Raw genomic sequence first — 144179 nt, 5'->3', positions numbered from 1 at the left:
TTTGAAAAAGAAATAGAAACAATACATATTAAGAATTCAATTCACAGGAATGAACACAGTTCTAAACTTGTATGTGTCAAATAATAAAATTTCAATATATACTACTATTGAAAGAATATAAAATTTATAAAACCGGTATCATTATGATGGGTTTTATTAAAATTTACCCTGTACTTATAAATTGGACAGATGTTACTTAGTTGAAGATGTAGGAAGATTTCAGTAAAACATATACCAAGTTAGATATTGTAATTTTATTGATTTAGTTTACATCTAGAATAACATTCTTATATTTTTGAGTTTTGACAAAAATATACAACTCTGTTTCTACCACCCAAAAAAGGAATAGAATTTTGATCATCCCAGGAAGCTTTCTTATGCCCCTTTCCAGTCCATTCCTCTACTCTGAAGCAAATATTGTTTTGATTTCATTCACTATAACTGTTTAATGTTGTTGAGTCTATCAGACCTTTGTTTCTTTTATTGCTATTATTTCATTATGTGAATATATGACAAATGTTTATCCATTTACTTATCGATAGATGTTTTTGTTATTTCTAGTGTTTGGCCTTTATGAATAATTCTGCTTTAACATTGTTGTACAACTCTTTTGTGGATATTTGTTTACATTTTGCTTAAGTAAATATCATGACTGAAATTATCAACTCATACTAGAGAAATAAGTTTAAATTTATAAGACACTGACAAATTGAATTCTAACTGGTTGTACCATTTTATATTCCCACCATCGGTGTTTGAATATATTATAGTGCAATGTAAAAACCAGGGAATTATCAGGGATACAACTCACACCTCTTATTCAGGTATCACCAGTTTCACATGCACTTGTATTTGTGTGTGTGTAGTTCCATGCAATTTTATCACATGCATGAATTCATATAGCCACCAGCTCAATCACAACACAGAGCTGTTGCATCACTACAAAAGATTTCCCTCATGTTATCCGTTTGTGGCCATACTATATAGCCATACTCATTCTTTCCCCAGTTCCTAACTCCTGGCAATAGCTAAACTCTTCTCCATCTCTTTAATTTTATCATTTTGAGAGGAAGTTTTTCCTGGATGCATATGGAGAAATATGAAGAATTTGGACCATTAATGAAATTAGCATACCACTCAGGAATATAGCACATTAAAAAGTGGTAACTGTTAAAGGAAAAGAAAACATTAGCAGTAGATGGGGACTACTGGCAGCTGCAGGAAGGAGTGGGGTTCTATTTGAGCGGGTCAGCCTGGACAGGCCTTTGTGAGAAGATAATACTTGAATGGAACTGGAGGAGGTAAGGGAGTTATCTAAGTGGATTTCTGGATGAAGAAGTTTCCAGTCAGAGGAAACAACTACAACAACAGTCCATAAGACAGGAACATGCCTGGTGTTTTTAAGGAATGGAAAGAGGCTGATGTGACTAGTGTGAAGGAGCCAGGAGTACAGTAATTGGAGAAGAGGTCAGAAAATGAACAGATCATATGACATCCATTAACATAACTTTGACTTTAAGTTGAGTGAAATAGGGAGATGCTATTGATCATTGAGTAGAAAAATGCCATGTTCCAACTTATGTCTCTAGTAAAACATGCAACAGTTATTACTGTTGTTGTATTAAGATTAGTCAGTAGGAGGAGGAAAAGAACAAGGAAACTATTGTTAAAGTGATCCAGGCAATAATTGATGGTATGTCTAGTTTGTGAGCTGCTAAAGTGGTGAAATGTGTTTGAATCTGGAGCAGTTTTTTTCCCCTGGCAGTAAGGGATGATTGCAGAGAAATATCAATGCCTAGGCATTAAGGAGAACATAAATGTGGGGATGAGATATCATGCAGACCAGAGTTAAAAGGACTAAGAATGCATCTGAGACAATGTCTGGAAACCAGAGAGAGGAAGAAAGGTGAACAGAAAGAGAATGGAAGGGGTTGTCAGAAAAGAAACCTCTATCTAACTGCATAGTTGTTTATTGATTAACTAGAGGGCTCCTAAGTGGCAATTATTTATATAAGAGTTTATTAAATGAGAGTGTAAGTTGGCCTAGTGTGGTAGATCATAATCTTAAACACTTTGCTTTGCTATTTGCTTTCCTTGTTGATTGTTTTTAATCCATACTCTGTACGTGCACACACTTTTTCCTTCCTTTCAACTTCCAGAATCTTGGTCTCAAGCCCACGTGGCTTAGCCATGATCTAAAAGAGAAGTCAGTCACATGACTGAGATATCTGGGTCTAACCAATTGGTAAGCCTTAGTTCTGATTCCATCTCCCAACTTTTGGAAAACGGGAATGTAGCATATCTTAGTATTTCAATCATAAATTCTGATCAAAGGATATATTTTAGAGTTGGGAAGTTTCAGTGAATATTGGAATAAAGGGAATAAAGCTCATGTGAAAGTGAAATAATTGTATATTTAGCCACTGCAAAAATATTCCACAGTTAAATTGTTGGAATTCATGAATTTACCAAGGTTATTAGATATAAGAATAATATTTAAGAGCTAAGGCATTTCTTTAGAACCAAAACATACAGAACATACAATTTAAAAAAGATATACAAGTCACATTATCATCAAAATAATAAAATACTTAGAAATAGTATTCTTATATCTAATAATCTTGGTAAACTCATTAATGCCAATAATTTAACTGTGAATTTTTTGTAGTTCTTAAATATACAATTATTTCACTTGTACTTGAATAAATACTAAGAAAAAGGCTCAAAACGTCAATATTCTAAGTTGATGTTTAAAATATCTATTATTAAAGAGATGTAAATCATTACAAAATTGATCTATGGATTCAGTGAAATCTCAAACAAAACCTAAGCATAAGACTTCTGCTTTGGACCAAGATAGAGTAATAGGGGCTTGAAACAACAACAACAAATTGTATAAAATACATGAAACAATAATTTTTGAGACATTGGGCATCAGACATTGAAGGACAATGAGCTGAGAGATAGAAAATAAATAAGGTAAACCCTATAATTGCCCCAGCTGACTGCCTAGAGAAAGTTTCTAGAACCCCAGAAGAACCTACCTTTCTTTCTGATTTGTGAATCAATCTGGGGAACCAAAAGAGACTAGGGTTTGCAAAGTGCCAGAGAAGAAATAACTGCATACACAGAGGGAAAGAACATCCCGGAGATGTGCAGACGGTTCCCCTTAAGTCTTCAGCTGATCATTGAACAGTATATATATATAAAACTGCCCAAGGTTGGAGAAGGAACCATCCGAGAAGATTAGAGGGAACAATCAATGCTAGCCACACAGGGTCCAGAATAGTTCTAGTTTCCAACAGTCAAAAAGGAAAACCTCACAACTCATGAGACATCAGGTAGAGTACTGAGAACAGTTTTACTTTAGTGGTGTGGAGAATTTAGCTCTACACTAAACATAGTTTTAGATTCTGCCTAACAATCCTAAAAACAATGCCCAAAAGGATCAAATCATACCAAGGAACTGTGTCTTAGAACAAATCTCAAAACTATTTATGGAATGCAAAAATATCTACCACCTAATAAGGGAAATTCACAATATTTGGCATCCAATTGAAAGTTACCAGCAATACAAAGAAACAAGAAAATATGAACTACAAGTAGGAGAAAATTCAATCAATAGACAAGTAACCAGAAATGACATAGATGATAGAATTAGTAGATAAAGACATTAAAAATTAGTATAATTATATTTCATATGTTCAAGAAGCTAGATGAAAGACTGACTATGTTAAGTAGATACATAGAAGATATATGTTAAAAGGCTCAAATCAAAATTCTGGATAGGAAAACTAAAATGTTTGACATGAAAACTACACTAGATGGGATTAGCTGCAGGAGAGATGTTGCAGAAGAAAAGATTAGTGAATTTGAAGACAGAGGCAATCCAAAATGAGATACTGAGAATATAAGTTGGGAAAAAAATAAAGAGTGCATCAATGAGCTGTGAGATAATTCAAATGGGCCAAAATATCTGATTTGAAGAAATAATGACCCAGATTTTTACAAATTTGATGCAAAACAAATCCAAATATTTGTATCTCTACTAATACTAAAAATAAAGAAAACTAAACCAAAGCACATCATAATCAAATTTCTCAAAACCAGTGACAAAAAATCTTAAAAGCAGCCAGAGGAAAAAAGCAACATTATATAAAGTGAACAAATATAAAAATGACAGCAGATTTCTCACTTAAAATAGTATAAGCCAGATGTGAGAGGAATAGTATTTTTAAAGTATGAAAAGAAAAAAATGGGGCACCTGGGTGGCTCAGTTGGTTAAGTGTCTGCCTTTTGCTCAGGTCATGATCCCAGAGTCCTGGGATCTGAGTCCCACATCTTGGAATATTCAAGCTTCCTGCTCAGCAGGGTGTCTGCTTCTCCCTCTTCCTCTGCCCCTCCCCCTCACTCTCTCTCTCTCTCTCTCTCTGGCTCTCTCTCAAATAAGGAAATAAAATCTTAAAAAAAGAAAAAGAAAAAAATCATTGCCATCCTAAGGTTTATGTGATTTTAGGAAATACCAAATAGCTAAAACAATCTGAAAAAGAACAAAGAGGCTGTGTCTGACTCTAGCTCTCACAACCATGGCAGTACAATGAACTCCATAGAGACAGTTCCAGGGCAAGTGAGAGCTAGACAGCACTGGACAGTTCTGTGCCTCACTGAGAAGATAATTAAGCATGTGCAGAGGAGGTCCTAAGAAGCAAAGAGGAAAATGTCATCATATGCATTCTTTGTGCAAATTTGCCAAGAGGGGCACAAGAAGGAGCACCTAGATGCTTCATTCAACTTCTCAGAGTTTTCTAAGAAGTGCTCAGAAAGGTGGAAGATCCTGTCTGCTAAAGAGGAAGGAAAATTTGAAGACATGGCAAAGGCAAACAAGAGAAATGAAAACTTATATCTTCCCTAAAGGAGAAACCAAAAAAGTTCTAGGATCCCAATGCACCCAAGAGGCCTTCTTCAGCCTTTTTTTGTTTTGTTCTAAGTATCAACCAAAAATCAAAGGAGAACATCCTGACCTATCCATTGGTGATGTTGCAAAGAAACTGGGAGAAATGTGGAATAACACTACTGCAGATAACAAGCAGCCTTACGAAAAGAAGGCTGCTAAGCTGAAAGAAAAATACAAAAAGGATATTGCTGCGTAGTGAGCTAAAAGAAAGCCTGATGCAGCAAAAAAAAAAGGAGTCATCAAGGCTGTATAAAGCAAGAAAAAGAAGGAAGAGGAAGACAAGGAAGATGAAGAGCAGGCAGAGGAAGATGAAGAAGATGCAGATGAAGCAGAAGATGATGATGAATAAGTTAGTTCTAGCACAGTTTTTTTAATATATAAAGTATTAATACCCCTGTAAATACTCATTCCTTTTAAAGAAAAAAATTGAAATGTAAGACTTTGTAAGATATGTTTTTAAATTGTACAGTGTCTTTTTTTGTATAGTTAACATACTACCAAATGTGTCTTTAGATACCTTTGTCTTGGTGATATTTTTAGTAGCCACTAATCTTGCCTGGTACAGTATGGGGGTTGGAAATTGGCATGGACATTTAAAGCAGGTTCTTGCTGGTGCACAGCACAAATTCATTATATATTCATTGTATATATTTCAGTTGTCTCTGATGCAACTTATATGAAATAATTGTTGTTCTGTTAACTGAATACCAGTCTGTAATTTGAAAAAAAAGTTACAGCTGCTTTGTTGACATTCTGAATGCTTCTAAATAAATACAATTTTTTAATATAAAAAAACCCCACAAAAATGGTGGACTCACACTTCATAATCTAAAATCTTGCCACAAAGCCACAGTAATCAAAACAGAGTGGTACTGGCATAAGGATAGACATGTAGAGTAATGACACAGAACAGAGACTCCAGAAGTAACCTCTCACATATATGGTAAAATAATTTTCAGTAAGGTTGCCAAGATCATTCAATGTGAAAAGAATTGTTACACGGTGTGAAAATTTGACATCCATATGCTAAAGAATGAATTCAGACCCCTACCTTACACCATATACAAAAATTAATTCAAAATGTACCAAAATCCTAAATTTGAGAGCTAAAACTATAAAACTATTGGAAAAAAAAAGAAGATAAAATCTTCATGACTTTGGATTTGTCAATGGTTTATTCAATATGACATCAACAGCCAGGCAACAAAAGAACAATTACATAAATTAGACTATTTTAATTTTTGTACATGAAAGGACACTATCAAGAGAAAGAAAACACAACCCACAGAATGGATTGCACAGATGAAAAAAATCTAATTACAATAGTAGTAAGTCAAAGCTAATAATAAATCAAAGCCATAATACATAATGAACAAATACAGTTTAATTCACTACATTAGCAGAATAAAACAAAAACAAAATTAAAACAAACAATGCACAAGTAACCACAAAACTATGTGACCATAGATGGTGCAAAATTTTTTGACAATAAAAGACAAGGAATGAAAATAAAATTATAAAAGAAATGAAATGTGTCCACAATAGACTTTAAAGTGCATGTCTTTAGCAACTTTATTCATAATAGCCAAAACATAGAAACATCCGAAATGCCCATCAGCAGGAAAATGGGTGGAAAAATTGTGGCTGTTCATATAATGGAATTCAATTCAAAAATATAAAAGGAATAAACTATTGACATATAAAATAGTTTATACCATAACATGGTCTCAACAACACTGTATTGAGAGAAATTAAATACAATAGTGTGTTATTACAATTATAAGAAGTTCATGAAAAGGCCAAACTAAAAACCTTAATGATAGAAATTAGACCATGGTTGCCTGGGGAAAATTGATATTCTAAATCTTGATTGAGGTATGGGTTATTTGGATATGTACATTTGTCAACATTTACCAAAGTTTATACTTAAGATCTGGGCTTATAAAGACGTATGTCTGTAAATTACAGTCAATCATAAAAAAAAAAGGAGGTACTTCAACAATTTTTAGGATGAGGGCAGAAACCCCAGACAATCCTATTAGACTTTTAAGACTACTGAATTATAAGGAAGACACATCCTAGTTCACTTTATAACATTAATATATGGGTTGGAAGAGAGAAAAAAATTATTTTTCACCCTTTCATTGTAAGCATGCTTTCTCATATCCACGATTTCTTCAGTCTCATATTTTTGAAAATTCTGCTTCACAAATATGGGACAAAAGCCCTAAAATTCTCCCCTAGGAATATCATGTTTTCAAAATAAGGAAATCATATTTTATTACTATATTCCTGTAGCAGTAAGATATAATTTTCTCTGGAAAATATGATGATCCCTCTATTTCATGTGAGAAACAGAATTAGAAACAGGGAGAATAAGGTTGATTAAAAAAATGCAAAACCACTGTCAGTACTGGGGTAGCAAATAATGAAAATGTTTTGCTTTCTAGGAAGATGTGATAATCAGCCTCCACAATGGCTCCTAATGTCCCTCAACCCACTCTTGTACAGTCTTCTCCCACACTTTATCAGAATTGGTCTGGACCTCGCTATGATCAACTGAAACAGTGGAAGTGATGGTATACCACTTCCAAGAACAGGCTATGGAAGACATTGCAGCTCTGATCCCTTTCTTTCATTGGTTGCTTAGCTGCATGTCTTGAATACTAGGTAGTTCAGTGGAAAGGTGCACATGATGAGGAACTGAGGTCTGTAGTCAACAGCCATGTGAATGAACTTTCTTGCAAGTAGATCCACCAGCCCCAGTCAAGCCTTCAGATGACTGCAGCTTTAGCCAAAACCTTAACTGCAAGCTTATGACAGACTATAAGCCAAACTACCCAGCTAAACTGCTCCCCACTTTCTGACCTGAGAAATAATATGCATTTGTTGTTTTAAGCTACTAAGTTTTGGGGTAATTTGTTATACAGTAGTAGAGAGCTAATTCACTGGGACCCTGTCATAATCTCTGTGGATTACAGTTACTCACCACCATGGTCCCAGAAATACATGCCTATGTCCAGAATTCACCCAGTAGTTTTTCTTTAAATGTAGCAGCTTTTCACTTAATATATCACTTTCTTTCTGGTTGAATACATTACATATTTGAAGATGCAGAATAGCCTGCCTTGACCCTCAAGATTAGTCTCCATCTCCTCTGATACAAGAATCTGGCTGCTGTTTCCAAAATACTGCTCATCATGGCATTATCCTGGCTCAAAGTTTAATTGATAAATCATAGACATTTATTCTATTATAGAGAACTGGTAATTTCCATGTGAGATTCTGCCTCCCACAAATGCCAATTTCCCTTGTTCTACCTGTCTGCCCAAAAGCATAAGGCAATAATGGGAAGGAATTGAGAAGGAGAAACTGGGGGCACCAAATTCTTATAGGACTATTGGGTATTTCTGCCTTGTACCTCATTTTATCCTGGTTATAGATGCCTTGGGCCTAAGCACAGGGTAATTTTGGACAGCACAATCATGTGCTTTACCCCATGTAAATTGGCAATCAGAAGTATGGAAAATGTTTTAAGTCTTTTGAAAATACCTGAAAGAGAAAGAGAATTTTCCCTCTTTTCCCTCAAGGAACCTATTGATGGGGAGAGAAAACTTGCCTGGAAGGAATGTCCTCACCAGTGTTATTTTCCAAGAACGTTCACCCAAAGCCTAAAGCAGAACTTATCTATGCTATTTGCCTCAATCTTCTTTAGGCAGTGACAACTGGAGTCTTACTTTCTTCAAACTTTCTCACCTGTCCAGCTTTATGGAAAGATGCTTTATTTTATTTTCTCCTCTCTTCCCCAACCTTATAGAAAGACCATGAATAATCCTAATACAGGAAATCCCAATTATCTCCTATTGTTCTTGAATTAATATAATTCATAGCATCTCTTAACAGCCTTGGGTGGAGTGAAAAAGCAGGCAAAGGCAATGGGGTTGGGGAAAGAACTACAGACTTCTTTTATATCACGACCATCAAAAGTATAAAATTAATCCCAAATTCTGCTTAGTAAAATTACAAAAATTTAAAAATTTTTGGTCAGCCAACAAGCCATGTACCAATTCTCATTGTCCTTGCTTAGAAATATATATTGTAAGTGGCACAGCACAATAAAGACTGGCATCGAAGTTCATTTGACTACTCAACTGGATTGAAATATTAACCCTACTTCTTGATCAGCAGTGCTCAAGTCCAACTTCCTGCTAGCTTTACCTGAAGAGCTTTATAAAAAAGTACCATTACCAAGGTCACACCTCAGACTAATCAAATGGAAATTTCTTGGGAGTGGGGGAGAAGAATAGAAGGGAGGGTTATGAATCGGTAATTTAAAAAATATTCTCAAGTGATTATACTCTGCACCCAGGATTAAGAACCACAGGCCTCAGGCAGACATCACCAAATCTCCTATTCCTTATCTAGTAGCTCAGGCTAAACCTTCAAGACAGGATGAGGTGGAAGGGAGTGCATTGTTCAAGGACCCTCTTATCACACTGACCACAATGGGAAAAAACAGGAAATATTTGAACTCTGTTCTTCTCATTATGAGTTTCACCCACAATTAACTGAATGTTCTTTATCAATATCGCTATCTTCAGGAGTATAAAGATACTGAGGTGCCTCATAAAACTTTTGGATGTTACTAAAAATCAAAAGGGTAATTAAAGTATAATTGGCCTTGGAGTAAAGATATGGTAGAGTCCTTTGGTTCTATCTTGAATGTGTTATTTCATTTTTTTATCTCCTAAATACTCTGACTTCAAATAATATATTAGGCAAGAGTGATCTTTGAAATGGAATTGCAAGAATAAGTGCTAGCTTATGAAGAAATTGAAGGTCATTACTCTGTAATTACACCAAATAAAATTTATAGCCATCTTATAAATATAGAGAAGCCAGCCCAGATTGCCTTATGATGTAGAAAACAAAGGCAAAAGAAATATAGAAAAAATTAAACTTTTTTTATAACTTACAGCCAGCCCATTGACAAGTACTTGGGACAGGCAAGGTGACCTTCCTCTGGGACCCCAACTGCTTCGATGTTAATACTTTGCTAAAGGGAAAAAATCTTTAACTTGACATTAGCCTGACCTCCAGGATCCTGTAAAAAGTCCCTTAAGAAACTTCCTTTATCTCTACTCCCCCAAGATATATGCTAGCAATCATTCTTTAAACATGTGGCCCACTGATATACATCCAAAGAGTCTCATGACTAAGGTTTTATTAGACAGTAGTAAATGACCCTCAAGATGCTGGAAACTTTGCTTCCTAATTCCTTAGAGGCTTATGCTATCCCTAATCCCCTCCCAACTTGAAAGTGTATAATCAGCCACTCTTCACAACCCCAGTGCAGCTCTTTCTGCCCATGGGTCCTCTCTCCGTGCTATAATAAAACCACCCTTTTTGCACCAGACATTGCAAAAATTCTTTCTTGACTGTTTGCTCCCAAACCCCAACTTTTACATCACTTATATCTGCTATATTAACTAGTCTATTTAATATTTTTTTCTGACTTGTTCATAGATAAATTAGAGAATTGTGAGTTCTACCTGTCATTCTAGCATGTAAATTTATAAATTCATTGTAGATAATCTGGTCAGAACCCTCATTTTTTCTGACTTGAAAAATCCTGTAAAGCTCAGTATACTGGAGTATCCAGTTTTTCATTTCAACTTGTAATCTTTAGAAAAATCTTATGATTTCAGGTCTATTGATAACCACTTAAATTTCATCTCTATATCCAAATTGTGGGATTTTAAAGGTCATGGTCTGAAATATAGGCTGCTGAACATTTTAGACATCTCTTTTGTGTCTGTGAGCTCACAAAGGCATTTCTTGTAAAGAAGAAGAAAAGAAGAAGAAGTATAAGGAGAAAAAGAAGAAATTCCAATTCCAGCCAGGCTACTAGTGTCTTAGATACCATTTTTAAATCTCCAAAACAAATGGCTTGATTTTATCCTTTGTGGGCTTTCCAAAATTATAAATGTAGCTTCATCATTACTTAATAAGAGGTAACTTCTGGTGTTTTTTGTTTTGTTTTTAATAGTTCCCAATGAATGCTTGAGTATGGGAGGGAGGAGTGCATAGATGGTTATAAGAGAAGTACCCTCAATAAAGAGGACTGCAATATAAGGGGATTTGCATGGTAATGGCCAAAAAAATATTTGTCTGCACTGCATCCTAACATTTAGAATTACTAGTGTCAGGATAGCTTCATACTCTGTGTTTTAAACACTTTCTCTGTAGCAGATAGTGAACGCTAGAACTGAACTAGTTAAGAGTTTGAAGTCTAGATTTATCATATTACAGTTTATACATTTTAAGTCTTGCTTTTCTCATCTATAAAATGGGAATGATATAAAATTTACAAGGTATTGTAAAGATCTAATAAAATGTTATACAGGAAATTTAGTATAATGTAAATTGGGCACTATGAAAACACTCACTATTAGTTTGGGTTTTAATTATTAATTTCAAAGGATACTGGTGTTAACCAGAAGGCCAGGCCCAACATGGAGTCACTTGCCCCCAGGAGAGCAAACCAAGACTTAATTGCAGTTTCAACTTGCCAGGAGTGGAATTTTAACCCAATCCATCTGGAATTTTCCAGTCAGTACCAATGAGGTGATTTGTCACAAGGACCCTCAATCTCCCAAAGGAAGATGAGGTAATCTACCTAGTAAGCCCCCCTGCCCTTATCCCTCTGGAACATGACCATGCCTGAAACAATTCCTTCTTTTCTTTTGCTAATAGCATCTTCAGCATATTTCTTCCATTGATGTTTAACTATGACAAACTACTAACACATTTTTGTAAGCAGTTGTCTGAGAATACATATAAATGCCATTTTTATAACTTTATAATCTGACACCATGGTCCACCAAAAAAGCCCTAGGATTAATTTATGGGCAAATTATATTTCTCTTATCTTTGGTTCCTCCCTAACTTTATTATTAATACAAAAGATTTCAATTTTATAACTATGCATCCTTGGTTCACCTGTTTAGCTCTCTTAGAGTAAATGAATTAATGATTAACTTCATAAATCAGCCAAGACATTCACACCCCCCTCAAAAAAATTATTGCACAGTTAACTGATGAGGGAGCAGAAGGCTAGCTGAAGACAAAGCACAAGATGACACACTGCAACATCCCACCACACTCCTGGGTGGGACATGAGTAACATTCTTCCAGGAATCTCCCAACTATCTTAATGTTAATGCCTTGCTAAAGGGAAAAACAACCTTAATTGGACAATGGCAAGGCCTTGGTATCCTGTGAGTCTTTAACATATGAAAATCCTTTTGAAAACCTCCCTTTTCCTTAACTCCCCCAACCCCCAAGTATATAGTCAGCCACCCCTTACAACCCCAGGGCAGCAGCCCTTTCTGCCCACCTGTCCTGTCCCTGTATTTTAATAAAACCACCATTTTGCACCAAAGATGTCTCAAGAGTTCTTTCTTGGTCATTGGCTCCAGACCTCACCCCACCAAACCTCACCTGTATTCCAAAACCCATCATTAACCATTTCTTTCTCTTAAACTGGCAGAAATTCTGTTCATAACAGTATATATTACATGATTCTAGATATCCAACAACACAATATTTCAGGAATGAATGTGATTTTCACAAATAAATCTAGATGCAGAGATTGTAGTTTTGATGTACAAAATCAAGAAGACAGTGGAATATTGTACACCCGAAACTAACATAACACTGTATATTGACTATACTGGAATTAAAATTTTAAAAAAATAAATAAAAAAGACAGTGGAATGCCCTTGTGTATGGGATATGGAACAGAGAATTGACTTCAGAGAATAGATTTATATGATATCACTGGCAGCATTTGCCATAAGCAATGGCATAGGTTGCCTGAAAAAAGAAGGAAAAGAAAATCCTTGTAGTTACCAAAGATAATTTCACACATATTAATCATTCAACAATAATAAATAATATCAATATATGTTAGAAATTTGTATTTTAAAAAATGATGAAAAATCTCAAAGCTTCTGCTTTGTCCTCAGCCAAACTTCTGCTCCCTCATCAGTTTCTCAAAAGAATTTTGGGGTTCTCAGGGGAAAATTAGGAAAGAATGCTTGGTGTGCCAATATAACTCATATTTATTTTAAGATATAGGAGTAGAAAATACCAATTATGGTACGTTGGAAAAATCTCACCCTACTTTGTTTCACATTGGCCATGGTGTATATATAACTTTTATTTTTTTAGTAAAAAATTACTCTTTGAATCCTGCTGTTTCCTCCTCTTTTTTATGTGTTCTCACTGGGGACTGCGTTTATTCTTCTGGGATAGGGAAACAGAAGGGACCCCATAGGAAAAGAAAAAACAAAACCCTTCTTACCTGCACTCTCACCTTACACATGCCTTATGGTTCAGATAATGTGTCCTTATTACAAAGGTCAAGGAGTTAATGATATCTTTGGAGTCTTCCAGTGCAATAGATAATATCTAAGAAATGACTGCGTGGAATGTCATTTACATTTTCCAGAACACTGACTCACCATGACCCCTGGTTCCCAGATATAGGCGACATACTGTCGCCTATTGTCTTTGTTCCTGTCTTTGTTCCTGATGCAGTTCCTGGATGCCGGAGAAGACATGTACACCAGACCGTAATTCTTTTTTTTTTAATTTTTTATTGTTATGTTAATCACCATACATTACATCATTAGTTTTTAATGTAGTGTTCCACGATTCATTGTGCATTATACCAGGTGCTCCACGCAGAACGTGCCCTCTTTAATACCAATCACCAGGCTAACCCATCCCCCCAACCCCCTCCCCTCTAGAACCCTCAGTTTGTTATTCAGAGTCCATCATCTCTCATGGTTCCTCTCCCCTCCGATTTCCCCCCCTTCATTCTTCCCCTCCTACTATCTTCTTCTTTTTCTTTTTTCTTAACATATATTGCATTATTTGTTTCAGAGGTACAGATCTGTGATTCAACAGTCTTACACAATTCACAGTGCTCACCATAGCACATACCCTCCCCAATGTCTATCACCCAGCCACCCAATCCCTCCCACCCCCCACCACTCCAGCAACCCTCAGTTTATTTCCTGAGATTAAGAATTCCTCATATTAGTGAGGTCATATGATACATGTATTTCTCAGATTGATTTATATCACTCAGCATAACACCCTCCAGTTCCATCCATGTCGTTACAAATGGCAAAATCTCATTCCTTCCAATGGCTGCATAATATTCCACTCTGTATATATACCATATCTTCTTTATCCATTCATCTGTCGATGGACATCTTGGCTCTTTCCACAGTTTGGCTATTGTGGACATTGCTGCGATAAACATTGGGGTGCTTGTACCCCTTCGGGTCCCTATATTTGTATCTTTGGGGTAAATACCCAGTAGTGCAATTGCTGGATCGTATGGTAGCTCTATTTTCAACTGTTTGAGGAACCTCCATACTGTTTCCCAGAGTGGTTGCACCAGCGGGCATTCCCACCAACAGTGTAAAAGGGTTCCCCTTTCTCCACATCCCCGCCAACATCTGTCATTTCCTGACTTGTTAATTTTAGCCATTCTGACTGGTGTGAGGTGGTATCTCATTGAGGTTTTGATTTGGATTTCCCTGATGCCAAGCACTTTTTCATATGTCTGTTGGCCGTTTGGATGTCTTCTTTGGAAAAATGTCTGCTCATGTCTTCTGCCCATTTCTTGATTGGATTATTTGTTCTTTAGGTGTTGAGTTTGATAAGTTCTTTATAAATTTTGGATACTAGCCCTTTATCTGATATGTCATTTGCAAATATTTTCTCCCATTCTGTCGGTTGCCTTTTGGTTTTGTTGACTGTTTCTTTTGCTGTGCAAAAGCTTTTTATCTTGATGAAATCCCGATAGTTCATTTTTGCCCTTGCTTCCCTTCCCTCTGGCGATGTTTCCAGGAAGAAGTTGCTGCGGTTGAGGTCGAAGAGTTTGTTGCCTGTGTTCTCCTTAGGATTTTGATGGACTCCTGTCTCACATCTAGGTCTTTCAACCATTTGGAGTCTATTTTTGTGTGTGGTGTAAGGAAATGGTCCAGTTTCATTCTTCTGCATGTGGCTGTCCAATTTTCCCAACACCATTTGTTGAAGAGACTTTTTTCCATTGGACATTCTTTCCTCCTTTGTCAGAGATTAGTTGACCATAGTGTTGAGGGTCCATTTCTGGGCTCTCTATTCTGTTCCCTTGATCTATGTGTCTGTTTTTGAGCCAGTACCATACTGTCTTGATGATGACAGCTTTGTGAAAGAGCTGGAAGTCCGGAATTGTGATGCCGCCAGCTTTGCTTTTCTTTTTCAACATTCCTCTGGCTATTCGGGGTCTTTTCTGGCTCCATACAAATTTTAGGATTACTTGTTCCATTTCTTTGAAAAAAGTGGATGGTATTTGATGGGGATTGCATTGAATGTGTAGATTGCGCTACGTAGCATTGACATTTTCACAATGTTGGTTCTCCCAATCCATGAGCATGGAACTTTTTTCCATTTCTTTGTGTCTTCCTCAATTTCTTTCATGAGTATTTTATAGTTTTCTGAGTACAGATCCTTTGCCTCTTTGGTTAGATTTATTCCTAGGTATCATGGTTTTGGGTGCAATTGTAAATGGGTTCGGCTCCTTAATTTCTCTCTCTTCTGTCTTGTTGGTGTATAGGAATGCCACTGATTTCTGTGCATTGATTTTATATCCTGCCACTTTCCTGAATTCCTGTATGAGTTCTAGCAGTTTTGGGGTGGAGTCTTTTGGGTTTTCCACATAAAGTATCGTATCACCTGCAAAGAGTGAGAGTTTGACTTCCTCTTTGCCGATTTGGATGCCTTTGATTTCTTTTGTTGTCTGATTGCTGTGGCTAGGACTTCTAATACTATGTTGAATAGCAATGGTGATAGTGGACATCCCTGCTGAGTTCCTGACCTTAGGGGGAAAGCTCTCAGTTTCTCCCCATTGAGAATGATATTTGCTGTAGGTTTTTCGTAGTTGGCTTTTATGATATTGAGGTAGCTACCCTCTATCCTGATACTCTGAAGAGTTTTGATCAAGAAAGGATGCTGTACTTTGTCAAATGCTTTTTCTGCATCTATTGAGAGGATCATATGATTCTTGCTCTTTCTTTGTTAATGTATTGTATCACGTTGATTGATTTGCAGAAGTTGAACCAACTTTGCAGCCCAGGGATAAATCCCACTTGGTCATGGTGAATAATCCTTTTAATGTACTATTGGATCTATTGGCTAGTATTTTGGTGAGAATTTTTCCATCCATGTTCATCAAGGATATTGGTCTGTCATTCTCCTTTTTGATGGGGTCTTGTCTGGTTTGGGGATCAAGGTAATGCTGGCCTCATAAAATGAGTTTGGAAGTTTTCCTTCCATTTCTATTTTTTGGAACAGTTTCAGGAGAATAGGTATTAATTCTTCTTGAAATGTTTGGTAGAATTCTCCTGGGAAGCCATCTGGCCCTTGGCTTTTGTGTGTTGGGAGATTTTTGATGACTGCTTCAATTTCCTTAGTGGTTGTAGGTCTGTTCAGGTTTTCTATTTCTTCCTGGTTCAATTTTGGTAGTTGATACATCTCTAGGAATGCACCCATTTCTTCCAGGTTATCTAATTTGCTGGCATAGAGTTGCTCATAATATGGTCTTAGAATTGTTTGTATTTCTTTGGTGTTGACTGTGATCTCTCCTCTTTCATTCATGATTTTGTTGATTTGGGTCATTTCTCTTTTCTTTTTGATAAGTCTCCCCAGGGGTTTATCATCTTTCAAGGAACCAGCTCCTAGTTTCGTTGATCTGTTCTACTGTTCTTTTGGTTTCTATTTCATTGATATGTGCTCTGATCTTTATGATTTCTCTTCTCCTGCTGGGTTTAGACTTTATTTGCTGTATTTTTCTCTAGCTCCTTTAGGTGTAGGGTTAGGTTGTGTATTTGAGACCTTTCTTGTTTCTTGAGAAAGGCTTGTATTGCTACATACTTTCCTCTCAGGACTGCCTTTGCTACATCCCAAAGATTTTGAACAGTTGTGTTTTCACTTTCGTTGGTTTCCATGAATTTTTCTTAATTCTTCTTTAATTTCCTGGTTGACCCATTCATTCTTTAGTAGGATGCTCTTTAGCCTCCATGTATCTGAGTTCTTTCTGACTTTCCTCTTGTCTTTGAGTTCTAGTTTCAAAGCATTGTGGTCTGAAAATATGCATGGAATAATCCCAGTCTTTTGGTACAGGTTGAGGCCTGATTTGTGACCTAGGATGTGATCTATTCTGGAGAATGTTCCATGGGCACTAGAGAAGAATGTGTATTCCATTGTTTTAGGATGGAATGTTCTGAATATGTCTGTGAAGTCCATTTGGTCCAGTGTGTTATTTAAAGTCTTTATTTCCTTGTTGATCTTTTGCTTAGATAATCTGTCCATTTCAGTGAGGAGGGTATTAAAGTCCCCCGGTATTATTGTATTGTTGTCGATGTGTTTCTTTGCTTTTGTCATTAATTGGTTTATATAACTGGCTGCTCCCATGTTAGGGGCATAGATATTTACAATTGTTAGATCTTCTTGTTGGATAGACCCTGTAAGTAGGATATAGTGTCCTTCATCTCTTATTTCAGTCTTTGTTTTAAAATCTAATTTGTCTGATATAAGGATTGCCACCCCAGCTTTCTTTTGGTGTCTATTAGCATGGTAAATGGTTTTCCACCCCTTCACTTTCAATGTGGGGTGTCTTTGGGTCTAAAATGGGTCTCTTGCAGACAGCATATTGATGGGTCTTGTTTTTTAATCCAATCTGATAGCCTGTGTCTTTTGATTGGGGCATTTAGCCCATTTACAATCAGGGTAACTATTAAAGATATGAATTTAGTGCCATTGTATTGCCTGTAAAGTGACTGTTACTGTATATTGTCTGTGATCCTTTCTGGTCTATGCTGCCTTTAGGCTCTCTCTTTGCTTAGAGGACCCCTTTCAATATTTCTTGGAGGGCTGGTTTTGTGTTTGCAAATTCCTTTAGTTTTTGCTTGTCCTGGAAGATTTTTATCTCTCCTTCTATTTTCAATGACAGCCTAGCCGGATATAGTATTCTTGGCTGCATATTTTTCTGGTTTATTGCTCTGAAGATATCATGCCACACCTTTCTGGCCTTCCAGGTCTCTGTGGATAGGTCTGTTGCCAATCTAATGTTTCTACAATTATAGGTTACATATCTCTTCTCCCGAGCTGCTTTCAGGATTTTCTCTTTGTCTCTGAGACTCGTAAGTTTTACTATTAGATGTTGGGGTGTTGACCTATTATTATTGATTTTGAGAGGGCTTCTCTGTGCCTCCTGGATTTTGATGCCTGTTTCTTTCCCCACATTAGGGAAGTTCTCTGCTATAATTTGCTCCTAATATACCTTCTGTCCCTCTCTCTCTTTCTTCTTCTTCTGGGATCCCAATTATTCTAATGTTGTTTCATCTTATGGTATCGCTTATCTCTCGAATTCTGCCCTCGTGATCCAGTAGTTGTTTATCTCTCTTTTTCTCAGCTTCTTTATTTTCCATCATTTGGTCTTCTATATCACTGATTCTCTCTTCTGCCTCATTTATCCTAGCAGTTAATACCCCCATTTTTTTTGCACCTCATTAATAGCCTTTTTGTTTTCAACTTGGTTAGATTTTAGTTCTTTTATTTCTCCAGAAGGTTTCTCTAATAAGTTTCATGCTTTTTTCAAGCCCAGCTAGTATCTTTAAAGTCATGATTCTGAACTCTAGGTCCAACGTAGCACTAATGTCCGTTTTGAGTAGGTCCCTGGCAGACGGTACTACCTCTTGTTCTTTTTGTTGAGGTGATTTTTTTCGTCTTGTCATTTTGTCCAGAGGAGAATAAATGAATGAGAGAACAAAATGCTAACAGGTTAACAACGTCCCCAGCAAATATACTCTAATCAAATCAGAAAAGACCTGAAAACAGGGGAAAAGAAAGGGAAAGAAAGAAAAAAGAAAGAGAGAGAAAAAAGAGATAAAAACAAACAAAAACAGAACAAAACAAAAAAAAGAATATGATCAAATATGATCAGGCTGGTGCATAGATCAGTGCCATACACTAGATTTTGGGTGTATTTTATTCTGTTAGAAGAAAGTGCCTCCTAAAATTTTAAAGAAAGAAAGACTTATATATGTACAAAATAAGGGTTGATACTCTGTAAGGATGGAAGATGACTGTAAAGATGAACCTTATAAAAATTTTAAAAAAAGAATTGATAAGAAGATGTTTGAAAAAAGAAAGAAGAGGATTAAAAAAAAGGAAAGAAAGAAAAAAAAAGGGAGGGGAGAGAATGTGATCAGGCAGTAGACTAGAACAAAGCCATACACTAGAGATTTCGGGTAGTTTGATATGTTAGAAGAAACCGTATCTCAAAATTTTAAAGAGAGAACTTATATATATATCTGCCAAAAATAAGGGTAACTACTATGAAGGGATAGAATATGACTCTAAAAATGAAAAATAAAAATGTTTTTTTTTAAAAAAAAGGATTGATAAGATGTTGGTTGAAAAGGGGGAAAAGAAAAATTAAAAAAAAAACTGTTAAAAAATTAACTTTGAAAGACAAATGAATTATGGGAAAAAAGTCATGAATTCTATGTACAGTATTCCCCTAGTGCTGGAGTTTTGCCATTCTCATTAATCGTTAAACTTGGTCTTGGCTGGCTGTTCGTGCTGATCTTCTTGGGAAGGGGCCTCTTGCCGTGGTTCCCAAATGTCTTTGCCGGAGGTGCAATTGCCTGCCCTTGCCAGTCCGGGCTAAGTAATCTGCTCGGGTTTGCTCTGGGGAGCTTTTGTTCCCTGCAAGCTTTCCATACAGTGTTGGAGGACGACAGTGAAAATGGCGGCCTCCCAATCTCCGACCCGGAGGAGCCGAGAACTCGGGGCCCCACTCCTCAGTGCGCCCCCATAGAAAAGCAGTCAATCACTCCTGTCTCCCTGGTCTCCGGCTGCACTGCATGCTCACCTGGCCTGTGACCGAGTGTTTCTATCTCTGGCACCTGACCCCGTGTGGAGTCTCCAAACCCAGCAGATCCCTGCGGTGCATTCCTGCGCTGCTCCTCCCAAGGGAGGAAGGGGAGTCTCCCCGGATCTGCCGCTTGTTGGGTCCCTGCTGGAGGAGCAGTGGCCTGACTGTTTCGCCGATCACAGTTTATGGCAACCCCGAGCTGAGAGCCCACGCCTTGGCTCCTTCTCTGCAGCCTGCTTCCCCGCTCTGATACCTGCTCTGCCGCACTCAGACACCCCCAGTCTTTCTGTGACCCCGAGGGTCCTGAGACCACACTGTCCTGCGAGGGTTCCACCCCCCGCTTAGCCACTGGAGCGACATCCCTCAGTGGAGACGACTTCTAAAAGTTCCGATTTTGTGCTCCGCTGCTCTATCACTTGCCAGAAGCGGCCGATGGAGGCCCCCCCCCCCGCCATCTATCCTTCTGAATATCACCTCGGATTCACTTCTCTGCACGTCCTAACTTCCAGAAAGTGGTCACTTTTCTTTTCAGAGAGTTGGTGCTATTCTTTTCTTCGATCTCCTGTTGAGTTCGTAGGTGCTTAGAATGGTTTGATCCCTACCCAGCTGAATTCCTGGGACCAGATGAAATCCAGGTCTCCTACTCCTCCGCCATCCTCCTCCACCCCCCAGACCGTAATTCTTAATAAAAACCCTGATCCCCAAGCAAAGATGAGACTCTCTCTCCTTTCCTTTCTGAATCTCCCGGACATTCTGTATCTTCTCTTTCTCTCTATGTCTTCAATAAACTCTGCTCTCACTTTCTCTCAGTTCACATTTGATTTCTATCCTGTGCAAAGCCAAGGACCCTTTAGCTGGTTCTGTGGGAACCCCCTCTGAGTCTTCATGATGTAGTTTTGGAATATAGGTGAGGTCCTGAGCCAATGGCCAAGGAAGAATTCTCGAAATGTCTTTGGTGCAAAAAGGTGATGTGATTTTATTGAAGCAGAGAGACAGGACCATGGGCAGAAAGTGCTGCACTGGGGTTGTGAGGAGCAATTGATTATATACTATGGGGTTGGGGAGGGTAAAGAAAAAGGGAGTTGTCCAAAAGGACTTTCATATGCTAAAGAAGACCCTGAGGATACTGAAGTCCTTGCTATTATCAAACTAAGTATGTTTTTCCCTCTAGGGAAGCATTAATATTAAGATAGTTGGAGGTTTCCTGGAGGAATGTCACACATATCCCACCCAGGAGTGGGGGGAAAGGGGGAGTTGCAGTGTGTCAGCTTGTACTTTGTCTTCAGCTAGCCTTCTGCTCCCTCATCGCTTGGAGCTGGCCAGTCTGCATCACTTCTGTCACAGACGGTTGTGTTACCTATCTCTTTTCTCTTTTCCTTTTTCCTAGGAAAATATTAAAGTGTCTTCTAGCACTCTGCTTTCAAATGAATACTTTAAGGGTTGTTATTAACAGCACCAAACTGAGGGACCCTGGATGGCTCAGTCAGTTAAGCATCTGACTCTTAACTTTAGCTCACATCATGAGATCAAGCCACTCACTGGGCTCTGCTCTGAGTGTGGACTCCACTTGAGATCCTCTCCTTCTCACTCCCTTTGCCCCTCCCCCATCTCTCTCTCTCAAATAAAAAAATTAATTAAAAAAATAGGACCAGCTGAGGGGTGGAGCAAGATGGCGGAGGAGTAGGAGACCTGGATTTCGTCCGGTCCCAGGAATTCAGCTGGATAGGGATCAAACCATGGGGTTTGATGAACACCTATGTACTCAACAGGAGGTCGAAGAAAAGAATAGCAACAACTTTCTGAACAGAAAAGCAACCAGTTTCTGGAAGGTAGAACGAGCGGAAAAGTGAATCCGAGGCGATATTCAGGAGGATTGACGGTGGGGGAGGGGGCCTCTATTCGCCACTTCTGGCAAGTCATAGAGCAGCTGAGCACAATATTAGAACTTTTAGAAGTCAGCTCCGCTGAGGGATGTGGCTCCAGTGGCTAAGCAGGAGATGGAACCTTTGCGGGACAGTGTGGTCTCAGGACCCTTGGGGTCACAGAAAGACCGGGGGTGCCTGAGTGCGGCAGAGCTCCCAGGTATTGGAGTGAAAAAGCTGGCTGCAGAGACGGAGCCGAGGAGTGGGCTCTCAGCTTGGGGTTGCCATAAACAGTCATCCGCAGCACAGTCGGGACACTGCTTCTCCAGCAGGGAGCCAACAAGTGGCAGATCCAGGGAGACTTTGCTTCCTTCCCCAGGAGGAGCAGTGTGGGACCACACCGCAGGGATCTGCTGGGTTTGGAGACTCCTCACGCGGTCGAGTGTCAGAGATAGAAATGCTTGGTCACAGGCTGGGTGAGCACGGAGTATGGCTGGAGACTGGGCAGACAGGAGTGATCGACTGCTTTTCTCTGGGGCTCACTGAGGAGCAGGGCCCTGAGTTCTAGGCTCCTCCAGGGCGGAGATTGGGAGGCCGCCATTTTCACTCTCATCCTCCAAAGCTGTATTGAAAGCTTGCAGGGAACAAAATCTCCTGAGAGCAAACCCGAGCAGATTCTTTAACCCTGACCAGCAAGGGCGGGGCAATTCCGCCTCAAGCAAAGCCATCTGGGAACCATGGCAACAGGCCCCTCCCCCAGAAGATCAGCACGAACAGCCAGCCAAGACCAAGTTTACCAATCAAGGAGAACGGCAGAAATCCAGCCCTAGGGGAATACTACGCATAGAATTCATGGCTTTTTATCCATGATTCTTGAGTCTTTCAAAGTTAATTTTTTTAACTGTCTTTTTAAAAAATTTTTCTTTTTCCCTTTTTCAACCAACATCTTATCAATCCCTTTTTTAAAAAACATTTTTATTTTTCATTTTTAGAGTCATATTCTATCCCTTCATAGTAGTTACCCTTATTTTTGGCATATATATATAAGTTGTTCTCTCTTTAAAATTTTGAGATACAGTTTCTTCTAACAGACCAAAATATACCCTAAATCTCTAGTGTATGGCTTTGTTCTAGTCTCCTGCCTGATCACATTGTCTCCCTTTTTTTTCTTATTCTCTTCTTTCTTTTTTTTACAACTTCTTATCAATTTCTTTTATAAAATTTTTTATAATTTTCACCTTTACAGTCATATTCCATCCCTTCATCATATCAACCCTTATTTTGTACATATATGTTTTTCTTTCATTAAAATTTTGGGAGGCACTTTCTTCTAACAGACCAAAATACACCCAAAATCTAGTGTGTGGCACTGATCTATGCACCAGCCTGATCATATTTGATCATATTCTGGTTTTTTTTGTTTTGTTCTGTTTTTGTTTCTTTTTATCTTTTTCTTTTTCTTTTTTCTTTCTTTCCCTTTCTTTTCCCCGGTTTCAGGTCTTTTCTGACTTGTTTAGAGTATATTTTCTGAGGACATTGTTACCCTGTTAGCATTTTGTTCTCTCATTCATCTATTCTCCTCTGGACAAAATGAAAAGATTGAAAAAATAACCTCAAGAAAAAGAACAAGAGGCAGTAGTGACTGCCAGGGACATAATCAATATGGACATTAGTAAGATGTTGGAACTAGAGTTCAGAATGATGATTTTAAAGATACTAGCTGGGCTTGTGAAAAGCATGGAAGTTATTAGAGAAACCTTTCTGGAGAAATAAAAACTAAAATCTAGCCAAGTCGAAATCAAAAAGGCTATTAATGAGGTGAAATAAAAAACGGGGGCACTAATTGCTAGGATAAATGAGGCAGAAGAGAGAATTAGTGATATAGAAGACAAATGATGGAAAATAAAGAAGCAGAGAAAAAGAGAGATAAACAACTACTGGAACACAAGGGCAGAATTCGAGAGATAAGCAATACCATAAAATGAAACATTAGAATAATTGGGATCCCAAAAGAAGAAGAAAGAGAGAGAGGAACAGAAGGTATATTGGAGCAAATTATAGCAGAGAACTTCCTTAATTTGGGGAAGGAAACAGGCATCAAAATCCAGGAGGCACAGAGAACCCCTCTCAAAATCAATAATAATAGGTCAACACCCCGACATCTAATAGTAAACCTTACGAGTCTCAGAGACAAAGAGAAAATCCTGAAAGCAGCTAAGGAGAAGAGATTTGTAACCTACAATGGTAGAAACATTAGATTGGCAACAGACATATCCACAGAGACCTGGCAGGCCGGAAAGGACTGGCATGATATATTCAGAGTACTAAATGAGAAAAATATGCAGCCAAGAATACTATATCGAGCTAGGCTGTCACTGAAAATAGGAGAGATAAAAATCTTCCAGGACAAACAAAAACTAAAGGCATTTGCAAACACGAAACCAGCCCTACAAGAAATATTGAAAGGGGTACTCTAAACAAAGACAGAGCCTAAAAGCAACATAGACCAGAAAGGAACACAGACAATATACGGTAACAGTCACCTTACAGGCAATACAATTGCAGTAAATTCATATCTTTCATAGTGACCCTGAATGTAAATGGGCTAAATGCCCCAATCAAAAGACACAGGCTATCAGATTAGATAAAAAAAACAAGACCCATCAATATGCTGTCTGCAAGAGACTCATTTTAGACCCAAAGACACCCCCAGATTGAAAGTGAGGGGGTGGAAAACCATTTACCATGCTAATGGACACCAAAAGAAAGCTGGGGTGGCAATCCCTATATCAGACACATTAAGATTTTAAACCAAAGACTGGAATAAGCGATGAGGAAGGACACTATATCCTACTTAAAGGGTCTATCCAACAAGAAGATCTAACAATTGTAAATATCTAGGCCCCGAACATGGGAGCAGCCAATTATATAAGGCAATTAATAACAAAAGCAAAGAAACACATCAACAACAATACAATAATAGTGGGGGACTTTAACATCCCCCTGACTGAAATGGACAGATCATCTAAGCAAAAGATCAACAAGGAAATAAAGACTTTAAATAACACACTGGACCAAATGGACTTCACAGATATATTCAGAACATTCCATCCCAAAGCAACAGAATACACATTCTTCTCTAGTACCCACGGAACATTCTCCAGAAGAGATCACATCCTAGGTCACAAATCAGGTCTCAACGGATACCAAAAGATTGAGATCATTCCGTGCATATTTTCAGACCACAATGCTTTGAAACTAGAACTCAATCACAAGAGGAAAGTCAGAAAGAACTCAAATACATGGAGGCTAAAGAGTCTGATTGAAAGACCTAAATGGGAGACAGGAGTCCATCAAAATCCTAAAGGAGAACACAGGTAGCAAACTCTTCGACCTCAGTCACAGCAACTTCTTCCTAGAAACTTCTCCAAAGGCAAGGGTTGCAAGGGCAAAAATTAACTACTGGGATTTCATCAATATAAAAAGCTTTTGCACATCATAGGAAATGGTCAACAAAACCAAAAGACAACTGACAGAATGGGAAAAGATATTTGCAAATGACATATCAGATAAAGGGCTAGTATCCAAAATCTATAAAGAACTTCTTAAACTCAACACCAAAAGAACAAATGATCCAATCAAGAAATGGGCAGAAGACATGAACAGACATTTTTGCAAAGAAGACATTCAAATGGCCAACAGACACATGAAAAAGTGCTCAACATGGCTTGGCATCAGGGAAATCAAAATCAAAAGCTCAATGAGATATCACCTCACACCAGTCAGAATGGCTGAAATTAACAAGTCAGGAAACGACAGATGTTGGCAGGGATGTGGAGAAAGGGAAACCCTCCTACACTGTTGATGGGAATGCAAACTGGTGCAACCACTCTGGAAAACAGTATGGAGCTTCCTCAAAAAGTTGAAAATAGAGCTACCATACGATCCAGCAATTGCACTACTGGGTATTTACCCCAAAGATACAAATATAGGGACCCGAAGGGGTACCTGCACCCCAATGTTTATATCAGCAATATGCACAATAGCCAAACTGTGGAAAGAGCCAAGATGTCCATCAACAGATGAATGATAAAGAAGAAGTGGTACATATATACAATGGAATATTATGCAGCCATCACAAGGAATGAGATCTTGCCATTTGCAATGACGTGGATGGAACTGGAGGGTGTTATGCTAAGTAAATCAATCAGAGAAAGACATGTATCCTATGACTTCACTAATATGAGGAATTCTTAATCTCAGGAAACTAACTGAGTGTTGCTGGAGTAGTGGGGGTTGAGAGGGATGGGGTGGCTGGGTGATAGACATTGGGGAGGGTATGTGCTATGGTGAGCACTTGAATTGTGCAAGATTGTTGAATCACAGATCTGTACCTCTGAAACAGATAATACAATAGATGTTAAAAAAAAAAGAAGAAGATAGCAGAAGGAGAAGAATGAAGGGGGGGGAATCGGAGGGAGAGATGAACCATGAGAGCCTATGGACTCTGAAAAACAAACTGAGGGTTCTAGAGGGGAGGGTGGTGGGAGGATGGGTTAGCCTGGTGATGGGTATTAAAGAGGGCACGTTCTGCATGGAGCACGGCTGTTATGCACAAACAATGAATCATGGAACACTACATCAAAAACTAATGATGTAATGTATAGTTATTAACATAAAAATAAAAAAATACAAGACCAAGTTTTTCCAGCCTCTCTTTCCTTTCATTTTTCCAGGAATAAATAGTAATTATTATTGTGTATGTCTTACACATACACAGAAATTATACTACTTGTAGAAGACCTCCTTTATACTGTTATATGACAAGATTGAAACCAAGTAAATTTGAAGATCTGATTAGCTCTATTAAACAATTCATGAATCAGGGAGCACCCTATGTAGCATGTAAAGAGGTGCTCCAAGGAGTTCTACAAAATGTAATGTTTTTTATAGAAGGAGGGTGTAAGCAAGGAAGTTATTAACAAAAGAAAAGGATTATACCAGGAGAAGTCACCTTCTAGGGGCAAAAGCAAGGGGCCTTATTATATGGATTACCTTATTTTTTTTGTTGAGTGGAGAAGTCCCAGGTGGCAGACTCTTTGGCTTGGATTGAAAATTCCTGACTGACTAGTTAAGACCTTTTCTGTAGGATTTTGAAACTGTAATTAGATTTTGGATTAAGTACCAGTTTGGGAACTCAGTCTAAGTGACACCATTTGGGCCTGTGCTTTTTCTGTTTTTAACAATACCAATTACTGCTTTAGTAATTAATTAAGCAAAGTATATCAGAAAAGCAACATAAAAATGGATCAAATAATTTAATATTCCCTAATTGGACACTCACCTAATTCTTACTTCAATAGTTGCATATCCCCATCATAAAACTTGTTCTTTAAAAAAATTATTTTTTTAAACATATGTGCTTCATGTTTTCATAAGGACTCATATATAGCTGGCAAATCTGGAATCAGATCTAGTACCCCTGTATGTCAAAGATCAAAAAAACTAATGCAGAGTCACTGTTTATAGTGTTTCACTTGTGTGCTTTCACTTACTTTCTCTGGTGCACCCCATTGTAGGCTGGAGCAATAATTGACAAGTGTGAGTTTTTGTCTTTCTGCTTTTAGCTACATAAAAGAGAAAAAATGATCATGTAAAAATAAAATGATGAATGAATGGGAATATCGTAGTTTACGTTTCTTATTATAAATAAATCATATTATTTTAAAAGAAACAGGGAAGCAAAAGTATCAAATATAAAGGAGAACTGGGGGGCGCCTGGGTAGCTCAGTCGTTAAGCAGCTGCCTTCGGCTCAGGTCATGATCCCAGGGTCCTGGGATCGAGTCCCACATCGGGCTCCCCGCTCAGCGGGGAACCTGCTTCTCCCTCTCCCACTCCCCCCTCTTGTGATCCCTCTCTCACTGTCTCTCTCTGTCAAATAAATAAAATCTTTAAAAAAAATCAAGATTCTTTTAAAAAAATAAAGTAGGGACTGGGAAGAAAAAATAGTTTTAGGCAAAATATAAAATGTCCAATCATCAGGGGGGATTTTGTATAGCTGCACAGGAAGTGCATTGCATGGCTCAAGGGATGTCAATCCTGTAGACTAGAGGTAAGCAAATTTTTTCTATAAAGAGCCAGAAAGGAAATAATTCAGGCTTTGTGGGCCACATACAGCCTCTGTCACATATTATTCTCTTTTTCTCCCCACAGATCTTTAAAAATGTAAAAGAATGTTCTTGGTTGTAAACTATACAAAAACAAACTATGGGCTAGAATTGGACCATAGGTTGTGGTTAGCAAAAGCCTGCTATATAACATCTGAAGTGGAGATGTACAATATACTCACCCTCCAATAGTAATAACATCAAGAATTTATTCAAAAGCATGAAAATATTATTCATATCCATGTCAAATCCCTACCTTTTTGGGAAATGCAAACCCAAATCTCAAATGAGATTATTGGATACTTAAGGAAGTTTCAAAGGAATCCTGGAATATACACATTTGGGGATGTATTTGTATAGGCAGACCTCAGAAAGGTTTGGCATTCAAAACACTATGAAAGTTCTTGAATGTAAAAGGCCCATATGAGATGTGTACAAATCTAGTTCTTCAGGCTGCATGCAAATGATTATTATACACATTCATTTCTTAACATAGGCAAAATGTATTTCTTTAATCATAAAAATATAATAAGATAAATTGGAGAATATATCCAGCAACCTGGAGCTTCTTCACCTCTTTTCCAACCAAAAAGTCTCCAAGTCTGTAGATGGTGTAGGTTCTAGGAAGTCTTTTCAGGTGTTAGCAGCTGCTCTCTAGTTCTGCCAAGTGTATAAGGCATAGATGATATGTCATTGTAAAAGGACACAGCTGAATGTATTCAACTTAAGATGTGTATTCAACTTCAATTTAACAAAGTTAAGGAATTATTATATTTAATATATGAATCATCTAGACTCTGAAGTTTTTTGAGGTTCCAATATTTTTCACACACAAAATAGCAATGCTTCATCATGTGGCTGTGAGATTGGACTACTTTAACTCCTGTTTCCCCTATGGGGATATTTCTTGCCAATGAATTCTCCCTTTATTCTCTTACCAAGGGGGAATGTTCTGTTTACTTCCCAATTCCCTCTAAAGAAGAAGACCTTATTCTTCACCCTTATTCCTCTCTTTCCTGTCATTTCCCCAGACAATGATCAGCTCTTCCCATAAGACATTTCTTTCCCATGCACTCCAGTTTCACAGCTTGCTTTCTGTTCTCCACTCTTCATAGAAGCATGCTTCCTTCTTCATGGGAACACATATTTTATTGATACATTTTAAACAGCACGTTTATTTTAAATTATTCTAGGGGCCCCTGGGTGGCAAGTTGGTTAAGCATCTGACTCTTGATTTTGGCTCAGGTCATGATCTCAGGGTCATGAGATAAAGTCTGGCATCAGGCTCCGAGCAGAGCAAGGAGACTCCTTAAGATGCCCTCTCTCCCTCTGCCCCTTCACCTCCCCCCCGACTTGTGTGCTCTTTCTTTTTCTCTCTAACATAATTAATTAATTAATTAATTGTATAGTATATCCTCACATGACCACAGTAGTTGGTTTTTTTACTAGTGTCTCTCAACACACTAGAAATAATTCCCTTATTGTTTCTTGATTTAGATGCCGTTTTCAGAAACTTTTTTAATGTACTCAGCCTGGTCTGAAACTTACTTACAGTACAGTCTACAAACATGAGAAGGCAGCATCTATAGAAATCTTACTAGCTTCAAACAGAATTGCTGCAAATTACATATATATATATACATGTAATTAAAAGATTTTTTTAAATTAATTAATTAATTAAGAGAGAATGAGGGCAAGGGGAGGGTGCAGAAGGAAAGAGAGAGCGAGATTTCAAACAGACTCTGAGCTGAGTGCAGAGCCCAGTGCAGGGCTCCATCTCAGATCATGACCTGAGCTGAAATAAGAGTTAAGCACTTAACATGTTGACTGAGACACCCAGGTGCCCTGTGAATTATACATTTTATTAGACTATCCACTCCTGACTTTTCTCCACATATTCTCCCTACCACCCACTCAAATGTATTTGTCCAGTCCTTTTTTTTAAATAAGTTAATATATATTTTTAAGTAATCTCTATACCCAACTTGGGGCTCAAACTTATGACCCCAAGATCAAGAGTCCCGTGTTCTACTGACTGAACCAGCCAGATGGCCTGTATTTGTCCAGTCCTAATTCAGTTACACCAGTTATATTTTTGCTTCTATATTGGTAAGGATATTAATATTGATATTTTTTGTACACAAAGTCTTTTCCCTTTTGCTCATTAGTTATCTCCAATCTGAGTACTGCCAGAAAACATTTACCTTATGATTATATAAAAGTTGCTTTTTTCCAGGTTCAATATCATAACTACTGGGTCACCTGAAGAAGACTATTCCTAGTATCATAACAAATGATGTATCTGTTCTTATACTTCGGCAGTTGCTTAAGATCATGCCTTATACTTCTTTAAAATACCTCAATTTTTCTCAAACTATCTTTTCTGCTAAGCTCCCCACTCCTGCATTTATTTTTTCCAGGATAATTTATTCTCTGAACGCTCCACACTTCCATCTTGGGCAGTGGCCATTTGTGGTCTTCCACCCTCTTTGAACACTCTCCTTGCTTATTGTAATTTTCCCACATTAGAGGTTCTCCTCTCCAGGTGGACTGTAGACAGTGGTAATATGCAGTGTTTTCCTAAACAACTCCTGTGATGGCTAGGAGTTTTATTACTGCTCATGTTCATCAGTCTAGCTTTCTGATTACCAAGTAGTTTGTGTGCTTTGTAATATCCTTTAATACAAACCTTTTCAGCTAAAACTTGACAGAAGTAGAATCTTTCCTTTCCAGTTTGTAATATTGATGGAATCAGTTTCACCAACCTTGAAATATTTTCCTCTGAATCTCTTGCTCTTTGTTACTTCGGAATTCTTTTCACTATTCAACTGGGTTGGATCCACTTTCTTGGTTTAGGCCTCATTTCTCTGGAATATTATCTTCAAGATCTTTCTAGGAGCACATGTAGTAGGTAAAATTTCTGAGACCACGCATCACTGAAAATATTATTTTCCCAAAATACTGTTTATACTTTAGCTAATTATTGAATTCCTGATCACTTCAGAAATTAGAAGGCACTGCTCTACTGATTACTATTATATAATGTTGCTGATGGGAAACAAGATGCCAGTTTGATTCATGTCCTCTTATAAGTAATCTTTTCACAGAGATTTACTTGGTGAAGATTTCTCCCTGTCCCAGGATTCTGACCATCTATTAAGACTCTGATCTTTCCTCATCTCTGGAAGATTCTCTTCTATTAGGTGCCGCATATTTCTATAAATATATATGTAAATTATGAACATATATATTTGTTATGTCTATGTAATATATTGTGTATATCTATTTGTTTCTTTTCATTGTTCCCATTTTCAATCAATTCTTAATTTATAAATAAGTTAATGAATTTTTAAAATTGTAGATTCTATTTATTTACTATTTATATACATTTTTATAATAACTTTCATTGAAATATAGTTGACATACAATATTATATAAGTTTTAGGTGTACAACATAGTGATTTGGCAATTCTATACATTGTGCTATGCTCACCACAATAAGTGTAGTTGCTGTCAGTATATATTATTAGAATAGTATTAACTATATTCCCTATGCTATACTTCTCATCATTGTGATGACTCGATTTTATAACTGGAAGTTTGTACCTTTTAATCCCTTTCACCTATTTTGCCCATTCCCCCACCCAATTTTAGAATGGTTTAGATTTATAGAAGAGTCCAGAGTTAGTGCGGTTGTTGCCATGTACTCCAACCCAGTTTCCCCTATTAGCATTTTTTACATTTGTGTGGTGCTATGGTCACACTAATAAACCATTGTGGATGCATTATTATTAACTGAAGTTCATACTTTATTCAGATTTCCTTAGTTTTTTACCTAATTGTCTTTTTCGGTTCCAGGATTCTATCCAGAATACCATAGTACATTAATTTGTCATATCAACATACGCTGCTCTTGGCTGTGAGAGTTTCTAAGATGTTCTTTATTTTTAATGACCTTGACAGTTTGAAGAGTTCTGGCAAAGCATTTTATAGAATGCCTTCTTCAATTTGGGATTGTCTTCATTTTTCTTAAATGGTTAGACAAGAGTTATGTGTTTGGGGATGAAGCCCACACTCTATTAGTGTGGACAATTCTTGTCACATCATTTCAAGGGTACATACAGTCAACCCTGAGATCATGACCTGAGCCGAAGGCAGACGCTTAACCGACTGAGCCACCCAGGTGCCCCAGAGAGAAGCAGACTCCCTGCTGAGCAGGGAGCCGGATGGGGGACTCGATCCCAGGACCATGGGATCATGACCTGAGCCAAAGGCAGACGCTAACTGAGCCACCCAGGCCTCCCTTTTTGATGTTAATCTTGACCACCTGATCTTAATCTTGAGTTATCAATTAGTGATAGCAGAGAATGATAGGCAGAATAATGGCTTCTTAAAATATCTGCATTCTCATCCCCAGAATCTGTAGCTTAGTTATATGTTATATATTTATATTATGTTATATATGTTATATATTTTATATTTATATATGTAAAATATATAACATATATTATACATAGCAAATAGGGATTAAGAAAGAAAAAATTAAGGTTGTCAATAAACTAAGTGTAGGATAGGAAGATTATCCAGGGTTATCTGAATGGGCCTATTATAACAAAGATCTTTAAAAGTGGAAGAAGGAGATAGATCAAAAGGTCAGATTGATGCAATATGGGATGAATTCAACCTGCTATTTCTGGTTTGAAGATGAAGGATGGAGACCATGAGCCAAAGAATACCAGCAACTTCTGAAGCTGGAAAGCCAAGGAAACAGATTCCCCTAGAGCTTCCAAAAGGGAAGAATGGAATCCTGCCAACACCTTGATTTTAGCCCAGTGAGACCTGTCAGACTTCAGAACTTTAATATGATAATTTGTGTGGTTTTAAGCCACTAAATTTGTGGTAATTTGTTAGAACAGCAATATAAGGCTATTATAAGGATGTTTAAAACTCAAACTGTAATGGTTGATTTACCAATATTTCTCCATTTAGTTCTATTAGTTTTTGCCTCATGTACTCTGATATTCTGATGTAGGTACATATACATTTAAGATTGTTGTTGTTTTTCTCGTTTTTTACTTAAATTCTAGTTAGTTAACATAAAATATATTAATAGTTTCAGGTGTAGAATTTAGCGACTCAACATTTACATACAAGGATTGCTATGTCTTCTTGGGGAATTAACTCCTTTATCATATGTAGTACCTTTATCTGAAATTAATATAAATATTTTGGCTTGCTTTCAATTAATATTAGTATGATATATCTTTCTCTATCCCTTTACTTCTAAGTATTTGAATATTTATAATTTAAAATGAGTTTCTTATTGACAATGTTTGGCTAGGTTTTGTCTTTATTTTTATCTATGCTGACAATCACTGTCATTTGATTGGTGTATTTAGACCATTCATGGTTAGGATGATTTTTTTCTGTATATAGTCAAATTAACATGTATTACCTTTGTAACTGTTTTCTATTCATTGCTTTTGTTCTTCTTTATCTCCCTTCATCCTTTTTTGCCTTTTCTGTTTTTTTTTCTTTCTTTTTTTTTCAGTACAAAATGGTGATTTTATTAAGCACAGAGACAGGACCCCCGGGCAGAAAGAGCCGCTGCCTGCCGCTGCCTGCCGCTGCCTGCCGCTGCCTGCCGCTGCCTGCCGCTGCCTGCCGCTGCCTGCCGCTCCCTGCCGCTCCCTGCCGCTCCCTGCCGCTCCCTGCCGCTCCCTGCTTGCCTTTTCTAGTTTTAACAGATCCTTTTATGTGGTTCCATTTTACTGTATCCTTTAGCATATTATTTATACTTCCTTTAAACCCTCTTAGTGATTTACCTGAAGCTTACAATGTATATTTGTAATAGAGTATTCCCAAATAATTTTCCTATACCTTGTGGTATTGCTGTCATTCATTTCATTTATCCATATACTATAATGTCCCAAAATTTTGTTCACAGTGCTGTGCAACTATTAGCTCCATTTAGTTCTAAAACATTTTTATTACTTCTGAAGGACACTTCCTACCCACGAAGCAGTCACTCTTCATTACTTCCTCTCCCCCTCCCTCGGAAACCACTGATCTGCTTCTTGTCTGTATGGTTTGACCTATTCCAGGTATTTCATATAAATTGCATTGTACCATATGTGACTTCTTGTGTCTGGCTTTTTTACTTAGCGCACTGGTTTTCCTGGATATGTAATTCCTTCCATTCCACTGGAAGATTTGAATTTACTCTCTTCCTGCTTACATGCTTTCTGACAAGAAATTAGCTGTAATTCTTACTCTTGTTCCTTTATGGGCAATATGTAACTTTCTTTGAGATTTTCCATATATCTTTGGTTTTATACAGTTTGAGTGTAATGTGCTTAGGTATAACGTTTTTAGTGTTTCTCCTTTTTTGGTTTTCTCTGAGCTTCCTGGATCTGTGTTTCCCTGTCAAATAGTTTGGGAAGCTCTCAGCCATCATTACTTCAAATATTTCTTCTGCTTTCTCTCTTCTCCCAGTATTCCTATTGCACAGATGTTATATCTTTAGATATGTCTGACAGTTATTGGATGTTCTGTTCTCTTTTTGTCATTCTTTCTTTTCTTGCATTTTAGTTTGGGAAATTTCTATTCACCTCTCTTCAGGTTCACTATTTCCTTGGCCATTTTGGGTTTACTGACAAAAAATGCCATCAAATGCATTCTTCATTTCTGTTACTATATATATATTTTTTATTTCTAACATTCCCATTGGGTTCGTTCATAGAATTTTTTGTATCTCTGCTTATGTTACCGATGTGGTCTTGCATGTTTCCTTTTTTATTTCCACTGGAGCCCTTACTATATTATTCATAATTATTTTAAATTTCCTGCCTGATAATTACAACTTCTGTGTCATATCTGAGTCTTATTCTGATGTTGAATTTTGCCTTTTCAAACTATTTTGTTTGTTTGTTTTTTGTTTTGTGTGTGTGTGTGTGTATTTCATTTTGTTTTTGCCTTTGGCATGCCTCGTAATTTTTTGCTGAAAGTCATTCTTGTTGGATGAGGTAATAGAAACTAAAGCAATCAGGCCTTTAGTGGGAAGATTTATATTAATCTGATAGGAGTTAAGCTGTATTTAATGTTTTCTGTGGCATAGGCTTTAAATTCCTCTACTGTTCTTATTTTTGTCCCCCCTCTTGGCCTTGGATTTTCACTATGTACTGTTTTTTAAAGTCTAATTCTAATTTCCTTTTTTATTTCTTGTTTGACCCAAGGTTTGTAGAGGTATGTTTCCAAATATATGGGGATTTTTGCAGATATCTTCCTGGGTTACTTTCTAGTTTAAGTTTATTGTAAACAGAGAAGATACTTCCTATAATGTGAATCTTTTTTAATTTATTGAGATATAGTTCAGAAGATGGTGTCTTTCTGTAAATATTCTGCATAAGCTTGAATAAAATGTGCTTTCTCTTGCTCAGTGGTATGTTCTATAAATGTCAATTAGGTCATGTTGGTTGATGGTTTCATTCAAGCCTTCCATATCCTTATAATCTACTGTTCCATCCATTATTAACAGATGGGTATCAGATTTTTATTTATGAATTTTGAAGGTCTTTTAAATAATATTTAGCATTTATTGTTTATGTTTACTTAAATGTTTATTGTTATCTGAACTTTTAGTATTACAAGATTCTCTTGATGATTTGATCCCTTTAGTGTTATAGGATGACCTTCTTTATCCTGGATAATATTCACTCTTTGTTTTGTAATCTACTTTGATGTTAATAGAGCCATTCCAGCTATATTTTCATTAATGTTTGTATAATATGTCTTTTTCAATCATTTTAATTTTAACCTATTTTTGTTTTTATATTTAAAATATTTTTCTTGTGGGCAGCATATATTTAGCTATTTATTTTCTTAATCAATCCAAAGATCTTCCTTTGCTTTTGATGTCATTGCTGATATGGTTCAAGTCTATCATCTGTTTATTTTCTATTTGTTCTATCTATACTATGTTAACTTTTTCCTTTTTCTGTTTTAATTAGTTGATTATTTTTTAATGATCCATTTTATTTCGTTTTCTGGCTTAATACCTGTAATTTTGTTGTTATTTTAGTGGTTGTTTGCAGTTTATAGCATTCACATTTAACTTACAACATTCTAACCTCAACTGCTGTTGTATTACTTCAGGTCTACTAGGAGACTTATAGCAGTGTATTTTCATGTCTTCCCTCCTGGGCTTTGTGCTATTGTTGTCATCATTACATTTTTTCTTCTGTTGTAAATCCCATTCTTCACTGTTACTATTTTTGTTTAAAGAGTCTCTTATCTTTTACAATTTTTAAACAGGGACGCCTGGGTGGCTCAGTCGGTTAAGCATCTGCCTTTGGCTCAGGTCATGATCCCAAGGTCCTGGGATCAAGTCCTGCATTGGGCTCCCTGCTTCACGGGGAGACTGCTTCTCCCGCTGCCTCTGCATCTCTCTCTCTGTCTCTCATGAATGAATAAATAAAATCTTTAAATAAAAAATAAAAATAAAATAAAAATTTTAAACATCTTTATTTCACATTTGCTTTTGAAAAATTTTCACTGAGTATTAAATCTATTCTGATATATTTTTCCAGTCCTTTATGATGTTCCTCCACTGTTTTCTCACTTGCACTGTTTACAGTGAGAAATATTCTGTCATCTTTATCTTTGTTCTTCAGTAGATATTTTAATTTTTTACTCTGGCTTCTTTAAATCTCTGGTTTTAAGTAATTTGATTTTCATGTGCTATGTGTTTTCTTTACTTTTGTGCTTTGAGTTCATTGAACTTTGCTATAGAATGACTGTGTGCTCCCAAAATACATATGTTGAAACTTGATCCCCAAAGTGATGGTATTTGGTATTTCCACATTGGGGAAGTAATTAAGACATGAGGGTAGAGCCCTTATAGATGAAATTGTGTCCTTAAAAAGGAGACCCCACAGAACTCCATCACCCCTTCAGTCATGTAAAGACACAGTGTAAAGACAACCATCTACAAACCAGGAAACTAGCTCTCACTAGACATCAAATCTGAAGGCACCTTGATCTTGGACTTCTCAGCCTCCAGAATCATGAGAAATAAACTTCTGTAGTTTATATGCCACTAAATCTATGGTATTTTTAGTGCAGCCCAAACGGACTAGGATAGCTTTTTTGGATCTGGAGTTTATAATGATCAAATTTAGAATATATTTTTGGTTCTTATTTTCTCAATTTTTTTTTCTTGTTCACCCTGTTCTTCTTTTCAAGGACTTCAATTGCCTTTGTACTGGGCTCTTTAAAGTTTTCCCACAATTCACTGATACTCTTTATTTTTTTAATTCTTTCTTTTTCTGAGTGTTTTATTTGGATAGTTTCCATTTCTATGTCTTCAAGTTTGCTGATCATTTATTTCTGCAATGGTTAATCTGCTGCTAACCATATCCAAGGCAATTTTTATCTAACACATTGTCATTTCCATCTAAAGAAGTTGAATTTGGGTCTTTCTTTTAAATGCATATCTCTAGTGAACTTTTTGAATATCTGGAACATAGTTACAACTTCTGTTTTAATGTCCTTATCTGTTAAATCTAACACCTGTATCAGTTCCATGTTAATTTCAATTTATTGATTTTTTTGTTCATTATGAGTTGGATTTTCCTGCTTCTTTCCAAGCTTGGTAATTTTTTATTGGATGCCAGACACTTCATTTTACCTGGTTGAGCTCTGCTCTGGAATGAAGTTAGATACTTGTAAATAATTTGGTCTTTTTGAGTCTTACTTTTAAAAGATTTATCAGTATTGGATCAGTTTTTAGTCTAGTGCTAATTACTCCCTGCTGCTGGGGCAAGAGTATTCTGGGTACTCTACCCCATATCCACAGAATTTACCAGGTTTTTCAGTCTAGCTCATAGGAGCATATTCTCTTCTTACCCCTGTTTAAACACTAAGTACTCTTTCCTCTAGTCATCTCATTTTAATCTAACAGATAGGTTTGATTAGAGGGAGAAGAAAGGCCTTTCCTTACCTCTGCTGGTGGATATACTTAGAGTTCCCCCAAATATAAAGTAGTCATTTCCCTTATTAATATCTTAGGCAAAGCAATAAAATGTCTCTCTCTTTCTTTAATAAGATAAATACCTCAAAATGCTCTTACTTCGTTGGTTTTCCCAGACCTCTATCATGTTAACATCATCACATTTGTTAGAATTGGATTGTGATTGATACTTATTTTTTCTTTCCTCAAATTATCCTTGCATTTAAGATATAGATTAACATTATTAAATTATAATTTATTTATTTATTTTAAAAATTTTATTTATTTATTTGTCAGAGAGAGAGTAAGAGAGAGCACACAAGCCAGGGGAGCAGCAGGTAGAGGAAGAAGTAGGCTCCTCACTGAGCAAGGAGTCCAGTGTAGGACTGGATCCCAGGACCCTGGGATCACGACCTGAGCCAAAGGCAGACGTTTAACTGACTGAGCCACCCATGCATCCCTCAAATTACAATTTAACTTTTCTCCCTCAACATTAGAAAATAACACTATTTTGTTGCTTTTATTCAGCGTTGCTATGAGAAAGGTGAAGAAGTTTATCTAATTTTTACCCCTTTGAATACTGCTTTACCAGGGTCACTCAAGTGTTCACAGACCAGTGAAATATATTGACTCTTTCCTACCAGTTCTTTATGAGACAAACACAGAACTAGAGTATTACAAACATTTCAGAGCAAATTGACAGAGTAATTTTAAGCATATGGAATCTAACAATAAGCTTATTACAACTTGTAATTGTATGCATTGGTTTTTTTAATGACTTCATTTTTCCAGTAATTTATTTTAGAAAATTATCAGTCTGTGATATATTATATATAAAGCAAGAAACAGCATTTATAACAATAACAATTACAACAAAAAGTTTCTTCTCTGCAATTAAGAAACACTGCTGGTCATGGGGACTCATGGAGTCTCAAGCCAAGAGGCCTTATCATCAGTGAGCCTGAGGTCACCCATCAAAACTGGCATTCTAGGGTTTACAGAGAATAGGCTATTGTCTTCACTGTACAGTTTCTTCCTCTAAGTCACTTACTATTGCTCTGATGGGGAATGCTGCATGGATTTAAAGCTGAAGTAAGGATAGAGTGACCCATAGAAGCTTGCCTGGGTGAAGGAGAAGATGTGGGTGCCCTGAGTCATGTCATAGAAAGAAATATCATGGCCTTCATAATCCAAAAAAATCACAATCTTTTGTGGATACTTTTCTATCTGGAGATGCCCTTCCAGGGAAATGTCTTGAGGGCCACAGATAAGAGCCCTGTATTCACATCTTTTCTTCTCTAAGACTCTGAATATCTTGTCTTGTAGATCTGTGGATAACCCAATCTTGCCTGTGGGCTTCTCATAAATGCCTAGAGTCCACTCATCAGTGTCCTTAATATCCACTTCCCAGTAATGTCTTCCTGAGATGAAGCCTTCCTGATTAAGTGTGATAAGGTTGCAGTCTCCTTTCTTATCACTAAGAGGTAGATCCTGTGTTTCCTCTCTGAGGTTCTCTTTTCTCTCTGGGTCAGAATTATTCTGATGGATTACCTGATTTATAGTCACATCCGCTGTGGGGAAAGAAAAGAGAAGGGAAGGGCCAACAGTATATATTTCAGAAAGCTGTTGTGCAGGTGAAACTTTAGAGAAACAGGATCAAATAGTGAAAGAACACTTGTCCTCTGAATGTGTGTGTGTTGGGGGAGGTGGAGCTATGGGGTGCTTTCCCCATGGGTTCAATCCTACTTATCTCAGAGTGCCAGAGTGAGCTGGGACTTGCAGTGTTTACTTGAGAATAGTGTTTTTTCCAAATTATCTACAAATTAGAAGTATGTTCTTCAATTAGTATTAATAGGCTCCATGTCAGCTGGCTTCTTTACAAAAAGCAGCTAAGTTACTCGCATCATTTTGAGCACTTTTTACTCAGTTGGGGATTTCCTCAACTGAGGGGGCTATAATTTCGTTCAGAACCAAGTGGACCCCCCCACCCCCCACCACAGGTGAGAAAGCATGGCCAGTATATGAAGGTGTAAATACAACCAGAGTAGCTAATCCTAGCAGCAAATTTCAGTTCAGGCCAACAGTTAATGATCATGTTCTCCCCTCTCTTTACCAGAATAATGGTGCCTCTGTCTTTTCAACTAGGAGATGATGTTAGGAAGAAAAAAATGGGATATCAGAGGGCAGGTTGGAAAGGAGTCAAAAAGATAAACAAAGAGCCACTCACCAGGCTGGAACTTTTCCTTCCTCCAGTCTGAAAAAGAGCAATACAAATTGAGACTATGATGGAAGCATACCCACAGAATGAAGAGGAGGGACACACTTCCTTTCCTGGCTCATTGCTGTCTCTTCTCAGCTCTCTTTCGCTCTTCCTCTGAGCCCCATGAACTTGGCAGTGTCCAGAAATTACAAGACAAAGGGTGTACTTCCTACATGCTGTCTCAGATTAGAAACAATCCCTTCATTTGGCCCAATGCTGGGGGAGTAAGTCTGGAGAACACCTGGGACAGGGTCTAGTGTTCTAGGCACCTATGCTTTTAAGACCTCTGTGGCACTCCTCATTGAGGATGAAAGCTATAAAATATCCTTTTATTTTATTTTATTATTTTATTTCAGGGGTTTCCCAGCCGATGACCACTTCAGAGTAGAGTTCAATCTTCAGACCAAGGCTTTTAAACTGACCTTTTTTAATTTTAATGCTTGTTATCAAATTTTTAATATTTTTCTCCAGAGATAGAGTCTTCACGAGGAAGAGAACTACATCTGCCTCTGCCTGGGGCCACTTCTCTTATGATAGAACTTGTGATTTTATTTAAAGATTGGATATTCTCTTAGTGTCTTGGGGCAATAGGCAGATAAGAACTTATCCGTAATTCTTGATGGTCTCTCACTGAGCTGCCTACTTCTAAGAAAGGTAGCATTCTATATATAGAATTGATGAATATATGAGTCAAGAAGGGCATCTGCAATATTTTCATCTTAGAGATAAGAAGGCTGAGATTAAGAAAGCAAAAATGACTCAATTCCTCAGCTGTAATTGGTAGAGTTGGAACTAAAACCTGCATGTCCTAATCCTTACTACACTTTGCTCTCTCCTCTAGAATCATGGGAACATTTTTAAAGCAGCTCCTGAAAGAAAACTCTTAGTAGAGGGGCACCTGCTTTCAGCTCAGATCATGATCTCAGGGTCCTGGGATTGAGCCCTACTCAGGCTCCCTGCTCAGTGGGAAGTCTACTTCTCTCCCTCCCCCTGCTGGTACTCTCTCTCTCTCTCTCAAATAAATAAATAAAATATTAGAAAAGAAAAGAAAAGAAAAGGAAAGGAAAGGAAAGGAAAGGAAAGGAAAGAAAAAAAGAAAAGAAAATTCTTAGAAACTGTTTACCTGACTTTAATCCTTGGGAGGGCACCTTGACCCTGTCTTATCAAAGTATTTATCAGGCTGTGTGCTGTTGCCTGGTTCTTAGCTTACTTCCCCCAATGCACTTCAGGGTCAGAGACCATGGTTTATGCCACCAACATCTAGCATAATATTGGGCATATAAAAATGGCACAACTACATATTTAAGGAATTACCTAGTATGCTTTTGAGGTCTAACTCTATTACACACACAGTCTTAAACACACATAGATATCAGAAGATATAAAATAGCCAGTTCCCTCTACTACCAGATAAATATATTTTAAAATGATATTAAAATATTTTGAAAGATTGTTTTTCAAGCTTTTTCAAACATAAACCTTGTTCCTGTGTTTTGAACTTTACTCCGTTTATTTAAAATAGGTAAAATAAATAAAATAAATAATTAATATCTTTTTCCCAAATATAAAATTGATATGTTATCTGCTCTTTTAAACTTTATTCACAGTATAGAAATGCTGATATAATGTAGGGTATTTTTTTATTCTTCCTAAATCTCATCAAAATCGCTGAGTTCTTTTTCTTCCTTCTCCCTAGTGGTTGGGTTAACAATTCGTGTCGAGTCCTACTCTAGCCATGTGGAATTTACCAGTCAACAGTTATTTCTTCTTTAGACTTAGCTGTGAAAAACAATTGAATATTTGAGCTTCCGATTTCAAAATACTATAGATTCATACCAAATAAATCTTCACAACTTGCAAGTGGATGTGTGTGTGTGTGTATATGTTTATGTCTCTACTTATTTTATTTGGAATATCAGAGGCACATGGCAAGATCTAAGCCAGAGAGTTACTTACCAGGATACAGCAGAGCCTTCCTCCAATCTAAAACAGAACAAATCCAGTTAAGACAAGGCAAGACATCCAGAGCCTCACATTCTTCTCCCTCCCCCTTATTTTTTTTTCACTAGTCACTATTAAATCTTTCAGTCTTTTCCTCTGAAGAGAGGGAGCTGAGAAAGTGTTGGACATCAAAACATTGAGGAGTGTGGGAAACCCAGTCTCTTACCTGCAAGGTATAGTGACTTTCGCCGTTCTGAAAGAAACAAAATTCAGTGAGAGACCTACAACAGATGTGGAAAAGGGAGCAAATTCTACACAGGGCATGAGATGAAGCAAGACTCACCAAGCTCTGCCTTGATAATCTCTGAAAGAAGAGATATAAAATCCATCAAATTGGGTTTTAACTGCTCTTGAGTTCATGGAATAGCTGAAAGAATTCAATGTGGCCCTCCCTTAGGGCTCCCATAGTTAAGTAGGTGAGAAGAATTAACAAACATACATGTGGAATCTAAAATGACAAGTGCTAGGAAAAGTTACATGGGAAATGTCAGGGTCACTGAGGAAGGAGTGCCCACAGTTCATGGAAATTCAAGGTTTCTTAGGTGTTTCAGAAGCTAATCTTGAAGGAAGAATAGGAGGAGAAAATGGGGAAAGACATTTCCACAAGGAGAAACAACACCACATTTTGGGTACAGACCACTGCCCAGTTATGGGTTTCCAAGTTTCCCACATGGTTTCCTCCTTTCCATAACACTCCAGCTTTATGGAATTTTAGTACTATGTGTTTTCCTTGAGGTCCTTTGGTGACCTTTTATTTCCCTACCCACCTTATACAACCTGTACCCTCAGGTTTTCCACAAACCCTATTTGTCCTGCTGCCACAATTTACCTTTGTCCTTCAGTGCCATTTCCTTTTCATTTTTCATCTGATCTCTTTCATGAGATTCTCTTTTCTTTTTCTTTACTTCTCTTTCTTTGGCTTGATGTTCTCTCCAGCCAGTGTAGCTGATTCCAATGAGGAGGAGCATCAGCACAGGGACTGTCCCAGCCAGGGCTGCCTTCCATGGGTCCATCCTGGGGAAGAAGGGCTCTGACACAGGCATGTGAAGACATAGTGAGGACTAGCCTGGAGGCCATCCTGCCCTCTCTCCAAGGCTCCCTCAGCCCTCCTTCCCTCCTCCCTGCCCTCATCACACTCCCAACTCTGCTTTGAGGTTTGTGCCTCATTCACCTGGGAGGAAGATGGCTGATGCTTTCTCCTGTCCAGAGAGGGGATTCTGGATGGAACAGGTCACATTGCCTAGAGAGCTGTCTGTGACCACAAGAGATGCTTCCACATGGAAGAGCCTATCTTCATCTTGGGTCTGAAACTCAGAGAGGGACTGTAGATTCACTCCCATCATGTCACTCCACTGCACCCTGGGTTTTGGGAACCAGCCATCTGCAGAGCACAGCACTTGGATCCCACCATCCTTAGGTCCCATCATATGAACATGAGGTGCAGAGCCCAACCCTGAGGAGAGAAGGCATGTGTTTAAGGCCTGGGGTCCTTGGGGCTCAGGAGTCCCTGAGGCTGAAGACAGAAATGCCCTCACTAGACTGATAAGTAAACTGAAGCTCAGAGGTCAATAAACCTCTCACAGTGAATGTTAGACCAACCTGTGATTCAGTTTTAAAATCAACTTGATGCCTTTGCACTATACTTAGACTAAGAGAACTTTGGGGTCATTTAAAGGAGAGGAAAAAATAGGTACAATTAAAGTTAGAAAAAGGAGTTTAATCCTATAAATTGTCTTTCTCTACTGATTGGGTGAAAACTAATGTCTGAGGGTATCAATACTAGACTGAATTAATACTAGTTAATTTTCTGGGGTCTTTTATGATACAAAAACGTATTCAGAAATATTGCCTTTTTTGGTGTTTAAAAGTGAATAGAGTATGTAGTCTTAGCCTCATTGTATAGTTTAAGAAATTGACATTCTGCAAGGTAAATTAGCATATCAATATACAGAAGATCATAAGAAATGCCAGGTTAGGAATCCAGACATCCTTATTTTTCTCCTTGCTTTACACCATGACATACACCCTCTGTGCCAGGTTAACATACCTACAACATGCAGCTCCACAATAGCCTCTTGGGAACTCTGACCATCCTTAAAATGACACCGGTACTGTCCATGATCAGAGGCACGAACGTGATGGATCAACAGGACCACTCCCCCTTTGTTGATGGAGTCCCTCACCAACTCTGTCCTGCCGCGGTACTCCAGCATTTGCTCCCCACCTTGTTCCTGTCCATTTTGGTACACAAACACAGCGGGGGAGAGTTGGGTTCGGTACCACCGAATGTGCATGTGGGCGGCACTCTGCTCAGGGAACAGCTGACAGGGCAAAGTGGCATCTTCCCCTAGCAGAACCATGATGGACTCAGCTGGTCCCGTCACAGAAAACCCGGACACTGCGTGAAAATCAAAGACAGATTGGGGAAATGAGTGAGGGAGGATGAAACAAAAGACCCATCTGCATTTCTTTCTTATTTGCATTGTTTTCCAAAAAAGTTACATATATGTCTTAAAATATATATCTATATAATCTAACTTCTTCAACTATATTCTCCGGAGGTAACAACTACTGATTGTTTGGCATTTGAAAGGACAATTTTTCTATGCATTTACAAATAGCATTTATGTGTAAGTTATGTAAAACCTATATAAAGGAGACTTATTCAGAATTAAATGTGGCAAAGTAATTTATTAAGCAATTATCCCTTCTTTTGGTAGGAGAGGAGTGAAGGTACTTCTCTCCACACTCATGCTCTTCTCTCCCAACACACTGCTCCTAAGAGGATAAGTAGCCATTTCTAATCTAAAGATTAGAAATTTAGGTTACTCTGTGTTGAAGGTTGAAGGAAAGGATTAGCAGTGTTTTATATCAAAGTGAAATGTAGAATTTATCAAGTTAGGTTGTTTTTTTTTTTTAAATAACTGAATGCTTAGAATCATAAAGAATAGTTTTTCATAAAAATTCTTTTCTTTTTTTTTTAAAGATTTTATTTATTTATTTGAGAGAGAGAGAATGAGAGATAGAAAGCATGAGAGGGAAGAGGGTCAGAGGGAGAAGCAGACTCCCTGCTGAGCAGGAAGCCCGATGCGGGACTCAATCCCGGGACTCCAGGATCATGACCTGAGCCGAAGGCAGTCACTTAACCAACTGAGGCGCCCAAAAATTATTTTCTTAAGAGGACTTGGAAGCCAGCGGTTCCAGGTGGCAAGGGCGGAGCAGTCTTTACCAGAGAGGATGGTTGGATTCCCTGGGGCAGGGAAGGAGGATGCTGCAAGCCAAAAATGGGGACTTTGCTTAATTATGAAACAAGCTCCTTTATCAAGTCACTTAAGCCATCTGCTTGTAACTTATTTTAGTATAGAAATCAATGATAACTAAAAGGTGATGGATGCCCCCTGGGCAAAACTTGCACTGGCAGAGGCCAAGGATATTGTGGCTCTTTTGAATGGTCAGAGCTTAAGGGCCCACAAATGTAGTGACCCTGGAGTGGGAAGAATTCAAAAAGGCATGGCTGTGAGGGGGTCCAGGAGTGTTGAACACAAAGGGCAAGGCCACATGGGCTTAAAGGAAAAATCCCATGAACAGACTGTCCCAGAGAATGTGGATCAGGCAGTCCTAATCAAGAAGCATGATCTTGGCCATTGGGCTGGATGTGGGCCGTGGTCTCCCTTCTTTTCTATTTCTGTGTAATACCCAGAGTACTCAACAGATATGTGTTAACTGATATTAGTTAACTGATAAAGGACTACTGGCTATACACGTTATAGGAGTCATTTAATTTAGGAAAAGGTATTTGACATTACTTATATCTACAATGTAGTGTAAAAGTTATTCCATTTCACATAAATGGAATCATTACATTTCAATTTCTGCAATAAGGAACATCCAACCATTTTAGTACATATAATTGAGCTCTACTTATTGTTTTTGACACGGCCTATAGCATTGTGTTTAAGCTTTTCCTGTATCAGGGTAAATATTTATATTGCTTCTAATTTATTATTACTATAAACGGTCCCACAATAAACATTTAATACATTATACATATGCACATGGGAGAGCTTTTCTTTATGATAAATTCTTATAGAATTGCTGAATCAAAATGTATGGAAATCAAACATTTTAATATTCCCTGCCTAACTGACATCAAATTAAAGAGATTTTAATAGAAAATGTGATTATTGTAATCTCATAGCTGGTTTTTGTCCAAACCTGGAGTCTGAAAACTTTATCCTGAGGGTCCTTTCTATTTTATAAAAGAAGGACTCAAGTCCCAGAGGGGAAAAAGAAATGATTTGTCAAAGATCATAACCAGGGATTCCAAATTCTTTGTGCTCAGACTTAGGTTTCCTTGGCAATGTGAACATTATAAAGTATATTTTCACTGATACTGTTACACTGAAATTAAGCAGGCTAAAATCACCCATACTCAATAAAGATTTAGCTAAACATTACAACTATGAGTTTTATAAAATCTACCCAAAGTAATAAGGGCTGTTGATATAAAGATCACTCCCATTCTTGGCCAGAAACTTCCAGTCTTTGGTTGGTACAAACACAGTTACAGCCTCCCCCCAGTATAACTGCCTTTGAGAGGAGGTACAGTGACCACCAATGGATGATCAAGATTTTTCATCATCTGAGAAGAGCCATTAAAAACAAGTCAATAAATAAAGAGACGGAGAGAGAACACTGACCTGCTGAGTACCATGTAGACACACGGAGAAGGAGGAGAAGGGGGAGGAAGCCACCAGAAGAGTCAGGAGAACACACCATCTTCTTCAGAGCAGAAAGTGAAAGCACGAAATGTTCACTCTGACAAGGAAGTACTCTGTAAGAGAAGGTGGTGCAAAAGCCACCAGAGTGAAAACTTCAGGAAAAAAAAATCCCTGTTCAAAGATTTACTTTTATAACGCAAATATGAATTTTTTGGCTGTTCTTCCTCACAGACTGCCACCAACTCCAACCCTTCCCCAATGGATTTTCTTTCCCTCTCTTCTTTCTGAAAACCAACTGCTTCCCCAGCAGGTGTAGAAAACTGTAAACCACTCTCTTTTGTCCTGTGGGCTTTTGTGAAATTGAAAAACCCTGAGTTCATTTTGAGAAATGCAGGCAGACACAAAATTAGTCCACTCCTATTGGCCAATCTAACTTCCTCCTTCTCGCCTTCATTCATTGATTCATTCATGCATTTACTTATTTATTTTTACTATAAACACTCTTGTGGCTTAACTCCAGAAAGAGAAGGGAGTTTTCTCACTATGTGGCCCAGAGCTCAGGCCCTTTTGTTTTTAGGACCCACATCTCCTACAGACACACCTCCACATCACCACACATTTCTCTCTCACCATCCAGATTGAGCCAGGAGGCTTTCTGGAAGCTCCTGATCTCCTCAGTTAAACTATAAGGCCCAGCTCCAGAGACAATTGGTACCTGGTTGTTCTTGTGGTCAGCGTCCAAAGGTGTGGCTGCAGGGGCTGAGAATAGTAGGTTTCTAACCCATCCCTGGACTGGAAACATATCCTTAGGAAGGGGGACAAACAGGGCTACCAAAAGGCACTGACATGTGAATGCTTCTCCTAGAATGGGTCCAATATTAAAGTCATAGCCTGCCTGCAGCTCTTGCGGTTACTTTGAAAGTGGAGGTAATAAAGGGGACTATCCTAGGGGACTTTGGACTGGGCACAGCTCTGGAATGATAAGAACTCTAAAATGTGCTTTGGTCAAAAATGCTCAGTGTAGCTTCCTCCTCCTACCTGCAAAGGGCTGAAATCACATTATTCAGGGAGGGAGAATCCTCTTCTTGTGTGGTATTCAAGGATGTTGGTCATCCCAGTGTTTAACTTACAAAGTTAACTGATTTAGAGAACAAGAACAAGAGATACAGGCTTCCTCCTACCACACCCTAACTGGCATTGGAGACTGCAGGGGAAAATAGGAGGTCAGAAATGGAGGGCTCTGTGCTCTGAGAAGCTTAGGGCTGTATTTCCAAAACCTTAGGGCTCCCAAGAGTAAAATGGGAATAATAACACAATTCTACAGTCCCAGATATAGAATGTGCTCCAAAGGCGTTTCTTTCCCATTCACATTTTTTCCAAGTCCAAGTCATGTTTTTTCACGTCACACAAGGTTTACAGATGATTAAGGACACAAATAGCAAATGCATAAATATTAGTATGTAAGCCACTAACAGTCTGGCCAAAGAGACACCAAGATCCTAAATAAATATTCTCTAGAGACAGTGAGGTACATTCAGCTTTTTAGAAATCAAATTTATGAAGATATAATTTGCATACAATGGAATGTGTGGTTTTGAAATGTACATTTCAATGAAGTTTACAACTGTTTACACTCATGTAACTACCACCTCCCTCAAAATATGGACCATGTCTGTCTCTTGAAAATTTTCCTCAACTCCATTGCCATTCAATTCATTCCAGGAAAAACAAACAGTACTCTGATATAAATCATGATAGCTTAATCTTATGTATTCTAAAATTTCAAAAACAATCAAAAAGAAATTATACAGCATGTCCACTTCTGTGTTTGGCTTCTTTGAATAAAGAAAATGTTTTTTGAGATTCAACCATGTTGTGTTATCAGTACATTTAAAAATTCTTACTGCTGCCTAATATGGCATTGCTTGACTATAGTACAATGTATTCTTCTGCAGTTCTCTTCAGGGCTGCCTCTCCACCTCACTCATGCCCTGGTGACCCACTCAAGCCCTCTCCCACCATGCTGGGTAGCCCTCCCCACTGAGACCCTTTTGTCTCACTTGGTGACATCCACCTAATCGCTTAGGTCTGAAGTATTTGGGAATGAGAGGGGAACACTGAAAGAGAAATGTAAGGGTTAAAGTTACGACTTGTTTCTTGTTTACTTTGAAATTTGTGAATATGCTTGTGTGTATATTCTATTCAAAAGTGTAAATAGATTAATATACATTTCCAACAAAGCTAGAAAAATAAATGTGAAAAATTCACATAAATATCTTAGACATTTTTCCCAATAATAAAGAATTGTTTGAGGAAAGTCCACTAATCTGTGGAGAGTATTTTAAGGGAATTACATCATAAGAGTGTTCATGTGTTTAAGGAGAAAGGTGAGGGGGGAGGGAAAAGGAGCACTACAAGATATTACTTACTTCAAAAAGCAGTTTTAAGACAGCATGAACAGTATGATTCTTATTTGCTTAAGAAATATGACAGGTTAGACTTCAAAATCACACACACAAAAATGAAAGGATATTTATGTCTGAGTAATACAAATAGGGGTGTTTCTAACTGTTGTTTTTGCTTATCTCAAATTTTCAGATTTCTCTCACATGAAAAAGTAAAGAATAATATATGTAAAGATTTTTTAATGCAAATATGAAGCACAATAAGAAAGATTCATTTATAGGAAATTCAGGACTAAAGAAATAATTCACATTCTTGGGAGTGGAAAACTGACTTAAAATAGAAACCAACTGGAAAGGTCAGATACCAGAGTAGACACCTCTACAGATCAAAATATTGGACTAGAGCACTGTGTGTTGCATGAAAGTGTTGAATCATGAAATTGTACACCTGACACTCATATTACACTGTATGTTAACTAAGTGGACTGTAAATTAAAACTTAAAAAATATATATTGGGCTAGAAAAATAAGGTTACTGGATGCTTCCAGAATATGATACTTTAAATCAAAGATATAAAACTTAAGAAACATAAGTTAAATTAAGCACACTAGATCTAGAGTTTCAACATTCATTTAATAGGTTTTCTAAACTGGGAAGCAGATTAGGGGCCAGAATCAGAAGAAAGGGCACTTCATAAAGAGTTAAATTATTGGAGGAAAAAAAATGCCATTTATACATAATTTTTTAAAGTTTTAGAACTACAGACAAACGAAAACCTCAAAGCTTCTACAGTCCAGAAAACCCATTATGTACAAAAGAAAAAGAATCAGCTTCCATCATACATCTGTCACATTGAATTCATTACTACAAATGTAGTCTTTACATTCCTGAGTAGAAATCAGAATTATCTAAGCGATAAAATGAACATCTAAATGTAGGGACATAAGGAAGAAATTTCTGGACAAAGATTCAGAAGTTTCTACCTCACAAAGCTTCTCTAATGTAAAGAGTGAAGGCTGCAGGTTTTGAACGTGGGCTTGGAGCAGGGAGAAGGTTTGGAGATAAATCCCAAGGTTAGTTTATTCCACTTTGGTTGGCCACTGTTATTTGAGTGGGAGTAAGGTGGAAGGATAGGAGATTTGGTACATGTTGTCTGTTGAAGTTAGCTACCTAGGAATGGAGGAGCCACATGCTGACTTTATCTGTGTTTTTCTTTTTCTGGTAGCCTCAACCAATAGAGTAGGTGCCTGCAAGGGAGACAGTGGTCTTCTTGTGGTAGTGACTTCTTTCATAAATTTAAATTCAAGTGTCATTCACACACATGTTAAATCCCTGACTGTTTAGAAAATGTAAATCCAAATCTCTACTGAGATTAGATACTTAAGCAAGTTTCAAAAAGAATCCTTGAAATAAGCAGATAGTTTGGTGTTTGTTTATATAAGAACACCTGGGAAAGATCTGACACTCCCACTCCTCCAGCACAGTGGAGGAAGGGTTTAATAAGTGTCACACTGGGTCATTTCTATGAATCCATCTTAATTGCCTGCAGTGGATTTATATTAATTAAAAATTAAGAGAAATTAGTAGATCTCACAAAGACATTAGGATTTGGTATAGCATAGTTTATATAACTTAAAACTTCTATGATTTCATTTATATGTTCTGTAATGGTTCTGTTCTTTTCTGACTATGACTACAAATTTCTTTTTGAGTTCTCAACTGATTTTGCTTTTTAATTTTTAATTTTTAATTTATTTTTTAAATTATTTTTATTATTATGTTAATCACCATACATTACATCATTAGTTTTTGATGTAGTGTTTCATGATTCATTGTTTGTGCAAAACACCCAGTGCTCCATGCAGAACATGCCCTCCTTAATACCCACCATCAGGCCAACCCATCCCCCCAAATCCTTCCCCTCTAGAACCCTCAGTTTGTTTTTCAGAGTCCATAGGCTCTCATGGTTCATCTCCCCCTCCGTATTCCCCCGCTTCATTCTTCCGCTCCGGTTATCTTCTTCTTCTTCTTTTTTTTTTAACATATAATGTATTATTTGTTTCAAAGGTACAGATCTGTGATTCAACAGTCTTACACAATTCACAGTGCTCACCATAGCACATACCCTCCCCAATGTCTATCATTCAGGCACCCCATCCCTCCCACCCCCCCACCACTCCAGCAACCCTCAGTTTGTTTCCTGAGATTAAGAATTCCTCATATCAGTGAGATCATATGATACATGTCTTTCTCTGATTGACTTATTTCACTCAGCATAACACCCTCCAGTTCCACCCACGTCATTACAAATGGCAAGATTTCATTCCTTCTGATGGCTGCATGATATTCCATTGTATATATATACCACTTCTTCTTTATCGATTCAGCTGTCGATGGACATCTTGGCTCTTTCCATAGTTTGCCTATTATGGACATTGCTGCTATAAACATTGGGGTGCACGTACCCCTTCGGATCCCTACATTTGTATCTTTGGGGTAAATACCCAGTAGTGCAATTGCTGGATCGAATGGTAGCTCTATTTTCAACTGTTTGAGGAACCTCCATACTGTTTTCCAGAGTGGCTGCACCAGCTTGCATTCCCACCAACAGTGAAGGAGGGTTCCCCTTTCTCCGCATCCCCACCAACATCTGTCATTTCCTGACTTGTTAATTTTAGCCATTCTGACTGGTGTGAGATGATATCTCATTGAGGTTTTGATTTGGATTTCTCTGATGCCGAGCGATATTGAACACTTTTTCATGTGTCTGTTGGCCATTTGGATGTCTTCTTTGCAAAAATGTCTGTTCATGTCTTCTGCCCATTTCTTGATTGGATTATTTGTTCTTTGGGTGTTAAGTTTAATAAGTTCTTTATAGGTTTTGGATACTAGCCCTTTATCTGATATGTCATTTGCAAATATTTCCTCCCATTCTGTCGGTTGTCTTTTGGTTTTGTCGACTGTTTCTTTTGCTGTGCAAAAGCTTTTTATCTTGATGAAATCCCAATAGTTCATTTTTGCCCTTGCTTCCCTTGCCTTTGGCAATGTTACTAGGAAGAAGTTGCTGCAGCTGAGGTCGAAGAATTTGCTGCCTGTGTTCTCCTTTAGGATGTTGATGGACTCCTGTCTCACGTTTAGGTCTTCAACCATTTGGAGTCTATTTTTGTGTGTGGTGTAAGGAAAAAAAAGGTCCAGTTCCATTCTTCTGCATGTGGCTGTCCAATTTTCCCAAACCATTTTTGGAGAGACTATCTTTTTTCCACTGGACATTCTTTCGTGCTTTGTCGAAGATTAGTTGAACGTAAAGTTGAGGGTCCATTTCTGGGCTCTCTATTCTGTTCCAATGATCCATGTGTCTGTTTTTGTGCCAGTACCATCCTGTCTTGATGATTACAGCATTGTAATAGAGTTTGAAGTCCAGAATTGTGATGCCACCAGTTTTGCCTTACTTTTTCAACATTCCTCTGCCTATTAAGGGTCTTTCCTGGTTCCATACAAATTTAAGGATTATTTGTTCCATTTCTTTGAAAAAAGTGGATGGTATTTTGATAAGGATTGCTTTGAAATGTGTAGCTTGCTCTAGATAGCATTGACATCTTCACAATAATAGTTCTTCCAATCCATGAGCATGGAACATTTTTCCATTTCTTTGTGTCTTCCTCAATTTCTTTCAGGAGTATTTTATAGTTTTCTGAGTACAGATCCTTTGCCTCTTTGGTTAGATTTATTCCTAGATATCTTATGGTTTTGGGTACAATTGTAAATGGGATCGGCTCCTTAATTTCTCTTCTGTCTTGTTGTTGGTGTATAGGAATGCCACTGATTTCTGTGCATTGATTTTATATCCTGCCACTTTACTGAATTCCTGTATGAGTTCTAGCAGTTTTGGGGTGGAGTCTTTTGGATTTTCCACATAAAGTATCATATCTGCAAAGAGTGAGAGTTTGACTTCTTCTTTGCCAATTTGGATGACTTTGATTTCTTTTTGTTGTCTGATTGCTGTGGCTAGGACTTCTAATACTATGTTGAATAGCAGTGGTGAGAGTGGACATCCCTGCAGCATTCCTGACCTTAGGGGGAAAGCTCTCAGTTTTTCCCCATTAAGAATGATATTTGCTGTGGGTTTTTCATAGATGGCTTTTATGATATTGAGGTGTGTACCCTCTATCCCTATACTCTGAAGAGTTTTGATCAAGAAAGGATGCTGTACTTTGTCAAATGCTTTTTCTGCATCTATTGAGAGGATCATACGGTTCTTGTTCTTTCTTTGATTAATGTATTGTATCCTGTTGATTGATTTGCGGATGAACCAACCTTGCAGCCTAGAGATAAATCCCACTTGGTCGTGGGGAATAATCTTTTGAATGTACTGTTGGATCCTATTGGCTAGTATTTTGGTGAGAATTTTTGCATCCATGTTCATCAAGGATATTGTCTGTAATTCCCCTTTTTGATAGGGTCTTTGTCTGGTTTGGGGATCAAGGTAATGCTGGCCTCATAAAATGAGTTTGGAAGTTTTCCTTCCATTCTATTTTTTTGGAAGAGTTTCAGAAGAATAGGTATTAATTCTTCTTGAAATGTTTGGTAGAATTCTCCTGGGAAGCCATCTGGCCCTGGGCTTTTGTGTGTTGGGAGATTTTTGATGACTGCCTCAATTTCCTTAGTGGTTATAGGTCTGTTCAGGTTTCCTATTTCTTCCTGGTTCAGTTTTGGTAGTTGATACATCTCTAGGAATGCATCCATGTCTTCCAGGTTATCTAATTTGCTGGCATAGAGTTGCTCATAAAATGTTCTTAGAATTGTTTGTATTTCTTTGGTGTTGGTTGTGATCTCTCCTCTTTCATTCATGATTTTGTTGATTTGGGTCATTTCTCTTTTCTTTTTGATAAGTCTGGCCAAGGATTTATCAATCTTGTTAATTCTTTCAAAGAACCAGCTCCTAGTTTCATTGATCTGTTCTACTGTTCTTTTGGTGTCTATTTCATTGATTTCTGCTCTGATCTTTATGATTTCTCTTCTCCTGCTGGATTTAGGCTTTATTTGCTGTTCATTCTCCAGCTCCTTTAGGTGTAGGGTTAGGTTGTGTATTTGAGACCTTTCTTGTTTCTTGAGAAAGGCTTGTATTGCTATATACTTTCCTCTTAGGACTGCCTTTGCTGCATCCCAAAGATTTTGAACAGTTGTGTTTTCATTTCCATTTGTTTCCATGAATTTTTTAAATTCTTCTTTAATTTCCTGGTTGACCCATTCATTCTTTTTTTTTTTTAAAGATTTTATTTATTTATTTGACAGAGAGAGAGACACACAGCAAGAGAGGGAACACAAGCAGATAGAGAGGGAGAGGCACAGGGAGAAGCAGGCTTTCCACTGAGCAGGGAGCCTGATGAGGGGCTCGATCCCAGGACCCTGGGATCATGACCTGAGCTAAAGGCAGACGCCAAATGACTGAGCCACCCAGGCGCCCCCCATTCATTCTTTAGTAGGATGCTCTTTAGCCTCCATATATTTGAGTTCTTTCCGACTTTCCTTTAGTGATTGAGTGTAGTTTCAAAGCATCGTGGTCTGAAAATATGCCGGGAATGATCCCAATCTTTTGGTCTTGGTTGAGACCTAGGATGTGGTCTCTTCTGGAGAATGTTCCTTGGGCACTAGAGAAGAATGTGTATTCTGTTGCTTTGGGATGGAATGTTCTGAATATATCTGTGAAGTCCATTTGGTCTAGTGTGTCATTTAAAGTCTTTATTTCCTTTTTGATCTTTTGCTTAGATGATCTGTCCATTTCAGTCAGGGGGGTGTTAAGCCCCCCACAATTATTGTATTGTTGTCAATGTGTTTCTTTGCTTTTGTTATTAATTGCCTTATATAATTGGCTGCTCCCATATTAGGGGCATAGATATTTACAATTGTTAGATCTTCTTGTTGGATAGACCCTTTAAGTAGGATATAGTGTCCTTCCTCATCTCTTATTATAGTCTTTGGTTTAAAATCTAATTTGTCTGATATAAGGATTGCCACACCAGCTTTCTTTTGGTGTCCATTAGCATGATAAATGGTTTTCCACCCCTCATTTTCAATCTGGGGGTGTCTTTGGGTCTAAAATGAGTCTCTTGCAGACAGCATATCGATGGGTCTTGCTTTTTGATCCAATCTGATACCCTGTGTCTTTTGATTGGGGCATTTAGCCCATTTACATTCAGGGTAACTATTGAAAGGTATGAATGTAGTGCCATTATATTGCCTGTAAGGTGACTCTTACTGTATATTGTCTGTGTTATTTCTGGTCTATGTTGCCTTTAGGTTCTCTCTTTGCTTGGAGGACCCCTTTCAATATTTCTTGTAGGGCTGGTTTCGTGTTTGCAAATTCCTTTAGCTTTTGTTTGTCCTTGGAAGCTTTTTATCTCTCCTTCTATTTTCAATGAAAGCTCAGCTGGATATAGTATTCTTGGCTACATATTTATCTCATTTAGTGCTCTGAATATATCATGCCTGTCCTTTCTGGCCTGCCAGGTCTCTGTGGATAGGTTTGTTGCCAATCTAATGTTTCTACCATTGTAGGTTACATATCTCTTCTCCCAAGCTGCTCTCGGGATTTTCTCTTTGTCTCTGAGACTCGTAAGTTTTACTATTTGATGTCGGGGTGTTGACCTATTTTTACTGGTTTTGAGAGGTGTTCTCTGTGCCTCCTGGATTTTGATTCCTGTTTCCCTCCCCAAATTAGGGAATTTCTCTGCTATGATTTGGTCCAATATACCTTCTGCCCCTCTCTGTCTTTCTTCTACTTCTCGGATCCCAATTATTCTAATGTTGTTTCATCTTATGGTATCACTTATCTCTCGAATTCTGCCCTCGCGATCCAGTAGTTGTTTATCTCTCTTTTTCTCAGCTTCTTTATTTTCCATCATTTGGTCTTCTATATCACTAATTCTCTCTTCTGCCTCATTTATCCTAGCAGTTAAAGCCTCCATTTTTTATTACACCTCATTAATAGCCTTTTTGATTCCGATGTGGTTAAATTTTAGTTCTTTTATTTCTCCAGAAAGGGTTTCTCTAATAATTTCCATGCTTTTTTCAAGCCCAGCTAGTATCTTTAAAATCATCATTCTGAACTCTAGTTCCGCCATCTTACTAATGTCCGTATTGGTTACATCCCTCGCAGTCAGTACTGCCTCTTGTTCTTTTTGTTCAGGTGATTTTTTCAATCTTGTCATTTTGTCCAGAGGAGAATAGATGAATGAGAGAACAAAATGCTAAAAGTGTAACAACTTCCCCAGAAAATATACACTAAACAAATCAGAAAAGACCTGAAACCAAGGAAAAGGAAAGGAAAGAAAGAAAAAAGAAAAGAAAAAGAAAAAGATAAAAACAAACAAAAACAAAACAAAACAAAAAACAGAATATGATCAAATATGATCAGGCTGGTGCATGGATCAGTGCCACACACTAGATTTTGGGAGTATTTTGGTCTGTAGAAGAAAGTGCCTCCCAAAATTTTAAAGAAAGAAAAACTTATATATGTACAAAAATAAGGGTTGATACGATGAATGGATGGAATATGAATGTAAAGATGAAAATTATAAAAGATTTCATAAAAAGAATTTGTAAGATAAAATTTTGGTTGAAAAAGAAAGAAGAGGATTTAAAAAAAGGGGGGGAGAGAATGTGATCAGGCAAGAGACTAGAACAAAGCCATACACTAGAGATTTAGGGTATATTTTGATCTGTTAGAAAAAACTGTATCCCAAAATTTTAATGAGAGAACAACTTGTGTATATATACACATAGCAAAAATAAGGTTAACTACTATGAGGGGACAGAATATGACTCTAAAATTGAAAAATAAAAAGATTTTTTTAAAAAGAGATTGATAAGATGTTGTTTGAAAAAAGGAAAAAGAAAAATTCAAAAAAAAGGACAGTTAAAAAATTAACTTTGAAAGATTAAAGAATCATGGTAAAAAAGCCATGATTTCTATGTGCAGTATTCCCCTAACGCTGCAGTTCTGCCGTTCTCATTGATCAGTAAACTTGGTCTTGGCTGGCTGTTCTTCCTGACCTTCTGGTGGAGGGGCCTGTTGCCGTGGTTCCCAAATGTCTTTGCCAGAGGCGGAATTGCCCGCCCTTTCCAGGCCGGGCTAAGGAATCTGCTCGGGTTTGCTCTCGGGAGCTTTTGTTCCCTGCAAGGTTTCCGTACAGCTTTGGAGGACGAGAGTGAAAATGGCGGCCCCCAATCTCTGCCCTGGAGGAGCCGAGAACTCGGGCCACCACTATCAGTGAGCTCCCAGAGAAAAGCAGTAAGTCACTCCCGTCTCCCCGGTCTCTGGCCACACTCCGTGCTCACCTGGCCTGTGACCGAGCATTTCTGTCTCTGGCACCCGACCCCGTGTGGAGTCTCCAAACCCAGCAGATCCCTGCGGTGCGCTCCTGCACCACTCCTCCCAGGGGAGGAAGGGGAGTCTCCTCGGATCTGCTGTTTGTTGGGTCCCTGCTGGAGGAGCAGTGGCCCGACTGTGCCTCGGATCATGGTTTATAGCAACCCGAGCTGAGAGCCTGCTCCTCGGCTCCATCTCTGCAGCTGGGTTCCCCGCTCTGATACCTGGGAGCTCTGCTCCACTCAGGCACCCCCGGTCTTTCTGTGACCCTGAGGGTCCCGCAACCACACTGTCCCAGCGAGGGTTCCATCCCCCGTTTAGCCACTGGAGCGACGTCCCTCAGCAAAGCCGACTTCTAAAAGTTCCAATTTTGTGCTCCGTGTCTCTACCACTTGGCGGTATTGGCTGACAGAGGCCCTCCCCCGAATATCACCTTGGATTTACTTCTCCGCACATCCTACCTTCCAGAAAGTGTCACTTTTCTGTTCAGAGAGTTGTGGCTATTCTTTTCTGTGATCTCCTGTTGAGTTCATAGGTGTTCAGAATAGTTTGATCCCTATCCAGCTGAATTCCTGGGACCAGACAAAATCCAGGTCTCCTACTCCTCCGCCATATTGCTCCTCCCGATTTTGCTTTTTTAAATCCAGCTTTATGTTATTAGCACCATGCAATACTTGAAAGTCCATGCTATTAATAAATGTATCTATTTGAAAGCGCAATTTTGTTTCTTTGAATGATTTCTCTCTGAATGTCATTTTTATTTTAAAATTAATAGTGCCATATCTATAATTGTGTTAGAATATGTCTGGTTTGTATTCATTTATTTCTTGTTTTGCTATGTCTCATAAACCATATATAGGTGTTCAATCTTAGATATAGAATTTCAAAAATGTAGAGTTTTTAAAATTTGTCAGTCACCAATTCAAAATTTCTTTCTGTGATTCTAAGCAAGAAACAATTATTCTAGAATTCATAGAATTTGAAGGATCTTCAAAACTAAAATGATTTATGTAAGTAGGGGACAGTAATCTCATCCTTATCACTTCCATTATTTATAGCATTGAAGGAAGATGAAAGTCTCAGAGAATCATTTGGGGAATTTTATACTGTTTTTCTTTTATCCTAGTTGAGATGGATAAAATGCAGATGTCAGTGGAGAAAATTTCTGTCTGGGAGAAGAGTCAGAGAGTGTGAATGTGCCCACGTCTTCTCAGTTTCCTGCCTAATGGAACAAGGGGTCCAACTGAGAGATGAAATTTCATCATCGAAATGGCAGATATATTGTGGTGAGTGAGCAAGATATTAAAATAAATTTGTTAACAACCTACACATAATTTATAAGTTATTGACACTCTTCTAAGTGCTTTAAATACATTCGTGTACTCTTCACCCAAAACTTAGGGTAGATACTAGTATTCAACACACTGTCGCATGAGAAAACTGAGGCACAGAGAGGCTGTATAACCGTCTCAAAATCATAAATTGTAGTCTCACAAGCATTTTAACTCAGGTCATCAAGTTCTAATATCTATGCTACTAACCTAGACAATATACTTCTCAGAAAGAAATAAATCACTTGCTTTTGATCCCCTCTATACTTTGTAAGTAAGTATGTAATCATTAGATAAACGTATTATGTCAGGTCAAAGTCTGCTTTCTTTATCTTATTTTACTTTCAGTTTTGAGTGTGTCAGGGTGGACAAAGAGAAGTGTACTGCTGAGAGATTCTGTGCAGGGGCCATCTTTCTCTCAGTTGTCTGAACCCCCTTAAAAAACCTGGCCCCATGTTTTGTAAAGTCTGAGATCCTCTTGACATTTTGGAGAAAGTCTCACAGGAGATACCTGTGGGCAGCCAAGAGCAGGTAACTGGGAGGAATGGCAGAGAGTATTTATCCCCTGGTGCCTGTGGCCATGAGTCTGAGAAGTTTCCGGATGCCTTCATCTCTGTAAGAAGAACTTAAAAGATGTGAGTTTTGCATTTTGTGGGTGATGGGCAAGAGAGAGGGAACTAAGAGCATTTGGGCAAGGATCCTAGGGGTTGGCAGAGGACAGGCCAAGTTATACATGCTCCTCCATCATATAGGAATATGGGGAGGGGGTGGAATTCATTGAGGCTAAATTAGTGTTTGTGCTAAAGCCATCTCTTTCTGTGGTTGCCCATCGCCTTCTCTCTGTCTCTTTGTCCACTGGACAAGATGTTCTTGAGTTAGAGAAGAGTTTAGAGAGATTGTGGACAGATTAACACTGTAGAACATGGTTGTTGAGAAGAAGACTGTTTCCTTGGAAAAGGGAAACAAAAAGTCTTTTTGTGAGTGTTAAAGGCTTCCTTGATGTTCCCCGAGAGAGACACACTACAGTTGTTGGAGAGCTTCTGGAGGCCATTTCTTAGAATCATTGTGAACTGCCTTAGCTGTGATTATTTTTACCTTATGGATTCCATTTTTGTCTTTACTCCAGCTATTTTCAGGACCTTACTGCGTGTCATACTGTTGTCTGCTCTGAGAAAGATGGTGGGTTCCCTGGACTTCTCTCTGCTAAGAGACCTTTACTCTATCCTTCTTCTCCAGGTGTCCATGTGGGGCTCAGGTAACAATATTTTGTATTTTACATTCTTAGATTCTCTTAGTCTCTGAACAGAAGGATTAAATTACTCCATCACTACTCAGTATATACCTAGGTTAATTCTAAATCCTTTATTTTGATATAATGATTTATCTGCCCATATATGAGGGCAAATAAGTCATTATATGATTAGAGAGAAGAATCAGGTGGAATTATTTCACTAATTTTTTTCTGATTCATTCAGGTATCTTCTTCATGAAGAATGCATTTGCTGATGGCCAAGACCTAACTAAAAACTCTGATTTCATGATTTCCCAGCACTCTTCCCTCCTTCTTTAAAGAATTTGTCACCATTGTAATTAAAAAATCTTTTGTTTAACAAGAGATCAACCTGTTGATTGGGTAGAGATGCTCTTTGTCTTGTTCACTGCCATCTTCAGCCTGAATGCATGCTGCAGAGAACTGGTGTATGAATGACAGAATGTCTCTGGGGTTCTACTGGGCCAGTAATGATGCTGTGTTCCACAATGCCAAGGCAGGTCACTGATATTCTTTTCCCTGTGGCTCTATTCCACAGAGTCATTCTTGGTTATCAGCCCCTCAGAGCCAATTGTGGCCATGCTGGGCACAGACACAGAGCTGCCCTGTCATGTGTACCCTGCCATGAATGTGGAGAGCATGGAGCTGAGGTGGTTCCGCTCCCAGTTCTCAGAGGCTGTGTATGTGTATAAGGATGGAATGGAGCAGGCGGAAGAACAGCTGGTAGATTTCAAAGGGAGAGCAGAGTTGGTGAAAGATTACATCACGGAGGGAAGAGTAGCTGTGAGAATCTACAGTCTCCAGATCTCAGACAATGGAATGTACAAGTGTTTTTTTAAAAAAGACAGTGACTTTGAAGAAGCCACTTTGGAGCTGAAGGTGATCGGTGAGTAATTATGTGAGAATATAGATCACTCTATGGGAATGTAAGTGTTCTGCATTTGATTTCAGGGGAGGATGATGAGCAGAACAGAGACAAAAAGGCAGATATTCTTGGAGCTGGCCAATATCCTAGACACTGGATATAACCCGAAATTCTCTTGATCTATTTATACATATATTGTGCTGTACTTTAAAATTCAATGACTTCCATAAATATCTACCATACAAATAGATCATTTATTTTCCTGGTATATATCTCCTCACACATTTTGAAGGAAGGCACCATGATTACCAAAATGTACCATTACTGGCAGAGACCAGAATCCCAGTTGGCTGCTGTGATGGACAGATCCTCAGCTGGGAATGTCAGTGGTCGAGTCTTGAATGTACTGTTTGGAGGAAGTGACTGTGGGGGTTGTGACAAGATAGACTGGTATTGCAAAGAATAAAAGTTGTCATCACAGGATTGAGGCCAGAAAATAATCAATGTGCAGTGACTAAGTGAAGCAGGGAATAAAAATGTCCTGAAGAGAGGGGCCAGTGTGAAAAGCTGGGATGCACTGAGGTTGGTCCACAGAACATTGAATTGGCCACTGTAAGTTTTATCATCATTGGTGCTGTTTCATTTTTAATTATAATAAAATTATCTCATTGTATCAAACTCAAACAATTCAGAACAATATAAAATATAAATTGATAATCCTTCCTTTCCCTTCAGTATTCCTTTTTCTCCTCCAAAGTAACTAATACCAGATTGTTCTATGTCCTTTCAGTTATCTTTTTTGTATATTTATATAAAATATCAATAATTATATATAATAATATAATAAAACACATAATATAATATAATCTGTAATTATAATAATATATATTTATACAGCAGACCTTAATCTCTGTTCCTAAACTAATCTTTAAATGTTTATGTTAACTCATTTAAAAACAAAATTGAATCTTTGAGCCCTCAGTCAACCAGGCTAGTGTGAAGTTTTATCTTAGTTCTTACTGGAGCTTCTGTCCCTCTTTCTCTTGAGTGATAATTATGCTAAGGTCCTATGTGGCCCAAAGCATTCAGGATGCAGCTCCAGTCTTGGGCCCTCATTGGTTAGTACTAGGATGCTCATCATCCCAGGTTTTGTTACATCTCTCCCCTTGACTCCAAAGATTAAGTCACAGATATTATTAAAGACTTTTTTAAATTTTCACTTTTTTTTAAAGATTTTATTTATTCATTTGAGACACAGAGATACAGAGAGAGACCATGAGCAGGGGGAGAAGCAGGCAGAGGGAGAGGGAGAAGCAGACTCCCCGCTGAGCCAGGAGCCTGACATGGGGCTCGATTCCAGGACCCTGGGATCATTACCTGACCTGAAGGCAGATGCTTAACCATCTGAGCCACACAGGCACCCCAAAGACTTTCTTTAAAAAGATTTCATTTATTTATTCAGAGAGAGAGTGTGAGTGGGGGGAGGGCAGAGGGAGAAAGAGAATCTCAAGCAGACTCTGCTGAGCTCAGAGCCCCATGCCGAGCTCATCATGGAGCTTGATCTCATGACCTAAGACCATGACCTGAGCTGAAATCAAGAATCTATACTTAACTGACTGAGCGATTCAAGTGTTCCTATTAAAGACTTTTGATGCAACACTTCAAGAAGCACCTGAAGATCTGTTAGGTTTTGGGAAACCTCCCAGTCACTCTTCCTTCATTGACATTGTTTTTCCCACCTGTATTACACAATTACTTTCACCAAGTTGTGCACTCAACAATGTAGCAAGAGAGTCTTTCATACAATCCTACTTGAAGCCATATATCCCTGAAGCTGAAATATTACAATTGGAATCAGAGAGGGGAAAGTTTAGAGGAAAACTCAAGCAAGAGTTAATTCAGCACAGTTAACAACTCATTAAAATGTCAAGTAATTTTCTGCTCCATATACACATACTAATATTATTTAAAATCTCACAATTTTTTTCTATAACTTGCCTTTTTCTTCTTTACATTATATAAGACAGGTTACAAAAAATTGTATTCTTTAATGACTACAAATATCTTCATTATCTAGAAATTCCATAATTTATGTCAAAATTAACTTTCTAATGAACATTGACAATTTTCAATTTAATATTATGGCAAAAATAATGAAATACATATATTTGCACATAAACTCTATGCAGCAATATAAGCTGATATAATATAAACTTCTCAAACAATTAAGTTTACAACTTATCTTCTAATTCTTTTATCTTCTACTTTAATAATTCCAGTTTCAAGATAACCATAATTATCTTATCACTCTGACACTCTAACAATTGTTCCAGTTTATACTCTTAACAGCATTTATTTACACTTTTGATGACACTGAAAATTATATTTCTTTTCCTCTTTTAATCATTTATATAGAGTTGCTTAATTTATTTTTTTTAGGTTTTTATTTTAATTCCAGGTAGTTAACAGTGTAATATTAGTTTCAGGTGGACAATATAGTGATTCACAATTCCATACCTCACCCCATGCTCATCACAACAAGTGTACTCCTTAATCCCCATCACCTGTTTAACCCATTACCTACCCCCATCCTCTCTGATAACCATCAGGTTGTTCTCCATAATTAAGAGTCTGTTTCTTGATCTCTCTCTCTCTTTTCTTTTTCACTTTGCTCCTTTGTTTTGTTTCTTAAATTCCACATGTGAGTGAAATCATATGGTATTTTTCTTTCTCGACTGACTTATTTTGCTTAGCATTATACTCTCTAGGTCCACCCATGTCATTGCAAGTGGCAAGATTTCGTTATTTTTTATGGATGAATAACATTCCATCATATACATAGATATATAGATATACACACACACACATACACATATATACACATATACATATATATATACCACTTCTTTATCGATTTATCAGTTTGATGGATACTTGGTCTTCTTCCACAATTTGGTTCACTACCATGGGGGCCTTGCGTGGCTTAAAGGTACCCAGGTGGAGAAGAGGGGCAGAATCCCAGGAGTGACAGGGTGGTCTGAGGATCCCCTGGGTCATAGGAAGAATGGATGGCACCAAGATGCTGTGGTTTAGGAGCTGGGAATCCAGCAGAGAGCAGCAGGTCCTGGTGCCAGCTTTCTGCTATAAACTGCAAACCACCAGGTGGTTGTCAGACCACTTTCCTGGGATGGGCTAGCAAGCCTAGTGAAAACCTACCCACAGAAACAGCGTGTGTCCCTGTGGTGGGAGTCCCTGAAATTTAGATTTTGGAAACTCCGAGGTGCACCTGAGATAAAAAGGCTCAAACACGGGCAGGGTGAATGTAGGGTTCAGAGGGAAACCGGTGACACAAATAGGGTGATTGATTGCTCTTCTGTGAAGGCTCACTGAATTGTAGGGGTCCCAACTTTCAGCTCTGAGGCTAGAGAGCAGGGAACAGCCATTTTCATCTGCCCAACAGTGCTGAAAGCCTTCAGGGGGCAAAATAGCGCCACCTATTGGAGGCTGAAGCTGAATACACCAAGCCCCGCCCTCCTTGTGCCCTGGAGGTGCATTTCTACTCAAACAAGTTAGCCTGAGAATCAGCGCAGCTGGTCCCTCCCTCAGAAGACCAACACAAATAACTAGTTCACACCGTTTATTGATCATAGACTGCTGCAAAGTTTCAGCTCTAGGGGAAATAGGATCCAGCTTCTGTTTTACTTTTATTCTTTGTTTTAAAATTATTATTATTTTTTCACTTATTTTCTTATATTTTCCAATTTCTTTTTTTATTATTTTTTGATTTTAATTTTTATATATAGTTTACCTTCATTTTATTTTAATGTATTTTACATTATTATTATTATTATTATTGTTTATTTTAGGATCTAGATTCTTTTAACAAGCAGACCAAAAAACACCCAGGATCTAGTTTTGTTTTGGTTTGGTTTGGTTTGGTTTTCTTGTTTTTCTTTTGTGTGTGTGTGTTTTTCTTTTTCTTTGATTTTTGTTTTTTATTGGTGGTTTTCTTTTTTCTTTCTTCTTTTCTTTTCTCAACAAAATGATGAGACAAAGGAATTCATCCCAAAAGAAAGAACATGAGGCAGAACTCACAGCCAGGGATTTAATTAATACAGATATAAGTAAGGTGTCTGAACTAGAATTTAAAACAATTATAAGGATACTAGCCGGGCTCAAAAAAAAAAAAATCACAGAAGAAACTAGAGAATCCCTTACTACAGAGATAAAAGAACCAAAATCTAGTCAGGCTGAAATTAAAACTGCTATAACCAAGATGCATAAGTGGAGGCCATAAAAACAAGGATAGAGCAGAGGTTCAAATGGGTGATATAGAAGATAAAATTATGGAAAGTAGTGAAGCTGAAAAGAAGAAGGAAAGAAAGGTAATGGACCATGAAAGTAGACTTAGGGAACAAGTGACTTAGTAAAGCATAATAACATTTGTATCATAGGAGTCCCAGAAGATGAAGAGAGATATAAAAAGGCAGAAGGTTTATTCAAACAAATTATAGCCAAAAACTTGCCTAATCTGGGGAAAGACACAGACATCAAAATCCAAGAAGCACAGAGAACACCCATTAAATTCAACAAAAGCTGGCCATCGCCAATGCATATCATAGTCAAATTCACAAAATACACAAAGAAAAAATTCTGAAAGCAGCAAAGGAAAACAGGTCCTTAACCTACGAGGGAAGGTAGATGAGGTTAGCAGCTGATCTCTCCACGAGACATGGCAGGCCAGAAAAGAGTAGAAGGAAACATTCAATGTACTGAATGGGGAAAATATGCAACCAAGAATTCTTTATCTAGCAAGGCTGTCATTCAGAATAGAAGGAGAGATAAAGAGTTTTCCAGACAAACAAAAACTAAAGGAGTTCATGACCACTAAATCAGCCTTGCAACAAATTTTAAGGGGGGACTCTGGAGAAAAAAACAAAGCAACAAAGAATAGAAAGGACCAGAAAACATCACTAGAAACACTAATTCTACAGGTTACACAATGACACTAAATTCACATCTTTCAATAATCACTCTGACTATAAATGGACTAAGTGTGCCAATCAAAATACATAGGGTATCAGAATGGATAAAAAAACAAGATCCATCTACATGCTGCTTACATGAGACTCATTTTAGACCTAAAGACACAAGCAGATTGAAAGTGAGGGGATGGAGAAACATCTACCACAATAATGGACATTAAAAGAAAGCCTGAGTAGCCATACTTAGGCAAACTAGATTTTATTATTTTTTTATTGTTTTATTGTTATGTTAATCACTGTACATTACATCATTAGTTCTTGATGTAGTGTTCTATGATTCATTGTTTGTGCATAACACCCAGTGCTCCACGCAGAATGTGCCCTCTTTAATACCCATCACCAGGCTAACCCATCCCCCCAACCTCCTCCCCTCTAGAACCCTCAGTTTGTTTTTCAGAGTCCATCGTCTCTAATGGTTCATCTCCCCCTCCGACTTATTCCCCTTCATTCTTCCCCTCCTGCTATCTTCTTCTATTTCTTTTTCTTAATATATGTTGCATTATTTGTTTCAGAGGTATGGATCTGTGATTCAAAAGTCTTGCACAATCCACAGCGCTCACCATAGCAAATACCGTACCCAATGTCTATCACCCAGCCACCCCATCCCTCCCATCCCCCACCACTCCAGCAACACTCAGTTTCTTTCCTGAGATTAAGAATTCCTCATATCAGTGAGGTCATATGATACATGTCTTTCTCTGATTGACTTATTCCACTCAGCATAACACCCTCCAGTTCCATCCACGTTGTTGCAAATGGCAAGATCTCATTCCTTTTGATGGCTGCATAATATTCCACTGTGTATATATAACACACCTTTATCCATTCATCTGTCGATGGACATCTTGGCTCTTTCCACAGTTTGGCTATTGTGGACATTGCTGCTATAAACATAGGGATGAGGTACCCCTTCGGATTCCTACATTTGTATCTTTGTGGTAGATACCAAGTAGTGCAATTGCTGGATCGTATTGTAGCTCTATTTTCAACTGTTCGAGGAACCTCCATACTGTTTTCCAGAGTGGTTGCACCAGCTTGCATTCCCACCAACAGTATAGGAGGGTTCCCCTTTCTCCACATCCCCGCCAACATCTGTCGTTTCCTGACTTGTTAATTTTAGACATTCTGACTGGTGTGAGGTGGTATCTCATTGAGATTTTGATTTGGATTTCCCTGATGCCGAGCCATGTTGAGCACTTTTTCATGTGTCTGTTGGCCATTTGGATGTCTTCTTTGCAAAAATGTCTGTTCATGTCTTCTGCCCATTTCTTGATTGGAGTATTTGTTCTTTGGGTGTTGAGTTTGATAAGTTCTTTATAGATTTTGGATACTAGCCCTTTATCTGATATGACATTTGCAAATATTTTCTCCCATTCTGTTGGTTGCCTTTTGGTTTTCTGGACTCTTTTGCTGTGCAAAGCTTTTTATCTTGATGAAATCGCAATAGTTCATTTTTGCCGTTGCTTCCCTTCCCTTGGCGATGTTTCTAGGAAAAAGTTGCTGTGGCTGAGGTGGAAGAGGTTGCTGCCTGTGTTCTCCTTTAGGATTTTGATGGACTCCTGTCTCACGTTTAGGTCTTTCAACCATTTGGAGTCTATTTTTGTGTGTGGTGTAAGGAAATGGTCCAGTTTCGTTCTTCTGCATGTGGCTGTCCAATTTTCCCAACACCATTTGTTGAAGAGACTGTCTTTTTTCCATTGGACATTCTTTCCTGCTTTGTCAAAGATGAGCTGACCATAGAGTTGAGGGTCCATTTCTGGGCTCTCGATTCTGTTCCATTGATCTATGTGTCCGTTTTTGTGCCAGTACCATACTGTCTTGATGATGACAGCTTTGTAATAGAGCTGGAAGTCCAGAATTGTGATGCCGCCAGCTTTGCTTTTCTTTTTCAAGATTCCTCTGGCTATTCGGGGTCTCTTCTGGTTCCATACAAATTTTAGGATGATTTGTTCCATGTCTTTGAAAAAAGTGGATGGTATTTTGATGGGGATTGCATTGAATGTGTAAATTGCTCTAGGTGGCATTGACATCTTCACAATGTTTGTTCTTCCAATCCATGAGCATGGAAATTTTTTCCATTTCTTTTTGTCTTCTTCAATTACTTTCATGAGTATTTTATAATTTTCTGAGTACAGATCCTTTGCCTCTTTGGTTAGATTTATTCCTAGGTATCTTATGGTCTTGGGTGCAATTGTAAATGGGATCAACTCCTTAATTTCTCTCTCTTCTGTCTTATTAGTGTACAGGAATGAAACTGATTTCTGTGCATTGATTTTATATCCTGCCACTTTACAGAATTCCTGTATGAGTTCTAGCAGTTTTGGGGTGGAGCCTTTTGGGTTTTCCACATACAGTATCATATCATCTGCAAACAATGAGAGTTTGACTTCCTCTTTGCCGATTTGGATGTCTTTGATTTCTTTTTGTTGTCTGATTGCTGTGGCTAGGACATCTAATACTATGTTCAATAGCAGTGGTGATAGTGGACATCCCTGCTGCGTTCCCGACTTTAGGGGAATAGCTCTCAGCTTTTCCCCATTGAGAATGATATTCGCTGTAGGTTTTTCATAGATGGCCTTTATGAAATTGAGGTATGTACCCCCTCTCCCTATACTGTGGAGTTTTGATCAAGAAAGGATACTGTACTTTGTCAAATGCTTTTTGTGAATCTATTGAGAGGATCATATGATTCTTGCTCTTTCTTTTGTTAATGTATTGTATGCTGTTTATTGATTTGCGGATGTTGAACCAACCTTGCAGCCCAGGGATAAATCCCACTTGGTCATGGTGAATAATCCTTTTAATGTACTGTTGGATCCTATTGGCTAGTATTTTGGTGAGAGTTTTTGCATCCATGTTCATCAAGGATATTGGTCTGTAATTCTCCTTTTTGATGGGGTCTTTGTCTGGTTTTGGGATCAAGGTAATGGTAGCCTCATAAAACAAGTTTGGAAGTTTTCCTTCCATTTCTATTTTTTGGAACAGTTTCAGGAGAATAGGTATTAATTCTTTAAATGTCTGATAGAAATCCCCTGGGAAGCCATTTGGCCCTGGGCTTTTGTTTCTTGGGAGATTTTTGATGACTGCTTCAATTTCCTTAGTGGTTATAGGTCTGTTCAGGTTTTTTGTTTCTTCCTGGTTCAATTTTGGTAGTTGATACATCTCTAGGAATGCACCCATTTCTTCCAGGTTATCTAATTTGCTGGCATAGAGTTGCTCATAATATGTTCTTAGAATTGTTTGTATTTCTTTGGTGTTGGTTGTGATCTCTCCTCTTTCATTCATGATTTTGTTGATTTGGGTCATTTCTCTTTTATTTTTGATCAGTCTGGCCAGGGGTTTATCAATCTTGTTAATTCTTTCAAAGAACCAGCTCCTAGTTTCATTGATCTGTTCTAATGTCTTTTGGTTTCTATTTCATTAATTTCTGCTCTGATCTTTATTATTTCTCTTCTCCTGCTGGGTCTAGGCTTTATTTGCTATTCTTTCTCCAGCTCCTTTAGGTGTAGGGTTAGTTTGCGTATTTGAGACCTTTCTTGTTTCTTGAGAAAGGCTTGTATTGCTATGTACTTTCCTCTCAGGACTGCCTTTGCTCTATCCCAAAGATTTTGAACAGTTGTGTTTTCATTTTCATTGGTTTCCATGAATTTTTTAAATTCTTCTTTAATTTCCTGGTTGACCCATTCATTCTTTAGTAGGATGCTCTTTAGCCTCCATGTATTTGAGTTCTTTCTGACTTTCCTCTTGTGACTGAGTTCTAGTTTCAAAGCATTGTGGTCTGAAAATATGCAGGGAATGATCCTAATCTTTTGGTACTGGTTGAGACCTGATTTGTGACCTAGGATGTGATCTCTTCTGGAGAATGTTCCATGGGCAGTAGAGAAGAATGTGTATTCCTTTGCTTTGGGATGGAATGTTCTGAATATGTCTGTGAAGTCCATTTGGTCCAGTGTGTCATTTAAAGTCTTTATTTCCTTGTTGATCTTTTGCTTAGATGATCTGTCCATTTCAGTGAGGGGGGTGTTAAAGTCCCCCACTATTATTGTATTGTTGTCAATGTGTTTCTTTGCTTTTGTTATTAATTGCCTTACATAATTGGCTGCTCCCATGTTCGGGGCCTAGATATTTACAATTGTTAGATCTTCTTGTTGGATAGACCCTTTAAGTAGGATATAGTGTCCTTCCTCATCTCTTATTACAGTCTTTGTTTTAAAATCTAATTTGTCTGATATAAGAATTGCCACTCCAGCTTTCTTTTGGTGTCCATTAGCATTGTAAATGGTTTTCCACCCCCTCACTTTCAATCTGGGGGTGTCTTTGTGTCTAAAATGAGTCTCTTGCAGACAGTATATCGATGGGTCTTGTTTTTTAATCCAATCTGATAGCCTGTGTCTTTTGATTGGGGCATTTAGCCCATTTACATTCAGGGTAACTATTGAAAGGTATGAATTTAGTGCCATAGTATTGCCTGTAAGGTGACTGTTACTGTATATTGTCTCTGTTCCTTTTTGATCTATGCTGCTTTTAGGCTCTCTCTTTGCTTAGAGGACCGCTTTCAATATTTCTTGTAGGGCTGGTTTCGTGTTTGCAAATTCCTTTAGCTTTTGTTTGTCCTGGAAGCTTTTTATCTCTCCTTCAATTTTCAATGACAGCCTAGCTGGATATAGTATTCTTGGCTGCATATTTTTCTCGTTTAGTGCTCTGAAGATATCAGGCCAGTCCTTTCTGGCCTGCCAGGTCTCTGTGGATAGGTCTGTTGCCAATCTAATGTTTCTAGCATTTTAGGTTATAGATCTCTTCTCCTGAGCTGCTTTCAGGATTTTCTCTTTGTCTCTGAGACTCGTAAGTTTTACTATTAGATGTCAGGGTGTTGACCTATTTTTATTGATTTTGAGAGGGGTTCTCTGTGCCTCCTGGATTTTGATGCCTGTTTCCTTCCTCACATTAGGGAAGTTCTCTGCTATTATTTGCTCCAATATACCTTCTGCCCCTCTCTCTCTTTCTTCTTCTTCTGGGATCCCAATTATTCTAATGTTGTTTCGTCTTATCGTATCGCTTATCTCTCGAATTCTGCCCTCGTGATCCTGTAGTTGTTTCTCTCTCTTTTTCTCAGCCTCTTTATTTTCCATCATTTGGTCTTCTATATCGCTGATTCTCTCTTCTGCTTCATTTATACTAGCAGTTAGTGCCCCCATTTTTGATTGCACCTCATTAATAGCCTTTTGATTTCGACTTGGTTAGATTTTAGTTCTTTTATTTCTCCAGAAAGTATTTCTCTAATAACTTCCACGCTTTTTTCAAGCCCAGCTAGTAACTTTAAAGTCATGATTCTGAACTCTATGTCCAACATCGTACTAATGTCCGTATTGAGTAGGTCCCTGGCTGACGGTACTATCTCTTGTTCTTTTTGCTGAGGTGATTTTTTTCATCTTCTCATTTTGTCCAGAGGAGAATAGATGAATGAGAGAACAAAATGCTAACAGGTTATTAACGTCCCCAGCAAATATACTGTATACAAATCAGAAAAGACCTGAAACCAGGGGAAAAGAAAGGGAAAGAAAGAAAAAAGAAAGAGAAAGGAAAGAAAAAAAAAAAGAAAGAAAAAGATAAAAACAAAAACAGAACAATACAAAAAAAAGAATATGATCAAATATGATCAGGCTAGTGCATAGATTAGTGCCACACACTAGATTTTTGGGCGTATTTTGGTCTGTTAGAAAAAAGTGCCTCCTAAAATTTTAAAGGAAGAAAGACTTATATATGTACAAAATAAGGGTTGATACAATGAAGGGATGGAAGATGAGTGTAAAGATGAAAATTAGAAAAGATTTTATAAAAGGAATTGATAAGAAGTTTTTGAAAAAATAAAGAAGATTTAAAAAAAAAGAAGAAGAAGAAAAGGGAGAGAATGTGATCAGGCAGGAGACTAGAACAAAGCCATACACTAGTGATTTAGGGTATATTTTGATCTGTTAGAAGAAACTGTATCTCAAAATTTTAAAGAGAGAACAACTTGTATATATATGCCAAAAATAATGGTAACTACTATGAAGGGATAAAATATGACTCTACGAATGAAAAGTAAAAAATGCTTTCTTTTTTTAAAAAAAAAATGCTTTTCTAAAAAAAGGGATTGATAAAATGTTGGTTGAAAAAGGGAAAAAGAAAATTCAAAAAACAGTTAAAAAAATTAACTTTGAAAAACTAATGAATCATGGTAAAAAAAGCCATGAATTCTATGTGCATTATTCCCCTAGCGCTGGAGTTCTCCCGTTCTCTTTGATCAGTAAACTTGGTCTTGGCTTGCTGGCTATTCGTGCTGATCTTCTGGGGGAGGGGCCTGTTGCCGTGGTTCTCAAATGTCTCTGTCGGAGGTGGAATTGCCCCACCCTTGTCGGTCCAGGCTAAGCAAGCTGCTCGGGTTTGCTCTCAGGAGCTTTTGTTCCCTGCCAGCTCTGGTACAGCTTTGGAGGACCAGGGTGAAAATGGTGGCCTCCCAATCTCCACTCGGAGTAGCTGAGAATTCAGGGCCCCTCTCCTCAGTGCACCCCCAGAGAAAAGCAGTCACTCCCGTCTCCGGCCGCACCTGCGTGCTCACCCGGCCTGTGACTGAGCGTTTCTATTTCTGGCAGTCGACCCTGTGTGGAGTCTCCAAACACAGCAGATTCCTGTGGTGCACTCCCACACCGCTCCTCCTGGGGGAGGGAGGGGAGTTTCCCCAGATCTGCCACTTGTAGGGTCCCTGCTGGAGGAGCAGTGGCCCGATTGGGCCGCAGATCACAGTTTATGGCAACCCTGTGCTGAGAGCCCACGCCTCGGCTCTGTCTCTGCCGCTGGCTTCCCTGCTCCAATACCTGGGAGTTCTGCTGCACTCAGGCACCCCCGGTCTTTCTGACTCCGAGGGTCCTGAGACCACACTGTCCCGCGAGGGTTCCACCCCCCGCTTAGCCACTGGAGCAATGTCCCTCAGCGGAGCCGGCTTCTAAAAGTTCTGATTCTGTGCTCCGTGGCTCTATCACTTGCCAGAAGCGGCCGACAGACACCCCCTCTCCCGCCGTCTATCCTCCCGAATATCGCCTTGGATTCACTTCTCTGCAGTCCTACCTTCCAGTAAGTGGTCGCTTCTCTGTTCAAAGAGTTGTTGCTACTCTCTTCTTCCGTCTCCTGTTGAGTTCGTAGGTGTTCAGAATGGTTTGGTCCCTATTCAGAGACCAGATGAAATCCAGGTCTCCTACTCCTCCGCCATTTTGCTCTGCTCTGGCAAACTAGATTTTAAAACAAAGACTGTAACAAGAGATGAAGAAGGGCATTATATCATAACAGAGTCTATCCAACAAGAAGACCTAACAATTGTAAATATTTATGCCCCTGTTGGGAGCACCCAAATATATAAATCTATTAAAAACAAACAAAAAGAAACTCATTGATAATAATACAATAATAGTAGGGGACTTTAACACCCCCATTTACAGGAATGGAAAGATCATGTAAGCAGAATATCCATAAGGAAACACTGACTTTGAATTTGAATGACACACTGGACCAGATGGACTTAACAGATATATTCACAACATGTCATCCTAAAACAGCAGAATATAAATTTTTCTCGAGTGTACATGGAACATTCTCCTGAATAGATCACATACTGGGTCACAAATTAGCCCTCAACAAGTACAAAAAGATCAAGATCATGCCATGCATATTTTCAGACCACAACACTATGAAACTGGAAGTCACCACAAGAAAAAATTTAGAAAGACCTCAACCACATGGAGATTAAAGAACATCCTGCTAAAGAATGAATATGTTAATCAGGAAATTAAGGGAGAATTTAAAGAAAAATAAATGGAAATAAATGAAAAGGAAAACATGGAGGTCCAAAACCTTTGGGATGTAGCAAACATAGTCCTAAGAGGGAGGTATATTACAATACAGGACTACCTCAAGAAGCAAAAAATTCTCAAATACAAAATCCAACCTTACACCTAGAGGAGCTAGAAAAGGAACTGCAATAAAGCCTAAAGCCGGATGAAGAAGGGAAATAAAGATTAGAGCAGAAATAAATGATATACACAAACAAAAAGAAAAAAAAGAATAGAACATATAAATGAAACTAAGAGCTGCTTCTTCAAAAGACTTAATAAAATTGATAAACCTCTATCCAGACTTATCAAAAAGAAAAGAGAAAGGACCCAAAGAGATAAAGTCATGAATGAAAGAGGAGAGATCACAACCAACACCAAAGAAATATTAGAAAATACTATGAAAAATTATATGCCAACTAAATGGGCAATCTGGAAGAAATGGACAACTTCCTAGAAACTTACAAACTACCAAAACTGAAACAGGATGAAATAGAAAATTTGAACAGACCAACAACCAGCAAAGAAATTGAGTCAGTAATATAAAAGCAAAAGTCCTGGACCAGATGGCTTCCCAGGAGAATTCTACCAAACATTTAAAGAATTAATATCTATTCTTCTGAAACTTTTCCAAAAAACAGAAATAGAAGGAAAACTTCCAAACTCATTGTATGAGGCCAGCATTACACTGATCCCAAAACCAGACAAAGAATCCACTAAAAAGTACAGACCAATATCCCTGATGAACATGGACGCAAAAATTCTCACCAAGATACTAGCCAATCAGATCCAACAGTACATAAAAATGATTATTCACCACGACCAAGTGAGATTTATTCCTGGGTTGCAGGGGTGGTTCAATTCAGAAATCAATCTGAATTGATTGAGTTTAATGTGATAGAGCACATTAATAAAAGAAAAGACAAGAACCATATGATTCTCCCAATTGATGCAGAAAAATCATTTGACAAAATACATCATCCTGTCCTGATTAAAACTCTTCAAAGTATGTGATAGAGGGAATATACCTCAATATCATGAAAACCATCTATGAAAAGCCCACAGTGAATATCATTCTGAATGATGAAAAACTGAGAGTTTTCCTTTAAGGTCAGGAACAGCACAGGGATGTCCACTCACCATTATTGTTCAACATAGTACTAGAAGTCCTAGCCTCAGCAATAAGATAACAAAAAGAAATAAAAGGTATTCATATTGGCAAAGAAGAAGTCAAACTCTCTCTCTTCACAGATGACATGATACTTTATGTGGAAAACCCAAAAAAGTCCACCCCCAAATTATTAGAACTCAAACAGCAATTCAGCAATGTGGGAGGATACAAAATCAATGCACAGAAATCAGTGGCATTTCTATACGCTAACAGTGTAACTGAAGAAAGAGAAATTAAGGATCAATCCCATTTACAATAGCACCAGAAACTATAAGATACCTAGGAATAAACCTAACCAAAGAGGTAAAGGATCTATACTCTAGAAACTACAGAATACTTATGAAAGAAATTGAGGAAGACACAAAGAGATGGAAAAACATTCCATGCTCATGGATTGACAGAATAAACATTGTAAAAATGTCTATGCTGCCCAGAGCAATCTACACTTTCAATGCCATCCCCATCAAAATACCATCGGCATTTTTCACAGAAATGGAACAAATAATCCTAAAATTTGTATGGAGCCAGAAAAAAACCTGAATAGCCAGGGGAATGTTGAAAAAGAAAACCAAAGCTGGGAGTATCACAATGCCTGACTTCAAGCTATATTACAAAACTATGATCATCAAGACATCTTGGTATTGGCACAAACAGGCACATAGATCAATGGAACAGAATAGACACCCCAGAAATGGACCTTCAACTCTATGGTCAACAAATCAGAAAAGAATATCAAATGGAAAAAAGACAGTCTCTTCAATAAATGGTGCTGGGAAAATCAGACAGCCACATGCAGAAGAATGAAACTGGACCATTCTCTTATACCACACACAAAGATAAACTCAAAAGTGGATGAAAGGCCTCAATGTGAGATGGGAATCCATCAAAATCCTACAGGAGACTATAGGCAGTAACCTCTTTGACATCAGCCACAGCCACTTCTTTCAGGACACATCTCTAAAGGCAAGGGAAACAAAAGCAAAAATGAACCTTTGGAACTTCATCAAGATAAAAAGCTTCTGCACAGCAAAGGAAACAGTCATCAAAACTAAGAGGCAACCCATGGAATGGGAGAAGGTATTTGCAAATGACATTACAGATAAAGGGCTGGTATCCAAGATCTATAAAGAACTTCTCAAACTCAATACCCCAAAAACAAATAATCCAGTCAATAAATGGGCAGAGGACATGAACAGACACTTCTCAAAAGAAGACATACAAATGGCTAACAGACACATGAAAAAATGTTCAACATCACTAGCCATAGGGAAATACAAATCAAAATCACAACGAGATGCCACCTTACACCAGTTAGGATGGCAAAAATTAACAAGACAAGAAACAACAAATGTTGGAGATGTGGAGAAAAGGGAACCTCTTACACTGTTGGTGGGAAAGCAAGCTGGTACAGCCACTCTGGAAAACAGTATGAAGATTCCTCAAGACATTAAAAATAGAGCTACCCTATGACCTAGGGACTGCACTACTAGGTATTTACCCCAAAGATACAGATGTAGTGAAAAGAAGGGGCACCTGCACCCCAATGTTCATAGCAGCAATGTCCACAGTAACCAAACTGTGGAAGGAGCCGAGATGTCCTTCAACAGATGAATGGTTGAAGATGTGGTTCATATATACAACGGAATATTACTCAGCCATCAGAAAGGGTGAATACTTACCATTTGCATTGACATGGATGGAATGGGGGAGAGGATTACCCTAAGTGAAATAAGTCAAGCAGAGAAAGACAATTATCATATGGTTTCACTCATACGTGGAACATAAGGAATAGCGTGGAGGACCACAGGGGAAGGGAGGGAAAACAATGGGAAGAAATCAGAGGGGGAGATGAACCATGAGAGACTCTGGGCTCCAGGAAACAAAGTGAGGGTTACAGAGGGGAGGTTAGGGGGAGGATGGGCTAACAAGGTGATGGGTATTAAGGAGGGCACATGTGCTAATGAGCACTGGATGTTATACTCAACTAATGAAACGTTGAACACTACATCAAAAACTAATGATATGTTGACTAACTGAACATAATAATAATAAAAAATTATGAAAACAAAACAAAACTGAAGGCATCACTATCCTGGACTTCAAGCTCTGTTACAAAGCTGTAGTCATCAAGGCAGTATAGTACTGGTTTAAAAATAGACTCATAGATCAATGGAACAGAATAGAAAACGCAGAAATGGACCCACAACTATATGGTCAACCAATCTTTGACAAAGCAGGAAAGAATAGCCAATGAAAAAAAAAGACAGTCTCTTCAACAAATTGTGCTGGGAAAACTGAACAACAACATGCAGAAGAATGAAATTGGACCACTTTCTCACACCATACACAAAACTAAATTCAAAATGGATGAAAGACCTAAATGTGAGACAGGAAACCATGAAAATCCTAGAGGAGAACACAGCAGAAACATCTTTGACCTCAACCGAAGCTACTTCTTATTAGACACATCACCACAGGCAAGGAAACAAAAGCAAAAATGAGCTTTTGGGACTTCATTAAGATAAAAAAAACCTCTGCACAGCAAAGGAAAAAATCAACAAAACTAAAAGGCAGCCTACAGAATGGGAGAAGATATTTGCAAACAACATCTTTGGTAAAGGGTTAGTATTCAAAATCTACAAAGAACTTATCAAAGTCAACTCTCAAAAAACAAAGAACCCAGTTAAGAAATGGGCAGAAGACATAGACGCTTTTCCAAAGAAGACATCCAGATGGCCAACAGACACATGAAAGGATGCTCAACATCACTCATCATCAGGGATATACAAATCAAAACCATGATGAGAAACCATTTTAAACCTGTCAAGATGGCTAAAATTAACAACACAAGAAACAATGGGTGTTGGTGAGGATGTAGAGAAAGGGGAGAGAGGATCTGAAGCAGGCTCCACATCCAATGCAGGGCTTGATCTCATTACCCTGAGATCATGACCTGAGCCAAAATCAAGAGTTGGACGCTTACCCCACTGAACCACACAGGCGCCCCTGCTCTATTCTTTATTATTGCCTTCCTTTTACTGTCTTTAGGCTCCATTCGTTGTTCTTTCTTCTAGCTCCTTAATGTGTATGTTTAGGTTGTTTATTTGAGATTTTTCTTGCTTCTTGAGGTAGGCCTGTGTTGCTATATACTTCCCTCATAGTACTGCTTTTGTGCATCCCAAAGGTTTTAAACCATTGTGTTTTCATTTTCATTTGTTTCCATGTATTTTTTTATTCTTTGATTTCCTGGTTGACCCATTCATTGTTTAGTAGCATGTTGTTTAACCTCCATGGATTTGTGGTCTTTCCTGATTTTTTCTTGTGATTGACTTCACGTTTCATAGCATTGTGATCATAAAAGTTGCATGGTATGATTTCAATCTTTTTGTATTCATTGAGGCCTGATTTGTGACCCAATATGTGATCTATTCTGGGGAATATTCCATGTGTACTTGAACAGAATGTGTATTCTGCTGTTTTAGAATAGAATGTTCTGAATATATCTGTAAAGTCCAACTGGTCCTGTGTGTCAATCAAAGCCATTATTTTCTTGTTGATTTTCTGTTTAGATGATCTGTCCCCTACTATTATTGTATTATTATCAATTAGTTCCTTTATGTTGGTTATTGTTTTTTTTTTGCTATGCTACTTTTTTAAAAATTTTTTATTGTTATGCTAATCACCATATATTACATAATTTGTTTTGGTGTAGTGTTCCATGATTCATTGTTTGTTCATAACACCCAGTGCTCCATGCAGAATGTGCCCTCTTTAATACCCATCACCAGGCTAACCCATCCCCCTCCCCTCCTCCCCTCCAGAACCCTCAGTTTGTTTTCAGAGTCCATCATCTCTCCTGGTTCGTCCCCCCTCTGACTTACTCCCCTTCATTCTTCCTCTCCTGCTATCTTCTTCATTTTCTTTTTTCTTAAAATATGTTGCGTTATTTGTTTCAGATCTGTGATTCAACAGTCTTACACAATTCACAGCGCTCACCGTAGCACATATCTTCCCCAATGTCTATCACCCAGCCACCCCATTCCTCCCACCCCCAACCACTCCAGCAACCCTCAGTTTGTTCCTGAGATTAAGAATTCCTCATATCAGTGAAGTCATATGATACATGTCTTTCTCTGATTGACTTATTTCACTCAGCATAATACCCTCCAGTTCCATCCACGTCATTGCAAATGGCAAGATCTCATTCCTTTTGATGGCTGCATAATATTCCATTGTGTATATATACCACCTCTTCTTTATCCATTCATCTGTCGATGGACATCTTGGCTCTTTCCACAGTTTGGCTATTGTGGACATTGCTGCTATAAACATTGGGGTGCACGTACCCCTTCGGGTCCCTACATTTGTATCTTTGGGGTAAATACCCAGTAGTGCAATTGCTGGATCCAATGGTAGCTCTAATTTCAACTGTTTGAGGAACCTCCATACTGTTTTCCAGAGCGGTTGCACCAGCTTGCATTCCCACCAACAGTGTAGGAGGGTTCCCCTTTCTCCACATCCCCGCCAACATCTGTCGTTCCCTGACTTGTTAATTTTAGCCATTCTGACGGGTGTGAGGTGGTATCTCATTGAGGTTTTGATTTGGATTTCCCTGATGCCGAGCGATGTGGAGCACTTTTTCATCTGCCTGTTGGCCATTTGGATGTCTTCTTTGGAAAAATGTCTGTTCATGTCTTCTGCCCATTTCTTGATTGGATTATTTGTTCTTTGGGTGTTGAGTTTGATAAGTTCTTTATAGATTTTGGATACTAGCCCTTTATCTGATATGACATTTGCAAATATTTTCTCCCATTCTGTCGGTTGTCTTTTGGTTTTGTGGACTGTTTCTTTTGCTGTGCAAAAGCTTTTTATCTTGATGAAATCCCAATAGTTCATTTTTGCCCTGGCTTCCCGTGCCTTTGGTGATGTTTCTAGGAAGAAGTTGCTGCGGATGAGGTCGAAGAGGTTGCTACCTGTGTTCTCCTTTAGGATTTGGATGGACTCCTGTCTCACGTTTAGGTCTTTCAACCATTTGGAGTCTATTTTTGTGTGTGGTGTAAGGAAATGGTCCAGTTTCGTTCTTCTGCATGTGGCTGTCCAATTTTCCCAACACCATTTGTTGAAGAGACTGTCTTTTTTCCATTGGACATTCTTTCCTGCTTTGTCAAAGATAAGTTGACCATAGAGTTGAGGGTCCATTTCTGGGCTCTCGATTCTGTTCCATTGATCTATGTGTCTGTTTTTGTGCCAGTACCATACTGTCTTGACGATGACAGCTTTGTAATAGAGCTGGAAGTCCGGAATTGTGATGCCGCCAGCTTTGCTTTTCTTTTTCAAGATTCCTCTGGCTATTCGGGGTCTCTTCTGGTTCCACACAAATTTTAGGATGATTTGTTCCATTTCTTTGAAAAAAGTGGATGGTATTTTGATGGGGATTGCATGGAATGTGTAGATTGCTCTAGGTAGCATTGACATCTTCACAATGTTGGTTCTCCCAATCCATGAGCATGGAACGTTTTTCCATTTCTTTGTGTCTTCTTCAATTTCTTTCTTGAGTATTTTATAGTTTTCTGAGTACAGATCCTTTACCTCTTTGGTTAAATTTATTCCTAGGTATCTTATGGTTTTGGGTGCAATTGTGAATGGGATCGACTCCTTAATTTGTCTCTCTTCTGTCTTGTTGTTGGTGTATAGGAATGCCACTGATTTCTGTGCATTGATTTTATAGCCTGCTACTTTACTGAATTCCTGTATGAGTTCTAGCAGTTTTGGGGTGGAGTCTTTTGGGTTTTCCACATAAAGTATCATATCATCTGCAAAGAGTGAGAGTTTGACTTCCTCTTTGCCGATTTGGATGCCTTTGATTTCTTTTTGTTGTCTGAGTGCTGTGGCTAGGACTTCTAATTCTATGTTGAATAGCAGTGGTGAGAGTGGACATCCCTGCCGCGTTCCTGACCTTAGGGGAAAAGCTCTCAGCTTTTCCCCATTGAGAATGATACTCGCTGTAGGTTTTTCGTAGATGGCTTTTATGATATTGAGGTATGTACCCTCTATCCCTATACTCTGAAGAGTTTTGATCAAGAAAGGATGCTGTACTTTGTCAAATGCTTTTTCTGCATCTATTGAGAGGATCATATGATTCTTGTTCTTTCTTTTGTTAATGTATTGTATCACGTTGATTGATTTGCGGATGTTGAACCAGCCTTGCAGCCCAGGGATAAATCCCACTTGGTCGTGGTGAATAATCCTTTTAATGTACTGTTGGATCCTATTGGCTAGTATTTTGGTGAGAATTTTTGCATCCATGTTCATCAAGGATATTGGTCTGTAATTCTCCTTTTTGATGGGATCTTTGTCTGGTTTGGGGATCAAGGTAATGGTGGCCTCATAAAATGAATTTGGAAGTTTTCCTTCCATTTCTATTTTTTGGAACAGTTTCAGGAGAATAGGTATTAATTCTTCTTTAAATGTCTGATAGAATTCCCCTGGGAAGCCATCTGGCCCTGGGCTTTTGTTTCTTGGGAGATTTTTGATGACTGCTTCAATTTCCTTAGTGGTTATAGGTCTGTTCAGGTTTTCTATTTCTTCCTGGTTCAGTTTTGGTAGTTGATACATCTCTAGGAATGCACCCATTTCTTCCAGGTTATCTATGGTTATTGTTTTATGTATTTGAGTGCTCCCATGTTGGGTGCATAGATATTTAAAATTGTTAGATCTGGTTGGATTGTCCCCTTTATTATGATATAGTGCCCTTCTTTTTCCCTTGTTACAGTCATTATTTTAAAGTCTAGTTTGTCCACTATAAGTATTGCTAGTCTGGCTTTCTTTTGACATCCAATTGCATGATAAATATTTCTCCATTCTGTCACTTTCAGTTAATAGGATTGAAAGAACTAATGAAATTCAGCCATTCTTGTTTTCTAAGCCAATGGCTTTGGGGAAATGTTCTCCTTATGTGTTGCCCTGTGTGCTCCTCCCTCTCTCTTGCCCTTCTCCAAGACTATGGTTCCCTCCCTGTCCCAGCACCCACAATCCCTTTCTCCCCTAAACCATGTCTCCCCACCTCCTACATTTTTCTATGTGGCTCTTCTCTCCCTTTAGTTATGGATTTTGTTCTGTCAGTCTTCAGGTAAATTTCTGGGGCATTTAGGATGATTTGATAGTTATCTTGTTGTGTTCATGGGTAGAGGCAAGCCTAGGGTCCTCCTACTTCTCTGCCATCTTCTTCTTTCCAATGGAAGTTTGTACCTCTTAATCCCCTTTACTATTTCTCCCATCCCACACTCTCTTCCCCTCTGGCAACTGCCAGTTTGTTCTCTGTATTTATGAATTTGTTTTTGGTGTTTTGTCTGTTGGTTCCTTTGTTTTGTTTTCAGATTCTACATATAAGTGAAATCATATATCTTTCACTTATAGAGGTTTAGAAGTATTACATAGTCTGCACTATCAGCATTATCTTTTTAAAATTTATTTATTATGTTATGTTAATCACCATACATTACATCATTAGTTTTTGATGTAGTGCTCCATGATTCATTGTTTGCGTATAACACCCAGTGTTCCATCAGCATTATCTTTTGTCTTTTTAGTTTTTTCGTGCTCTTAGATGTACACCTTTATACCAACATCACAAAAATATTTCACCTTCTTTTCTCCTAATATCTTTTCTGTAAAATATATTGAAATGTAACATACAAAGAGAATTTGCTACTAATTTTAAATGTACAACATAACAAATATTCACAAAGTGAATACACCTGAAAAATCACCCAAATCAAGAAACAGAGCTTAATTAGAATCCAGAAAATCTATTTTTCCCTTTCAGTTATGATTTCCTCAAGGGTAATTATATTATGATTTCTAACCTCATAGATTAATTTTTGTCTGTTTATGAATTTCACATATGTGGATGGACTCTTTTGTCTGTTTTTGTTGTTGTTGTTGTTGTTTTGTTCTTTTTTTGTTTTTTTTGTTTTTTTTGTTTTTTTGCTTACCATTATGTTTGTGAGATTTTTCTGTGGTTAAGTGCATGTGGTTGTAGTTCATTCCTATCTCCTTTTTATTGCTTTGCTATTTACATTTAGATTTTTAATCTATGTAAGTATTATTTTGGTATTAGAGTTTATAGAATGCTCAAAATATTTGTTCCTAATTATACCACTTATTTCTATACTATTAGCAAATGATGTAGAAAATCTGTACCAAATTACAAATGAATATTTTCCATAAACTCATAGATACCAGGGCAAATTATAAATACTCTCTGTGTTCATAATGATTTATCTGTCCATTTCTTTGACAATATCATAGTGTTTGCATTTCTAAATCTTATTCTCTGCCCAAACTTCTAAAATTGTAATGTTTTTCTTCATTTTTGCATGTGTTAGGTCAATCTTAAATTAATACTTCTCATTTGATTTTTCTGACAAGATATCTATAGACTTATTTTCTCCATCTTCTTTTTTATTGATAACTCAGAATATATTCATGTTTATTTATTATTATAACTGTCACATTGTATTGTTTGATGATTTCAGCACTGTTATGGCCTGATGCTTAGCTTTAACATCTGCATATTTCTTTTTTTTAAATTATTATGTTATGTTAATCACCATACATTACATCATTAGTGTTTGATGTAGTGTTCCATGATTCATTGTTTGCATATAACACCCAGTGCTCCATGCAGTACGTGCCCTCTTTAATACCCATCACTAGGCTAACCTATCCTCCTACCCCCTCCCCTCTAGAACTCTCTGTTTGTTTTTCAGAGTCCATCCTCTCTCACAGTTCGGCTCCCTCTCCGATTTCCCCACCTTCATTCTTCCCTTCCTGCTATCTTTTTCTTTTCTTTTTTTTTTTTTAACATCTATTGTATTATTTGTTTCAGAGGTACAGGTCTGTGATTCAACAGTCTTACACAATTCACAGTGCTCACCATAGCACATACCCTACCCAATGTCTGTCACCCAGCCACTCCATCCCTCCCACCCCCACCATTCCAGCAACCCTCAATTTGTTCCCTGAGATTAAGAATTCCTCATATCAGTGAGATCATATGATACATGTCTTTCTCTGATTGATTTCTTTCGCTCAGCATAACACCCTCCAGTTCCATCCATGTCATTGCAAATGGCAAGATCTCATTCCTTGTGATGGCTGGATAATATTCCATTGTATCCACTTCTTCTTTATCCATTCATCTGTCGATGGACATCTTGTCTCTTTCCACAGTTTGGCTATTGTGGACATTGCTGCTATAAATAACAGGTTGCATGTATCCCTTCGGATCCCTACATTTGTATCTTTGGGGTAAATACCCAGTAGTGCAATTGCTGGATTGTATGGTATATTTTCAACTTTTTGAGGAACCTCCATACTGTTTTCCAGAGTGGTTGCACCAGCTTGCATTCCCACCAACAGTGGAGGAGGGTTACCCTTTCACCGCATCCCCGTCAACACCTGAGGTTTCCTGACTTGTTAATTTTAGCCATTCTGACTGGTGTGAGGTGGTATCTCATTGAGGTTTTGATTTGGATTTCCCTGACGCCAAGCCATGTTGAGCACTTTTTCATGTGTCTGTTGGCCATTTGGATATCTTCTTTGGAAAAATGTCTGTTCATGTCTTCTGCCCATTTCTTGATTGGATCATTTGTTCTTTGGGTGTTGAGTTTAAGAGGTTCTTTATAGATTTTGGATACTAGCCCTTTATCTGATATGTCATTTGCAATTATCTTTTCCCATTCTGTCGGTTGTCTTTTGGTTTTGTCGACTGTTTCCTTTGATTTGCAAAAGTTTTTTATATTGATGAAGTCCCAATAGTTATTTTTGCCCTGGCTTCCCTTGCCTTTGGCAATGTTTCTAGGAAGAAGTTGCTGTGGCTGAGGTCGAAGAGGTTGCTGCCTGTGTTCTCCTTTAGGATTTTGATGGACTCCTGTCTCCCATTTAGGTTTTTCAACCATTTTGAGTCTATTTTTGTGTGTGGTGTAAAGAAATGGTCCAGTTTCATTCTTCTGCATGTGGCTGTCCAATTTTCCCAACACCATTTGTTGAAGAGACTGTCTTTTTTCCATTGGACATTCTTTCCTGCTTTGTCAAAGATGAGTTGACCATAGAGTTGAGAGTCCATTTCTGGGCCTCTATTCTGTTCCATTGATCTATGTGTCTGTTTTTGTGCCAGTACCATACTGTCTTGATGATGACAGCTTTGTAATAGAGCTGGAAGTCCAGAATTGTGATGCCACCAGCTTTGCTTTTCTTTTACAACATTCCTTGGCTATTCGGGGTCTTTTCTGGTTCCATACAAATTTTAGGATGATTTGTTCCATTTCTTTGAAAAAAGTGGATGGTATTTTGATGGGGATTGTATTGAATGTGTAGATTGCTCTAGGTAGCATGGACATCTTCACAATATTTGTTCTTTCAATCCATGAGCATGGAACGTTTTTCCATTTCTTTTTGTCTTCTTCAATTTCTTTCTTGAGTATTTTATAGCTTTCTGAGTACAGATCCTTTGCCTCTTTGGTTAGATTTATTCCTAGGTATCTTATGGTTTTGGGTGCAGTTGTAAATGGGATCAGCTCCTTAATTTCTCTCTCTTCTGTCTTGTTAGTGTACAGGAATGAAACTGATTTCTGTGCATTGATTTTATATCCTGCCACTTTACTGAATTTCTGTATGAGTTCTAGCAGTATTGGGGTGGAATCTTTTGGGTTTTCCACATAAAGTATCATATCATCTGCAAAAAATGAGAGTTTGACTTCTTCTTTGCCGATTTGGATGCCTTTGATTTCTTTTTGTTGTCTGAGTGCTGTGGCTAGGACTTCTAATTCTATGTTGAATAGCAGTGGTGAGAGTGGACATCCCTGCTGCGTTCCTGACCTTAGGGGGAAAGCTCTCAGTTTTTCCCCATTAAGAATGATATTTGCTGTGGGTTTTTCATTGATGGCTTTTATGATATTGAGGTATGTACCCTCTATCCCTATATTCTGAAGAGTTTTGATCAAGAAAGGATGCTGTACTTTATCAAATGCTTTTTCTGCATCTATTAGGATTACAGTTTTTCTTTTGTTAATGTATTGTATCACATTGATTGATTTGTGGATGTTAAACCAACCTTGCAGCCCAAGGATAAATACCACTTGGCCATGGTGAATAATCCTTTGAATATACTGTTGGATCCAATTGGCTAGTATTTTGGTGAGAATTTTTGCATCCATGTTCATCAAGGATATTGGTCTGTAATTCTCCTCTTTGATGGAGTCTTTGTCTGGTTTTGGGATCAAGGTAATGGTGGCCTCATAAAACAAGTTTGGACGTTTTCCTTCCATTTCTATTGTTTGGAACAGATTCAGAAAAATAGGTATTAATTCTTCTTTAAATGTATGGTAGAATTCCCCTGGGAAGCCATCCGGCCCTGGGCTTTTGTTTGTTGGAAGATTTTTGATGACTGCTTCAATTTCCTTAGTGGTTATAGGTCTGTTCAGGTTTTCTATTTCTTCCTGGTTCAGTTTTGGTAGTTGATACATCTTTAGGAGTGCATCCATTTCTTCCAGATTATCTAATTTGCTGGCATAGAGTTGCTCATAATATGTTCTTATAGTTGTTTGTATTTCCTTGGTGTTGGTTGTGATCTCTCCTCTTTCATTCATGATTTTGTTGATTTGGGTCATTTCTCTTTTCTTTTGGATAAGTCTGGCCAGGGGTTTATCAATCTTGTTAATTCTTTCAAAGAACCACCTCCTAGTTTTGTTGATCTGTTCTACTGTTCTTTTGGTTACTATTTCTTTGATTTCTGCTCTGATCTTTATTATTTCTCTTCTCCTGCTGGGTTTAGGCTTTATTTGCTCTTCTTTCTCCAGCTCCTTTAGGTGTAGGGTTAGGTTGTGTATTTGAGACCTTTCTTGTTTTTTGAGAAAGGCTTGAATTGCTATATACTTTCTTCTTAGGACTGCCTTTGCTGCATCCCAAAGATTTTGAACAGTTGTGTTTTCATTTTCAGTGGTTTCCATGAATTTTTTAAATTCTTCTTTAATTTCCTGGTTGACCCATTCATTCTTTACTAGGATGCTCTTTAGCCTCCATGTATTTGAGTTCTTTCCGACTTTCCTCTTGTGATTGAGTTCTAGTTTCAAAGCATTGTGGTCTGAAAATGTGCACGTAATGATCCCAATCTTTTGGTACCGGTTGAGACCTGATTTATGACCTAGGATGTGATCTCTTCTGGAGAATGTTCCATGGGCACTAGAGAAAAATGTGTATTCTGTTGCTTTGGGATGGAATGTCCTGAATATATCTGTGAAGTCCATTTGGTCCAGTGTGTCATTTAAAGTCTTTATTTCCTTGTTGATCTTTTGCTTAGATGATCTGTCCAGTTCAGTGAGGTGGGTGTTAAAGTCCCCCACTACTATTGTCTTGTGGTCGATGTGTTTCTTTGCTTTTATTATTAATTGGCTTATATAACTGGCTGCTCCCATGTTCGGGGCATAGATATTTACAATTGTTAGATCTTCTTGTTGGATAGATCCTTTAAATAGGATATAGTGTCCTTCCTCATCTCTTATTATAATCTTTGGTTTAAAATCTAATTTGTCTGATATAAGGATTGCCACCCCAGCTCTTGGTGTCCGTTAGTATGGTAAATGGTTTTCCACCTCCTCACTTTCAATCTGGGGGTGTTTGGGGCTCTAAAATGAGTCTCTTGCAGACAGCATATTGGTGGGTCTTGTTTTTTAATCCAATCTGATAGTCTGTGTCTTTTGATTGAGGCATTTAGCCCATTTACATTCAGGGTAACTATTGAAAGAGATGAATTTAGTGCCATTGTATTGCCTGTAAGGTGACTGTTACTGGATATTGTCTGTGTTCCTTTTGGGTCTATGTTGCTTTTAGGCTCTCTTGGCTTAGAGGACCCCTTTCAATATTTCTTGTAGGGCTGGTTTCATGTTTGTAAATTCCTTTAGTTTTTGTTTGTCCTGTAAGCTTTTTATCTCTCCATTTTCAGTGACAACTTAGCTAGATAGAGTATTCTTGGCCTCATATTTTTCCCATTTAGTGCTCAGAATATATCATGCCAGTCTTTTCTGGCCTGCCATGTCTCTGTGGATAGGTCTGTTGCCAATCTAATATTTTTACCATTGTAGGTTACATATTTCTTTTCCCAAGCTGCTTTCAGGATTTTCTCTTTGTCTCTGAGACTTGTAAGTTTTACTATTAGATGTCAGGGTGTTTACTTTTGAGGGGGTTTTTCTGTGTCTCCTGGATTTTCATGCCTGTTTCTTTCCCCAAATTAGGGAAGTTCTCTGCTATAATTTGCTCCAATATACCTTCTGCTCCCGTCTCTCTTTCTTCTCCTTCTGGGATCCCAGTTATTCTAATATTGTTTTGTCTTATGGTATCACTTATCTCTTGAATTTTGCCCTCGTGATCCAGTAGTTGTTTATTTCTCTTTTTCTCAGCTTCCTTATTTTCCATCATTTGGTCTTCTATGTCACTAATTCTCTCTTCTGCTTCTTTTATCCTAGCAGTTAGAGCCTCCATTTTTATTGCACCTCATTAATAGCCTTTTTTATTTTGACTTGATTAGATTTTAGTTCTTCTATTTCTTCAGAAAGGGTTTCTCTAATATCTTCCATGCTTTTCAAGCCCAGCTAGTATCTTTAAAATCATCATTCTGAACTCTAGTTCTGACATCTTACTAATGTCCATATTGATTAGGTCCCTGGCAGTTGGTACTACCTCTTTTTCTGTTTTTTGAGGTGATTTTTTCCATCTTGTCATTTTGTCCAGAGGAGAATAGATGAATGAGAAAACAATATGGTAATAGGGTAACAACATCCCCAGAAAATAGACACTAAACAAATCAGAAGAGACTTGAAACTGGGGGAAAGGAAAGGGAAAGGAAGAAAAAGAAAAAAAGAAAGAAAAAGATAAAAACAAAAACAAACAAACAAACAAAAGAAAAAACAGAATATGATGAAATATGATCAGGGTGGTGCACAGATCAGTGCCACACACTAGATTTGGGGTGTATTTTGGTCTGTTAGAAGAAAGTGCCTCCCAAAATTTTAAAGAAAGCAAAACTTATATATGTACAAAAAAGGGTTAATACGATGAAGGGATGGAATATGACTGTAAAGATGAAAATTATAAAAGATTTTATAAAAGGAATTGATAAGATAAAATGTTGGTTGAAAAAAGAAAGAAGAGGATTTTAAAAAGTGGGGGAGAGAATGTGATCAGGCAGGAGGCTAGAACAAAGCCACACACTAAAGATTTGGGGTATTTTTGGTCTGTTAGAAGAAACTGTATCCCAAAATCTTAATGAGAGAAAAACTTCTATATATATACCAAAAATAAAGGTAACTACTATGAAGGGATAGAATATGACTCTAAAAATGAAAAATAAAAAGATTTTTTAAAAAAGGGATTGATAAGATGTTGGTTGAAAAAGGGAAAAAGAAAAATTCAAAAAAAAAAAGAAAGTTGTCCACAATAGCCAAACTGTGGAAAGAGCCAAGATGTCCATCGACAGATGAATGGATAAAGAAGAGGTGGTATATATACACAATGGAATATTATGCAGCCATCAAAAGGAATGAGATCTTGCCATTTGCAATGACGTGGATGGAACTGGAGGGTGTTATGCTTAGTGAAATAAGTCAATCAGAGAAAGACATGTATCATATGACCTCACTGATATGAGGAATTCTTAATCTCAGGAAACAAACTGAGTGTTACTGGAGTGGTTGGGGGTGGGAGGAATGGGGTGGCTGGGTGATATACATTGGGGAGGGTATGTGCTACGGTGAGCACTGTGAATTGTGCAAGACTGTTGAATCACAGATCTGTACTTCTGAAACAAATAACGCAACATATTTTAAGAAAAAAGAAAAAGAAGAAGATAACAGGAGAGGAAGAATGAAGGGGAGTAAGTCAGGGGGGGAGAGGAACCATGAGAGATGATGGACTCTGAAAAACAAACTGAGGGTTCTAGAGGGGAGGAAGGTAGGGGGATGGGTTAGCCTGGTGATGGGTATTAAAGAGGGCACATTCTGCATGGAGCACTGGGTGTTATGAACAAACAATGAATCATGGAACACTACATCAAAAACTAATGATGTAATATATGGTGATTAACATAACAATAAAAAATTTTAAAAAATGCAAAAAGAAAAGAAAGTTAAAAAAATTAACTTTGAAAGACTAAAGAATCATGGTAAAAAAAGCCATGAATTCTATGTGCAGTATTCCCCTACTGCTTGAGTTCTGCCATTCTAATTGATCCGTAACCTGTTCTTGGCCGACTGTTCTTGCTGACCATCTGGGGGAGGGGCCTGTTGCTGTGGTTCCCAAATGTCTTTGTTGGAGGTGGAATTGCCTGCCCTTTCCGGGCCAGGCTAAGTAATCTGCTCGGGTGTGCTCTCAGGAGCTTTTGTTCCTTGCAAGTTTTCCCTTAAGCCTTGGAGGATGAGGGTGAAATGGGGGCCTCCCAATCTCTGCCTGGGAGGAGCCGAGAACTTGGGGCCCCACTCCTCAGTGCGCTCCCAGATAGAAGCAGTCAGTCACTCCCGTCTCCCTGGTCTCCAGCTGCTCTCCATGCTCACCCGGCCTGTGACCAAGCATTTCTATCTCTGTCACATAACCCCATGTGGAGTCTCCAAACCCAGCAGATCCCTGCGGTGCACTCCTACACTGCTTCCCCGGGGGGAGGAAGGGAAGTCTCCCGGATCTGCTGCTCTTTGGGTCCCTGCTGGAGGAGCAGTGGCCCAACTGTGCCATGGATCACAGTTTATGGCAACCCTGAGCTGAGAGCCCGCTCCTCAGCTCTGTCTCTGCAGCCAGCTTCCCTGCTCTGATACCTGGGAGCTCTGCCTCACTCACCCCGGTCTTTCTGTGACCCCAAGGTTCCTGAGACCACACTGTCCCAGCGAGGGTTCCAGCCCCCGCTTAGCCACTGGAGTGACGTCCCTCAGCGGAGCAGACTTCTAAAAGTTCCAATTTTGTGCTCTGCTCCTCTATCACTTGCCAGAACGGCTGATGGAGGCCCCCTCCCCCACCATCTATCCTCCCGAATATCGCCTCGGATTCACTTCTCCGCAGTCCTACCTTCCAGAAAGTGGTCATTTTTATGTTCAGAGAGTTGCTGCTATTCTTTTCTTTGATCACCTCCTTAGTTCGTAGGTGTTCAGAATGGTTTGATCCCTATCTAGTTGAATTCCTGGGACCAGACGAAATTTAGGTCTCCTGCTCCTCCACCATCTTGCTCCTTCCTCCCAATTTTTATCCATCTTCTTCATGTATAACTTTATTAAAAAGAATCCAAATCAATTAGGTCTTAAAGGAAAGAGTGACAAACTCTCCTGAGCCATGTTACTGTGATCCCACTCTAGTATCTTCCTAGTAGGAAGTCATAGTTTTTCACAGTTCCAGACATAACCTCACATAAGTCATGTCATTTTTTTTCAGTGCCTTTCCCATATCCATTCATTGACTGATGTATAAAAAGTCCAACCTTTAGAAGCAGTTGGTTGGTTATATATCTACACTTATCTACCATTCAGTTAAACTTTGCCTAGTACAACTGCTTCTATGCTCAGGAAAGGGCATCTCTTTCTCTTCTTCTCTCTCTCTCTCTCTTAAATAATTATTTGTTCATTTGTCAGAGAGAGAGAGAGCACAAGCAGGGGAAACAGCAGTAAGAGGGAGAAGCAGGCTCCCCACTGAGCAAGGAGCCTGATGCAAGACTTGATCCCAGGAACCTGGGATTATGACCTGAGCTGAAGGCAGACACTGAGCCACCAAGGTGCCCTGTTCCTCTTTCACAACATAGGTATAGTTTTTGCTTATTTCAACTTGGAGCTTCATTTGTTATATTCTTCCAGGAGACACAAGGTCTATTTTTGTCTATTAGTATTTTCTTCCTAGGCCTTGACTGTGCATTTTGCTGATGACCAGTTTCTTTTTTTTCTTCCTCTTTGATATCTTTTTTTTCCTATTTCCTCTTAACTTCCTTTTTATTGTTTTTTTTAATCTTAATTCAAGATAGTTAACATACAGTGTTATATTAGTTTCAGGTGTACAATATATAGTGATTCAACAATATAGATTCAATAATTCTATACATTATTCAGTGTGCATCATGGTAATCTCCCTCATCTGTTTCACCCACCCACCCCCCAGCACACACAACCCTCTGGTAACCATCAGTTTGTTCTCTATAATTAAGAGTCTGTTTTGCTTATGACCAGTTTTACTCACTTCTATTAATTTCCTTTGTTCAAGAGAGTTGGCAGCTCCCTCCAACAATTCTGAAGATTGTCTTTCAGATTGTTTTCTGTTTTTTACAAGTGTGTCCCTCCCAAGCAGATCAGGATCTGATAGTAAAAATTATTAGTGGCATTATAATTTTTAGCCAAAAAAAGACAAGATCTCTGAGATTTCTAATATATTTCCTATACCTGAGGAATCAAAGTAGGACTGAGCTGGCCCTAAGGGGATCCATATCATGAGATATTAAGTTTTAACAGACAAAATAACATATAGCTTTAGAAGCCAGGATAGCCATTATTCTCAAAGAGACAATGGATTCTTCTAGTATTCTAGTAATGTAATGTTTTAATATGGGTGCTGGTGACATGGATCCACTAGTAGACCCAACCTGTGCAAAGTTGAAGAGGAGAGGTGGCGGAGAGAAAAGAAATAAATGAGAGTGGAAAACTTAAAAAAAAATAGATCAGCTCCTTCATGGAATAACTTCACCTGGCTACCTTCATCTTTTAGATATTCTCTACTCAGGGGAAGAAAGAAAATTTGGAAAACATGCAAAATGAGATTGTTTAAGGAAGTGACTACAAGAAGACTCAATTTAATCACAGAAAGGTAGTCTTCCTTAAAACTTCAATATGTGGAATAGATAGATATAGGACAGATATAAAAATATTTTGGTGTTTTCCTGAAAGAACTTAACACTGGTAAAATTTACTCTGCTCTTTTCCTTTTATGGCCAATTGCAGATAAGCCTATCTGCATATCTGCAAATGTGTAGAGCAGATGTGGTAGGCATCAGTATGGAGTCTAGTATCAGCTTCAAATCTCTTGAGATTTAGCCACAGTTACCCATTTATGTCATGAAAGAAGAAAAGAAACCCCCTCTTCCCACCAAGAATGATGGTGCTTTGTCCATATCCCCACACTGTGTAAAATTAGGGGCTCAGGATCAAAGGCGTCCAGGTCTCAAATGAATGACTTTCTCCTTTCCAGGTCTGGGTTCTGGTCCTCATGTTTTCATGGTGGGTCCGGAAGATAAAGGAATAAGGCTGACATGCACAGGCAAGGGGTGGTTTCCCCAGCCTGAGATAAAATGGACAGATGCAAAGGGAGAGAAGATACCATCTCTCTCTGAGGATGAGACCCAAGATGATGATGGGTTGTTTCAAATAGAGGCATCCCTCATTGTGAGAGACACTTCAAAGACAAAAGTGTCCTGCTCCATGAAGAACCCCTTCTTTGGACAAGAGCAGGTGGAAACCATTTCTATCCCAGGTCAGTGTTGCTCATTTGGGGGACAGGACAGGTGTGAGGAGGGGATATTTAGGAATTGGGATGGGATAGGATTGGTTGGTAATGTTTTTAATCAGGTTTTGGGGGCCTCTGTATCAGAATCCTTCTTCCCTAGGACCTCTCCTTGGAAGGTAGCATTTGCTGGGACTTTCTTCATACTTGGGATTTTCCTGGGTGCTGTTGTGTTTTTGGCTTGGAAAGAACGACAAGAGAAAAAAAGAGTACAGGAAATCCAGGAGGAAAAAGAGAAGGAAAGTGAAGCCAGAGGTAAAACTGAATCAGACTTGGGGGGATCTGTGAACTTATGGGTTTGTTAGCTGTGCATATGGATGGAATCTGTTGGAACAGAGAGACGTGAGTGTACTTAGTTAGAACCTCAAGACCTCCAGTAAGACATGGAGTCAAGGGCCTTTATGAGAAAAATATTATAATAATAGAGTCCAATGGAGAGAGAAAGTTCATTGGTATAAACATGGAGTTAGGAAAAAATGGTTGTAGTAATTCTCAGGATTAATTTCTTGATCTAGGTATACGGAATTAGCATTCAGGATCTGGGCTTAGGTAACATAGTCTAGAAAATAAACCTTGGACTTGTTTTCTATAAAATGTTTTGTTATTTTCTTTCCTTTTTAGAATCGCTTGAGAAAGAACTTGGTAAGTGTTCCATTTTTCTTTGTTCTAGTAGATGTACTAGAAGCTACGTACTTTGCATCTCACAGGTTGTTATTCCTTTTCAGTCAGAAGGAAGCAGTTATATCAGCAAGGTGAGTAATATTGATGTTATAGTTGGACCAACCATCTCATCCCTCTGTTTTGATCATCTCCTGTTCACCTTGCTAGTGAAGGAGGGCTTCCCCACCCTAAATAGGGTAAGATGTTTAGACACATGGCACCCAACACTGGACATATGAGCTTGACAGCAGTTTATTAACCACCTATACTCACATCCTGGGGGAGGAGGACACCACAAGCCACACAGGACCACATGTTGCACTTGTGAACAGGGTGAACCAGCAGGGGCTGAGGGAGTCAAGCTTTTTAGTAACCACAGGGTGAGGTGCTACTGGTTTCTGTGGAAGTATGTGATTGGCTTGTTTGAGTAATTTTGCAGGCTGACAGGGAGGTGAAGGCCATTAGGTTGAGGACCAGGTGGGATTCAACTGGCTCAACTGATAGGAAAATTAGTTGAGTGTGGAGTTTCTCCTGCTGAGTGGAGGGATATCTGGTGAGAGCAGGGGAGCTTACAGGCATTTAGAGCCCTTTGACGTTCAAAGACGTCAGGCAGCACATGAAATTTTAGGCTCTACAGTACACTCTCACAAAGTTTATCTTCTTCTCTTCCAAAAGAATCAGAACTTCATAGTTTATCACAGATATGTTAGTGGAATGTGGGAAATGTGAGAAATAGAATAGATTAAAGAAGACAAATACCCCAGAATTGTCATTGAAGTGATGAATACAGAAATATAGCACTATCATAAATCTTCATATTTCACATGGTTGCAGCAATTTAATACTCTGGAGTGAAGATCCTGTGAATGGGAAAATCTAATTCCTTTGTTTTATTTCAGACTGGAAAAAAGCAAATTTATATGCTGGTGAGTAATTGATGTTGTCTTGGGACTTCAGGCACCCCAGGATTTCATGAGGCACTTCCAGAGCATTTTTCAGAGATGTGCTATATTCTGGAAATTTTATTTTGAATGTGGGAGCCCAAAAAAATAAGGGAATAAGGGTAAAACATCACAGTAGTTGAGAAGACATATTCTTGATGTATTTTCCCATTTTTTTTTTTTTAGACTGGAGAAAGGAACAATTCAAAGCAGGTGAGTGACTTTATTATTTTGTCCCACATAATCTCTGTTCTACAAATGAGAAACTCTTACATTTATATAAACTCCCAGTAAAACCTGGTTGGTTTTCCATTCATGGCTTTCAGTTCAGTCTCAGTGTCATGCTGAAATGTGAACAGATTCCTTACTTTTCTGATATCATTCATTCATTCAGCATTAACTTATAGAACTATTTGTTCAAGGCCAAATAAATAAAGCTGATCTGATCTCTGACTTCATGGAAAAGTACATGTACAAATTGTAGTGAAGGTTATGAAGGAATAAGAGATTTCCATGAGAGAAAAAAAATGGTGGATTGAAGGAATTTCCCTGAGGAACTGATTTTTAATCTGAAACTTAATTGATATGGTGGACTTATTCATTTGATTAACACTGCAAGAGCAGTTCGGTCAGAAGGAAGTCTGTTACACTGGCCTGAGACAGAGAAGAGCTTGTTGTATCTCAGTGTAAGTGGAAAACCATCTTAGAATCTTTCCAGAATTATTAGTTGATTATCAATTTCTAGTGCATGCTGCTTTGCTCTGAATATCCCTGCATCCACAAATATTTCCTAGTTAATTTAATCCTCCAAAAATTAAAGCACATTCTACTATCCCCACATACAAATTCTTATGAGAGAAATTCTAACTATTGAAGATGTTTGATTTGAGAAGAAACAGATTAATTACTGCTGGTATTGGTCCTATTGCTCCTATTACTGCTGGTATTAATGTTACTATAACTATTGGAAGCTAAAAAAAAATGGCAAGTGTTCATCATGGGCAAGACATAGTTGTAAGTTCTCTACACATTATCTTGTTTATTTCTCACAATAGTCCTATGCTGAGGTATCATAATTGCATATATCATTATGAAGGTAAGGTTGAGGATGAGAGAAGCAAAGTAACTTCAAGATTGCACTTACTAAGGATAAAGTGATTATCAAAATGCCTATCTTTCTCACTACAGAGCCTAGGATTTCAACCATTAGAAATCTAATAAAAGTACATGAGAAGTGGGTGACTAAATAATTATGTAGTAAATGATACCAAATGAAAATGATACCAAAGAAGCTTAAATGAAAGTAGGTACACTGTGATTGGACTCTGACAGGGCTTTATTATTAAGAGCAAGCAGTAAAGTGAAGACATTAGAGGGAGGCTAGAGGGACTCCATTCTGAAATACCTGACTCTGGGAATCTTCAGGTCAGGCAGACAGAGCTCTTGCCTAGATGGTCTCAGCCCATCTGGAACAAATGGTTACTCAAGCTCATCCAGCCTTGGCCTTCTATGATATACACACATATCTCCTGTGTATGGACATGGGACAAACCATAACTTGTTTTACCTCCTCTTCTGTGGCTCTCCCTCTTATTTTCCTTCTTTCTCCTTTCTCTGTATTTGCATCTTTCCTAAGGCCAGCCAGTTTCCACTGCGGAATGACCTATATTTCCCCCTCTACCTACAGTTGCTGTTACTCTGGATCCAGACAGTGCTCATCCCAATCTCATCATCTCTGAGAATAGAAAACAAGTTTCTTTAATGGAAAATGTTCCTCAGAACTGTGATGGCTCAGTATACCAAGGACAAGAGGAATCTGAAGCTGTCTTCAGTGTTCTGGGCCAAAATTACTTTCACACAGGGAGACATTACTGGGAGGTAGAAGTCAATATTGGGACAGAAGCTGGACCTGAAACTAAATGGGCTGTGGGTGTTTGCTCAGATACAGTAATAAGAGATAAGTGGTTTGTAGAATGTCCAGAGAAGAATTTCTGGGTGATAGGATACAAGAAAGGAGAAGTCAAGGTTCCCACCTTCTCAAAGTCACTTTCACTGAGGCAGCATCCTCAAAGGATAGGAGTTTTCTTGGACTGGGAAGATGGAGATGTGTCATTTTACAACATGGTTGATGGGTCGCACATCTATTCCTTTACTGGAATCACCTCCTATGGGACCCTCTGTCCTTATTTTAGCCTTCAGGGTGTTGGCACATCTGTGACCGTCTGCTCAACTTCAGATTGCACTGAAAATTGTCCTGATTCTTCTCCAAATACCTCTGTAACTCATTTAAGGAGTGGTGACATGGGTATCCCTCAAGAAGCTAAGCGTCTGTTACCTCCATAGGAAGTGAAGTGTCAGCACCTCCGCCGCTCCTGCTCAGGCTTTTTATTGGTATGTTCTCCAAGAAAGCTGCCCCTGTGTGGAGAGTAGGTCTGCTTCACTAGATATGATTTCAGCCCCTTTCAAAGAGGCAAAGGCAGAAAGGGAAATGGGACAACTGAAAAATGGGGGAATTTCCTCTTGTGTTACTTTTGGGGAAATAAGGTGTCTTTTTGAGCAGCAACAATTTGTCACAAGAAAATTCCAAACAAATGCCTGGTCTCTCTTCTGTTCTGGTACTCAGTGTGTATTGAAGTAAATATTTTTAAAAACTACATTTAAAAAGAAAAATCTCTCTTCCCACTATTTTTGTTATCAAATATGAAGGAGGGGTGGCGTTTGAAGGGAAGAATCACAGTTGAGTGAATTCTTAAGGCATGTTACTACTATTGTAGATACACAAACGTGTTCAAGTCTTGTGAAAGTTAATAGTTCAGCTGGCCCTTTCTTCAGGTTCATGTCCACTGACCTTGAAACCTGGAGTTCGCCATGCAGTGGGGAGGACTGATGTAGAACTATATACCATTTGAGCAGAAGCCCAAGGCTTCTGTGAGGGAAGACACACACACACACACACACACACACACACACACACACACACACACACACTTTTTTTTTTTAACAAATTCTCACTGGTTAGCAAGTCCTGAATTGTGTCCTATGTGAACATGTGAATGAAAAAAAAATTGATGTTGCAATTTATACTTTCAGAGAAAAATATTCAAATAAGAATGAAGAAACATCTGAAGGCTTCATGGAAAAAGTCACTGCTAACACTGGCATTTTTTTTTCCTTTCTGACCATCTTCTTCCCACTATTGAGAGTTTCTGTGCCTTTGGTGCAACTAAGGCTTCACTATGTTTATGCCTTCAAGGATATAAAATATGAGCTTCTTCTGTTAAATGAGCCCCCTCTTCCTGGATATATAGAAGAATCCACTTAGATTTTTCTACACTATTAACAGATCTTTAAACCTTAAGTCCCATTATCAACCTCTCTTGGAAGATGTATCTTCTTAGCAAAATTTCACTGACACACTAAGTGGTAAAACCAGTATTGGAATCCAGGAAGAATGAAGCCAGAGCCCAGAACATTAACTCTACTGACAGGAAAGAAAATACTTATATAACAAGCAAGCAAAAATAAAGGCAGGAGACAGGTAAATGAATGGACAAGTATTAATAGCTATAATCAAATGGACATGGTGGATAAGAAGGGATTTCTGGACCTGAGAACCCTTTACATGGAGATAACCACAAAATAGGAACAAATGGGATTGGAACTATGATATAGAACAGGAAGGATAATGGGTTCCATTTTGGATATTTTACTTTTGTTATATATTCAGAACAATCAGCAATTTCCAAAGGTTTCCAAATGAGTTTTTAAGTATCTCACCTGAAGAAACTAAATTCATATTTTGTTCTACAATGGGATTCCTCCACCTGTCACTCCTCCACTCATTTTTTTTAGAAAAGCCAGCATAAAGTACTTTTATTGCAATCATAAAACTCCAAAATGCTTATGTAGTGTGGGGAGGTAGGAATGGGGTAGGCAGCAATAATTTCTCTCACCAAATCACCACACAGGACAGCAAAGGGGTGCAAGGGGGAAGAAAAGCCAGGAAACTGAGCTCAACAGGGGGAGCTGAACATCAAAGCCAGGAGATGTTGAAGCTGTGATGACCAGCATCATTTTCTCAAGACAGCACCCAAAGGTTTGTCATGATGGCTGGACTTTCATTGGGTGTCTACGAACAGCACCTTCAATTTAAAGTTTCAATTAAAGTTCTTAAAATTTGGGAAGTGGAGCTTGGGTAACTATGAGATTACAAAAGTCCTGATTATTCATTAGAAAAACCACAGGGTGGGGCGCCTGGGTGGCTCAGTTGTTAAGCGTCTGCCTTCCGCTCAGGTCATGATCCCAGGGTCCTGGGATCCCTCCTCGGAGGAAAGCCTGCTCTCCCTCTCCCACTCCCGCTGCTTGTGTTCCTGCTTTTGCTATCACTGTCTCTGTCAAATAAATAAATAAGATCTTAAAAAAGAAAAAAAGAAAGAAAAAGAAAAACCACAGGGTGGAAAATAATAAAATAATAATAATAATAATAATAATAATAAACCAGACCACAAAGAAAGCTTCAGAGGTCCCTACTGGCCTGGGGACAGATACCTGTAGTGTCCAGCATCTCAGTGAGCATGATCTGCTTTCATAAGGCAGAGAGTTTAAGGTGAGGCTGGGGTTGGGCAGTGCAAAAGTTCTTCCCCTCCCCACTTCAGTTTCAGGTAGGGCTTTTAATCTGACCCAAGAACATCTCTCAACTTGGAGAGTAATTCAACCCTCAACAGCACCTCAAATCTGCTATGGCTTTGCAGAGCAGCAGCAAAAATGTTTAATATATAATAGACACAAATTTCATCCAAAAAATAATAACAAAATAAAGATTCTTGCATCCCCTCCCACACTAATTCCTACCCTAAAGTTAACCCATGGGGCACCTGGGTGGCTCAGTCGGTAAAGTGTCTGCTTAGGCTCAGGTCATGATCTCAGGGTCCTGGGATCGAGGCCCACATCGGGCTCCCTGCTCAGCGGGGAGTCTGTGTCTTCCTCTCCCTCTACCCCTCCTCACTCTTTATGTGTCCTCTCTCCCTCTCTAAAGTAAATAAATAAAATCTTTTTTTTAATTTAAAAAATAAAGTTAACCCATTATTTGTACTATTTATATCTTACTAATACGTAAGTGGAAACCTAGATCCAAAAGACTAAAACTGAACCTTCACCCCAAAACAAAAACAAAATAAAATGAGTAACTTGAGATATAGGTCATATAGTTTAAGCCAACACACATAGGAGGAGAGAGTGAAAGAGCAAAGCTGAGTGCCAGAACACATTCAGTCAGGGTCATGTTTATACAAAGAGTGTAGTGGAAAGTCAGGAAAAGTGCTATAGGATTTACGTGTACATCTGGACACACCAGATCCCTCCATGACACATCTAAGAATGGGGAGCTCAGGGAGGAGGCCATTGTTGTCACTCCAGTTTCAGAAGCTCCATGTCAAAGAGGAGAGTGGCATTTGGTGGGATGATGACTGGGTGCCCAGTGGCACCGCACCATAAATGTAGTCTAGAGAGATAGTCAGTTTGGCTCTCTGACCCACATTCATGTGGGCAACCCCTTCTTCTCAGCCTCAGATCACCTACCTAACATAAACCTAAAGAGCTTGTTTCTATCTCTGGAAGAATCAAATTTCTTTCCATCTTCAAGTATCCCCAGAAGGGCACCACATAAGTTTGACCATGCTTGGGGAAAATGAACCTGACTCCAGGGAGATGGTCTCCCCTACACTCCCATGGCAGCCACCAGGGCACACACTGGTCAAGCAGGCTGACCAACAGGTGACCTGGGGGCGGCTCCCCGGCTCTCAAAAGTTGTTGTTGTTGTTGTTGTTGCTGCTGTTGTTTTAAGTAAGCTCAATGCCCAATGTGGGGCCTGAAGTCAGGACTCAGAGATCAAAAGTCACATGCTCCACCAGCTGAGCCAGCGAGGTGCTCTTACTTCTCTACTCATTTTAATGGGTTTTGTCCTTCTAAACTTAGAGATTGGGGATCAAAGGCTAGAGGTGGGCAATGAAAGAAAATGTGAAGATTGATGTTCTATTGGAATCACAGTTGTAGAAATGTCAGGGACAACATCATCCATCATATCCTCATCTCTAAGGATGGGCAAATCAACAAGCAATGAGGGGTCTCCAAGTAGCCCACAGTTCCTGACAAAGTAGTGACCTTGAATTCACCATCTGACTCCACCAAATATTTATTGCTGGACTGCTTTGGCAATCCCATTCTGAGTAGACTGTATGAGGGAATGATAAGACGTTCAAAAATAAAGAGAGAGACTGTATTAGAATAAAGAACTATCTTAGGGCAGGAATTACACCTTAATAAGCATTTTATCTCTACAGCCCAGCACAGTGTATTCTATAGGTAAAATATTAAATAAACACCCTATTTACAAATCTATTCCTCTACTTCATAAATGTTTATTGATCAGCTAATATATGCCACTTTTCTACTTTATGAGGATACACAAAAAAGAAAAATATCACTGCCCTAATGGAACTTAAAGTCTACTGACAATGAGAAAAAAGTCTTGCAGAGGGGTTAACAAATTTGGTTTCTGATTTCCTCCAGTCCTCTCCCTTAAACTGAGATCTATCCAATCTATACATCTCTTCTGAGAGTCACAATGCTTTGCATGACTACAACCAGCTCCCTATGCATCAGGAGTGACAGGGAACCGGATCCTTGATGGGCCAATCCAACATTCATCCATCAGCCACAGTGACTGCATCAGTGATTGGGGTGTCTTAATGAGGCCACAAATCATTCTCTTTCCCCATGGTTTTTTAAACTGGCATTGGAACTGAGAAAGTAAATTAATCCCCAATTTGGTGAGCTAAAGAAAACATGTTTCTTAATACATAGTGAAAGAATTTGACTGATAAAAAACACACTTTCTTGAGATCTTCCTAGGGAAAACCTATCTGTTATATATTGGGCTTACACAAGCACATAAAACTAACAAGCAAAAGTTAGACTCATCAGGAAGGAAGACGAAAAAAAGGGGGGATAGTTAACCCTCAGACTTTACTAAAAAAAATATTTTTAATTACATTAAGTCAAAATAGAGTAACATTAAACATATTTTAAGGCAAAGCCAGCATATCTACTAATAAATTTGACTTCAAAAATAAAAAGGGTAACTTAATGTACCAAAAGTAGGAAAACATTTATCAAACCCCACAGAACGTATAACACAAAAAGTGAACCCTAATGTGGACCCCACCTAGAGACTGTAGTTGAAAATAATGCATCATTATTGGTTCATCTGTTGTAACAAATGCACCATACCAATGCAAAGTGTTAATAGGAAATTATGGGGAGAGGGAGCAGGGATATGGAAATACTCTGGATTTTTCAGTCAATTTTGCAATAAACCTAAAACAGCTCTTAAAAAATAAAAATTGTTTATTAAAAAAGAGAATGAAGTGCTGGTACATGCTACAGGATGAACACTAAAGATACTATGTTAAGTTAAAAAAAAAAAAGCCAGACACTAAAAAATCCATATATTTTATGATTCCATTTATATGAAATATCTAGTATAGGCAAATTCATAGAGACAGAAAATAGATTAGTGGTTGCCAGGGGCTGGGAAAAAGACAAAATGGGTAGTGACTGCTTAATAATTATGGAATTTTCTTCTGGAGTAATAATCTAGAACTGGATGCTGATGATGGTTGGACAACATCATGAAGGTATAAATACCACTGAATTGTATACTTTAAAATGGCTAAAATGAGTTACGTTATGTGTATTTCACTACTGAAAAATTTAAAAACTAAAATAAATGTGTAAATACTAGTGGGAGAATAATACATAGCTTCAAACATAAACATATGAGTTTAAAAAACAGAGAAAAAATACTTGAGCCAAAAGAGACACTCCAGGATGCGACAGGTGAGTGATGACTATGATGGCTGCCACCCTAAAAGACAACAGTGTCACTGGTAGATATTCCTCATTCTCACTTCAGAAGATATCAAGACTTTTTCCAAGTCTTTCTTTTCCCATATTCTTTCCTCTTCCACTTATAGTTTCTCTTCTTTAATTCATTATAGCTTTAAAATATTTCCTACCATGTGTTGTATTTATTGCTTCTGTTTATTTATTTTGTAATTATTGATTTTAATTGTGCATTTTTTTGTTTTCAAAATAAAATTGACACCTTCGTATACACAATATAAAATTAATTTTTCTTTTTCCAGCTTTATTGTGAAATAATTAACACATATCACTATACAAGTTTAGGGTGTACAGCATGATGTATATATGTACATCATGTATGTACAATATGTATATATTGTGAATTGGTTACCACAATAGATTTAGTTAACATCTATCGTCTCATATAGATACAATGAAAAGAAATTAATTTTCTTCTTGGACTAGAATTTCTTCTTCTTTACATTTTTTTAATATGAGTAAAGTCGACACAATGTTACATTAATTTCAGGTGTACAACAGTGATTTGACACATCTATAGGTTATGTAGTGCTCACAAGAGTAGCTACCATCTGTTACCATATAACACTATTACAATATTATTGACTATATTCCCTATGCTGTACCTTTTATTCTCATGACTTATTCATTCCATAACTGGAAGTCTGTACTTCCTGCTCCCCTTCACCCATTTTACCCATCCCCCTATCCTCTCCCTTCTGGCAGCTATCAGTTTGTTCTCAGTTATTTATAGGTCTGATTCTGCTTTTTGTTTGTTTATTCATTTGCTTTGCTTTTAGATTCCACATATAAATGAAATCATATGGTATTTGTCTTCAAATAGAATTTCTAAAATTTTTTTGTGCTCCAAATTTCCACTTTCTGAAAAAGTCTGCAATAGGAATTCTACATTTCATATGATATTTAAGATTATATCTCAGTGATCAGATTTCCTCCTTCTATTCAGCTGTATTTTCTCTTACTCTTTTTTAACTGTATTTCTTATTTCCTCAGCCCCACTGGGAAAATAGTCACCTTCATAAAGAAACCTATAAATAATCTTTCCTTGCATTTCCTTCTCTAGGCCTAATTGCATTTCTCATTGGATTTTCTAAGAATCTTTAGTCATCACATATCAGATTATGATCAGTGGCAGGATATCAGAGTGCTTGGGATAGGATAGTTCTCCGAAGGGATCAGTCTCCAGATCAAATCTGAAGCCAGAGTGACATTAAAGCATCTTGATTTGGTAGCTGGAGGATGGTGTGAGCCCCTTCAAGCAGCTGGTGAAAGAAGAAGACTGGGACTTGGACTATAATCCTTGTTTCCAGAATCTAAGGTTGTTTATTCCCTTGGAGGTGTTGCAAAATCTCCTGGGTGTAGGAAAGATGTCAGGAGAACCCACATTAAGAGATTAAAGAATGAAGAAGGCATATAGAGTTTCAGAGAAGAAAAGTGTAGTAGAACACTTGTTGGTCATGTTATAAAGAGAGGTGTCCAGAGGCTAGTCAAGGAAGATTTTGACCCTTCCAGGAGCCATCTTTAGGGAGAGGAGGCTTGGAGGAAAGGTAATGGCCCAGTACTGGTTTCTATAGCAACTCATTGTCTGAACACATTCTCAGGTGACAGAGGGATGACTCCCTCCCTCCCTATATTGCCCTTGGCAATACCTGGGACCTATACTGCCTTGTCCCTGACCTCCATTTCTCAGTACCATCTCCCTGACATGAGCCCCTCCTGGCCTGGTCCATTGCGCAAGCTCTGTTGGATGTATGGCTCTATGAATGTTCATGGGTCACATGCTTGTATCCCTCGGAAAGGATCAGTCCTGGGTGAGATGTATTTGGATCCAATGTCACATTCACTGTAGAGAAAGAAAATCCATTCTGATGATAACCAATGTATGGAGTATTTTAAAATATAAATTCCATTATATCAACATCCAAACAGGCAAACCAAAGTTATAGTGACATAAGAGATTTGAAGTGAAGGAACTTTATAGGGCACACAAAACAACCTATCAACACCTAGAAGTCCTTCCTCCATAGAGCAAGAATCATCAATAAGCAAGTCACCGTATTTTTAAAGATTTTAGTGAAACGTTCATGCCAACAGCATCTCCAATCAGGTCTCAGCTCTCAGCCTTGAAAGCATGGATGGCTATGCTACTTTTTTCTTCTTCTCCCTTAAGTAGATCGGTTGGGAATGTTCACTGGGGGATCAAATTATTGTCTTTTAATCCCTTTGCTTCTATTATCACTGTAAACTCTGATATCATTCAGCACTGATCCTCCACTACATGAATGTAAGCATGGACTCTCATGTTTCATTAATTACTGAATGTTCACTGAGTGCTTCCCCTATGTGACTGCTGAAAAAAGAGGCTAGGGAAAATGCACAGCAAGGATCCCCCTACAGAGGATGCTCCACACATGACTATTTACCTGACTTACCTTTTTTACAGCTCCTCCTCTTCACCAGGCCTACAATTGCAGCAAGAAGTAATACCCAAATAAGGACTATCTTCCATGAAAAAATCATCATGGGCTCTAAAATGGAAAACCCAGAATCCCATTAAATCATGAAACTGGGAAAATTCCAAGATCATTCTTTTTATCTGAGCAGCTCCTGAGCTAGAGAGGAGGGTGAGAAGTGGGTCTCTCACAGAGGAAGCTGATCTGTTCCTCTCTACTCTGCAGAACCTGAGGGGAGACCCAAAGTTTATGCTAGCTTTACTGTTTGCTCCTGTCAGAAATACACACACACACACACACACACACACACACACACACACACACACACACTTTTCTTTTCCTGTCTCTTTTCCAATTATATCACCACCATCACTGGAATAACAAGGGTAGGAAAAGGATAAAATTACCTAATCCACAGGCATGAAGATGGTGTTAAGGAAAACTAGTTTCTAATCCCAGAGACAATCCACAATAAAGAAAAAAAAAGTGATATTGGTTTCACATCAGAAGAAGAGAGTTTGTCCTTACAGTGATGGTAGAGTCGTCTTAGAAGTTAGTGTATATGCAACAATATAACCTTAAGGCTTTAGTAAAGGGATGTCAGTAGGATCTCCAGGTGTCCTGAAGACCATTTTTGTAAGAGATAGCAGGTGATTTTATCAGAGAGAAGAAAATAAAAATTTAAAATAGTAGAGCAATAAAATAAGTAAGTCTGGGTTTGCCTTCATATGTATTCCCCAAAGTTGAGAGGAACACATGGAGTCACCAACCTGAGAGAAAAAAAGTTGCCATTTTCTCCTCATCAAGAAGGGGGTTACTAATGGAACAAGTTACGTTCACAAAAGAGCTGTTTGTGACCAATAGAGATGTCTCCACATGGAATAGCCCGTGGCTGTCTTCTGTCAGAACCTCTGAAAATGATGGTATTATCTTTCCTTCCATGTCCTTCCATTGCACATGGGGCTCTGGGAACCACCCTTCTGAACTGCATATCAGCTCTATTTCTCCATCCTTCTGTTCCTTTACAGTGATCAGTGGGGCAGAACCCAGACCTGGGGAAGAGAGATCAAGGAACAAAACCTAGAGTGTCTGCAAGTGGTTATATGGTTATATGGTTATATGGTTATATGGTTATATGGTTATATGGTCATATGGTCCCAGTAACTTCACTGAGAGGAAAGAGGGGAAAGGCTTGGCTGAGAGAACAAAGCTTATAGTGGAATTATGCTCCACTTAGGGATGAGACTAGCGGGAATGCCTTCTAGTTTTGTTACGTTTGGTTGATTTTTATTTTTTGTATTCCTAAAGTCATCCTCAGAGTCACAGGAAAAGTAAATTTTAAAGCCAATCTTTTCTCTTCTGTATCTGAAAACAAAATAGCTTTGACCAAGACATGAATCACATGGACAGGATTAAGGAAAGTTAGTAAAAGAATATCCTCAAATATCAAGATTTTATAAACATGTACATCCAGTGGCAGAAAATAATAGAGTCCATTTAACTTCTCAATATGTACCCCTGTGGATATTTCATGAATATGTTTATGAATTGAGACCCAAAATCAATGGAAGAAACAAATCAATTATCCAAAATGTTGGCCTATGTCTTCAATGGCATTTGCTAACCTTGAAAAATCAATTCTTACTCACAAATATAAACAGTGGGAAATTATGACGCAGGGAGTGATTTTGTCTTTCTTCTTCCATCCTGCCAGTTCTGTTGATACTATTTTTGCTTTTATGTGGATATAGTTTAGTCTTCACATAATTATACTTCCTAGTAACCATACATTGTTCAGAATTTTAAGAACACTCTGTGAAATAATGAGTTGTATGTAGAGTTATGGAGTAAAATTCTCAAATTTCACTAAATGTGTGGTCATTTTACAGAGATCTTGGGAAGTGTACAATTTCTATACCCAGAGAATTAAATCTGGTCCATGTGAGTTTGCGAACTTTAAGTACGTACTACAGTTCTTATGCATCAGAGGGTTTAATATAAATTTGACAAGTGAATGGACATTCCAAAAATTTCAAGTACCAGGGAAAATTTCCAGGAACTAGCATGTTAAAGCAGTAGGAACAAAGGTTGAATCCCAAACATCTGGAATCCTTACCTACTATCTTCAGATCCAAACTGGCCTCCTGATAGACACCATCTTTTTCAAAAAGGCACCGGTACTGCCCATTATCTGACGTTGTGGCATTGTGTATCTGCAGGGTCAGTCTCCCCTCGTCAATGGCATCACTCACCAACATTGTCCTCCCTCTGTATTCTTCCATCTGCTCTTCAGTCACATGTCCCCCGTCCGCATACACGTAAACAGCAGGATAACGGTGTGATTGGACCCACCTCACCTCCATGCTCTGTGCATTAGTCTTTGGGGACAGGTAACAAGTTAATTGTATGTCTTCTCCCACTCTGACAAGGATGGGTTGGGGAGGTCCAATCACTTCTAAGGAAGCTATGAAATACAACAGACAAAACACAATGAAAGACGCAAAATGGAGCAAATAGTGTCATCAGTAGGAAAATCTCAAGTGGGGTTTAGAACCCAGGGGCATCCCAGGGGAGCTGTGAGGCACAAGGTCATCCTTTAGAGATGGGGAGGCTTGGTGGAATCAGGATAGAGCTTGTCCCTGGAAAAAAAGAACCATTAATGGAACCCACACCTGCCTCGACCTATTTTAATCAGATTACAGCCCAATAAAATAATTTTGCAATTAATACTCCTAGAACAAAAATAATATTTTATCACTTCACATTGGTATGAGCTCCTTAAACTACTTCTCAATCTGTGTATGCCTCAGTTTCTTAAACTGTGAAATAAATATATCAATCCCTTCTGGAGTTAAGCAAAATCATCTATATAAAGCTCTTGGATGACTATGCAGTGTGAGTGGGGGCATGCAGACCATGAAACTTGAGGGCACTGAAGCCAATCCCTCTGCCTTGTTAATGATAAGGGATAAAAATGAGTTTCAGGTGGATTTTTAGTAATGAAATGTGAAGGAACCTTCCCCTGGTTTGATTTTTATAACACCTTATAAGTCAGATCCAGCTTCCATGTTTTAGTTCTGTGAGATCCCTCATATGTGGAGCTCTAAACACACACCAGGTTCAATGTCCTCAGATTATTTTGGAGAAACATTATAACACCAAGAATTGGGGAGGTTGGCAAAATATAAAACACAAAACAACAATGAATACACAAAAAGTCTAATCCTCCCATTGTGAAAATTGGAGATTTTCTCTAATGGCTTTCCAGTTCATCAGGCTCTGGCATGCTAGTTTTTCTCTGTTCTAAATTGAGAGTCATCTTTTCCAATCAAACAATAAAAATGTTTTCACATAGGTTATGATCATTTATAATAGAAATACAGGCATAAATTTGTATATTGTTGAATGAGAGTCAATGACCAAAGGCAAAATGTCCTCATTATGTAATTAGCTAAAATCTGCTTAGGTACTTCTTTAGAAAGGAAACTTACTGTCAATCAATACAAACCTAATTTTCAGATTATTCCCTTCTATTCTAGCTAGAATTTGACTACCAATTACTTCCAGCATTTTGTTTGCTTTATCTTTCAATTTTACCTAAAATAAGATCTCCATTGTATATGTATCTGTTAAAATCTGGAGACAAAAGTAGGAGTCAGAAAAAATGAACTAGAGATTGGTCTGCTGTTATTTCTACTTCCACGTATTTTACAGTAAATTACTTAATAAAACAGACAATTTCCTTATCTCCATTACCCATATGAGTAGGTGCATGACAGATATATGAAACACCTGTTATTCCAGAATCCAAGTGAAAAATAAAGTTGGAAGTATGGGGGAAAAAATCATGCAGCCCAATCTGTTAATAAGTGATATTCTTCTAGAATACCAGCTCCTTGAGAGAAGCTCTGCATAATCTCCTTTCTTTATATACTTTTGTATATGTTGGGGGCCTTCTACACAATTTGTGCTCACATTTATTGTTTTGTTCTATTATTGGGGTGTTGTACGTATGTTACTGAAAGGCCCTCTGAATATTCACTGAAAATTAAATCCTCTCTGGAGTGTGCAGTTCACCGAATATACATCAATTCCTTGAAACATGATAATCCCATCATCATGTCATATAATCCTCTTTGAATCAGCATATTTAATTAAGTGGGTTATCTCATTTCCTCAATATGCTATATTTTTGTATCATATATTATATTAATATCATATCATATCCAGTGTAGAGCTTAATACTACATCAGAGATTAAATTCAACATGTTCATTTTGAAGATGAGGGAAATAGAGACCAATGATTTACAAAAATCACACATAAGTGATTAAAAACTTGCACTCTTAAGCCAGATTAGAGGGCAAATATCACAATTTCTCAATGGGTTTCCCACAAACCACATATATCTATAAGATTTTGCCAGCTGTAAAATGATAAATCTATTAACTTTTATAATTATTGTAAGAAAAAGAAATAATCTCTGTAAAGCATTTAGCATCACACCTGGATATAATTAATATTTCTTAAAACTAGTCATTATTTTTATAAGATTATTTGATGAAGGGAAATGGTGGAGGTGGGCTAGATGAGTGATGGGCATCAAAGAGGGCACTTGCTGTGACGAGCACTGGGTCTTGTATGTAAGTGATGAATCACTAAATTTGACTCCAGAAACCAATATTGCACTGTGTGTTAACTAACTAAAATTTAAATAAAAAAAAAATTATTTGCCAGAGTGAGAACTGGAATTCCAGTCCTAGGACTTCTTTTTTTTTTTTAAGATTTTATTTATTTATTTGAGAGAGAGAGAATGAGAGATAGAGAGCACGAGAGGGAAGAGGGTCAGAGGGAGAAGAAGACTCCCCGCTGAGCAGGGAGCCCGATGTGGGACTCGATCCCGGGACTCCAGGATCATGACCTGAGCCGAAGGCAGTCGCTTAACCAACTGAGCCACCCAGGCGCCCCCAGTCCTAGGACTTCTATAGCAAGCTCAGTTTGCCAGCAGCCAACTGCAGGGGGTCCTTGTCTCCAAGTTCTAATTCATGAGGATAATACAGAGGTAGATGTGAAACTCCTGGTACCCTCAGTCAAGAACCCTCAAAGTTCTAAGGGTATAGATCTGTAACACCCACCTAACAGGGAGCCAAGGGTAGCTCCATAGTTTCATCATGTTTTACTGTGGTCCCAGAAGGTCAGCACAACTAGGAACAACACAACACCTGATTGTATTGTGTGTACTGGGTCTCCAGTGGACATGTCAGAGTGGTTCAAATAACTCAGAGGTGTGACTCTTCACCTAAAGTCTTCCTGAGGATGATATTCATTGTGGATTTTTCATAGATGGCTTTTATGATATTGAGGTATGTACTCTCTATCCCTACACTGTGAAGAGTTTTAATCAAGAAAGGTTGCTGTACTTTGTCAGATGCTTTTTCTGCGTCTATTGAGAGGATCATATAGTTTTTGTCCTTTCTTTTACTAATGTAGTGTATCACGTTGATTGATTTGCAGATATTGAACCAACCTTGCAGCCCAGGAATAAATCCCACTTTCTCATGGTCAATAATCCTTTGAATGTACTGTCGGATCCTACTGGCTCATATTTTGGTGAGAATATTCGCATCCATATTCATCAAGGATATTGGTCTATAATTCTCCTTTTTTGTGGGGAGCTTTTGCACAGCAAAGGAAACAATCAACAAAACCAAAAGACAATCAACAGAATAGGAGAAGATATTTGCAAATGACATATCAGATAAAGGGCTGGTATCCAAGATCTATAAAGAACTTCTCAAACTCAACACCCAAAGAATAAATAATCCAATCAAGAAATGTGCAGAAGACATGAACAGACATTTCTGCAAAGAAGACATCCAAATGGCCAACAGACACATGAAAAAGTGCTCAACATCACTCAGCACCAGGGAAATACGAATCAAAACCACAATGAGATATCACCTCACACCAGTCAGAATGGCTAAAATTAACAAATCAGGATACGACAGATGTTGGCGAGGATGCAGAGAAAAGGGAACCCTCCTACACTGTTGGTGGGTATGCAAGCTGGTGCAGCCATGCTGGAAAATAATATGCAAGTTCCTCAAATAGTTGAAAATAGAGCTACCCTACACCCCAACAACTGCACTACTGGGTATTTACCCCAAAGATACAAATGTAGTGATCGGAAGGGGCACGTGCACCCCAATGTTTAAAGCAACAATGTCTGCAATAGGCAAACTATGGAAAGAGCCTAGATGTCCATCAACAGATGAATGGATAAAGAAGATGTGGTGTGTGTGTGTATATACACACACACACACACACACACACACACACACACACACACACACATATACACAGTGGAATATTACGCAGCCATCAAAAAATTGAAATCTTGCCAATTGCAACAACGTGGATGGAACTAGAGGGTATTATGCTAAGCGAAATAAGTCAATCAGAGAAAGACTATTATCATATGATCTCACTGACACGTGGAATTTAAGAAACAAGGCAGAAGATCATAGGGGAAGAAAGGAAAAAATGAAACAAGACAAAACCAGAGAGGGAGAAAAACCAGAAGAGACTCTTAATCTCAGGAAACTAACTGAGAGTTGCTGGAGTGGAGGGGGATGGGAGGGATGGGGTAGCTGGGTGATGGACATTGGGGAGGGTATGTGTTATTGTGAGTGCTGTGTATTGTGTAAGACTGATGAATCACAGACCTGTACCCCTGAAACAAATAATACATCATATGTTAATAATTTTAAAAAATTAGGGGAGACATTTTGCATAAAAAACAAAACAAAAAATAAAGGGATTTTAAAAGTAAAAATTAATTAATTAATTAATTAATTAAATTAAAAAAAAAAAGTCTTCCTGAGGGACAGAGACATGTGTCAACCTGCCCCAACACTGGTCTGATCTGTAACTAACAAGTTCTGCTGGTTAAGGTTTCTGTCTGATCATAAGCAGATGCTACGCAGGCAGAAGGGGATCTGACTTGGAAGGTATGGCTTACAGGGGTGGAACTTTCCTCAGATTGTGGAGTTACCTTTGACCTTCCTGAGGCCATTCCCTTTATCTTTATGGCCTTGATGGGCTTGAAAGTGTCACACTAGACTCTGGCAGATATTGGGGTGTGTCTGTACGCTCAACCTCACCTAATCTGCAATAGGCACATGTGCACGCACACATTCCTATAACCAGTGACTTGAGGGTGAGCAGGATATTGATGGAAAATGAGTGATACAAAGTCATATGCATCTGGGCACGGAGCAGGCTGGTTATCATGGGCTGGGAGAAAAGGTCACAGGAAGGAGGAAGATGGTAAGTGGGTAAAGGAGAAACTGAAAGGGGCTCAAATATCAGCTGGTTACTTTTTAAACCACTTATCTTTATCTTAGGTACAGTAAAATAATTGCAGTCCAACTGTTAAGGGAAAAAAAAAAAAAAGAAGAAAAACAGGAAAATGATTGAAGGACCCAGGCAGTGTCCCAGGCTACATCTAGGAAAGTAATGGCTCCTGCCCAGTATGATGAGGTTAGGATCCACTGGGGTGAGGAGAAGGTGCAGAAACCAGAGCAAGGCCAGAGTGTTGATGTGATGGGTGATGATCTCCAGTTACCATGAGGACACTGCCTTCACACTAGAAAGATTTTAAAAGGGCCTCCAGAGACCCACCATCTGTCCTATACCAACCCTTACACACAGAGATCATGTCTGTGTCCCTTACAGGCATCCATCTGAGGCTCAGTGGGTCCCAGTGAACACTTAAAGTCATAGGTTATGCAGTGCAAAGGTGCCTGAAGGAGGCTGTGTTTTACCTGTCCCTTCTGGTACTAACTGAACTTGAGACTTAAAGTCATGCCTCTGTTTCTCATCTGGATTACGAGTTGTCATGGTAGCTCCCACTGGCTTTGTCCAGGGATTATCAATTCCCTTTGGGGCAAGCAGGGTCTCCTTTATACTAGTGCATCCAGTGTCTACTTACCTAGCTCATTCTGGAGTTTCTCTGGAAAAAGAACAAGGATAATATATTAGGGAATTTGATCTAAGGGAAAGGAGAGAAAATATTTAAAAAGAAAAGAAAGCTCTACATTTTATTAAAAAGCTCAGTTCATCACTGGGCTATGGGAATTAAGGAGGGCAAGTTCTGCATGGAGCACTGGGTGTTATACACAAACAATGAATCAAGGAACACTGCATCAAAACTAATGATGTAATGTATGGTATCTAACATAACATAATAAAAAAATTAATGAATAAATAAATATAAAGCTCAATTCATAAAAAAGAAATTAGAGAAAAATCTTCTTTCCTGTAGAACACCTAGTGATCCAGCTATTTTTCCTTTTGTTTGCATAACAAAAAGCGTCTCAGTTCTATTACCTCATGATTGTTTATTTATGTTGATAATTAACATATTGATATTTAGTATCTTGTAAAAATGATACATATTCTTCTTGTAAGTGCATGGAAAGTATAAAAATATACGGACACAGACAATTATCACCTCTAATTCCAAACTGAGAGATAAAACATATATAAAGCATTTATAATATGTATTCATATATACAATATATAATATATATTCAGCTCCTTTTAACATTCACATGTGACATTTACTTAAAATCCTTTCATATATCCATTTATATGAGTAAGGATAACTATATCCTTATATCTAAATATAGAAGGTGTCCCAAAAATCTTAGTGCAGTTTTTAAGTTATTTAAAGCCATTATTCTTTACATGATTGGAAATGTTTATAGATAGATAGATAGATGATAGATAGATAGATAGATGTAATCTTTATATAAATAGTCCACCATAAGGATTTTTTCAACCATAAAAATCATTTGAAAATACCATTTTTCATCAATGCTATAATTTATAGTCACATTAGATATTTAACACTCACTCCACTGTTGTATTGTGCCTTTCTCTTTACTGTTGTTTTTGTTGCTATTTATAAATGAGGCTATAATTAAGATGCTATTATGTAAATAGTTATCTCCATCTCTGATTATCTTCACATGACAGGTTCCAGAAGCAACTGGCACAATGTGGTATAGGAAAACATTTTAATTGAAAGAATATAGTTTTATTTTCTTTATCATGTGATGCATACTTGTGAGTAAAGAAAATTAGTTCAGAAAGAAGAAGAGGTGGAACTTGAAAATAACTGGAATACCGTTAACAATAGCTGTTTAATCAAAATATAGTATATATTTCCAGCCATAAATAGTTTATATGTTTTAATACATATTACTAAATTTTAGATATTTTCCTTAATAAAAAAATACTAGGTGCTATGGAACAGTCCTTTGAACCTTTCCTGTTAATCACTTTGCACATTAGCACATTGGTCCTAGAGGCAGAGCTCTGACCTGGAATGGAGATGACTGAGCTCTTCTCTTCATTGAGGATGGGGTTGTGGATGAAGCAGGACACGGTCTCCACAGAATCATTCCTGACCACAAGAGTGGCTTCCACATAGAACAGGCCATTGTCATCTTGGATGGAATGCTCAGAGACAGCCAGCAACTTCTCTCCTGTGATATCTGCCCAATAAACCTGGGGCTCTGGGAACCAGCCTTTTGCAGTGCACACAAGCTGGACTCCACTTTCCACAGGTCCCTCCAGGTGGATGTAAGGGGCAGACCCCAGACCTGTGGAGGGAAGATACACCCCTAAGGCCTGGAGTCCATGGAGGCACAAACCATAGAAACCAAGATCCCGGTGACATTGCTCATAGGGATAGGGCAGGAGTTCATGGGTCCCAAGTCCTCTTCCCATTCAAATTGGAGTTCATATAAACTTTGCTGGTTCTCCATTCTGGATCTTTAAACTTTACCATATGAGCAGTCTTTTTCTTCAGATCCAGACAGGAGGAGAATAAGAGAAAGGGACATAATGACATTTTGCTTAGTCACTAGTACTGCCAACAAAGACGTGTTATAATTTATTCATTGAGCTTCCCTATGCCACAAACTCTGTCTGACATTTTAGATGCTATCTTGACTCTGATTAATTAGAATGTTTAATATAAAGCCAGAAATCATCTCCAGGGACTATTCTTCACATTCTTTCTGGTGGTGGTTGTGATCTTGGGGAGCAAGTAGATAACCTGTTACATAGAGTGGGATGCCCCAGGAGGAGCTCTTGTTGCTAAATATTCCTTACAGCCAATGGGAAAATGTTTTTGAGAAATCCTGGTTTTATGTAGTCATGAAATTCTTTCTTTATCCAACACTGCTCTCAAACCCAAACAAAGGGACTATATTTCCCATGGATGATAAATCTCTATCACTTGGTGGGGAAAGAGAATCACTCCCTCCACCTACAGCCTTAGAAAATGTGTGGCTTATTTTCAAATGTTCCTGATAGTGAACAGCTGCCTTCCTCTCTCCATATCTCAGAAATACATAGATTCTTTCATCCATCTTCGATCACCTATAACATAACTATAATAATCATAGTCACAGGTGTTAAGAAAAAATGGTGTTAGGAAACAGCTTTCATGTGAGTCAGAAATGGTAACATCTCTAGAGAACAATTTCCCTGAGAAGATCAGTGGATTTGCCTGATTTTCTCTTTAGCATATGGGAGAGTTATTCTTGCCAGGGAACTAGATGATTATTTACTTTTCAGATATGCGTTTTCCCCTGAGAACAGATCCTTTTTCTCAACTGTTTCCCACTTTGCTACTACAAAAGCATCAGGCAAAACCCTGTCATTCACAGTGGTATGTCCAAATGCATCTGGAGTCCCCAGTTCATTGAACACTAATATTTAATAATCTCCATAAAAGCACAGTTCTTAACCTCTTTGTTCCCAGCACTAGCTTTCCCACAGGAGGCATTCCAGAAAGAAACATAATTTGCGCATTTGGTTATTGCATATTGGAGGTTGGGTAGAGAACAATGCATTCCATTGAGTTTTGGTTGCTGGACAGTCAGCTAGATTCACTCACTCAGTGATTGACTTGCCCTAACACATCAGCCTGGTACAGCACAAATTTGTGCCTCAGTAAAATTGCTAATGACCGGATGTCATGGATTGCAATTAGTGGTCAAGAATAGTCAAAACTGCATAAACTTGAGAAGGTTGCTTAAGCGAGCTTGCTTTGAAGACTTCAGGATTACTTGCCTTCAAATGAATCAGGACAGAGGACTGGCCATTAGGAATTGCCTTGAGGATTAAAAGGAAATTTTTCAACTAGCCATAGGTTTACCACAAATTAATATACTTCTCCCTCCAAGACTTTGTCTTTTCCAAAATATTCACCTGCTACTTTAACCAGCAAGCTTGTTTCTCCACAATAGTTATTCTCTTGGAAATGGCACCAGTATTGCCCATTATCAGATGGTTGGATGTTGTTTATCTTCAGAGTCACATTTCCCTCATGAATGCCATCCTTTATCAACTCTACCCGGCCTCTGTACTCCTCCATCTGCATCTCAGTCACATCAGCTCCATCCCAGTATACAAACACAGGTGTGCTGGGCTCCAAGCGGTACCATGTCACCTTCGTGTGCATTGTGGTTCTCTTGGGGAGGAGCTGACAGGTTAGTAGGGCATCTTCCCCAATCCTGGCCAGGATTGGATGTGTAGAACCAATCACTCTCCAGTTATCTACAAAACAGAGTGAAGAAGAGGAACCAGGAAATGCCAATTGGAAGATTAATATACTTGCTTTGGGATGTCCAACCTATCAAAATGGAGGCACCTGGAGGAGGGAGGGCTTTATTTTCAATGATTTAGAGAAATCTAAATGGTTTGCACATTTGGCTGTTAAAAAGACAATTCTGTGTAGTACTGAAAATAACATGCAGTTCAAAAATTTGAGTGTTAGTGCTAAATCTGTCATCAGCTGTGTGATTTGGGGAGCAAACCTACTATTTTCAGTGAGATTTGAGATTTGGAATCTCAATTTCTTCATCTTTAATATACTAAAGCCACCTTCTCTGGGTTGTTTTTATTCTCTAATAAGTTAATGTGTAAATTGATTTTTTACACTGAGAACTTTGTTAGTGATTTGTTTTATATTTTATAGTAATTTATTTTATAGTTAGTGATTCCACTTTATATTGTTAGTGACTGATTTCATAATCATTTTCCTAAAATTTAGGTAATAAATTCATTCATTAGAGTTTTCAGCTTTTCAGGATTGCTCTGGTTCTAGGTAAGGACCTAGGATTATTTTTTAACTTTAAAAAATTTTTGGTCTGGAGTAGGCAAGGCTCCAGTTACTGGAGCTTTGTATGTACAATGCAGTTTTGTGCAAGGACATTTTGTGATGGATTAAGGGCAGTGGCTTGTCTAGAGAGTTTGAAACTTTTAATCAAATTTTGAGTCATGTTTGACCACTTGTCATTATGTGCAAATCGAAAGGATATTTAATAATTCCATGTGTTGTTATGCTTAATAATCTCAAAAGTCATATATATTATATTCTTTCTTATCCTAAAATGCTCCAGAACTATTTGTACTTTCTCTGTCACATCCAATTATCCTAAGAAGGAAGGAACTTCATCTTGCTCACTTGCTGATGAATATCAAATAGATGCTGGTCAAAAGGTCACTACAGAGCTTAAGTGGAGATCTGCTTGCATTCTTCATTTATGGAATCCACATATGAAGCTAGATCTGAAGTCATTCCATCTGGTTGACTTCTTTTACAGGCTAGGAAATTGCTTTATACAGAGGTCAGGACAGCCTCATGTCACATCATGTAGTTTCTGGCAGCCCTGTCTGGAGCCTGAGCCTTCTGGTGCCCTGTCCAATGTTTTTTCCACTTCTGCATGTTGTATTTTCTTTGGGACTCTGGCATTTCCCCCTGACACTGAATTTTCATAATCCCTCTTTGAGGTACAATTCAGCCACTGAGATTTCCAAATCCATTTCTTGGAAATCTTCTAATTTCTTGTTTCCAAGTATTTTTATGCTGTTTAATTTGTGGTAAGAAGCAGCCATTTTCCTTGCCCCCAAAGTTCTGTCCTGCGTGGAAGCAGGAAAACGGATGAATAACTTAATGTGTTCCAGGTACTTCTTCATGTGCAGCCTCATTTAATCCTAAAGCCTGTCCTAGCCTTTAAGACATAGGTATGTTGTTATTCTTATCACAAAGATGAGGAAACTAAGGCAGAAGGCACTCAAGTCACTTTTCAAAGGTAACCCAGCTAGAAGTGGAGGACCCTTTCTGGAACACAGATGCATTGGTTCCTGGACCCCCAGTCCTAATATTGTCCTAGCCCTTTTGAATTGGAACTCTGCATGTGGACTATATCACTGAGACATTTAGATATACAGTAAAGGGAAGAAGGGTATCCTACCTGGCTGCCTCATGGTGAGCAGTACGAAGAAGAAAGAGGCAACTGCACCAGACAGACTGTATCCTGGAAAATCCACCATTCTCCCTACAGTAAACACAAAAGAAAAATATGAGTACACCCAAATGATTCTGTAATGGAGCAGGGTCACTCTGTTGTTTCCAACAGTTACATAGTCACAACGAGGAATCAACATAACCCCTCCACAATCAAACAAGGAAATGGACTTGGCTCAATTTCTCTGCAGTTACTGATCATTTCTGACCCCTTACCTCATGTGTTGTATTTTAAACTATTTCTTTTAGGCTTGAGGGAAGATTTCTGATTGAAATGAAAAGCCCTCCTGAGTTCAAGGGACAATAACATTTATATGTTTTTAAAAATCTCCTAAGGTCCATTTATTCTGAGCATGCAGAAATTATATAGTAGGATTCAAATGTTTTTCCTTGCCCTCCTCCCAAACCCTCCTGCAAAGTTCTTCATCACCACCCTCTCCTAGGTGTACAGGAAAGAACAGGAAGTCTCTGCATCCTCACTCTTCAGCCAGGAAGCCATCGCTAGTGCCTTGGGAGAAACCAAGGGCCAGGGCACACCTTGGAAAGTGAAGGAAAGAGTGGTGGAAATGGGGCTACAGGAAGAGACCACCAAGGAAACTACCCTAAATGGCCTTTCAATGTTATCTTGGAACACAAAGGAATGAGTAAAAGAAATAACCCAACTGCAGAGATCGGCAAACCCAACATGCTTACTATACCAGCATTATAAAAATGCTTCCACACAGCTAAGAAGTTTTAAAACTACCAAGACAAAAATCAAATGCCAGCTTTAAGTTTTGAAAACTGAAAAATTCAGAGTGGAAGAAGCCTAAGACTCATTCCATCTGACGTGTCCAGCATTTTACTGCTTCACACCAACTAGAAGAACCCGTTCAGGAGCAATGATAAGCTGGCGATTGCTTCTCTTTACCCAGAAACTAATACCAGTAAGATTCTATAGGGCAAGGGAAAAGCAGCAGTCACTGAAATAAGGACTATAAACCAAGTGGTTCAGGAGATTATTTATACTCTATTATGACTGCTTTTTAAAATGATGCATACTTTCATCTAAAATACTTCTAGGGAAACTAATACAAGCTCAGTCACAACACTTAGACACACAAGAGCGCTCAAAGTTCAATATGAAAATGGGGCCAAGCATTAGGAGACAGCATAGACCATCCGTAGCTCGCCACTGGAGACAGTCACTTCCCCTCTGAATGAAGGAGATTGCTAATGCCTCCTCTTGTGAAAAGCAAAAATGTTTTGTTCTACCCAGTAAGAGCAAATACAGCGTGCAAAACTCATGCCAATCACCATCCCTCAGTCATATGAACTAAGAAGGACCCACATTTGCTACAAACTAGTTTATAGATGTGTGTTCCTTTAGGTCTTTCATGTTAAAGCAGGGGGAGAACCTACAAATGCAACTAGAAAAAAATTGCTCAAATTAATGAAGCTTTTGAAGAAAGTTGTGAAAATGCACCTTACCCTTCACTGGTGCTCAGAAAGAAATTCATGAGCGAGTATAAACAGGGAGAATAACTGCCTTAGATAGGGTTTTGAATGGGAAAAGGGACAGTCTTGCCCTTGGAGGGTCTTTGGCAATGCCTGCAGAAATTTTTGGTGGTCACAGCTGGGGAAAGGGGACAACCAATGAGCTGCTACACATCCTACAATTCACAGGAGAACTGCTACAGCAAAGAATTATCCAGCTTAACATGTCATTAATGCCAAGGAAAAACACTACCATAGACTATCTGCTGTCAGTATGCTGAAAATCTTTGACAGATTTTTACTAAATAAACAACTGGACTTATATTGCAAACTTTATGTTAAAACATTTTCATTACCAGGTTTTTGACATCTCTATTTTACCATTTGAACATAGGCTGAGAATCTTCTAAAACTGCCATTGCTACTAAATATGGTAAAACTTTGGTATGTCAAGAGATGTGATCTAATATGCATACGTACCATCGAATGTTCAAAAACCCATGTTTCATTTAATTTTCTGGATAAAGTGTACGTGTTAAGATGGGATGATAAGTGAGTGATAAGTGGTGGTTTGTGTTGAGGCTTTAGGTGAATAACAATTCTGAATTCCAAGGTCTATGCATGTACTGTTAAAATTCACACCAAAGAAAATTACAAATTACTACATGTCATGAGTCATTAGAGGTGTTTTTCTTTTCAGTAAAAAACCTCAAATGTTAAATTCTCAAAATGCCAAGTGACCACAGTAATTAACGGGTGAGAATAAATTTATTCAGTTCACAAAGTTTGAAGTTTATATACCTATATTAATTTTAAAAATAAATATAACTGATCATATGTTAACACATTTTTGTAGACAGAAAGCAAAGTAAATTAGAATTCTAGGAGACAAGGTGACTTTGTGTTTACTTCTGTAGACCCCAAGAATCTCACTTTATTTTCTTGAACCTCTCCTGTCTCTCTTCTCTGATGGAGACACTCATTCCTAACCTTGCTTCCGCTGTGTCATCAGCACATGACAGACAAGCAAGGCCCAGAGACACAGCACAACATCATGCATGACAAATGAATAACGTGATCCTACTCTTCTGAGTTGTAATCTAGTACCCTCACCTGGCCTGATGCACAGCAATATATGAGGATCACATAAGTTATGGTAGACTTTGAAAAACATGGAGTGGGGTACGAGTATCAGATGCAAGTGGAAGGTATCATGGCAAGTGGTAGAGTTTCCCTGTGGGTGCTGACTGTCCACATGCCCCACTTCCTCATCTTAGTCGACTTCCCCAACTTCCCTGGTCATCCTCCACCAGGGCCCCGTCAAGCCACTCACGGGTCTCCTCTTTCCTTCAGCGTAAAACCGGGGGCTGCTGGGTCTTCTCCTCAGTGGGTCTCAGGTGTACCCTTCATCCACACAGCAGGTGTCCAAAGGCAGGTCAGGGTCCTAGGGTGCTGACCAGAGTGAGAACTGTGGGACTGCCAGACGGCATGGAGGTAGCCCCCCAGGGCCCCAGCTTTGGGTGAAGGGAGATTGTGCTGCTTCACCCAAGCTGAAGGGACAGCCTAGTCCTGGAGGCCCACCCTGAACATGAGATTCCAATCAGACTACCATGCTCACCTCCTACCAGCTATAATCCTCAGAAAAGTGAAACTCAGACATGTGGACTTTGACTGGGTTCAGTTATGAGTTCTTCAGGCTTGCAGACACAACTGTGACATTAGCACTCCTCACCAATCTCAGAAAGCCAGGGCACTCCTGCTGGGCCCCATTTGACGCCCAGTCTCTGCCATCTCCAGTCAGATCCTCACATAGCACCTGCTACTGGAGGTCTCTCCTCATCCTTCTCCCCACCTCCCACATCAGTGTCAAGTTTGCACCTGAATGCAGATTGCTAGGGCTTAGAGTTAGAAGCAAGACTAAAAAGCAAATGCCCCATCCCTGCTTTTGCTGGTGAGAAAACAGAGGCCAGAGGAAGGGATTGCTGTCCCAGCATCATGGCACCCAGCCAAGGTCTCATATGTGCAAGTTTATTGCTCTTTTTATCTTGGTTCTTTATCCCCCTTTGCTGAGTCAGACATTGACTCTCAGATACTATGGAAATTTAATAAGCTTCTCAACCAAATGTTTGGGCACAAAAATTATAATGATTAAGACTACAGACACTTTTTGGTGTGTGTTCTTGTTTAGGTTAGATTTTCCCTTAAATTCTCCTTAAGTCAATTTTCTTGAATCAGACTGCAAGTCCCCCTGGGGTTCTGCAGAGATATTCTCAGGGATTCAAGAGTTCTCCAGAATAATTTAAAATTTAATGTTAGGGAGCCTGGGAGACTCAGTCAGTTAAGTGTCTGCCTTAAGCTCAGGTCATGATCCTAGAGTCCTGAGATCAAGTCCAGAGTCAGGATTCCTGCTCAGCGGGGAGTCTGCTTCTCTCTCTGCCACTCCCCCCACTCTTGCTCTCTCTCTCTCAAATAAATAAATAAAATCTTTAAAAAAATAAAATAAAATTTAATTTAGATGTTCATCTCAATATAAAATATAAGCATTTGTGATATTATGATGTGATATGGCCTGAGCTGATTTTTTTTCCCGAAGTGTCTTCCCTCCCCTGTTATGGTAATCCCATATTTGGGCACCTAACTTGAAATTACTATTCTTAATGTAAGATTTCTTCCTTTCATCCTTCAGTGTAGATGAAGACCCTTTCCACTGTGGAGAAAGAGGACTTTGTGTCTTTACACTTTCTCTCTCTCAATTTGGTAGATAGGAGAAGTGCCCACTACCTCTGGTTCCCAGAGTGGCTACAGTGCCACACACTTCCTTCTTCCACAATAAAATGGAAGCAGCAAAGGAAAGTCACCCAAGGCAAGAAGGGTTGGGCCTTGTAAGGCTCAAATACAGAGGGAAAGTTTGCTACTTAGAATGCTGGTGTGGAATGATACAGCAAGAGGGGAGTGATGTTGTGAAAAGAAGAGCCATCATCAAAACTATGGGAAGAACAGTGACCACCAGGAGGTAAGATGTAACCAAGACATATGGAGTCATGGTGGAAATATGAGGACAGCCTTCCACACCAACCCTGCATCATCTCTACCTCAGGACAGAACTAACCCTAGGCAGAGGGCTGTTTTTAAATTATTAATTGTTGTGAATGCCACTGAGTTTCCCCAGAAATTACTATCTTAATTCCTCTGCTATAAGACATTATAGTGTTTGACATAAAAATAAGGATCAGTAATAGGAAATACAGAAATATATTTTATTATGTTGTGTTAATCACCATACCTCATTAGTTTTTGATGTAGTGTTCCATGATTTATTGTTTGCGTATAACACCCAGGTCTCCATGCTGAATGTTCCCTCTTTAATACCCATCACCAGGCTAACCCACCCCCCACCCCCCTCCCCTCTAGAACCCTCAGTTTGTTTCTCAGAGTCCAAGTCTCTCATGGTTCATCTCCCCCTCTGACTCCCCCCCTTCATTCTTTTCTTCCTTTTTTTTTTTTAACATATAATGCATTATTCATTTCATAGGTACAGGTCTGTGATTCAACAGTCATACACAATTCACAGTGCTCACCACAGCACATACCCTCCCCAATGTCTATCACCCAGCCACTCCATCCCTCCCACCCCCACCACTCCAGCAACCCTCAGTTTGTTTCCTGAGATTAAGAATTCCTCATATCAGTGAGATCATATGATACATGTCTTTCTCTGATTGACTTATTTCACTCAGCATAATACCCTCCAGTTCCCTCCACGTCATTGCAAATGGCAAGATTTCATTCCTTTTGATGGCTGCATAATATTCCATTGTATATACATACCACATCTTCTTTATCCATTCATCTGTCGATGGACATCTTGGCTCTTTCCACAGTTTGGCTATTGTGGACATTGCTGCTATAAACATCAGGGTGCACATACCCCTTCGGATCCCTACATTTGTATCTTTGGGGTAAATACCCAGTAGTGCTGGATCATATGGTACCTCTATTTTCAATTTTTTGAGGAACCTCCAACTGTTTTCCAGAGTGGCTGCACCAGCTTGCATTCCCACCAACAGTGTAGGAGGGTTCCCCTTTCTCCAAATCCCTGCCAGCATCTGTCATTTCCTAACTTGTTAATTTTAGCCATTCTGACTGGTGTGAGGTGGTATCTCATTGAGATTTTGATTTGGATTTCCCTAATGCCGAGTGAGTTGAGCACTTTTTCATGTGTCTGTTGGCCATTTGGATGTCTTCTTTGGAAAAATGTCTGTTCATGTCTTCTGCCCATTTCTTGATTGGATCATTTGTTCTTTGGGTGTTAAGTTTAAGAAGTTCTTTATACATTTTGGATACTAGCCCTTTATCTGATATGTCATTTGCAAATATCTTCTCCCATTCTGTCAGTTGTGTTTTGGTTTTGTGGACTGTTTCTTTTGCTGTGCAAAAGTTTTCTATCTGGATGAAGTCCCAATAGTTCATTTTTGCCCTGGCTTCCCTTGCCTTTGGCGATGTATCTAGGAAGAAGTTGCTGTGGCTGAGGTCGAAGAGGTTGCTGCCTGTGTTCTCCTTTAGGATTTTGATGGACTCCTGTCTCACGTTTAGGTCTTTCAAACATTTTGAGTCTATTTTTGTGTGTGGTGTAAGGAAATGGTCCAGTTTCATGCTTCTGCATATGGCTGTCCAATTTTCCCAACACCATTTGTTGAAGAGACTGTCTTTTTGCCATTGGACATTCTTTCTTGCTTTGTCAAAGATTAGTTGAACATAGAGTTGAGGGTCCATTTCTGGGCTCTCGATTCTGTTCCATTGATCCATGTGTCTGTTTTTGAGCCAGTACCATACTGTCTTGATGATGACAGCTTTGTAATTGAGCTTGAAGTCTGGAATTGTGATGCCACCAGCTTTGCTTTTCTTTTATAACATTCCTCTGGCTATTCGGGGTCTCTTCTGGTTTCATACAGATTTTAGGATTATTTGTTCCATTTCTTTGAAAAAAGTGGATGGTATTTTGATAAGGATTGCATTGAATGTGTAAATTGCTCTAGGTAGCATTGACATCTTCACAGTGTTTGTTCTTCCAATCCATGAGCATGGAATGTTTTTCCATTTCTTTGTGTCTTGCTCAATTTCTTTCAGGAGTATTTTATAGTTTTCTGAGTACAGATTCTTTGCCTCTTTGGTTAGATTTATTCCTAGGTATCTAATGGTTTTGGGTGCAGTTGTAAATGGGATTGACTCCTTAATTTCTCTTTCTCCTCTCTTGTTGTTGGTGTATAGGAATGCCATTGATTTCTGTGCATTGATTTTAAATCCTGCCACTTAACTGAATGCCTGTATGAGTTCTAGCAGTTTTGGGGTGGAGTCTTTTGGGTTTTCCACATAAAGTATCATATCATCTGCAAAGAGTGAGAGTTTGACTTCTTCTTTGCCAATTTGGATGTCTTTGATTTCTTTTTGTTGTCTGATTGCTGTGGCTAGGATATCTAATACTATGTTGAATAGCAGTGGTGATAGTGGACATCCCTGCCGTGTTCCTCTTGCTCTCAGTTTTTCCCCATTGAGAATGATATTTGCTGTGGGTTTTTCATAGATGGCTTTTATGATATTGAGGTATGTGCCCTTTATCCCTATACTCTGAAGAGTTTTGATCAAGAAAGAATGCTGTACTTTGTCAAATGCTTTTTCTGCATCTATTGAGAGGATCATACAGTTCTTGTTCTTTCTTTTATTAATGTATTGTATCACATTGATTGATTTGCGGATGTTAAACCAACCTTGCAGCCCAGGGATAAATCCCACTTGGTCGTGGTGAATAATCTTTTGAATGTACTGTTGGATCCTATTGGCTAGTATTTTGGTGAGAGTTTTTGCATCCATGTTCATCAAGGATATCGGCCTGTAATTCTCCTTTTTGATGGGGTCTTTGTCTGGTTTGGGAATCAAGGTAATGGTGGCCTCATAAACAAGTTTGGAAGTTTTCCTTCCATTTCTATTTTTTGAAACAGTTTCCGAAGAATAGGTATTAATCCTTCTTGAAATGTTTGGTAGAATTCCCCTGGGAAGCCATCTGGCCCTGGGCTTTTGTGTGTTGAGAGATTTTTGATGACTGCTTCAATTTCTTTAGTGGTTATAGGTCTGTTCTGGTTTTCTATTTCTTCCTGGTTCAGTTTTGGTAGTTGATACATCTCTAGGAATGCACCCATTTCTTCCAGGTTATCTAATTTGCTGGCATAGAGTTGCTCGTAATATGTTCTTATAATTGTTTGTATTTCTTTGGTGTTGATTGTGATCTCTCCTCTTTCATTCATGATTTTATTTATTTGGATCATTTCTCTTTCCTTTTTGATCAGTCTGGCCAGGGGTTTATCAATCTTGTTAATTCTTTCAAAGAACCAGCTCCTAGTTTCGTTGATCTGTTCTACTGTTCTTTTGGTTTCTATTTCATTGATTTCTGCTCTGATTTTTATTATTTCTCTTCTCCTGCTGTGTTTAGCCTTTATTTGCTGTTCTTTCTCCAGCTCCTTTAGGTGTAGGGTTAGGTTGTGTATTTGAGACCCTTTTTGTTTCTTGAGAAAGGCTTGTATTGCTATATACTTTCCTCTCAGGACTGTCTTTGCTGCATTCCAAAGATTTTGAACAGTTGTATTTTCATTTGCATTGGTTTCCATGAATTTTTTAAATCTTTAATTTCCTGGTTGACCCATTCATTCTTTAATAAGATGCTCTTTAGCCTCCATGTATTTGAGTTCTTTCTGACTTTCCTCCTGTGATTGAATTCTAGTTTCAAAGCATCATGGTCTGAAAATATGCAGGGAATGATCCTAATCTTTTGGTACCAGTTGAGACCTGATTTGTGACCTAGGATGTGATCTCTTCTGGAGAATGTTCCTTGGGCATGAGAGAACAAAGTGTATTCTGTTGCTTTGGGATGGAATGTTCTGAATATGTCTGTGAAGTCCATTTGGTCCAGTGTGTCATTTAAAGTCTTTATTTCCTTGTGGATCCTTTGCTTAGATGATCTGTCCATTTCAGTCAGGGGGGTGTTAAAGTCCCCCACTATTATTGTATTGTTGTCAATGTGTTTCTTTGCTTTTGTTATTAATTGCTTTATATAATTGGCTGCTCCCATGTTCGGGGCATAGATATTTACAATTGTTAGATCTTCTTGTTGGATAGACCCTTTAAGTAGGATATAGTGTCCTTCCTCATCTCTTATCAAAATCTTTGGTTTAAAATCTAGTTTGTCTGATATAAGGATTGCCACCCCAGCTTTCTTTTGGTGTCCATTAGCATGGTAAATGATTTTCCACCCCCTCACTTTCAATCTGGGGGTGTCTTTGGGTCTAAAATGAGTGACTTGCAGACAGCATATCAATGCGTCTTGTTTTTTAATCCAGTCTGATAGCCTGTGTCTTTTGATTGGGGCATTTAGCCCATTTACATTCAGGGTAACTACTGAAAGAGATGAATTTAGTGCCATTGTATTGTCTGTAAGGTGACTGTTACTGTATATTGTCTCTGTTCCTTTTTGGTCTATGTTACTTTTAGGCTCTCTCTTTTCTTAGAGGATCCCTTTCAATATTTCTTGTAGGGCTGGTTTCGCGTTTGCAAATTCCTTTAGTTTTTGTTTGTCCTGGAAGCTTTTTATCTCTCCTTCTATTTTCAATGACATCCTAGGTGGATATAGTATTCTTGGCTGCATATTTTTCCCTTTTAGTGCTCTGAATATATCATGCCAGTCCGTTCTGGCCTGCCAGGTCTCTGTGGATAAGTCTGCTGCCAATCTAATGTTTCTACCATTGTAGGTTACAAATCTCTTCTCCTGAGCTGCTTTTAGGATTTTCTCTTTGTCTCTGAGACTCGTAAGTTTTACTATTAGATGTTGGGGTGTTGACCTATGATTATTGATTTTGAGGAGGGTTCTCTGTGCCGCCTGTATTTTGATGCCTGTTTCCTTCCCCAAATTAGGGAATTCTCTGCTATAATTTGCTCCAGTATAGCTTCTGCTCCTCTCTCTCTTTCTTCTCCTTCTGGGATTCCAATTATTCTAATATTGTCTCATCTTATGGTATAACTTATCTCTCGAATTCTACCCTTGTGATCCAGTAGTTGTTTATCTATCTTTTTCTCAATTCTTCATTTTGCATCATTTGGTCTTCTATATCACTAATTCTCTCTTCTGCCTCATTCACCCTAGCAGTTAGAGCCTCCATTTTTTATTGCACCTCATTAATAGACTTTTTGATTTCAACTTGGTTAGATTTTAGTTCTTTTATTTCTCCAGAAAGGGTTTCTCTAATATCTTCTGTGCTTTTTTCAAGCCCAGCTAGTGTCTTTAAAATCATCATTCTGAACTCTATTTCCGACATCTTAGTAATGTCCATATTGATTACGTCCCTGGCAGTCAGTACTGCCTCTTGTTCTTTTTTTTTTTTTTGATGTGATTTTTTTCCATATTGTCATTTTGTCCAGAGGAGAATAGATGAATGAGAGAACAAAATGCTAACAGTTTAACAATGACCCCAGAAAAATATACACTACACAAATCGGAATAGATCTTCCAGAAAGTGGTCACTTTTCTTTTCAGAGAGTTGTTGCTATTCTTTTCTTTGATCTCCTGTTGAGTTCATAGGGATCCCTATCAAGCTGAATTCCTGGTACAAGACAAAATTTAGGTCTCCTACTCCTCCGCCATCTTGCTCCTCTTCCCAGAAATTTTTTACACCTAAATTTGTAGTTTGAAAATATTCTGCCCATTGCAGATATTCTGCTTCATCTCAATTATATAGCATGTTGGAATTCTCTTTAGTACCCATTTTTGCATTTTGTTTATGGTCAATCACAGTAGTAGCAAATGCCCACTTCAGGAAGCTCCTGTAAATTTTTGTACATCTCTTCTCAAAAAGCCCTTACATATACTTTCTAAACTGTCTTCCACTCTGGAAATAAGAACTGTGTCCTGAATTATGCTATGAATTATGGATGTCTGTTTTTTTGTAGGGACATGTTGACACGTGGGAGAAAAAGGCAGGAAACACTGAGGAGACCAGGCAGAACAAGGATCCTAGAGAAGGCAGGAGGGAGAACAGACGGGAAGGAGAGTCATGCGTCCACGTGGTCACCAGAGGGCAGCAGAGACATGCTCACCATTCCTCCTTCACAGGCTTTTCTTCAAGACATGATTCACTCTCTGTTTCCTCCTTCAAATGCTGCCATCATGTGTGACCCGCATTCATGACTTCCTCAGCCAGTATGGCAAAAGGAACCATGAGATTATGATGTCTGAGATTTTAATTCTAGTTTTTATATAAATTTGGATAAGCTTTACTTTGGGTAAGTCTATTTCTGGGGTTTCCATTTCCTTAGCTTTAAAGTAAGGAGAAGGATATTATGTGCACTACTCATATTAAAATATTCCCAAAAGGGTAGTGTGAGAATATAATCATGACACAAAATTCCTATTTAGGTATAGGTTTCATTATTGGGAGTGGCATTCTGGAAAGAAGGGAGAATAAAACAGCAGAGGAGGTAAGAAATGACAAGAAAACAGTAATGCAAGAGGAGTCCAGAGCCTTGCTAAAAATTTGGAGAAATTAAGGTGATGGCCATCAGCTCCTATTCGTAGGGACCTGATAGAAACCTTTTTTGAGGATTATCAGGTCAACTCACCAGAAAGATAATAATTATTTATTTCCTGGAGTCCCGTAGCAATGGGTCTTATAACTGTAGAGTTCTCTCAGGGAAAAGAGAGAAAAATGATCAACTCTCAGATCCTGGTGATACAGCAATCTGTCATTTCACAGTCTTCTTGGTTTGCTTTCTGACAGGAGGGGAGACAGCACTGGCAGAGCCCTGAAATCCCACCCAGATGCTGAGCTCCCTGAGGGAGCACTCGGGAGCACTAAGGGAGGGCTGCTTCTGGGAAGCAGATGATGGCCTCTCTTCACAAGTACCACCAGAGTTCAATGGACACTTTGGGAAGGGGCATGGCCCTTCTCTTTCTCCCTCCTCCATCACCCTTTATACTCTGGACCAACAACAGACAAGAAAGCCTGACTCACATTGTTGCTATTTAGAAGAAGCCTGAGGCTTTGAATACTGTTGAAAAATAGTATTTCTTGTATTTGTTCCTCTTGCAAATGTGTTTTTCTGACACAGGATAAAAAATAGTTGGCTTTGAGAAAGGGAAAGATTCCCTCACTTTAAAGTAATATTTAAGGCTTTAATGATGAGTTCAGACTGCCCATTACAGGGTCAGCAAGGACAGAGGTCAGTCCTACAGGGGGCTACTGGTGCGGGAGGAAGCTGACTAAATAGGAGCCATTCAACAACCCTGACCTCTGGGAAGCTTGCACCCCAGTGTGCTGTGTTCCAAGATATAAATACCCTGCTGGGATAGAAACAAGTTCTTTTGTGTCCATGACTATTTTGGAGACCCTCTGTGATATCTCAGGGCCATCAAGATGGAGGTGATCTGAGAATAAACTCTCGGGAAACAGCTAGGAGGGCTCCTTGGTGTGTATGCCTCCTCATCCTACCTACTTACCAGCGTCACCTTGGCCTCATCAGGGGACACAATGGACATGGAATTGGGCTTCCCCTCCTGAGACCTCCAAGGCTTAGGACTGTGACAGTGTTCATTCAAATCGAAGCACAGCATAGCCATCTGGCCAAGGAAGACAAAAGAATCAGTGACAGAGTGACATCCTATGGACTGAGGAGTCATTGAGAGGGGAATGAAGATTGTGGTTTCTAAAGTTCATGCCAGAAGAATAGGGTAACTGCAGTGGCCTCAAGGACACTCCTCCAGACTTACCTTTCTTAGAAAAATCTCTCCACATTATAGATTTGCTACTAGAAGTCAGTAGAATTCTTTTTAAATTTTTTATTTAAATTCAATTTAACATATAGTGTATTATTAGTTTCAGAGGTAGAATTTAGCGCTTCATCAGTTGTATATGACACCCAGTGTTCATTACATCACATATTCTCCTTAATGTCCAACACCCAGTTACCCACCCCCCCCCACTTCTCCTCCAGCAACCCTCAGTTTGTTTCCTATAGTTAAAAGTCTCTTATGGTTTGTCTCCCTCTCTGATTTCATCTTATTTTTCCCTCCCTTCCCTTATGATCCTCTTCTGTTTCTTAAATTCCACATATGAGTGAAATCACGTGGTATTTGTCTTTCTCTGACTTACTTATTCCACTTAGCATAATACCCTCTAGTCCCATCCATGTTGCTGTAAATGACAAAATTTCATCCTTTCTGATGGCTGAGTAATATTCTATTGTATATATGGACCACATCTTCTTTATGCATTCATCTGTCAATGGACAACTTTTATGATGTTGAGACCTGTTCCCTCTATCCCTACATGGTGGAGAATTTTTATTTAAAAAGGATTTCATATTTCATCAAATGCTTTTTCTCCATCTATTGAAAGGATCATATGGTTCTTGTCCTTTCTTTTATTAATGTGGTGTATCATATTGATTGATTTGTAAATGTTGAATTACCACTACAGCCCAGAAATAAATCCCACTTGGTTGTGGTGAATCACCCTTATATTTTTTAATTTATTTGACAGAAAGAGAGAGAGCACAAGCAGGGGGAGACACAGGCAGTGGGAGAGGGAGAAGCACGTTCCCCACGGAGCAGGAAGCCCGATGTGGGGCTCGATCCCAGGACCCCGGGATCATGACCTGAGTCAAAGGCAGACACTTAACCGAGTGAACCACCCAGGCGCCTCAATAATCCTTTTAATACACTGTTGGATCCTATTGGCTAGTATCTTGGTGAGAATTTTGGCATCCATCTTCATTAGGGATATTGGTCTGTACTTCTCCTTTTTAGTGGGGGCTTTGTCTGGTTTGGGGATCAAGGTAATGCTGGCTTCATAGAAAGAGTTTGGAAGTTTTCCTTTCATTTTTATTTTTTGGAACAGTTTCAGAAGAATAGGTATTAATTCTTCTTTAAATGTTTAGTAAAATTCCCCTGCGAAGCCATCCAGCCCTGGACTCTTATTTGTTGGGAGATTTTTGATTACTGATTCAATTTCTTTTCTGGTTATGAGTCTGTTCAGCTTTTCTATTTCTCCCTGTTTCAGTATTGGTAGTTTATACATCTCTAGGAATGCATCCATTTCTTCCAGATTGCCTAATTGGTTGGCATATAATTCTCATAATATTCTCTTAATAATTGTTTGTATTTCTGTGGTGTTGGTTGTGATCTCTCTTCTTTCATTCATGATTTTAGTTATCTGGGTCCTTTCTTTTTGGTAAGTCTGGGTATGGGTTTATCAATTTTATTAATTCTTTCAGAGAACCAGCTCCTAGTTTCCTTGATCTGTTCTGTTTTTGTTTTTTTAATTTCTATGTCATTGATGTCTGCTCTAATCTTTATTATTTCTCTTCTCCTACTGGATTGAGGCTTTATTTGCTGTTCTTTTTCCAGCTCCTTTAGGTGAAAGGTTAGCTTGTATAGTTGAGACTTTTCTTGTTTCTTGAGGAAGGCCTGAATTGCTATATACTTCCCTCTTAGGACTGCCTTTGCAGCATCCCAAAGGTTTTGAAACTGATTTGAAAAATCAGTAGAACTTTTTAAAAAGGCAATAGAACTTCTGCATAGTGGCACTTGAAATACCCAAACATTTAGGGATGGGGGATTGAGGTATATCCTAGTTCTGACAGACCTACAGTCTGAAAGGAAGAGGTCTTGATACTGTCAGATCTATCACTGTCTCAGAATCCAAAACATGTCTGACAAACCAAGTCCTCTCAGATTAAAAAAATTTTAATGTACTTGTAAATTAAAGTTTTACTTTTAAATTTACTTTTATGAAAATGTGACAGAATTTTATTTTTTTATTTTTTTAAGATTTTATATATTTGAGAGAGAGAGAGAATGAGAGATAGAAAGCACGAGAGGGAAGAGGGTCAGAGGGAGAAGCAGACTCCCTGCTGAGCAGGGAGTCCGATGCAGGACTCGATCCGGGGACTCCAGGATCATGACCTGAGCCGAAGGCAATCGCTTAACCAACTGAGCCACCCAGGCGCCCAAAAGTGACAGAATTTTAAAAACAATCACTAATATCAACTATGACTTTATGAAAATGGCAAAATTAAAATAAATGGATTCTGCTGTGGGTTTTAGCCTGTAGGAGTCAAGTCCTGAGAAGAGATACAAGCATCGATGAAACTCACACCAGTCGACTAGCAAACCAGCGCAGATGCCTCACTTGGGGAATTAGGAAAATCATGAAAGCGTGTTAAGGCCTTTCCACTCCTCCCAGGACTCCAGAGAGGGCATTCACAGAGATAGCTAGGCATGTCCTCCACTGGAAAGAGGAGAACCTTCTGAAGGCTGAGAGAAAGAGGGCTAAAGAAAAGCACATCAACCTATCAAACCCCTCGCATTTGCACCCACTTGCCCTGCCAAACTTCCTTGTACTCCACCCTCCCCACCACGTCCAAGGGGGCTATTGCAGTTCCTCATGTGACCAATAGATAGCGGGCTTGTTAAGAACTTGCACTGGGTTTCAAGTAGGCACAACGACTTCAGAGTGAGGGAGGGGGACCGAGTTGTGTCCTAAAACGTCCCAGATCTTCACTTCCAACCTCTTCTTTTCATAAATTGTGGGGAATGGGGCAAGTATAGGAAAATTGCTGCTATCCAATAGGCTTCAGTCTCCTCAGGGCCTCAGCAGAATTGGTAACCTGGAGACGAGGATGGGGATCCTGAAGAAACATCTAAATCAGCAGAGATTAACAATGGAGGGATTTCCAAGAATGGGTGGAGAAATTAGGCAGCAGTCCATGGTAAGACATATTTTGTTCCAGTGCTCAGTCACACTTTCTTTCCGGAACCAGTTCTAGCTTTTGACTTCTGTTGCAGCTTCTGCTGCTCCAGTTACCAGTAGCTGCAGAGCGCGGCCCAAAGTCCTCTCTTTGAGGACCTCTCTGCTTCCGCTCCCTTCCTTCATTGGTTACTTTAACAGCTGCACTGTGCTGCATTGTGTGGCTTTACTCCATTTGTTCAACCAGTCACTTGTAATGGGCATCCGGACTGTTTTCAGTCTTTTCCTGTTGCACATAATTTTGCATGAATAGCTCCACATGCGCCATGGGCAGCTTTCACTGTGGTGGGCTGAGAAGCAATAAAAAAAAAAAAAAATGAGGAGGAAATAGGGCAGAAACTTTTGTCAAGAAAATACTGGCACCCCCTCAAACCCTAGCATGCACCCTAGCACCTTGGAGCCAATCTTAGAGCCAATTTTTTTTATGGATTTATGGACTGACTTTCTGTACCAATATTGCTCCAACTTGCCAAAGCCCTTCACCTTAATGTTTCCTGGGCATGTGAGCAGTGCCACCTTCCTTCTCAGATTTTCAAGGGTGAGATATGCCCCTAGAACTTGAATACTATCCAAAAAACAGGCTTCTGTCTCATGGAAACTCACCACAAGGTACCAAATCCTTCACAAAAGAAAAGAAGAATGTATGTCTGAGTCTCCTACCTCTTCTCCAGTGTCTTTTGCATTGTGGTACTGGACCACTGTAGGGATGGGGGCCACCAGCAATCCTATCACCTGCCCTCCATCCTAATTTCACCACCAGTCACTGCACATTCATCCTGGCTTGAAAATTTATCTTTACACCTTCACTAAGAGGGAACAAGCATAAAGCAGACACTCTGACTCTGTGCTGTCTGATTAAGTACCTGATTATCACCGTTGGCTTTCCCTTTTGGTCTCCAGACACAGATACAAAGCTCTGCATAAAAGCAGGTATGGGTTTCTAGCTGCTTGCCATGACCATCCATTGCTTTGCTGTCTCATCCATTGCAAAACATGGTGCTGTAGCTGGATATGTTGACTTATTTTCCCACACATGACATCAGTTTCACAGAAGGCTGACAGAAATTCTACCCAACTGCAACAGGAAAGGAGTGTCATCAAAACCAACCTGGCACACATGGGGACAGTGTCGTCATCTAGTGCCTGATTGTTTAATGATGCATTGGTTGTTTAATGAGTACACTTTTGCATGATCCATGTGTTGCATGATGCAGGCAGAAGTGAATGGAACATGCCTCCACCATTCATATGAGGTCACCATCAGGGACCCCTGATGCTACTGAAGCTCCTCTCAAGACTAGATCCTCCAAATGAAGGGCAGTACATGCCCAAGGGGATAAGGTGGCAACCTTTCTCTCACTTTTTCATAGAAGAGTCCTTGCTTGCTGTATCCCCATCTCTTTCCCCAGAATCTCAGGGATAGCCACAGAGCCCAAGTGAGGATCAAGCTATGTAAGGGATGGGGGTCCCTTACACCCTAAGCATTTAAACACTGATTTTAAAAACTAGTAATTTCTCTTTCTTTCTTTCTCTTTTTCTTTCTTTCTTTCTTTCTTTCTTTCTTTCTTTCTTTCTTTCTTTCTTTCTTTCTTTCTTTCTTTCTTTCTTTCTTTCTTTCTTTCTTTCTTTCTTTCTTTCTTTCTTTCTTTCTTTCTTTCTTTCTTTCTTTCTTTCTTTCTTTCTTTCTTTCTTTCTTTTACTCTCAGTGTTTTCTGTGATAGAGATTGGGATAAATCAAAAGAAATACAAATATTAAATGTCACAGGGTAGTCAAACCCATTGATTGTTGGACTTAATTATGAACATATGGGGGAACTACCCACCCCCAAACTTACTGCCAATTTGATGAATCACCAAATAGTGGTGATAAGGAGACTTGGCTTGGGCTATGATATTACTATGGGAAAGCGAGAAAAAAGTGATCAAAGCAAGAAGGAACATTAGTAAACTATTTATTTGTGTAAATGTGGAAACAGATACTTCAGGGAGCCTTTTGATAATACTGACAATCTAGATAGTGAGACAAGTAGCCATTTGAAAGCCATGACAGAGCCAATCCATTCAGAGAGAGCACAGGGAAGGTTTAGAGCTGGAGACACAGACTTGGGTGCCTTCAAGTGACACACAGATCTCACGGCCCTTGCAACCCCTCCACTAAAGGGCAGCAAGGGACTTTCTTATACCACTGGCCTCAGATGTTACTAATTTTCCTTTACTTGCAGGGGAGATAATTTAGTTGGTTGAAATCACTGAATGATGGCAGGATGGGGATTTACAGCTTGAACAAAAGTTAATTCCCTGTCCAGACAAAGTCATGTCCCTCCAGCTGACATGACCATCATAGCTCTGGGTCCCCTGGGCTTCAGGCCACGAGCCCCTATATCTTAGATCCTGAGCATAGTTCCATGCATGTATTGATAGCCTGAGAGGTGATCTGCTTCTGGAACTGGAAACTGCCCAGTAAGTGTCTTTTAATGCCTGAGTCTAGAAACAAACACTAGAGAAAAAGTTCCCATTAAGAATAGATGGTGACATAGAAAATGATATTTCAATAATGCTTGTTGAGGCAATAAATAGATTTTGGGAAAGCCCTGCAGTAAGTCAGGTATTTCTGCTCTGGAAATATGAGAGTAAGATGGTCATTTCTAAGACCTCCTCCAATTGCCCTTCAATCAAAACACCTGTAACTTGTTTAAAATCAGCCTTTTTTCCCATTTAGCTGAAGTTTTCTATTTGTTCCATACCCTACTGCATATCTCCACCCCTACCCCTCTCTTTCCTGTTCCTTCTGATACTGAGGCAATTTAAGGATGGTCCTCTCTTCCATAGGTCTAAGAGCTTTACCTCTCAGTCTGCACTATTCATCATTGGGCCATTTCAATTCTCTAGTGGCCAGGATAAAGATGGGGTAGGGGAGAGGAGCCTGTGGAATTCCCAGATGTGACGCAGGTGGTGGTCTGTGCCCACAGTTGGTGCCATCACCAGGCTGCCATGCATGAGTCCATGACAAGGGTCATCTGCTGGATCTGAACCCTGCCTGGGAAGCGAGCTGTAAACCTTCCTTGTCTATAGAAAAAGTTTCCATTCCATGATGACAAACAAATTTGTGTGGTTGAGTTTTAATTATAGTTAACAAAGATTGATCCTGTGTGAATTGTGTCATCCACAATATTTTCCACCTGCTATTTATTTATAGGTAATGAATTAAAGAGATGAGGTTTTAGGAAAAGCCGGTTGTGGATAAAAAGGTCACGGACCTCTAGAGGGAATATTCACTTTTTATAGCAAGTTGTTCTGGATTTAGGCTGGCTGCTTCCCTTTTTCTTCCCACACTGAATCAATGGGTTATTGCAGTTCTCTCAGTACTGTGTTCACAGTTTCTAGGCATCATGTACATTCCTTCTGCCTTCTGAAATGTTCATCTGGACAAGACCTTTAATTTAAAAAAATGAAGCAGATATAGAAAAGAATGTATAGAATAAAGGAAGAGAAGTAAATGGGAAGAGAGGAAGGAAGGAGCGAGGGAGGGAAGGAAGGAAGAAAGGGGGGAGGGAGAAATGAGGAAGGGAGGGAAAGTAAAAGGAGTCAAAAGGAGAAAGAAAGGGAATGAGGAATAAAATAAAACAATCCTCATGTTTAATGATTTCCAAAAAAATCTTATAATGGTGCCTATTTTCATACACAATATAAAATTATACCAATTCCTTGTAAACCCCCACTCCTATGACATCAAAAATAATATCATTCATATCTGCTCATCAGATGAATGTGTCCTTTACCTTGTGTTGTCTGATCATTTGCCATCTTCCACATCCTAGCTATCTGATCAAGGGTGGATTGTGCAGTATGATCCTCTTATAATAGAGAATCCAAGGGCACAAACCCCTACCAAATTTGTTGGAGATCATGATTATACAGATTTATTGGCCCAGATGATGGCCCAGTGCCAGGCATGAAGCTAAGGCCACTGGGTTTGCCTCACTTTTCAGGTTTAAAAGGCTGGTTAATTAAACCAAATTCATTGGAAATTTTGCAGATTGAAATTATAGTTCCAGGACCCACCAGTGGAACTGTGTGGATCTCAGAGATAGGAAAAGAAGCACCTAGTGCATGCCAGCCACATTAGAAAGTGAATTTCATATAAGAACCTCAGGATTAAGCAGCTGCTCTCAGCAGAGATGGGCCAGGCCCCTAAGGCTCCTTAGAGGAAGAGGTAAAGGAACTCTTGCTCCAAAGGAGCTATGCCTCTCCCTCATTCAGTATCCACATTGCTCACCCTGAAGAAGGCCCCCACAAGCTACTCAAGTGCAAGTACACTCTTTGGCCATGGTTATTACTCTTATTGTGTAGTGCAGGATAATAAGATTGCTAGTAGACTCCTTGGGCCTCATGCTGTCTCAGGAGGTGTGCTGGAACAAATTCAGCCAGGGATACAATTGCACAACAGGATGGCTGAGCACCAGGCACTCACGGACCTGGTTAGAAGGGTTTCAGCCAGTGTGTCACTGGCTATGAATTCTGACCAAGAGTTCACCTCCCTCTACATTAAATGGTACCATTAGAAGTGTTGCTCAAATGAATCACTTTGTCCTTAAACCAGTCTCAAATTATATCCCGAGCAGAAAGGCTCTCCCAATGTGAACAAATCAGACCCATCCAGCTGGTAGGTTTGTGCTCTAATGTTCTTACTATAATTTTAATGGGTGATGTCTGGATTGAGAAGCTAGCATCTATAAATGTCCCTATACTTAGCCTATCAACATGTCCAGAATACATATGTATTATTAATGGACTCCCCACAAAGCTTGGTCATTGACACTGCATATTCCTTTGTGAGGTGCACCTGTCATATTCTGATGGAGCTCACCGAGACTGCTCACGTAGCAGTAGAGTCCATCCTTGTAGTTCCAACCTGAGCCAGTCCTCTAGCACATATACTCAGAATTAAACACCAGCCAGACATCCATACCCTTCATGGATCTCTTCCTGGAAAGACCACCATCCCCAGGTTGGCCTCTGCCACCCTCAAGCACACCAACTCTACAGACAACGTCACCCCAGCCTGAGAAGTGGCCTATTAGTGATAGGCAGTGGTGAAAGTCCTGGATCCCAAGTAGGCTTCCTCTGACACAGTCCCAACAGGTAAGGCCAGGATGGGTAGTAGTCTAGGCTCCCCACTCAGCCTTTGCTACCTGAAATCGGAGGGCGGGACACAGCTTTTTCTGTAGTAGAGTAGTGTGATTATTGTCTACATGTTCTGCCTTGCTAGGCTGCCCTTTCCTGTATTCTTGGGGGGTGGAGAAAGATAATTTCCTTAGAACATTTTTGTCTGTGCCTATTGGTGTTTCTTAGTTTCCACTTTCTCCAGCACCTGCTCCTGAACATATTAGGCGAAAACGAAGTCACCATAGGTCATTCCTCAGTCCCAAGGAGTAGTGCCAATCTGCCTTCTTTTCTCCACCTTTCAGAATCTCCTTTTGCTTATCTTTAGCTGTACTTAATAAAAAGAATAGGAAGAATTATATCTACTTTATCTTGTCCTAAAACCAGAAATCTCTCACCATAAAATTTTGACATCTTTTATTTTTTTTCCAGCCGTAAGTGAATTTATTTTTCAGAAAATGTCAGTAAAGTCGTGCTTTTCCCATTAAAAACTGCACAACCGATTAACATGAGGCATAAACACAGCTCCATGTACCAAGAGATAAATAAATATACTAAAAATTCCCCCAAACTCTCTAGAGTACCAGGCTGATGTAGCACACACAGAATAGATGAGCTGAGTTTTTGGACATCACAGTGCCGGGAAGTTTAGAGGAGAGCTAAATAAAGTTTTAGGGCTGGAATGAACTGAGCACCAGCCTGGGGGGGAAAAACAGGGTAACATTAGAAACAGTCCAACATCTATTAAGTAATGCACTTCACAAAAGCAAAAGACATCAGGCAAGCAGCTACCATTTTCAGAAAAATAATGCAGTGACTTGCAATGCTAAGAGAAACTAATGACAAGAAAGCATACTATTATCAAATTGCCACAGAAAAGAATAGTAGATCCATAGTTTTACTCCCAGTCATTTCTATAAAAATTATTTTGATCACCCAGCCAGATAGGAGCTCTCCTTCTTTTGCTATTCTGTAAGATTTCTTTCTTTTTTTGGGGGGGATGCTTTTTTTTAACTATTGTAATTCAATTAATTAACGTATAATGTAATATTGGTTTCACAGGTACAGGTCTGTGATTCACCAGCCTTATATAATACCCAGTGCTCATTCCATCATGTGCCCTCCTTAATGTTTGTCACCCAGTTACCCCATCCCTCCACCCCTCTCCCCTCCAGCAACCCTCAGTTTGTTTCCTATGGTTAAGAGTCTCTTGGGGCACCTGGGTGGCTCAGTCGGTCGGTTAAGCATCTGCCTTTGGTTCAGGTCGTGATCTCAGGGTCTTGGGATTGAGCCCCGCATCGGGCTCCCTGCTCAGCAGGGAGTCTGCTTCTCCCTCTCCCTCTGTCTACTGCTCCCCATGCTTGTGCTCTCATTCTCTCTCCCAAATAAATAAATAAAATCTTTAAAAAAAATAAGAGTCTCTTACAGTTTGTCTCCCTCTCTGGTTTCATCTTGTTTTATTTTTTCCTCTCTTCCCCGATGATCCTCTGCCTTGTTTCTTAAATTCCACATATCAGTGAGATCATTGTCTTTCTCTGATTGACTTACTTCGTTTAGCATAATACCCTCTAGTTCCATCCATGTTGTTGCAAATGGCAAGATTTAATTCTGACATCCTGTAAAACATACATTAAAATTCTATGCACTTATCCCTAGACAATTATGTTATGTTTATCTAATGTAAACTGTTTAGTAACAAAAAGAAAGCTAATCTGAAAACAGCAGGTGCTAGATTAATTATGTCAAAGCTATGAAAATATGCATATTATTTTCAAAAATATCATAGGAAACTATATATTTATAAGATAACATAATTTATATATTATATATATACATTTTCATGGATACCATGTCACACACACACATATGTGTACAAAAATAAAAGAAATAAACTGAAAACTGTCTATATATCAAGACCCAGGGGATCTTCTTACACTGAATATTCAGCTCACATGATTACCCTAGGCTACACCTGGCTCTCAGATTCATCAATAGGACGACAGACAGGAATCAAAGCATAGGGGCCAGCATCAGATGTTTCTCTTCAGTGGGAAATATTCTTGAAAAAGTCCATAATGCAGTCCAGGTCCAAATCTCTGCCCACCCCATCCACAAGTGACAGTTTAGGTACAAGGAGTTGAATTTACACCTATGGGAGTGGAGTCTGCCCTGGCTTAGCCTCCTCATCTCCCTTGGAGCCATAATAACGCCTCCGTGAACATAACTTTCAGTCCCCCTGCAAAGGCATGCCCAATATAAGGGTCACTGCATTCAGTGATGCTCAAACTGTGGGTTCCCACCATATGTTACAGTTCATCAAGTATTCCTCCCAGGTAAGATACAATTTACCAAGCAAAGGCCACTTTTACCACAGACAATTTTGTCTCTAAATCCAGCTGACACTCATTCTTTATCAGATTTCCAGAAAACAGCTAGAAAATTAGCCTAAGGTTAAATTTGTCATGGAGAATTAGAAAGGGTGTTGAGCATTTACTCAGAAGAATCAAAGTGATTTTTGTTAATTTTTTCTTTTTTAGACATTGTTTCATTTTTCTAATTATTTAAAAGCAGCACATTCCATATTTTGTGTGCTTATCAAAAAAAGCGTGGTGATAATTATTATAAACCGACTGTAAATGTTTTTAAATTGCATTTAAGCAACCTAATTAGATGAAACACACCTGAGTATTTTTGAACATGTACACAAGGAATGAAAGTTAAAGCATCCTGAATTATTATCTTTGACCTTTCATGAGCTGCCTGAATACTCAAATGCCAATATGAAGAATTATATGCCATTGACCACAAGACGGAAGCCTGGTACCACTTTTACTATGGATTAGAAAAACCAGGGAAAGATGTTTCCTGAGAACCTTTGATATATTCGCCTATAAGTACAATGTACAAGAGAAAAGAACTGTCATCCCCTCCCAAGACTGCATTGGGAGTTGAAGTGGTTTTAGTGTTTTGAATAGACTTGTTCTTGGCTCCACGTGTTACTGGTTACACGATTAGAGACGATTTATTTTTTGCGCATTTAATTTTTATCTTAATTAATCCTTTTTTAGGAGACCAATCACTGTGGAATGTAAACTTTGGATCCATCCAAACCCTGGGTTCAATTCCACTGTGCCTACTCCCTAAGTGGGACCTTGAACAAAAGACTAGATTTCTTTAAAACCCAGGTTTCTCAGAATAAATTGGAAATACAGTTATTATCTAGTGAATAAAATAGTAAGATTTAATATGATAGCTATTATTAGTAGTATTTTCAATTGGTGAGGAAAAGTGAACGAAAAAATTCCAGTAAAATCATGAACAATCCTCTGGCCTATTTCTCTCCTTTCTTTCTACCTTAAAAATTTCAAAGTTCAAAAGAAATCTCAGAAATCTAGAATATAAGTTATTCTCTATCATTACTCTTAGTTTTTCTAACACCTTATTCAGCATTAACCACCTCTCATGTATTAATCCTAACTCTTAAAATGATCTGTTCTTGAGATGCCATTTATCCACTCATGCTCTCCCCCACCCTATTGTGTTCACTAACATTTCCCCTCATGCTCCATACTGGACCCATGCCACAATCAGTGCAAACAAGAGCCACCTCCTCCTTACGACTTCTGTTTTTGTGTAAAAATTTTCTTTATTCATTCACAACATTTAGACTTGAAACTTTAACTAGTTGGGTTTTTTTTGTTTTGTTTGTTTTTTGTCATTTTCTACCACCTTCCCCTAAACCAGTTGGTCAGGGGCCTAATGATTCATTCTTCATATTTCTTTTTTTTTTAAAGATTTTATTTATTTATTTGACAGAGGTACAGAGAGAGAGGGAACACAAGCAGGGGGAATGGGAGAGGGAGAAGCAGGCTTCTGGTGGAGCAGGGAGCCCAATGTGGGGCTGGAACCCAGGACCCCAGGATCATGACCTGAGCCGAAGGCAGATGCTTAACTGACTGAGCCACCCAGGTACCCCTCATTCTTCATATTTCTTAACTTCTCATCTTCACACTCCTTGTTTTCTTAAATTCTCTGTGAGAGTTTTGCATGTTTAGAACCCAGCTCCTTGGCTATGATTGCTGACCAAATTCATTAATAAAACATTATCAAGAATTAATTGTTAAACAAAAATTATATAAATGTGATTGATTGAAAATGGAGACTTTTCCAGCTCTCCTCACTCCAAACACACACATACAATGTAGGTGTATGCATGCAAACACATCTGCATTCTATAAAATCACTCAGACCTAGATGAGATTCCACACTTTAGACCTCATGCAATAGAGTATGATATTTAAGAATGCCATTTCTTGTGGGGCGGAGCAAGATGGCAGAGGAGTAGGAGACCTGGATTTCGTCTGGTCTCAGGAATTCAGCTGAGTAGGGATCAAACCATTCTGAACACCTACGAACTCAAC

The 144179-nt window shown here is 38.7% G+C and overlaps 3 protein-coding genes and 2 pseudogenes across 5 annotated transcripts; 2 read left to right on the top strand and 3 right to left on the bottom strand.

The window, feature by feature from the left end:
- The first annotated feature begins 4682 nt into the window (after positions 1-4682).
- LOC114222274 (high mobility group protein B1 pseudogene) lies at positions 4683-5303 on the top strand (annotated as a pseudogene).
- A 22901-nt stretch (positions 5304-28204) lies between these two features.
- On the bottom strand, positions 28205-47046 carry LOC114222279 (butyrophilin-like protein 1). Of its 3 annotated transcripts, none has more exons than XM_088024049.1 (9): positions 46956-47046; positions 44303-44653; positions 43427-43708; positions 43085-43285; positions 42539-42559; positions 42422-42448; positions 42211-42237; positions 40222-40248; positions 28205-28645 (listed from the first exon to the last, which is right to left on the bottom strand). In XM_088024049.1, exons 1-9 carry the CDS (start codon positions 47032-47034, stop codon positions 28626-28628), a joined length of 1035 nt encoding a protein of 344 aa, XP_087880175.1. In that variant the 5' UTR covers positions 47035-47046; the 3' UTR covers positions 28205-28625. The 3 variants fall into 3 exon arrangements, with proteins under 3 accessions (XP_087880175.1, XP_027976557.1, XP_087880174.1); XM_028120756.2 differs by lacking the exon at positions 28205-28645 and adding an exon at positions 38293-39565; XM_088024048.1 differs by lacking the exons at positions 28205-28645; positions 42539-42559 and adding an exon at positions 38293-39565.
- Positions 47047-60218: 13172 nt separating this feature from the next.
- Positions 60219-97811, top strand: LOC114222115 (butyrophilin subfamily 1 member A1-like). Its single transcript, XM_028120467.2, has 9 exons — positions 60219-60336; positions 60890-61237; positions 93556-93837; positions 93955-94122; positions 94489-94509; positions 94593-94619; positions 95427-95453; positions 95655-95681; positions 97156-97811. Exons 1-9 carry the CDS (start codon positions 60258-60260, stop codon positions 97809-97811), a joined length of 1635 nt encoding a protein of 544 aa, XP_027976268.1. The 5' UTR covers positions 60219-60257.
- Positions 97812-100874: 3063 nt separating this feature from the next.
- Positions 100875-101687, bottom strand: LOC114222087 (peptidyl-prolyl cis-trans isomerase FKBP1A-like; annotated as a pseudogene).
- A 3371-nt stretch (positions 101688-105058) lies between these two features.
- Positions 105059-119298, bottom strand: BTNL2 (butyrophilin like 2). Its single transcript, XM_028120438.1, is given in 8 exon segments — positions 105059-105273; positions 105863-105958; positions 106654-106935; positions 108000-108347; positions 113876-113896; positions 115272-115553; positions 117172-117519; positions 119220-119298. Coding segments are annotated over 8 exon segments (1671 nt in total).
- Between the last annotated feature and the right edge of the window lie 24881 nt (positions 119299-144179).

This window comes from Eumetopias jubatus, unplaced genomic scaffold (genome assembly GCF_037043125.1).
Source record: "Eumetopias jubatus isolate StellerSeaLion01/CBP00866 unplaced genomic scaffold, mEumJub1_p1.0 scaffold_6, whole genome shotgun sequence".
Lineage (NCBI taxonomy): Eukaryota > Metazoa > Chordata > Mammalia > Carnivora > Otariidae > Eumetopias > Eumetopias jubatus.
Note: the sequence above shows the minus strand (reverse complement) of the source record. Positions and strands in the feature narration are given on the sequence as shown.

Excerpts from the sequence above, each read along its gene's own strand:
- LOC114222279 (XM_028120756.2), bottom strand. The coding sequence starts at position 47,034 with ATGGTGTGTTCTCCTGACTCTTCTGGTGGCTTCCTCCCCCTTCTCCTC. Across the intron at positions 42,449-42,538 it reads GATTATCAAGGCAGAGCTTG|AACGGCGAAAGTCACTATAC; the intron begins GTGAGTCTTGCT and ends TGTTTCTTTCAG. Across the intron at positions 40,249-42,210 it reads GAAGGCTCTGCTGTATCCTG|ACTGGAGGAAGGAAAAGTTC; the intron begins GTAAGTAACTCT and ends GCTCTTTTTCAG.
- LOC114222115 (XM_028120467.2), top strand. The coding sequence starts at position 60,258 with ATGGTGGGTTCCCTGGACTTCTCTCTGCTAAGAGACCTTTACTCTATC. Across the intron at positions 61,238-93,555 it reads TTTGGAGCTGAAGGTGATCG|GTCTGGGTTCTGGTCCTCAT; the intron begins GTGAGTAATTAT and ends TCTCCTTTCCAG. Across the intron at positions 94,123-94,488 it reads GAAGGAAAGTGAAGCCAGAG|AATCGCTTGAGAAAGAACTT; the intron begins GTAAAACTGAAT and ends TTTCCTTTTTAG.